Consider the following 144,179-nt stretch of genomic DNA (forward strand, 5'->3'; position numbering starts at 1 on the left):
TTTAAAGGTAATGATATACATTTACATTGGATTATCAGTTAGGGACATGCATACAACATGCAGAGTAGAGTGCTACTATAATTTGAGGACAGTAAAATACAGCAGATACTGTAGCCTAATTTAAAAAAGATTAGTGGTTTAAACTCATACAAGTATTTGGGAGTATGGCTAGATGGTACACTGTCCTTCTCTCAGCACATATCAAAACTGCAGGCTAAAGTTAAATCTAGACTTGGTTTCCTCTATCGTAATTGCTCCTCTTTCAAGCCCAGCTGCCAAATGAACCCTGATTCAGATGACCCTCCTACCCATGCTAGATTACGGAGAGGTAATTTATAGATCGACAGGTAAGGGGGCTCCCGAGCGTCTAGATGTTTTTTTACCATTCGGCCATAAGGTTTGCCACCAATACTCCTTATAGGATACATCACTGCACTCTATATTCTGTAAACTGCTCATCTCTGTAATACCAGTTGCAAAACCCACTGTTTGATGCTAATTTATAAACCCCTCTTAGGCCTCACCCCCCCTATCTGAGATATCTACTGCAGCCCTCATCCTCCACATACAACACCCGTTCTGCCAGTCACATTCTGTTAAAGGTCCCCAAAGCTCACACATCCCTGAGTCGCTTCGCTGCAGCTAACGACTGGAACGAGCTACAACAAACCCTCAAACTGGACAGTTTTATTTTAATCTCTTCATTCGAAGACTCAATCATGGACACTCTTACTGACAGTTATGGCTGCTTTGCGTGATGTATTGTTGTCTCTACCTTCTTGTCCTTTGTGCTGCTGTCCAATAATTGCCCAATAATGTTTATACCCTGTTTTGTGCTGCTACTCTGTTTTGTGCTGCTGCCATGCTGTGTTGCTATCATGTTGTTGTCATGTTGTGTTGCTACCATGCTGTGTTGTCATGTGTTGCTGCCTTGCTATGTTGTTGTCTTAGGTGTCTCTTTATGTAGTGTTGTGTCTCAAATCGTGATGTGTGTTTTATCCTATATTTATTGGCGAATGTGTTTTTAATCCCAGCAGGAGGCCTTTTGCCTTTTGGTAGGCCGTCATTGTAAATAAGAATGTGTTCTTAACTGACTTTTGGTAGGCCGTCATTGTAAATAAGAATGTGTTCTTAACTGACTTTTGGTAGGCCGTCATTGTAAATAAGAATGTGTTCTCAACTGACTTGCTTAATTAAATTAAATAAAAAAACGGATTAGGATGTGTAAGTGATTCTTGGAAAAATATATATAATGGTAGCTATTCTTTTTATGAACTTGAAGGTACTATTATTGACACCTGTGAAGATAATAGAGTGTGTTTTCAAATGGATGTTTAGAAGAGACAATTGTTCACTCGTCAATGTTATGAAATGGCTCTCCAATGTACAGATGGCTGAAAAACTGAAAAGATGTCTACTGATTTGCAAGCACCCACTGACACTTAATGGGTTAAATCTTTATACGACATCCTTCTGAACTTACTAACTGCACGGCTTGGTCTCTTGGTCTCCTATGTGAATAAGACCCATTAATTAAATGTGAGGTACAACGCTGGAGATGAGAAGCAGGTACAGGGAGTGAACATTTAATTAACCACGGACATGGAACAGGACAGGACAGCATCTGGACAGGAACACACAACGACATGTATGCTGACACAGGGATCTAACCAAAGAAACAGACAGACATAGGATGGCCAACAAACAAATTAAAGTTGTCCAGATGAGTCCAAAGATGCCCTGCTGTGCATGATGGTGACCAGTGATGAAGCGCAGAGGCACATAATGATGGTGACAGGTGTGTGCAGTGAAGGCAGTCTGGCGCCCTCGAGTTCCAGAGAGGGAGAGCAGAAGTAGGTGTGACATTAAACTAATCAAACCAGCATTTCAGAAATGCACCATGGTGAAAAATAATAATAATTTTAATTGAACGGTGCATTCCATGTTGGGACGATATGATTGTATCTGAAGTGAAATAGTGAGTGAAAAGGCAATCCTGAAGGATAGGTGAGGGGCTAGGTGGGGGCTAGGTGAGGGGCTAGGTGGGGGGCTAGGTGAGGGGCTAGGTGAGGGGCTAGGTGGGGGCTAGGTGAGGGGCTAGGTGGAGGCTAGGTGGAGGCTAGTTGAGGGGCTAGGTGGAGGCTAGGTGAGGGGCTAGGTGATCAATGCGTAAAAAGCTTGTTGGATATTATACCCCCATGATGGCAAACGAGAATCCTTGTGACAGTCACTTTGTTGTCGATGGGAATTTCAAGCAGACAACATTTCTCCAACTAATGGTTTTAAGGACCCCTCCACACCCAACATACCCAAAGTATTTGCACGGAGGAGCCAACCTACCGACGTGGGCGAGGACACCCACTCTCCTTTCTCACACAGGATTCCGCAACCGGATCCACATGCCAGGCACCACAGGGTCCTGCGTGAGGCGGGGGACGAGACTGAAAGAATGTATCAGCGGGACTTTGCAGAGATGTCGGGGCAGTTGCATTATATGCCCAGCACGGCACAGAGAAGGTTTACTGCTGTAATAGATGTTGGGGTCTGATTGTGGCTTTCTTTGAGTTTGGAGGGACAATGTGCGTGGAGACCCGTCAACTGGGAGATGATGTCCCAGGTGGACAACATCGCTCATTGCAGAACTTGATCCAGGAGAATGGTGGTGGGGTATGTCTGTTAATAAATCATTCTACATTTCGTCAGCCTCTATCGACCTATCAAACCTTTGCATCAGTTGCAAATCTCTGCCATTTGTGTTCCTAAATGTACTACGTTCGTTCAAACTGTGAAAATACATTCCTGTGATATTCACCACCTCTCCAGCCTGGGATTTGCAGGTACTTTCTTACCAGTTTAAATAAAGGGAATAGGCAGTTACTGTATGTGCATTGCCCAGTGTAGCAAAATGTAATCCCCTATGGAGAGGGGTGCATCACTGAGGAACGTCTGATTCATGGCAATTGGTTTGTAAGAGAAGAGTTTGAATGTTTTCAGGCATTGTCACGTTCTGACCTTTATTTCCTTTGTTTTGTATTTATTTAGTATGGTCAGGGCGTGAGTTGGGTGGGCAGTCTATGTTTGATTTTCTATGATTTGGGGATTTCTATGTTTCGGCCTAGTATGGTTCTCAATCAGAGGCAGGTGTCATTAGTTGTCTCTGATTGAGAATCATACTTAGGTAGCCTGGGTTGCACTGTTTGTTTGTGGGTGATTGTCTATGTTAGTGGCTTGTGTCAGCACAGGTCTCATTTGTAGCTTCACGGTCTTTATTGTTTTTGTATAGTGTTGCAGTGTTCAGTGTTTTCTTTATTAAAACTCACTATGAACATATACCACGCTGCATTTTTGGTCCTCTGATCCTTCTCGCCTCTCCTCTTCAGATGAAGAGGAGGAAGACCGTGACAGACATATCTGCACGTCATTAGATATGTGGTTATGTGCCCAAGTCAATAGGCTTTTCATAACTTTCCCACACAATATTTGTACGTTAAATTGTTGCCAAAGACTTGTGTTGGCAACGATCGTAACTCAACAAATAAATGCAAATAAGAAGCCTCCCTCCATTCTCCAACCTCTATCTTCTAATCTAATCTGTATCTCTGTTGCTCATTATGAAAAACAATATTTCAGTCTTGGGGTTGTGGTTCGATGTAGGTGATGTCCTGATGTTTGTCCCTCATGTGACACCATAGGAACGAAACTTCCTCAAAATGGTCAGAATTCATCTAAGACAACTTTAAAAAATCTGTCATTAATTGACATTTTTGCAGAGAAGGTTTGTGCAAATGTACATCTGGCTAAGATATTTGGTGCAGTATTTCTCACGTAAAAAAATATGCTATGTGTTGTCTTATGTAAGCAGTCAGATCCACTGCAGCTGATGGGCAGGTCTGTCTCACTGTCTGTGTTCTGCGGTAGGATTGGATAGCGCTCCATCACAGCAGCTGTGTATATATTCTGTGTTATTGGGCAAGTAAGCATTGTCATAATCAAAACCCAACCCACAAGTTAATAATGACAAACAGTTTTGGACAAAATTGACATTATTAACAAAATTATCCTAGTACACTTTTTGACACTAGAATAAATGTTTCGGACAAATATCAATGACGCATAGGCCGTTTTCAGAGAAGTTGTTTATTGCCTTCAGTTGCACTTTAAATGTAACAGCACACTTGACACGATGAGCTGAGTAAGGCACTACTAATCTTGGCCTTTTGCATACTCATTATGTTCTCAGGACTCCGGTTCACATACTCCAGAGTCTCCCACTGTTCATCCATTCTGTACTATGTACTTGGAGGTGTGGTATGTGTCCATTGGGGAGTGTTGTATCGAATCAAATAAAATACAATTTTAGTCGTGCAACAGGTTTAGACTAACAGTGAAATGCAACAATGGTGTGGGAGTGGGAGAAGGCGTGACACCAACAATGCAGAGTGAAAGAAAATAGAGAAATAATAGAAAAGTAATAACACGTAATAATTAAAGTAATAGTAAATACACAATGAGTACCGATGACTTGGCTATATACACGGGGTACCAGTACTGAGTTGATGGGCAGGGGTACTAGGTAATTGAGGTAGATATGTACACTACTGTTCAAAAGTTGGGGGCCACTTAGAAATGTCCTTGTTTTTGAAAGAAAAACAACTATTTTGTCCATTAAAATAACATCAAATTGATCATAAATACAGTGTCGACATTGTTAATGTTGTAAATGACTTTTGTAGCTGGAAATGGCAGATTTTTTATGGAATATCTACAAAAAAATCTGCCGTTTTCGGCTACAATAGACATTTGCAACATGAACAATGTGTACAATGTATTTCTGATCAATTTTATGTTATTTTAATGGACAAAAAATGTGCTTTTCTTTCAAAAACAAGAACATTTCTAAGTGACCGAAAACTTTTGAACGGTAGTGTACATGTAACTAGGAATAAAGTGACTAGGCAACAGGATAGATAGCATCGGCGTAAGTGATGAGTCACAAAAAGGGTCAATGCAGATAGTTAAATAGTTAACCAATAGCTACCTAGACTAACTATTTAGCTGTCGTATGGTTTGGGGGTGGAAGCTGTTAAGGGTCCTTTTGGTTTCAGACTTGGTGCATTGGTACCGCTTGCTGTGCGGTAGCAGAGAGGACAGTCTGTGACTTGGATGTATCCAGTGCATGGCACACATGCCATGAATGGAACTTCTACAAGCACCTCTGTCCAACCACAATGCTCTTCCTGCAATACACACACAAACAGGAAATGTATCCACATGTACCCACTCAATGTAGGCCTACATTCCATGAGACTTTGTAAAGAACATGAACCTGGATGAACATGAACCTGGATGAACATGAACCTGTTCATCCACTTGTCCTTCAGACAAGGAGGTGCCTGAACATGGTATTGTGTTGTTTGATGCAAAAAAACATTTACAAAATAAAATGCATTATTAATCCCATACCATTATTACAGAGAATCAGACAAATTATGCTACCCTCTACCTATTGGTTGGCTAATTTGAGCCCGTCTCAAAATACAACACGGCCCCTTTAAGACATAAAAAAGCTCATTACCTTACTCACTTTTCAAAAATGGCTAGGAATGTTCACGCTCAAGGACAGAAATACATAAAATGTTTAAAAAGGCGCACGTAGCCTGCATATCAATGCATAGACACAAACGATCTAGGTCAAATAGAGGAGAGGCATTGTGCTGTGAGCTGTTGCTTTATCTATTTTTTGAAACCAGGTTTGCTGTTTATTTGAGCAATATGTGATGGAAGGAAGTTCATGCAATAAGGGCTCTATATAATACTGTACGCCTGTGTTCATTCCCACATTCCTGACTACAATAAGCTATAACTGGGCTAATAACTCAGTACCTAGCAAAGAATATGAAAAAAATTGAACAAGGGGCTACATTCAGCTCTCTCTTTGATCTCAAAACAAGCACTTAATAATCATGACCACTAAGTCTTGCATAGTTATATTTGTTTTGGTATGTTGCATTGAAAGTGTCTAATATGGTGTTGATTAGGTCACAATTCCCACAGCAAAGGGAAACGTTGATAGTGTTAACTAACAGGGAAAAGTCTAGAAAGTTGAGTGAAATTCAATGTCATGCTTCTCTGAGCAGACTGATATTTCTTCTGCGTGGCAGTGCTTGGGCTTAGAGGGAACTTTGGTGATGAGTCAAAAAAGTGCAAAAAGGGTCCATGTCTGGGTAGCTATTTAGTTAACTATTTAACAGTCTTATGGCTAGGGGGTAGAAGCTGTTCAGCTGTTCAAGGTCCTGAGGCGATGTTGAAGCAACTTGGTGCGTCGGTACCACTTTCCGTAGCTGGAGTCTTTGACACATTTTTTGTTGTTGTCCAAGACTCCAGTGCATGTGTGCATGGAAAACATACCATTAATTGAACTTTTACAAGCACCTCTGTCCAATCACAACCCTCATCCTGCAAAACACACACAACCAGGAAATGTACCGACTCAGAAGGACAAACAATTTTAGAGAAACTACAGTGAGAAACTACTATATTCTGCACCAAAATGGCAGCAGCCATGGATTCAATCAGTTGTTCAATATGTCTGGATCTACTGAAGGATCCAGTGACTCTTCCCTGTGGACACAGTTACTGTATGGGCTGTATTATTAAAGACTGCCAGGATCAGGATGATCAGAAGGGGTGACCTGATCAGCTGTCCCCAGTGTGGACATTCACCCAATGGCCTGTTCTGAACAGAAACATTATGTTTGCTGAATTGGTGGAGAATCTGAAGAAGACAGGACTCCAAGTTGCTACTCCTGCTCACTATTATGCTGGACCTGGAGATGTGGCATGTGATGTCTGCACTGGGAGAAAACTCATAGCTGCCAAGTCCTGTCTGGTGTGTCTGGCCTCTTAATGTGAGTCTCACCTCCAGCCTCACTATTAATCTCCTGCCTTTAAGAAGCACAAGCTGGTCAAAGTATCCACACAACTAGAGGAGAAGATCTGCTCTCGTCATGACAAACTACTGGAGATGTACTGCCGTACTGATCAGCAGTTTATCTGTCTGCTGTGTGTGGTGTGTGAACATAAAGGTCACGATACAGTCTCAGCTGAATCAGAAAAGACTGAGAGACAGGTAAGGACAATCTGTAATTGCTGCTTACTTCGAAAATACCATTCATTGCTGAATATTAGTGACTACTGTACAACATAGCTTGGAAGTCAGCCAACACCCAATCATCTAGCTGTGCTAATATACACACTCACGTGATGTAACATTTACTGAGACCTGAAGAGTTGCATTGGTTCCTTCAGTTAATACCTAGGCTTTGGGTTAGCAGGCTAATGCACTTTTCTGGCATGCAGGAGACCCTGGATCGAACCCGATCTGTTACATTCATACAGACGCACACAGACACCTGCATACCTTTTCCTCCATTATGCATAGACTCTGACCTATCATAAGGTTTCATCTGTTTTCACTTAGATAGAATCACTTGCACAAATGAACCATGGATTGACATTTATATTTCATATAAAACACCCTAGTTCTCCTAAATGTGGACCATAGACTCCGAGACAAACCCAGAACGGAATGGCCCATAGGTGACACTACAATAAGCTGTCCCGTTTGTATTCGAGCAATGCAAGTCTATGCTTTGTTTGTAAAAAAAAAAAAAAGAATTTCGTCAAAAGATGGCAAAATGTACATTTTGTCAAAACAAAATAAAATTCTCCCACCCCCATCCCAACTAAACCCAAACTACTCAACTTCTCTTTGATTTATCAAATTGACACTGATTGTGGGGCTTAAGGACACTACAAGGAAGGTTTATACTCAAAACATTATATTTTCAAAAACATGGAAACAAGATGCAATTCTGTTGTTAAACTTGCTAAACTGTTAGCATTTATGCTAATTCATGCTATTATTTTTGTGTTATGAAATGGCTTTCCAATCTACAAATGGCTGGAAATCTGAAAAGACTACAACTACAGTAGATTCAGGGCCGGGCCTGGCTGTTCTGCCGCCCTAGGTGAAACAAAACCAATAGAACTGACAGAATGTCTCAACTGCCATTATGTCTTGGTCAAATATACAATGGTTGTGCAATGTATAACGATGACAACACTCAATAACAAATGACAACTTTTCTGCCAGTTGTCCTGTCTGCTTATGCACTTCCCAAAGTGGGCAACAAAAAAAGTTTGATAGTTGGGATGGAAAATGATCTGGAATAGAGTCTAGTTGGTCCTTTTTAAAGTGATTCAATGGTTTTGTTGGAGTACATAGATGCGTAATGACGTTGGCAAATTAATCAGGAGTGCAAACGACTTTCAAAAAGTAAACATTTCATTCCGGTGTGAATTAAGTGAGAAGGCCATGAATCATGACAAAATTACCACCTTGTGACACCCCTTGAGCAAATTAGGGTTAAGTGCCTTGCTCAAGGGCACATCGACATATTTTTCATCTTGGGTACCGGCACAACGCTCAAACCATGATATGCTCCATCAATATAAATACTTTAGTGTCATCTAGTGGTAGATCTGGGATACACATTAAATTCATCAATACACTGTACCGTACAAACTAAGAAACTGTTACAAAATTCAAAAATCATTGGACTTGCAGTAAACAACATAGATGGTTTGTGTCCTCACTTGTCTGGGGATAATTATCAAATATGTAAATATTTGAATAAATTCAATCATGTCATTGATGTCTAGATTTGTCTTCCTAAATCCAATCACATTCTTACTCTCTCCTCTTTCCCCTACTGAATAGATGATTGTGACAGACATGTGCATGAATGAGCCTCAAGATGGCGAGGGTGGGCCAGAATGAATTGAATTGCTCACCAGGAACAGAAGAAAAATGCATGTCCTGGTTTAAGGGAGTCTGTTGTCCTCTAGCCACCAAGCTCTCTGTTAGGCCATGACATCATCATCATTACATCCACTACTGGACATCAAAATGCTTTTCTTTGGCCACATATGTAAAATACCTAGGTACCCTTCTGTAAGATCCATGAAGAGCAAATAAGGAAAGGAAATTATCTCATCTAAATAAACAAGTACTGTACATAGACTATCAATGTGTCTTTCACAATCTATATCACAAACACACACACACACACACACACAGACACACACTCACGCACACACACTCTCTCATGCACATGATGCACTCCATACACACATCCTTAAATCCAGCTCACCTTGTTCTCTCTCTTTCCTCTTTCTCACGCCACGGTTTAATGTTATATACAGTGGGGCAAAAAAGTATTTAGCCACCAATTGTGCAAGTTCTCCCACTTAAAAATAAGCATCAAAAGGAAGAAGCAGTAGGAGCAGTTCTGTAATATAGGTTGTAATATTTGTTTGGTATCGTATTTTTTTTAAATCAGATTTGATTCCTAATTATTTTATTTAGCTCATTAGTTGAATTTAGTTTTAATCCCCATTGTGGATGATACTGTTTAAGATGTTCCATGTGTTTGAATTATTGGGTTAATTTTGAGCAACAATTAACAGAATGAGTGAAACTTAAATAAAGATTTTTTCTAATGGTATAATATGAATATGAGAATATGAATATGTCTTCTCTCTCCTCTCGCTCTCTGTCTGTCTGTCTCTGTCTCTCAAAATAAAATCCCAAAAGTATTTGGGCTACGAAGTACAGACATTTTTATGCCTTTTGTTGGTGTTGGATGGATGGGAACAGGGTGGACTTGAATTTCTTTATTTGTATAGAATTTAAGTAAGTTATATTAGATCAGTGTCTAACATAAACTATGAGACAGGTATACTTTTAGCCAACCTTGACCAAAAATGACCTTATTTTGATAGATTTTACACCCGTTGTTACTCTAAAAATACATGATGAAAATACATTTTGAGGGCTTTAAAAAAAATCCAGGGACAGAATGCCCAGACACCCCTAAAAGAGGCTTAGGCCCCATATCCATGAATCTCTAGTGACATCCCTGATGCCTGCTATATACAGGCTGGTTTAATGTTATATATGCCTACTATATACAGGCTAGTTTAATGTTATATATGCCTACTATATACAGACTGGTTTAATGTTATATATGCCTACTATATACAGACGGGTTTAATGTTATATATGCCTACTATATATAGACTGGTTTAATGTTATATAAGCCTACTATATACAGGCTGGTTTAATGTTATATATGCCTACTATATACAGGCTGGTTTAATGTTATATATGCCTACTATATACAGGCTGGTTTAATGTTATATATGCCTACCATGTACAGGCTGGTTTAATGTTATATATGCCTACTATATACAGACGGGTTTAATGTTATATATGCCTACTATATATAGACTGGTTTAATGTTATATAAGCCTACTATATACAGGCTGGTTTAATGTTATATATGCCTACTATATATAGACTGATTTAATGTTATATATGCCTACTATATACAGGCCAACACTGGAATTTCAATCAACCCTGCTGCCAGTGAACCAAGTCAGGCAAATGCCTGTGAATCTTAAGTGTTGCACAGACAGCTCCAGTGAACATGATGAATGGCCCTGTGCTGCGCTGCATTTCACTGCTGTCACAGTTTGCCAGTTGGATGGCTGACCTGATGGACTAATAGGAACAGACAAAGTCTGGATTGTGGCTGTGTGTTTTCAAGGAGGAAGATTTTAAAAAAGATAGACACTGTCCTCATGTGAACACCAATAGACTTGCTACGATGAGATTGTTTGCTCTGCTGTGATTCTCTCCTGATCAGCTGCTGTGTTCACGTACAGTAGTGCATCTCTTCAGAAATATTTACAACCCTTCCCTTCACATTAAAAGTCCACACAGAATGGCTTGTTCCCATCTTTTGGCCACTGTGCTTCTAAGTTTGTTCAAAGCTGTGAAAATACATGCTTGTGATATTCACCATTACTCCAGCCGTGACACTTTCTGACCAGCTAGACTACTGTGGTGGAATTATTGTAATCTAAAGGAGAGACTTTTAGATTTCTTAAAAACAATCAAACCTTTATTATTTAATAACTGCAGTAATGGAGGTGGTCAGTAATCAACCCCTGGAGGTGACCCCTGAGAACTCAACCAGCTGGTTTGAGCCACAGCATTTTATAGCAAAGTACATCCTCCTTCAGTCTACATAACAAACAACAGATGTATGGAATAGGTCACAAGGTTAAGATTTGTATGAAAGATACTTATAATTCACAGCAGACAGTATCTGCTGTAAAAACAGTTTTCATTGTGTAGCGACCAGTGTCTGGCCCCCCAACTACATACTGGAGCCATCTCCTCCTCGTACAACAGTACAGAAACATTTACTCATGCTCTGGACATCACAAAGACATTGTAAATCTCCTGTCAGTGTTATCTCCCAAAGGCCCACTTTCAGTTCACACAGACACAATAAAAAGTTATCTGAACTCTCTATTCTGTTCCAAAAAACAACAATTTTATGCAATAAAAGTATTATAACATAATTTTATAATTTCCACCATTCCTCCCCCCCATGAAAAAGTACTACTGAATTACTACACAAAACCTATTGGTGCAGTAGTGACTATGTAGAGACTTGTAGGGACTGTGTAGTGAATATGTAGTTTATGCCCTACTCAAGACACACAAGTAGAGTTGTGTAGTGCTCAGCAGGAAAACAGTAGTGTTTCCATTAGTAATCAGGTAGAGATTTTTACTACTTGATGTTGGTAGTAAATAAGTAGCCACAACACTACAGTCAGACTACACTGGTTTTTGAATCCACAGAAGAAGACAAAGCAGGAACGGGGTGGCAGGAAGCCTAGTGGTTAGAGCGTTGGACTAGTAACTGAAAGGTTGCAAGATTGAATCCCCGAGCTGACAAGATAAATATCTGTCATTCTGCCCCTGAACAAGGCAGTTAACCCACTGTTCCTAGGCTGTCATTGAAAATAAGAGTTTGTTCTTAACTGACTTGCCTAGCTAAATAAAGGTAAACAATAAAAAGGAAGTAGTTGGTTGTTAGCTAGCTACTGTTTCTGACAATCCCTAATGTGATCTGCCATCCATCGTCATCCTGTCTTTCATAACACTTATGCTGGCATCATCTGTAAGTTTAATGTTCCTTTATGTTGCATACATACTATCATGTCGTTGTTTCGAAGTTTATATAACTCTTTACCAGATCAAGAAGATTGCAAGCCAAAACGGTATTGTGTTTAGCCTAGCTGTTTGCTAGCCCCATTGAAATGTACCTATGTAGTCTTTGTTTTGGTATGCTAACTAATACTGTAAGTATGACTGAAGGCCATTGTTGGAAAGATTTAACATTTTATAAACAATGTTTTTCAGCACCTAAAGAATATTCCGCAATTTCACACAACAGCTGAACTAGAGGGAATAGGCAGTTAAGTGCATTGCCAAGTGCAGCAAAATGTAATCCTCTATGGAGAGGAGTGCATCACTGAGGAACTGCTGATTCATGGCTTTGTAAAAGAAGAGCTTGAATATTTGCACCTCATCAGATATGTGGTTATGTGCCCAAGTCAATAGGCTTTTCATAACTTTCCCACGCAATATTTGTACGTTATAATGTTGTCAAACTGTTGTGTTGGCAACAATCAGAATTCAACAAATAATTCCCTCTCTGTGCTACAGTATATACAAGCCTCCCTCCCTTCTCCACCCTCTATCTATCTAACCTAACTTAAAGAGTGACTGAATGCATCGATTCCTCATGTGTTTCTCTGTCGCTCATTAAAGATGCACTCTGCCATTTCCTGGTTAATATATTTCTAATAGTTTGCCTAATTTCAGGTTGTGAGACAAAACAAGCATTTATAGTTTAGAGAATCATTATACCATCTAAACCGTTGTGAAAATATTTTCCATAACCAAAAATATTATATTTTCAGCTGTTTGAATCTGGTGTACAAAACCGAAAGTAAACAATGCAAAAAACAAACTTAAGACCGGGAAACATACAAATAGCGCACATAGAATAGATCTACCGCTTCTTAGACTTGCTTTCAATGCGAATAACAGATCTATATCTGTAATTTTAACGTTCCTTTATGTTGCATACATACTATCATGTCGTTGTTTCGACGTTTATATAACTCTTTACCAGATCAAGAAGATTGCAAGCCAAGGATTACGCCCGTAGGATTACGGGCAACATCCGCACTGAGATAAAGGCTAGAGCTGCCGCTTTCAAGGAACGGGACTCTAACCCAGAAGCTTCTAAGAAATCCCGCTATGCCCTCTGACTAACCATCAAACAGGCAAAGCTTCAATACAGGACGAAGATCAAATCGTAATACACCGGTTCTGACGCTCGTCAGATGTGGCAGGGCTTGCAAACCATTACAGACTACAAAAGTAAGCACAGCCAAGAGCTGCCCAATGACACAAGCCTACCAGATGAGCTAAACTACTTCTATGCTCACTTCGAGGCAAATAAGACTGAAATATGCATCCGGAAAACTGTGTGATCACGGTCTCCGCAGCCGATGTGAGTAAGACCTTTAACCTATTAGTGATCCCTTCGCGCGCCAATCCCTTTAGCGGGATCGATTTGACAACATCCAGTGAAATTACAGAGCGCCAAATTCAAACTACAGAAATATGAATATTCAAGATTCACAAAAATATAAGTGTAATACATCAAAATAAAATTGAACTTCTTGTTAATCCAGCCGCAGTGTCAGATTTCCAAAAGGCTTTACGTCGAAAGCAGACCATGAGATTATCTGAGGACAGCGCCCCGCATACAAACACATGAAAATCGTTTTCAACCAGGCAGGTGGCGACGGAAAAGTCAGAAATAGTAATATAGGGCCCTCCCAGGTGGCGCAGTGGTTAAGGGCGCTGCACTGCAGCGCCAGCTGTGCCATCAGAGACTCTGGGTTTGCGCCCAGGCTCTGTTGTAACCGGCCGCGACCGGGAGGTTCGTGGTGACACACAATTGGCCTAGCGTCGTCCGGGTTAGGGAGGGTTTGGCCGGTAGGGATATCCTTGTTTCATCGCGCACCAGCGACTCCTGTGGCGGGCCGGGCGCAGTGCGCGCTGACCAAGGTTGCCAGGTGCACTGTGTTTCCTCCGACACATTGGTGCGGCTGGATTCCGGGTTGGATACGCGCTGTATTAAGAAGCAGTGCGGCTTGGTGGGGTTGTGTATCGGAGGATGCATGACTTTCAACCTTCGTCTCTCCCGAGCCCGTACCGGAGTTGTAGCAATGAGACAAGATAGTAGCTACTAAAACAATTGGATACCACGAATTTGGGGAGAAAAAGGGGTAAAATAAAAAATTTAAATAAATAAATAAAATAAAAAATGGTGATATAATTCATGCCTTACCTTTCAAGATTTTATTCTGATGGCACTCCAAAATTTCCCAGAAACATCACAAATGGTCGTTTTTTAAAATAAATGTCTTTATATCCCCAAAATGTCAATTTATTTGTCGCATTTGATTCATAGATACACCGGTTCCAACTCGCCCAACATGACGACAAAGTATCTAATAAGTTACCTGTAAACTTGGTCAAAACATTTCGAACAACGTTCCTAATCCAACCTCTGGTATCCTAAAACGTAAAAAATCAATACAATTTAAGAAGGGATAAAAAACTATGTGAAGCGCGTTCCAGTTCACGCGCACCAAACAATAGTCCAACAGGAGTCCACTTGGAGTGACACTTACAATGAACAGCCCTACTTTTTCATTTCTCAAAAGAAAAACATCAACCAATTTCTAGACTGTTGACATCTAGTGGAATTGATAATCAACAGTAGCAGCAGCATACAGTGCCTTGCGAAAGTATTCGGCCCCCTTGAACTTTGCGACCTTTTGCCACATTTCAGGCTTCAAACATAAAGATATAAAACTGTATTTTTTTGTGAAGAATCAACAACAAGTGGGACACAATCATGAAGTGGAACGACATTTATTGGATATTTCAAACTTTTTTAACAAATCAAAAACTGAAAAATTGGGCGTGCAAAATTATTCAGCCCCTTTACTTTCAGTGCAGCAAACTCTCTCCAGAAGTTCAGTGAGGATCTCTGAATGATCCAATGTTGACCTAAATGACTAATGATGATAAATACAATCCACCTGTGTGTAATCAAGTCTCCGTATAAATGCACCTGCACTGTGATAGTCTCAGAGGTCCGTTAAAAGCGCAGAGAGCATCAGGAAGAACAAGGAACACACCAGGCAGGTCCGAGATACTGTTGTGAAGAAGTTTAAAGCCGGATTTGGATACAAAAATATTTCCCAAGCTTTAAACATCCCAAGGAGCACTGTGCAAGCGATAATATTGAAATGGAAGGAGTATCAGACCACTGCAAATCTACCAAGACCTGGCCGTACCTCTAAACCTTCAGCTCATACAAGGAGAAGACTGATCAGAGATGCAGCCAAGAGGCCCATGATCACTCTGGATGAACTGCAGAGATCTACAGCTGAGGTGGGAGACTCTGTCCATAGGACAACAATCAGTCGTATATTGCACAAATCTGGCCTTTATGGAACAGTGGCAAGAAGAAAGCCATTTCTTAAAGATATCCATAAAAAGTGTTGTTTAAAGTTTGCCACAAGCCCCCTGGGAGACACACCAAACATGTGGAAGAAGGTGCTCTGGTCAGATGAAACCAAAATTGAACTTTTTGGCAATAATGCAAAACGTTATGTTTGGCGTAAAAGCAACACCGCTCATCACCCTGAACACACCATCCCCACTGTCAAACATGGTGGTGGCAGCATCATGGTTTCGGCCTGCTTTTCTTCAGCAGGGACAGGGAAGATGGTTAAAATTGATGGGAAGATGGATGGAGCCAAATACAGGACCATTCTGGAAGAAAACCTGATGGAGTCTGCAAAAGACCTGAGACTGGGACGGAGGTTTGTCTTCCAACAAGACAATGATCCAAAACATAAAGCAAAATCTACAATGGAATGGTTAAAAAATAAACATATCCAGGTGTTAAAATGGCCAAGTCAAAGTCCAGACCTGAATCCAATCGAGAATCTGTGGAAAGAACTAAAAACTGCTGTTCACAAATGCTCTCCATCCAACCTCACTGAGCTCGAGCTGTTTTGCAAGGAGGAATGGGAAAAAATGTCAGTCTCTCGATGTGCAAAACTGATAGAGACATACCCCAAGCGACTTACAGCTGTAATCGCAGCAAAAGGTGGCGCTACAAAGTATTAACTTAAGGGGGCTGAATAATTTTGCACGCCCAATTTTTCCGTTTTTGATATGTTAAAAAAGTTTGAAATATCCAATAAATGTCGTTCCACTTCATGATTGTGTCCCACTTGTTGTTGATTCTTCACAAAAAAATACAGTTTTATATCTTTATGTTTGAAGCCTGAAATGTGGCAAAAGGTCGCAAAGTTCAAGGGGGCCGAATACTTTCGCAAGGCACTGTATGTGATAAGTAATGATCCCTATAATTATTTTATTATTTTTATCTGCAAACTTGAATGTTGTGAAAATTCTGTGCAACTTCCGCCACGCATTTACTGTGAATACTGAGTCTGTACACGCTTTAATTGACTGTTTTAACAGTGGCCAAGTAAGCTACTGTAGCTATTTGATCGTAATATAGGCCTACCAGAGTGACCTACCATCGAAAACAATGGAGAAAATGCATCCCATAACATTTTAACATTTAAATAGCGGTTCTATCATTCAGCCTACAGTAGCAGCCAAAGTGTGGTGTTCAATGTAGGCCTACATTCCATGAGACTTTTGAAAAGAACATACAGGCCTTTGCATTAACCTGTTTATCCACTTGTCCTTCAGACAAGGAGGTGACTGAACATTTTGTTGCGTTGTTTGATCCAAGAAACCACTTTACAAAATAAAATACATTATTATTCCCATACAGTTTGATTGGGTTCAAATCCGGGCTCTGGCTGGGCCACTCAAGGACATTCAGATACATATCCCGAAGCCACTCCTGTGTTGTATTGGCCATGTGCTGAGGGTAGTTGGCCTGTTGGAAGGTGAACCTTCGCTACAGTCTGAAGTCCTGAGCAGATTTTCATCAAGGATCTCTCCGTATTTTGCTTTGTTCAACTTTCACTTGATCCTGACTAGTCTCCCAGTCCCTGCCGCTGAAAAACATCCCCACAGCATGATTCTGCCACCACCATGCTTCCCCGTAGGGATGGTGCCAGTGTCATGACTGTCCACAAGAATCCAAATAGGTCAGATCAGGTTTGCAATGAATAACTTCAATCAGACCCCTCTCCACCTAGAGGGGAAAGGAAAGAACAGCTTGGGGTTAACAACTCCAACCTTGTTGTAAATCAAGGGAGAAGATTCAGGCCTGTGCTCTCAAGAGTCACCAAAGGAATGTTCTTAGTTTTGCTGAAACTCTAGCATGTTCAAAGCGCATACTGGAACAATATTTCTAACGTGGAACGTGGGGAATGGTCAGAGGCGATCTATAGAGCACTAATGGAATTTTGTGTTTTATTTTGTGATGTCATTAAAAATATTAAAGGAAATACTTTAACTTGGAAAGTATACCCACTACATAGTATATGAAGTTTCCATACTGTGCGTTGTGCATGTATTATTTTGTTTTTGCTAAGAAAGGGATGTGATTTGAGAAACTATAAGAGATAATTGTTTTACCTAACTTTGCACAATGAGCAGATACCACTCCAAAGTAAGGTCAGAGAGCATGTCAGTCTGCTGGAACCGCCCCTTTCGAGCAAAATGTATTAATGATGGGCTAAGAAAAAACACGAGACCAGAAAAATGTGAAGCTGCAGCTGCACCATAAAGTGGTTTGAACTTTGAATCTCAACACAAGGTGGAGACGATAAACTCACCTCCGTGACAATCACTGGTAAGGCTGATTAGCTGTCCTATGTAAAGTATCTTTGAAAGTGAATTTAAGTAGGACCATCATGTTACTCTACTCTAACCATCGATACAGCTGGCTAGCCTATCTTCAAATAAGCCTCTTCAAGAGTGAATTGAAGGAAAGTGAACTCTGTAGTTCTGTTTAGGACTGCACAACAAGTCACTGGATACAGGACAACTACAGAGAAGGACAATATTAGAAGACTTGTTGGAACCATTTTGGACAATCAGAGCCTTATAAGCGTGCTGTGAAAAGGCCCAACCCCCTTTCCAAGGCTGCCCTGTTCACAGAGAGATCCCCGGCGAACCCAGGCATTTCACCTAAATACATTCATGATTTCTATATGGTTACTGTAGGTGAGAGTAGTTTCTGAATGTACCAATGTTAAGTGTTTCTGTCCCTCTCTCTCTCCCTCTCCATCTTTTCTTTAACAAGCAGCCATGTTCTAGTCGCTAGGGACCTGTTTTCAGCATATTAAATCTCCAGTCAATAACCAGTGTAAAGTGTGTATGTTTATCCTGTGTTCCCATTTAACTAGCTAGTAAATACTTAATGAAACCAATAAGTGTAGTACTGAATCACAAGTAAGGCTCTGTTTTTTGCAGATGCAAGGAGGTTATGACTGTTCAGAATGGTGATATGATACGAGGTTATGATTAATAAGTTGACTGTTTATAGATGTGATATGTAAAGACCTTTTAGAGTTTAATTAGGGAGATGGTAACTCTTTAAATAATCTCTCTCGTGGTGCCCCAGATCCTAATGAGTTAATTGTTACATGATTAATTTAATTGGGTAACAATTAAACACAGTTAATTAATTAGATAAATAACAGCTTTCAGATGAATGTTAAAGTTAAGTCACAACACTAGGTTTCCTCCAGACATGACCAGTGGGAACCCACCTGTTTTGAGCCCCACATCCTAGGCAAAAAAATAACAAATGATTTACATATTTTAGATTTTTTGGGCTTGCCTGTTTTGTATGTTAGTTTGGCATTAATGCGTGTCACTTATCAGTTTGCAAACAATGTAAATATATATATATATATATATTTATATATATATATATATCATTCAGTTAATAAAGCTGTGTATACACATGGTCTCTTTTTTGTTTTCTTGAGTAAGGCAGCTCCAAAATGCAGGTGTTTCAGCCTAGCTCAGTGCTCTCTGTGGTAGTGGGGCGAGCCAGCAGAAAACATGGAGCACAGTGCCGTGATTGGCTCAGTGTTCTGTCACTCATGGGGACAGTACGTCATCGCCAAGTTTAAGTGCTTAGTAAAGGTAGACATCCCAAATGTCAGCCCTTTGGGTCCTGCCATAGCGTTATATTACAAGTGCCCTTCTAAGAAGGCTCGAGGTCATTGGCCAAAGATAAAATGACGTCAAATCACGTTATATCTACAGTAGCTTTGATTGGACTGATCATGTCAAAATCTTACTTTCAAAGTCTTAGCTAGCAGTCATCACCATGAATCAAGTTGACAATCTACTTCCAAATCATTTTTTAATTATTGTCATATGAAGATAAATAATGAAGAGAAATTATGGATAAAACGTATCGGTGCTCATCGGCCATTGGACATAAAGATTACACAACAAATTGCAAATCGCAAATTCAACAATTAGTTATTTGGAAGGAATCAGTGGATAATTGCAAGTGTTGCAAAGAAACCACTAACGTTAGCCTGCTGTTCAATGGAGTGACTGTGTTTTCTTTTTTTGAGTTCCCACCATAAATCCAAAGAATAGTTTGATGACAAAATTTGCCCACAAATGACCCCTGCGTCACCTTCACAAGGTGAGTACAACAATGTCTTGTATGCTGCTACATAAATGTAATATGCAAGGGAGATATGTATACTGTAGCTAAGAAAGTAATACTAAGTGTATGGTGTGTAGTAAGCTGTTAGTAGCCCATGTGCATCATCCTAATAATTTGGTCTATTTTCACCAACACGGTATTGTAAACACATTGTTCGTGGCCCGGTGTGTGCTTGTTTGCAACTTTTGTTGTACAGCTTTGACAGTGCTACCGATAGTAGTGGTGGCGCTTGGCTTGCACGTGCAAATTCAGCACGCACAAACTCTATAATAGAATTGTGTAAGGGTTTTCCTGTGGTGAAGTAGAGGCGGACCAAAATGCAGCGCGGTTTCTTTGATTCATGTTTAATAACAAGAATGATAAACACAAACACTACAAAACAATAAACGTTGAAAACCAAAAACAGCTCTATCTGGTGCAAAACACAGAGACAGGAACAATCACCCACAAACACACAGTGAAACCCAGGCTACCTAAATATGGTTCCCAATCAGAGACAATGACTAACACCTGCCTCTGATTGAGAACCATTTCAGGCCAGACATAGAAATAGACAAACAAGACATCCAACATAGAATGCCCACTCAGATCACACCCTGACCAACCAAAACATAGAAACATACAAAGCAAACTATGGTCAGGGTGTGACAAATTGTATCATTTGACGTGTTAAATTAAAAGTTGATTTAACGCTTCAAATAGTGTTATATGACGTGTATCTTTTTTGACACGCAAAGACCCAAATGGCGTTCAATGTGCCTCACCCTAATAATTTGGTCTATTATAAAGTCTTCTTGATATAATTACATGTTATGGAGCTTTAGTACTCCTTTCTAAGTCATTGCCTGTAATCTAGCTTGATTCATCCTGGCCGTTTTAATAGTCCAAATTCATCCTTTAGTCTACAGATCATATTCTTTGTTGTTTAATTAGTTAAAACCTGCATTTCAAGAACAGATCCAGCCTAAATTACTAGAAATTTGCATTTTAAAGCTGATATTATTTTATTAATTTTTATCCCCCCTCGCAGGGATTTTTCAGTGCAAAAAAAGTGTCCCCTTTTTGGGCCCTCACCAGTTTGGATCCCTGCTTATGGATTAATAGTAGTAGCTAACTGTGTTGTGAGATTCTAACTGGAACAATAAGAAACTATTACTGCATATAGTCAATGGGATAGTTGACAATAGCTTTGCATTGGAAGTGCCTGGGAGATCCCAATTACTTTTTATTCATTTTGGATTGTCTTCGGATTTTCGCCTGCCATATCAATTCTGTTATACTCACAGACATTATTTTAACAGTTTTAGAAACTTCAAAGTGTTTTTATCCAATGCCATCAATTATATGCATATCCTAGCTTCTGAACCTGTGTAACAGGCAGTTTACTTTGGGCATGTCAGACAGGCGGGAATTCTGAAAAAGGGACCCTAGCCCAGAGAGGTTTGTCTAGGCTTTGGGTTAGGAGTCTAATGCACTTTTCTGCCATGCAGGAGAGCTTTTATCATAAAGTTATATCTGTTTTCATTAAGACAGAATCACTTGCACAAATGAACCATGGAATTACATGTGTTTAACTACAGAGCCAGCTGGAGGAGAACAGCAGAAATCCAAACAGAGAATCCAGAGAATCCAGAGGAGAGAGAAAGAGATACAGGGGGTGAGACAAGTCACTCAAGGTGAGTGTTGACCATTTATATGTATTCACTTAGCAGATAGTCCTTTCTAAATTGACTTACTCTTCCTAAACTAAACTTCAGTAAAACTGGAACCAGTGAGGAGTCCACTGCTGGGCCATGTTTCTATCACACCGAGCCCCACTTTGAGTAACAGGATGTATGGGGTTCTGATATTGAATTGGAATCCCTCCTCTCTTTCTGATTGTTTCAACAGTACTCAGCACAAGCAGCAGTGGAAGAAGATCTTTACTGAGCTGATCCGCTCCATTGAGAGAAGGTACTCTGAGGTGAATGAGCAGATCAGAGCCCAGGAGAAGGCTGAAGTGAGTCGAGCTGAAGTACTCCTGAAGCAACTGGAGCAGGAGATGTCTGAGCTGAGGAGGAGAGAAGCTGAGCTGGAGCAGCTCTCACACACAGATGACAACATCACATTCCTCCAGGTGACATCACTGGTGTGTCTGATGAAAGTGAAATGTGTTTCTTTCTCAACAATAATATTTTCCCTGTTTTCTGATCTGTTACTGTAGAGTTTCCAGTCTCTCTGTGTCTCTCCTGGATCTGAGGCCTTACACTGCATCACTGTCAACCAGCACATCTCATTTGAGGATGTTAAGAAATCAGTCTCTAGGCTGAAAAGTCAAGTTGAAAAGATCTGCTCTGGGGAAATTGCCAAAATCTCTGTAAAAGGTTGGTAACATACACTATTTGGACCATGAAGCTCAAATGTGTCCATTTGGCTCTATTCTCCAGCGTTTTGACTTTGAGATGCAATGTTTTATGTATGAGGTGACAGTTCAGATTTTCACCATTTATTTTTGGATGTATTCATACATACCTCTTTTAGAAATGAAAGCACTTCATGTATATAGTTTTTATTTATTTATTTTGTTTATTTCGCCTTTATTTAACCTGGTAGGCATGTTGAGAACAAGTTCTCATTTACAATTGCGACCTGGCCAAGATAAAGCAAAGCAGTTCGACACAAACAACGACACAGAGTTACACATGAGGTAAAACAAACATACAGTCAATAATCCAGTAGAAACAAGTCTATATACGATGTGAGCAAATGAGGTGAGATAAGGGAGGTAAAGGCAAAAAAAGGCCATGGTGGCAAAGTAAGTACAATATAGCAAGTAAAACACTGGAATGGCAGATTTGCAGTGGAAGAATGTGCAAAGTAGAAATAAAAATAATGGGGTGCAAAGGAGCAAACTAAATAAATAAAATAAATACAGTAGGGAAAGAGGTAATTGTTTGGGCTAAATTATAGGTGGGCTATGTACAGGTGCAGTAATATGTGAGCTGCTCTGACAGCTGGTGCTTAAAGCTAGTGAGGGAGATAAGTGTTTCCAGTTTCAGAGATTTTTGTAGTTCGTTCCAGTCATTGGCAGCAGAGAACTGGAAGGAGAGGCGGCCAAAGAAAGAATTGGTTCTGGGGGTGACCAGAGAGATATACCTGCTGGAGCGTGTGCTACAGGTGGGTGATGCTATGGTGACCAGCGAGTTGAGATAAGGGGGGACTTACCTAGCAGGGTCTTGTAGATGACATGGAGCCAGTGGGTTTGGCGACAAGTATGAAGCGAGGGCCAGCCAACGAGAGCGTACAGGTCGCAATGGTGGGTAGTATATGGAGCTTTGGTGACAAAACGGATGGCACTGTGATAGACTGCATCCAATTTGTTGAGTAGGGTATTGGAGGCTATTTTGTAAATTACATCGCCGAAGTCGAGGATTGGTAGGATTGTCAGTTTTACAAGGGAATGTTTGGCTGCATGAGTGAAGGATGCTTTGTTGCGAAATAGGAAGCCAATTCTAGATTTAACTTTGGATTGGAGATGTTTGATGTGGGTCTGGAAGGAGAGTTTACAGTCTAACCAGACATCTAGGTATTTGTAGTTGTCCACGTATTCTAAATCAGAGCCGTCCAGAGTAGAGATGTTGGACAGGCGGGCAGGTGCAGGCAGCGATCGGTTGAAGAGCATGCATTTAGTTTTACTTGTATTTAAGAGCAATTGGAGGCCACGGAAGGAGAGTTGTATGGCATTGAAGCTTGCCTGGAGGGTTGTTAACACAGTGTCCAAAGAAGGGCCGGAAGTATACAGAATGGTGTCGTCTGCGTATAGGTGGATCAGAGACTCACCAGCAGCAAGAGCGACCTCATTGATGTATACAGAGAAGAGAGTCGGTCCAAGAATTGAACCCTGTGGCACCCCCATAGAGACTGCCAGAGGTCCGGACAACAGACCCTCCAATTTGACACACGGAACTCTATCAGAGAAGTAGTTGGTGAACCAGGCGAGGCAATCATTTGAGAAACCAAGGCTGTCGAGTCTGCCGATGAGGATGTGGTGATTGACAGAGTCAAAAGCCTTGGCCAGATCAATGAATACAGCTGCACTGTAATGTTTCTTATCGATGACGGTTAAGATATCGTTTAGGACCTTGAGCGTGGCTGAGGTGCACCCATGACCAGCTCTGAAACCAGATTGCATAGCAGAGAGGGTATGGTGAGATTCGAAATGGTCGATAATCTGTTTGTTGACTTGGCTTTCGAAGACCTTAGAAACGCAGGGTAGGATAGATATAGGTCTGTAGCAGTGTGAATCAAGAGTATCCCCCCCTTTGAAGAGGGGGATGACGGCAGCTGCTTTCCAATCTTTGGGAATCTCAGACGACACGAAAGAGAGGTTGAACAGGCTAGTAATAGGGGTGGCAACAATTTTGGCAGATAATGTTAGAAAGAAAGGGTCCAGATTGTCTAGCCCGGCTGATTTGTAGGGGTTCAGATTTTGCAGCTCTTTCAGAACATCAGCTGACTGGATTTGGGAGAAGGAGAAATGGAGAAGGCTTGGGCGAGTTGCTGTGGGGGGTGCAGTGCTGTTGACCGGGGTAGAGGTAGCCAGGTGGAAAGCATGGCCAGCCGTAGAAAAATGCTTATTGAACTCAATTATAGTGGATTTATCAGTGGTGACAGTGTTTCCTATCTTCAGTGCAGTGGGCAGCTGGGAGGAGGTGTTCTTATTCTCCATGGACTTTACAGTTTCCCAGGACTTTTTTGAGTTAGTGTTGCAGGAAGCAAATTTCTGCTTGAAAAAGATAGCCTTGGCTTTTCTAACTGCCTGTGTATAATGGTTTCTAGCTTCCCTGAACATAGTAGTCGCCCATTTGAAAAAAAACAATTCCATAAGTATTCGGACAAATTCACACATCAAGCTTGTGACTCGACAAACTTGTTGGATGTATTTGCAGTTTGTTTTGTTTGTGTTTCAGATTATGTTACGCCCAATATAAATCAATGGTAAATAATGTATTGTGTCAATTTGGAGTCACTTATTGTAAATACGAACAGAATAGGTTTCTGTTTTCACTTCTACATTAATGTGGATGCTACCATGATTATGGATAATCATGAATGAATAGTGAATAATGATGAGTGAGAAGGTTACAAAGGAACAAAGATCATGCTCCCACAAAAAATGCACATTACTTTAGAAGTGTTCAGAAACAAGCGTCTCCAAAATGGAATGATACATTATTGTCCATTGAGTTCCTATTGGGCATAACATAATCTGAAATACAACCAAAACAAACTGCAAATGCATTCAAAACATTTGTAGAATCACAAGCTTGATGTAGTCTTTGCGAGCTAAAAATATACAACCAAATACAACATATTTAACTATTTGGATACACTATAAGTGAATTTGTCCAAATACTTGTAAAAATATATATGTATTCAATTGGGGGGACTAGATACATGAAGGGCTTTCATTTCTAAACGGCAAAACAGATATATATGAAAATACCCTCAAATGAAAGGTGGCATTATATACTGTCACCTTATACGAAACAGTTGATCTCAAATCCAAAATGCTGGAGTATAGAGACAAATGTATACATTTTAGCTTCACTTCACTTTCCATCTGGTCATTGACATAATTTATTACTAAAACAAATGATCTGAACCTCTTTCAACCACTGACCCCTTTGATTTTCTGTTATGTTTATGTCATGAACAGTATTGAACAGTAATATTTGGTTTCCTGTGTCTCCATAGTAACAAAGTCAACATTGTTCAACCTTCTGAGCCCCATTATCTTCCGTCGTTTGGGAGGACTCAGTCTGGACTGTCAGTTGGAGGACTGGCATCACTTAGGAATGACATCACCTGTCAGGAGACAAGGCCAGAACCCAAGACCAGAGAGGAGTTCTTAGAATGTGAGTAAAGAACACACTGTGCATCTGCATGTACACGGACAAACACACACACACACACACACACACACACACACACACACACCTGGATGCACAAATACATTTCACCAGTTGTTGTTTTTTCTTCATCTTCAGATTCCTGCCAGCTCACATTGGATCCCAACACAGCACATAAATACAGTGGGGCAAAAAAGTATTTAGTCAGCCACCAATTGTGCAAGTTCTCCCACTTAAAAAGATGAGAGAGGCCTGTAAATCATCATATGTACACTTCAACTATGACAGACAAAATGAGAAAAAAAATCCAGAAAATCACATTGTAGGATTTTTAATGAATTTATTTGCAAATTATGGTGGAAAAAAAGTATTTGGTCAATAACAAAAGTTTATCTCAATACTTTGTTATATACCCTTTGTTGGCAATGACAGAGGTCAAACGTTTCTGTAAGTCTTCACAAGGTTTTCACACACTGTTGCTGGTATTTTGGCCCATTCCTCCATGCAGATCTCCTCTAGAGCAGTGATGTTTTGGGGCTGTTGCTGGGCAACACGGACTTTCAACTCCCTCCAAAGATTTTCTATGGGGTTGAGATCTGGAGACTGGCTAGGCCACTCCAGGAGCTTGAAATGCTTCTTACAAAGCCACTCTTTCGTTGCCCGGGCGGTGTGTTTGGGATCATTGTCATGCTGAAAGACCCAGCCACGATTCATCTTCAATGCCCTTGCTGATGGAAGCTGATGGTTTTCACTCAAAATCTCACGATACATGGCCCCATTCATTCTTTCCTTTACACGGATCAGTCGTCTTGGTCCCTTTGCAAAATAACAGCCCCAAAGCATGATGTTTCCACCCCCATGCTTCACAGTAGGTATGGTGTTCTTTGGATGCAACTCAGCATTATTTTCCTCCAAACACGACGAGTTGAGTTTTTACCAAAAAGTTATATTTTGGTTTCATCTGACCATATGACATTCTCCCAATCTTCTTCTGGATCATCCAAATGCTCTCTAGCAAACTTCAGACGGGCCTAGACATGTACTGGCTTAAGCAGGGGGACACGTCTGACACTGCATGATTTGAGGCCCTGGCGGCGTAGTGTGTTACTGATGGTAGGCTTTGTTACTTTGGTCCCAGCTCTCTGCAGGTCATTCACTAGGTCCCCCCGTGTGGTTCTGGGATTTTTGCTCACCGTTCTTGTGATCATTTTGACCCCACGGGGTGAGATCTTGCGTGGAGCCCCAGATCGAGGGAGATTATCAGTGGTCTTGTATGTCTTCCATTTCCTAAAAATTCCCCCACAGTTGATTTCTTCAAACCAAGCTGCTTACCTATTGCATATTCAGTCTTCCCAGCCTGGTGCAGGTCTACAATTTTGTTTCTGGTGTCCTTTGACAGCTCTTTGGTCTTGGCCATAGTGGAGTTTGGAGTGTGACTGTTTGAGGTTGTGGACAGGTGTCTTTTATACTGATAACAAGTTCAAACAGGTGCCATTAATACAGGTTATGAGTGGAGGACAGAGGAGCCTCTTAAAGAAGAAGTTACAGGTCTATGAGAGCCAGAAATCGTGCTTGTTTGTAGGTGACCAAATACTTATTTTCCACCATAATTTGCAAATAAATTCATTTAAAAATCCTACAATGTGATTTTCTGGATTATTTTGTCTGTCATAGTTGAAGTGTACCTATGATGAAAATTACAGGCCTCTCTCATCGTTTTAAGTGGAAGAACTTGCACAATTGGTGGCTGACTAAATACTTTTTTGCCCCACTGTATGTGTATCTTACCCCTCCCTTCCATTGGGTAACAAGTTGTCATATCGGGTTAGTCCACTAGGGAATGTTCATTGCATTATGTTAGTAATCAATTCAACGTGTACCGTGTGTGTGTTTATGTATTTCTGTGTGATTAATTTCTGTATTGCTGAGTCATCATTTAGACTAGCGTTGTGCATATATCTAAGAATTTTGCGACGTTTATTAATAAATAATAAATTGTAATAAATGTAAATAATAATAATAACAAATAATAAATTGCAGCTGCCTGGATAATGTCTTCCATAGCACCCTTCGCTTTGTCACAGGTGACAATTTTAATACTCACTGTATACTGTATACTCACTGATACCTCCTGTATCAAATGGTTGGCTGGACCTCTTTAAAGTCATGTATATCACATCATTACACTCTTTTTGTTTACAGAACTCTGCTCCATAAGCTTCCAATTTACCTAACTTTACTGTTAAGATTTAAAATTACAAGTTATCAAACCCGTTCACCCGTGGTTAACTCTGGAGATGTCTTTAGTAAGTACAGATTTAGGTAAATCAGCTTTTAACTTCCTTGCACCGTAAGTTTGAAATAATTTCCAAAATACATTACGATTGGAAGCTTTGGTGTCCCAAAGAGCAATTAGACAGTTAACAGAGGATTTTTATAATGAAGGATGTGTTTGTTTTAATTTAATGTGTTTTGCATCTTAATGTGTATTTAATGTGTATAGTGTGTATATTTATGTTAATTCATGTGGGGTTTTTTGTATTGTGCAGGGCTCATTTGCAAAAGAGACTCTAGTCTCAATATGACATTCCCTTTTGAAATTAAGGTAAATTATGTTGATTATGCCTAGAACTGGCCCTGGTTGTATGTGACCAAGTCAATAGGCTTTTCAAAACGTTGCCATGTTGTAATGTTGCCACAGTGTTTAATCTTAGGGATAGGCGTCCCGCTTCCGGTGAAACTGGAGGGCGTGCAATTCAAATAAATAATCATAAATATTATGGATATTAAAAATTTAGGTACATATAAGTGTCTTATATCGTTTGAAAACTTAAATTCTTGTTAATCTAACTGCACTATCCGTTTTACAGTAGCTATTACAGCGAAAACATGCCATGCTATTGTTTGATGACGGCACCCCACATCAAAATATTTTTCCACTGGCACAGGTTTCAAACATTCACAAATAACGATTAAATATTCACGTACTTTTTGAAAATCTTCCTCTGATTGATTTGGCATCCAAAGGGGCCCAGCTATAACATGCCGTGTCGTTTTGTTAGATAAAATCCTTCTTTATATCTCAAAAAGTCAGTTTAGTTGGCGCCATCACTTTGAGTAATCCACTCATTCAACTGGCAGAGAACGGAATCCGAAAATCGTTGTTTCAGCAAGTCAAAATACTTTTCTACTCACTCCTCAGATACCCTAAAATGTAATAAAACTATAATATTTCTGATGGGAAAGAAGTATGTTCAATAGGAAACTGATTTTAGCAGGTGCGCCTTGCAAACTCGAATTTCCAAGACTGGGTCCCTGTACTAAAACTGAATTTCTTATTACTTTTTTAAGTTACAAGCCTAAAACCTTGAACATAGACTGCTGCCACCCAGTGGACGACATAGGAATTACTAATTTTCAAAATGTTTTACTTGCCTTTGTAAGAGGATGGTCTATCTAAAAACAAAATATTTCAGATGGTTTTCCTTTGGATTTTCTCCTACCATATACATTGTGTTATATTCTCCTACATTATTTTAACATTTCTACGTACGTCAATGTGTTTTCTTTCCAATGGTACCAATTATATGCATATCCTGGCTTCAGGGTCTGAGCAACAGGCAGTTTACTTTGGACATGTCATTCAGGCGGAAATTGAGAAAAAAGGGGCCTAGCCCTAAGAAGTTTGTACTCATTGCATACTAAAAATATGGGACCAAATACAAAACTTTTGAAGACTTGAATACACTATAAGTGAATTTGTCCCAAAAATATATGTATTCAATTGGGGGGACTAGATGCCATTGAGAAATGAAAGCACTTTATGTAAAACAGATATTTATGAAAATGCCCTCAAATGAAATGTGACATTATATACTGTGCCAGTAAACCAAACATTTGATCTCAAATCCAAACTGCTGGTGTAATGAACATGATGGGAGACAGAGAGCTGGTTTCAAGCGCAGGGCGCAGCAGGTGTTTATTGTAAAGGACCACATGAGGAGGCAGGTAGCTGGGTCCAATAGCAGACAGAAGGTCATACACAGGAAGTCCAAAAAAGGCAACAGTACAGGCAGGGAAAAGGCTAGTAACGTCATTCGGGAGATCAGGCAATAGGTTAATAAGAAGAAATATGATAGGCTAAAGTACAGGCAGGGAATAGGTAAAAGGCATTGTTAGTGAGGCAGGGAAAAACTATCATACACGGGAGGATAAACTGTATGTGAAACTGAGCGCTTCAAATAGACGTTTGTCACAAAACAAACAATACCTCACAATGATAGGGTGCAAAGAACTGAACCAAATAGGTGTGATAATGACATACAGGTGTGTGAATAGGTGATCAGAATTCAGGTGATTGGGATCTGGAGAGTGAGCTGTGTTCAGGGGATCTATGTGTTTGAGAGTGTGAGCTGGAAAGTGGGCTGGAAAGTGAGCTGTGTTCAGGGGATCTACGTGTTTGAGAGTGTGAGCTGGAAAGTGGGCTGGAAAGTGAGCTGCGTTCAGGGGATCTACGTGTTTGAGAGTGTGAGCTGGAAAGTGGGCTGGAGAGTGAGCTGCGTTCAGGGGATCTACGTGTTTGAGAGTGTGAGCTGGAAAGTGGGCTGGAAAGTGAGCTGTGTTCAGGGGATCTACGTGTTTGAGAGTGTGAGCTGGAAAGTGGGCTGGAAAGTGAGCTGCGTTCAGGGGATCTACGTGTTTGAGAGTGTGAGTTGGAAGCAGACGTTACAGCTGGAGTATAGAGACACATTTATACATAGCTTTACTGTCCAAATAAATAAAGTCGGAGTCCATCTGGTGATTGATATAACTAATTACTTAAACAAATGACCTAAACCTCTTTCAATCACTGACCCATTTGACTTTCTGCTATGTTTATGTCATGATCAGTATTGTGATATTTGATTTCATGTGTCTCCATAGTGACAAAAGTCCACATTGTTACAACTTCTGAGCCCCATTATCATCCGTCATTTGGGAGGACTCAGTCTGGACTGTCAGTTGGAGGACTAGCATCACGTAGGAATGACGTCACCTGTCAGGAGACAAGGCCTGAACCCAAGACCAGAGAGGAGTTCTTAGAATGTGAGTAGAGGACACACTGTGCATCTGCATGTACACAGACAAACACACACACACCTGGATGCACACATATATTTCACCAGTTGTTTATTATTTCTCTTTAGATTCCTGTCAGCTCACATTGGACACCACCACAGCACATACACATTTGTGTCTGTCTGAGGGTAACAGAAAGGTGACATGTATTAACAAGGTCCAGTCCTATCATGACCATCCAGACAGATTTACCACCAGGTGTTGTGTAGAGAGGGTCTGTCTGGATCCTGCTACTGGGAGGTAGAGTAGAGTGGAGTGGGTGGGGGGTTAACATAGCTGTCTCATATAAAGGGACAGGCAGGAGAGGTTTTGATGAGTGGTTTATCATCAGTAATCAGGCCAAGTGTTTGATGTGTAGTGTCTTTGGCTGCTCCTTCTATCACAATAGTAAACAGACTGACATATCTGCCCCCTGCACCAGAAGAGTAGGAGTGTACCTGGACCACAGGACAGGAACTCGGTCTTTCTACAGTGTCTCTGACACAATGACCCTCCTACACAGAGTCCAGACCACATTCACTCAGCCCCTCTATCCTGGGTTTTTTGTCTGTAGTGGATCTGTAAAGATACTGACACCAATACAATAATGAACTTTGTTTAGAATACCAAAACATTTTTATTTGACCTTTATTTAACTAGGCAAGTCAGTTAAGAACAAATTCTTATTTACAATGACGGCCTAGGAACAGTGGGTTAACTGCCTTGTTCGGGGGCAGAATGACAGATTTTTACCTTGTCAGTTTGGGGATTCAATCTCGCAACCTTTTGGTCACTGGCCCAACGCTCTAACCACTAGGCTACCTGCCGCTATATATATAACATCTTCAAGTAAGATTTTAAAATACTTGCAGCACATAGTTAGAAAATATTACCAAATTTAAATAAAGGTGCACATGAATGTTACTTACTGTCTAGTCCTTTCTTTAAAAACGATTTCATATAAAACACCCTAGTTCTCCTAAATGTGGACCATAGACTCTGAGACTAGTCACGCAAGACATAGTGGTAAATTTACATTTTGATTCTGGTTTTGTTACTAAACATACATTACAATATATTACTGTTGTATATTTAACTAATATAGATTTTCTTTCTCACAATTCTGTATTTAAACAAGCAACAATGAATCTGAGCTGTAGAATTAAGGCTCCTAGACACATAGTGGCTGGTAACCTTATGGTTTGGGTTACAGTCTCCTTGCATAGGGCCAATATCTCAAGCCCAGATTGTCAAAAAGTTGTACAAATATGCATACAAGCAGAACACCAATAGAGTAATTTTAGGGCTAAACCCTGAACTGAGTGGCCCATAGGTGGCGCTATAATAAGCACTTAAATTCAAAAGCTCAGCCCAGCCACATCATTTGACATATAGCAACTCAAGTCTATACTGTGTTTGTAAAAAGCTAAGAATTTTGTAAAAAGATGAGAGAAAATGTCAATTTTGTAAAAACGAAAGTTAATGTTCCCACCCCAAACCTAACTAAACCCAAACTACTCAACTTCTTGTTATCCATCCAATTGATACTGACTGTGGGGCTTAAGGGCACTGCAAATTAGGTTTATTCTGAAACATGTTGATATTTTCAAAAACATGGAAACAGGATGCAATTGTGGGGTGGCAGGTAGCCTGGCGGGTAGGAGCGTTGGGCCAGTAACCGAAAGGTTTCTAGATTGAATCCCAGAGTTGACAAGGTAAAAAATCTGTCGTTCTGCCCCTGAGCAAGGGAGTAAACCAACTGTTCCCAACTGCAGAAGTTGTGGACAACGATTAAGGCTGCCCTCCGCACCTCTCTGATTCAGAGCGGTTGGGTTAAATGCGAAAGACACATTTCAATTGAATGCATTCAGTTGTACAACTGACTAGGTATCCTCCTGTCTGTTGTGAACCTAAACTGTTAGCATATTTTGGGCCGATACCTCATGGGGCAATAACAAGTTATTAGAAATGTAATATATGTAGAACTCCCAGTGATTTTGTCATTCAAATTCAAATTATGTGGTGGCTAAGAGCCTTTGTTGTTGCTTGCAGCTACATTTCAGTTCAGATGTGTGTTGAATGTTTAGTCCACCAGATGGCAAACTATACCTAGTTTGCAACAATATAGTAAGGCAGGCAGAGCACTCCAGTTACAATGTTTTTGAAGTGCAGATCTTGGATTTAAACCTAATCCCAATCTCATCCCTCATCATTTTAAAGGTAATGATATACATTTACATTGGATTATCAGTTAGGGACATGCATACAACATGCAGAGTGGAGTGCTGCTATAAATTCTGAGCAGTAAGATACAGTAGATAGCTGTAGCTTAATTTAAAAAAGATAAGTGGTTGAAACTGTGATTAGAATTTATAAGTGATTATTTGAAGAAAATATTATATAATGGTAGCTAGTTTTTTTATGAACTTGAACTATTGACACTTGTTGACACTTGTGAAGATAATAGTGTAATGAGGTGTGTGTGTAGCTTGTGTAGAGGAGTCAGGCGCAGGACACAGATATGAGTAAATAAATGTAATTTACTCAAAATAGACAAATACAATACAATAAAGCGAGCCCACATAACGGACCGTATTACATACAAACAATTAGGCAACATAGTGGTTAATAGCATTGAGCCAGAAATCAAAAGGTTGCTTGTTTGAATCCCCAAGCCGACAAGTTGAAAAAACTATTAATGTGCCCTTGAGCAAGGCACTTATCTCCAGTTGCTCTGGATAAGATTGACTGAAATGTAAATATATTGTAAAGCATGACAAGTTAACACAACAATGACTACAAACCATGTGGTATGTAGTAGCAGCAGCCATGCTTGCCTCCATTCCATAGGACCCCAAATGTTGTCACTTGTCTCTCTGGACACATTCAGTACATTCCTTTCCACTATGCCAGTTGCCTATTAAAGTAACTGCCAGTGCAGAGAAGGCTTGGGGACAGAAGAGGATTACATCACTATTGCAATGGCGCACCCCAATGCTTCATGTAATTGCGTTCATGTTTTCAAGTGAGACAGGGGTTCTCATTCAGTCGATGTTAGATTATTTTTTTATTTTTTATTTAACCTTTATTTAACTAGGCAAGTCAGTTAAGAACAAATTCTTATTTCCAATGACGGCCTACACCGGCCAAACCCGGACAACACTGGGCGTATTGTGCGCCGCCCTATGGGACTCCCAATCACGGCCGGTTGTGATACAACCAGGGTGTCTGTAGTGATGCCTCTAGCACTGAGATGTAGTGCCTTAGACCGCTGGGCCGCTCGAGAGCACACAATAGCTTTGTTGTGTCATGTTATTTAGTATTCTGAAACATGACTCTTTCTGTTAGGTTTCTTTTAGGCTTTCTAAGTCACCATCCACTACTAGCGTGCGCGTGTGTGTGCACGTGCACACACACATACACACACATCCATCTCAACAGTGTAGAAAAATTATGAACATGTGTGGTGTAAGACAGAAAAAAATACGTTTGAAGGATTCTCTTCATGTGAGGAGCTATAGCCCAAACCAAGAGGTCAGGAGAGGACAGTAGTGAGGGTCTGGCGTTTGATATGGGTCAGTGAACTGGAGGTACAGTAGGGGATTTTATAGTATCAGTTCTGATTTTGTTCTGGAAATATGAGTTCTTTGTAACCATCATATTGATAATACATCTACCATATGAGAGTAAGGGCAGTACACCCTTACTTTAACATTGTTACCATACATTTTGATGTCTATTTGTTCTAAACATTTTGATGTTTATAATGTCTTATCATACATAGGCTTATCCTGTAACTACATGGTAATAATGTAGTACGTAGGCCTACTGTCCCTAGTTATTCCACTTTATGGGCTAGCTACTCTGTTATCACATATGTAATGTGTTAAATTGTGCAACATAAACAGATGACCATCATATCATCCTATGGCCATATGCCTTCACTTAATTAACATAATACAAGAAAAGCTTGAATGAGAGTGACGTAGCTAGAAGGAAGTACCTCCCTGAGTGGGAGTGAGTGGCTCGCCTACGAGGGAGTGGACGAGGGGAAAGCTGAGGGCTACTGTAAACTCACTGCATGAGAAGAGCGTCGCTGAAATCGTCTGAATACAATACACAAGTAACCTGCGCTTTTCTATCCTTATAAATATTGGACCTTCTGTCTGGTGCTTCTGTTTTAGTTTTTTGTGCATTTCTCTGTGAAATAAGAGTAGACTATGTCGAGAGCTGCCTTGCAAATAATTTCTCTTCCGTCTTTCTGGGACTTTGTAGTTAATGTCTGAGGATTCAACCCCAGAACGCAATAATGTAACTGAATCAAAGACTTCTTTTTTTTCGGGACAAATAGGCCTAGCTACACAGTGTTGATTGAAGCAACCGATTGAGACAGTCATACGCTCGTGTTCCAAGTGAGGATCAGCTCAAAGCATATCCAAAACGCATTACTGTTCCAATGGATTCCTGAAAAGGGGCGTACCATATGCAAGAACCAGACATTGCGGGCAGATCATTCTACTACATTCTGTACTGTAAAGTTGACTGGCTGCTGGAACTAGAAATGTATGTTAGAATAGCACCATTTCTTTGACCCGATTAAATATTTGAATGCGCATGTTTTTAAAAGAAAACAGTGTTTCCACACGCTCTTATTGGAATAGGCTATGTCATTTGGAAATACGATTTGATTACTTTGTATTATTTTCTACCACGGCTGGAACAAGCGTTGCTATGCAGATCATGCACTGTTGGCCAATGTTAGCGATACATTTGATCGTCTGACACCATATCTCATTTTAGGGGATATCTTTTAGGCTGTCTCAACCAACTATTGGAAATGTATTTTGCGTAAACAGCTTTTTGGATATTACAAAACCATGATGGCAAACGAGAATCCTTATAACAGTCGCTTCATTGTCGAAAAATACATCCATCACAAACTGTTGAAAATGGGATTTGTATGGAAATTTCAAGGAGAAAACGATTCTCCAAATAATGGCTTTGGGGACCCCTCTACACCCAACTCCCCCGAAGTTTTTGCACGGAGGTCCCAGCCCACTGCCGCGGGAGAGGACACCGACTCTCCTTACCAAAACAGGAGTCCGCAACCTGACCCACATGCCAGGCTCCACAGGGTCCTGCGCGATGCGGGTGGCGAGATTGAAAGAATGTATCAGCGGGACTTTGCAGAGATGTCGGGGCAGTTGCATTTTACACCCAGCACGGCACAGAGAAGGTTTACCGCTGTAATAGATGAGCTCTTCAGCGACGGGGTAAACTGGGGTCGGATTGTGGCTTTCTTTGAGTTTGGAGGGACAATGTGCGTGGAGAGCGTCAACCGGGAGATGACGTCCCAGGTAGACAACATCGCTCGTTGGATGACGGAGTACCTGAACGGACCCCTACAGAACTGGATCCAGGAGAATGGTGGCTGGGTATGTTTGTTAATAAATCATTCCGCATTTGCTCAGCCTCTATTACACCTATAGGCATATATGCATCAGTTGCAAATGCATCAGTAGTAAGCACATAAACTTACAGTGGATCAATTCCTTCAGGGGAGCATGCACCTGACCCTACCATTACCTCTGTCTTGTCAACAAATCAGACTACTACCATTGTCTAACATTTGGGTTCCAATGTCAGCCAACCCTGTTATCACGATGGGGACAGTATAGGCCTACATGGATTGATAATTGTCTGTTTTTGCTGTCCCTATTCTCCTGGCTGATATTTCAGTCAGTCAAGGGAAACCCTACACCTAGTCTGACTGAAGGTCAATCACACACTGAATGAGCTTGACTGCATTTTACTCTGTAATTTGTTTGCCAGATGTTTGGAAACGGCTGACATAATTTCTCTCCCCCAACATGTGTGCTTTGAGTTGAACTACTACACAGCATGATGTCTTCAAAGAGAAACTTGGCGTGTTTCCACCATTCCAGTTTGAATGAATGAACAGAGCGTTTCCCTATTTAGCTTCCACATCAAATGGAGAAAAAAAGCCTCCTCTGTTTCAGTCTCTCCTCTTAGTTCTTTACATCCTGTCCGTCTGTTTTACTGCACCGCTCAAGCATTGAATAATTTATGGCTGAAATTAGAACAGGCACACCATGCTTTCATACACTCCCATCTTGGTGTAGTAGAATCTATGTCTAGGTTACCATAATCACGAATGCACTCATTTGGTAGTTAATTCACCCTCTTTTTCTTTGATTGATAATTTGCATAATCACGGATGAGCAAATGAACTGCTCAAATAGAGAAGCAATGGTTACAGGGACATGATGACCAAATCAGTTCCATGGCTGCGTCCGCGTGCGCCATCATGCGCATGCTGATTTTATCTATCCTCACCAGACGCATTCATGACACACAGATTAAAATACCAAGACCAACTATGAACCAACGATATTAATTAAGGGAGAGGTCAAAACACATATGAAACATCCATGTACATTTTGCTAACATTTAGCTAGCTTGCTGTTGCTAGCTAATTTGTTTCGGGGTTGTTATTTTACCTGAAATGCATATGGTCCTTTTTTTTCCTGGATCTTTGTAGAATGTTGACCAATTTTGAGTCACACAAAATGTGTGTTTTCTACTCCAACAATTAATCCACGTATACAAGTGCAAACCTAGTTAGTTTTTATTTAGTTTTCTTTGATTAATATTGCCTTGTACATTCTTATTCTATGGATTTTATATGGGGGTTGGCAACCAACTTTAAGGTGCATAACCGCCACCAACTGGACTAGAGTGGGGACCTCAGTTCATCTTTCAATCACCCACGTGTGTATATGCTGGTTTAAACCAATGAGTAGATGGGAGAGGTGGGACATGCAGTGCGTCTAAAATATAACTCTATTTTAGCGTCTGGCTGTGCAGTCGCCTGTTGGCGCGCGCTTGTTTCAATTAATTTATTGAATAACATGTATGTGTACATTTAGTTTGGTCAGCATGTTTACATTTGATTGAGAACTACGTTTATTTAAATGTCATCATATTGATGAGGCAATATCTTTCATGACCTCTTTACTTGACCCGTCGTCATGATTAATGTGGCATGTGTGGTTCCCAACACACAGGCAGATACTGTATGCATAGACTGCTGTGGAAAAGGAGAGTGGAGGTGGTAGCTGTCTGGACAGAGCAACAACTAGAGCAGAATAAATAGCAGGGGCCACACAATACAACCACCATCACCAGGGCTGCTAGGGAAATCACATTTTCATTATAAAGTTGCGTGTTATTTTGGCAGTTTCTTGGCGTTATTGAAGATGTCTTTGCACCGCAAAACAATAACTGTTTCCCTGTGTGTGTGGTGTGGTGTGGTGTGGTGTGTGTGTGTGCGTGTGCCTGTGTTTATATAATATTTTTGCATAGCAGTGATCATTTCTACTTGTTCCATCAAAATTAGGAAGCAATCAACACTGAGGTACTTTTCATTGGTTTGTATTATTCAGAAGGTTCCAGCACTCCCATCTCGAGCCAATCAATGATTCATTTATTTAATTTTGTCATCAAAATAACCATTTTGCATTTGTATTAAGACTATGTTCACAGAGGAAGACAAGTTCCAGTTAAAATAGCATTTACACTCTTTGAATTTTATCCATGAATTACTCTTTCCAGTAACGTAAACTCACTCACTTTTGTACATCGCCTTGGTCCATACAATTGACCTTATTTTAGCGCCCCAAAAACGTAATACTTCCAGATCAACTGTAATGTCAATACCATTGTAAAGCACACTTTCTCCCCTTTCCAACAAAATAAATGACATGACCTAAACGCTGCCTGTTTCTGCATAATTCAAGCAGGCAATGAGCTCCGTCGGGTCTTTTTAAAAATGGCGGGTGGGGAAGCGAAACTAATGCGTGATAGTAAGAAGGAGAGATGTTGTATGGGAAAACTGCATTTTTTCACTTGATCTGTCCAACTTATCACCTTATCGCCTCTAAAATGTAAATAAAACACTATAACGAGTTTATATAATGTGTGATTGCGTTCCTATTTGAAGGTTTGTGTCGAATTTGAATCAAGTTTTTAGGACGGTGCTAAAGTGATTTTCAGAAGTAAACAGTTTTTTTGAGAGTCGTGATCGCTTGCAGTGACAAAGCAAAATATGACTAGGTATCCCCCCCTTACCCTCATCACTGTCCATTTCTTGTTTTTAAACGATGAGAGAAGTGCTACAACTGGTAGAGAGAGATTGTAAGACGGAAATAGTTGCTTTATGCGTGCTGTACGTTATGGCATGACACGTCACGATGTAACGGAGGGTCCATTTTTTCAACTTTTCTCCAACACTATAGAGCCCTTACCATGTCAATCAACTTTGAATAGAAACGTAGTTCACACCCCCGGAATCGGTGCAGCCAGAAACCGGAAACATGACCAGTGACCGGAAACATGACCAGTGACCGGAAACATGACCGAATACAAACAGTGTAGCTATTCCCTCCGCAAGGCAATCAAACAAGCTAAGAGTCAGTATAGAGACAAAGTAGAATCGCAATTCAACGGCTCAGACACAAGAGGTATGTGGCAGGGTCTACAGTCAATCACGGATTACAAAAAGAAAACCAGCCCCATCACGGACCAGGATGTCTTGCTCCTAGGCAGACTAAATCACTTTTTGGTCCGCTTTGAGGACAATACAGTGCCACTAACACGGCCCGCAACCAAAACATGCGGACTCTCCTTCACTGCAGCCGACGTGAGTAAAACATTTAAACGTGTTAACCCTCGCAAGGCTGCAGGCCCAGACGGCATCCCCAGCCGCGTGCGCAGACCAGCTGGCTGGTGTGTTTAGGGACATATTCAATCAATCCTTATCCCAGTCTGCTGTTCCCACATGCTTCAAGAGGGCCACCATTGTTCCTGTTCCCAAGAAAGCTAAGGTAACGGAGCTAAACGACTACCGCCCCGTAGCACTCACTTCCATCATCATGAAGTGCTTTGAGAGACTAGTCAAGGACCATATCACCTCCACCCTACCTGACATCCTAGACCCACTCCAATTTGCTTACCGCCCAAATAGGTCCACAGACGATGCAATCTCCACCACACTGCACACTGCCCTAACCCATCTGGACAAGAGGAATACCTATGTGAGAATGCTGTTCATCGACTACAGCTCAGCATTTAACACCATAGTACCCTCCAAACTCGTCATCAAGTTCGAGACCTTGGGTCTCGACCCCGCCCTGTGCAACTGGGTACTGGACTTCCTGACGTGCCTCCCCCAGGTGGTGAGGGTAGGTAACAACATCTCCACCCCGCTGATCCTCAACACTGGGGCCCCAGAAGGGTGCGTTCTGAGCCCTCTCCTGTACTCCCTGTTCACCCATGACTGCGTGGCCATGCACGCCTCCAACTCGATCATCAAGTTTGCGGACGACACTACAGTGGTAGGCTTGATTACAAACAACGACGAGACGGCCTACAGGTAGGAGGTGAGGGCCCTCGGAGTGTGGTGTCAGGAAAATAACCTGACACTCAACGTCAACAAAACTAAGGAGATGATTGTGGACTTCAGGAAACAGCAGAGGGAGCACCCCCCTATCCACATCGATGGGACAGTAGTGGAGAGGGTAGTAAGTTTTAAATTCCTTGGCGTACACATCACAGACAAACTGAATTGGTCCACCCACACAGACAGCATCGTGAAGATGGCGCAGCAGCGCCTCTTCAACCTCAGGAGGCTGAAGAAATTCGGCTTGTCACCAAAAGTACTCACAAACTTCTATAGATGCACAATCGAGAGCATCCTGTCGGGCTGTATCCCCGCCTGGTACGGCAACTGCTTCGCCCACAACCGTAAGGCTCTCCAGAGGGTAGTGAGGTCTGCACAATGCATCACCGGGGGCAAACTACCTGCCCTCCAGGACACCTACACCACCCGATGTCACAGGAAGGCCATAAAGATCATCAAGGACAACAACCACCCGAGCTACTGCCTGTTCACCCCGCTATCATCCAGAAGGCGAGGTCAGTACAGGTGCATCAAAGCAGGGACAGAGAGACTGAAAAACAGCTTCTATCTCAAGGCCATCAGACTGTTAAACAGCCACCACGAACATTGAGTGGCTGCTGCCAACACAGTGACTCAACTCCAGCCACTTTTATAATGGGAATTGATGGAAATTGATGTAAAATATATCACTAGCCACTGTAAACAATGGTACTTAATATAATGTTTACATACCCTACATTATTAATCTCGTATGTATATGTATATACTGTACTCTATATCATCTACTGCATCTTTATGTAATACATGTATCACTAGCCATTTTAAACTATGCCACTTTGTTTACATACCCTACATTACTCATCTCATATGTATATACTGTACTCGATACCTTCTACTGCATCTTGCCTATGCCGTTCTTGACCATCACTCATTCATATATCTTTATGTACATATGCTTTATCCCTTTACACTTGTGTGTATAAGGTAGTAGTTTTGGAATTGTTAGGTTAGATTACTCATTGGTTATTACTGCATTGTCGGAACTAGAAGCACAAGCATTTCGCTACACTCACATTTAACATCTGCTAACAATGTGTATGTGACAAATAAATTTTATTTGATTTTGAAGTCAACACAGTCGCTACAGTCCCATTCTTTTCTTTGTAGCCTCGTTTGAATGTCACGGTTGCGCACATTTGTACGGAATGGGGTGAGTTTACGTTAGCTATTCATTATCATTAGCATTGTTCCAGCAAGACCAGATTTTATAAGTAGATTTATTATAGTTATTACTAATGCCTGTATACAATATACTGTATATTGTATTGCTGAGAGAGCTGGTTGTTAAATTTCGTTTTCTATATTCAAATATGTTGGGTGAGTCTTGTCTCAGTCTGGTTGGTAAATCAGTACATTGGCGATGAAGGAGATTTGTCCAAATGGGCATCTGGCCACTGGCCGTCTATTCATAGATTTTGCCTGTGTGGTGTCAGTTACATCAGATTCTGCACACAACGTACAGGTACAGCTTGTTGTCAGGCGAAGACAGGCTTGCATCATTCCACTAGTGTATGTATGGATGTGACAGTAAATGAGACAACTGAGTTTTTCTATGCTCTTGCACGGTCACCGTTGAAGCTTTAAAGGTCCAATGCAGCTGTTTTTATCTCAATATCAAATCATTTCTGGGTAACAATTAAGTACCTTACTGTGATGGTTTTCAAATTAAAATGGTCGAAAATAAACAAAGAGCAATTTCTCAAGCAATATTTTTGCTTGAACTGTCTGAGTGGGGAATCTGAAAACTAGCTGTTATTGGCAGAGAGGTTTGGAACTCTCTTTCTTATTGGTCTATGAACTTATTTACCGCCTGGTGATATCACCGGGCAGGCCAAAACTCCATCCCACCACAACAGGTTCAAATTTCAGGTGGTCTTTTCAAACAGCTCTTATACTAAAAAGGCATTAACATCACAGGAGGTTGGTGGCACCTTAATTGGGGAGGACGGGCTCATGGTAATGGCTGGAGAAGAATAAGTGGAATGGTATGAAATACATGGTTTCTATGTTTGATGCCATTCCATTTGCTCCGTTCCAGCCATTATTATGAGCCATCCTCCCCTCAGCAGCCTCTACTGATTAACATAATTTTCACAATTTCACAGTAGTATCCCAACCTTATAGTGTGGTAATAAACTAAAGTAAAAAATAAAAAGTATATTAAGTAAATGTTTTCTTAACTCTAATTCTTGAACTGCATTGTTGGTTTTAAAGGCTTGTAATTAAGCATTTCACAGTAACCTGTTGTATTCGGCGCACGTGACATACAATTTGTTTTGATATATACAAAACCCAGGCAAATTACATGTTTGACTACACTGGACCTTTAAATCTTGTTATCCAATTGCGAGGACGAGGAACTTACTGTCTTGGGGGTGTTCCTTATATCTTGTCTGTTTCACTGTATGTACAGCACAGGAGGTTGGTGGCACCTTCATTGGGGAGAACGGGCTTGTGGTAAGGACTGGAACGGAGTCAGTGGTATGGTATCAAATACATCAAACACATGGTTTCCAGGTGTTTGATGCCATTCTGTTTGCTCCGTTCTCGCCATCGATGTACAGGTCAGGTAATAGAGAAAGGTTGTTCACTATCACATTTTGAGCTGATCATGGTCTTTCCCACAATTCCTCTGATGTGTCCTCCTGGCACAAAGAAATCTTGAAACGATGCGTTACAACCAAAGAATGTCGATGTCAGTCAGATGCATCCTCTAAATTGGTCAGATGGCTTAGCTTATTTGTCAAGAAGAATTGACCTTTCCCCCTTATGGTTAAGCTGTACTTATTATCCTTTCTTTTGAATCCATGTGATTCATTAATCCTCGGATAAAGCCTGCCGAATAATTGCGCCGTCTGTGGAGAATACATGATTCAGCTGCGCTACCCTGTGCCTTTTCAGTACTACTGTTATTTCAGATCCCCTGCTGGGACAACCCTAGTTTACCAGCCTGTGATCAAGACCCTTTGTCTTGTATTAGCCCAATTAAATGTCTGTTTTATTTTGAGTTTCTGAAGAATTGCCTTCATATCTTTTTTTGTATTTCGTCCACAGGTAACTGTTTGTGGTGACTTATTTTGTTGTTTATTCTGCAGGTTGACGTTTAGTCCCATGAGTCTTGGCCTGGAGGCAGAACTGAGCGATTAGATAGGGCAAATGCAAAGTCAGAATTGGCTAAAGATGATTTTTTTATGAAAAAAATGTGCATTTTGGTCTTAATTTAAGGCTAGGGTTATAGGCATTACGGTTAGCAGTGTGGTTAGGGTGAAAGTTAGGTTTAAAATGTGTCAGCTCGTGACCACCCTGCAGAGCTGCCTCCAGAACAAGATTCATGATGAAAAACGCTAACCTGCATTTATTGTTTATTACCCCAAGAAGAGTTTGACTTTGAATGCTATTTTTGTTTTTGTTTTGAGAGCCTTTTTGTCTGGGGGATTCCAGCCCAAACAAGTCCGTGCTGATGACATCCTTAGTAAATAAGGTGGGGAAAGGATGGGAATGTTTACAGACAGGAAAAGATCACTTGACACCATGGTAAAGGGGGCATGCTTTGCCTTGTGGGTGGCTTGCGGTCCAGTTTGTTCCTTTCTATGACCCCCTTTACAAAAAATTGTCCAGAGTTACATTCTAGTTATGATAACAACATATGTTTTATACTGTAAGTAAGGCCTAGTATGGGCCACAATTATGAACTTCGATTCCCTTTCTCTGTTATTGCAGAATAGCCAGAGTATGCTCTGGGGGCCCATTACTGTCTCTTTTTGACCAACTTCTTCTATGCTGGGAAGATTTTCCACTTCTGCTTTGTGTGTCAGGAAAACTTTTAATCACAATAAGAGCTGCATATAGTTGCCTCCAATTAATTGGAAGACTTTGACATTCTTTAGGTCTTGGTTTCAAGCTTTGTTCTTTGTTGACGTGAGGGTGTAGGGAGCCGACGTTGCTCTTTCATGTCGAAATGTTTCTTTTTTAAACGAACAAAAGCCTTCTCAAATTTAAAGTCACTCACTCTTTCGTACTCTGTAGTTAGGATTGTGTCAAGGTAGGACATGCCTGGCATGAAGATGATCACTATACCACATCATACTGTAGTTTACCCCAAATGGTCCAATGGTTAAAATCAGCAAACTGGAAATTTCAGTATCACCAACTTGATTTTTACACTTTTTTAGGGTGTGCACTTTTTTAGGGTAGGCAAATGAGGACAGGTGAAGTGTGTCGTTTGCAATTGCCGGATTGCAGCTTGCCTAACGAGGTTTTCATTGTCTGCTTACTGCTAATCTCTAACTAATTTAATGTGTTTTTGTCATGCTACAAATTATAGTTGTTGGTTATCATAGTCACTGTACATGTTCCTAACTGCCTATCATGTGGAGGAGGGAGGAATTACATGAATTTAGGGGATTGAGCTGCTTGTTAATGTACTCCGCAGCTCATCCCTTTTGGCTCAGTTTGAGATGATTGCGGTTAGCCTGTTGCTATTAAAAACATTTGAAATAATGTCCATTCGTTTGTCTGGACAGGGCATTTGAGCTCAATCAAATATAACGAGTGATAACAAATGACTGTGTTCGCAGGGCACAAATGTCTCTGCAAATTTAACAGCAAATGTATTTTGTATTCTCATTTAATCACTCTGGGTTACATTCTCTGTATCAATAAGTTACCAACCTTTCATCATTTTGCTCTTTAGTTTGTGTGAGTAGGCTAGAGTCATTCAGGTGCTCAACCCACGCAGTGCATACCTGTGGCTCTTGGCATTTGTTTGTCTCGATGAAGGACGCTGATTGGCTATGTTTACTGTCAGGTGGAGCTCAATGAGGCATGTTTGACCTGCTTGGTATTACTGTGGTGGTAGTAGAGGAAGGGGCGTTGAAAGAAAAAGAAAAGTGCTTCAATCAGTGGAACGTCACTCAGGTATTCATTTCCCTGTATATGTGCCTCTTACCAAGAGCTTTCAACTGATATTGTTTATATAAGCGAACTCGACACAGAGCAGTATGTGAAAATCCCCAGAGATAAAGACAAGAAAGACCAAGCAGGAGCTTTTCTCTTTCTGATGTTTCCTACGAAATAATGGCTTCAAACGAACCCACTGCATATTGTGCAGTTGGCGTATCTACCCTCACCCCTCAGGCTATCAGGGCAGAGGAGAGAGAAGAGAGGAGAGAACAGAGGGACGACGGCAGTGGTAAGAAAGGGGTGTGGGCCGAAGAGAAGAGAACCAGGAGCAGTTTGAAAGGAGAAGAGAGCAAAGCTGATTGCAGAGGTAGAGGGAGACGAGGAAAGTATGAGAAAGGGAAGTGTAGACGGATGGAGGAGATCCGTGGGTCAGCCGTCGCTGTGTGTCCTGCTTACGATGCAGACTGCAATGTACGGGACCCATTAACCTAGATAATACCAGGATTTTAATGGAATACAAGGAACAGACACCTTTATAATATTTTGGGGAATTGTATCTGCATGACATCGTTATGGAGATGAGAGAAGAAAAAAAAGATGAAAAGCACAAATCACAAACATCTGACAGAATTAATCACAGAGAAGCTCTGATATTTATTTTAAAGAAAGCATTTCTAAAAGAATTCAGAGTACCTACTTTTCAAGATCACAGAGAGGGAGGAACTGTGGAACTGTGCGCTACAGTAGGAGGTCTCAGTAGAAAGTTAAAACCGTAGGGGAAATACCAGAGTAACCTTGAACACACATCTAGAGATTAACAGAACATTTCACTTTTTAGCTTTGAGTCAGAAAATACCCTAAAAACCTTATTGTTGCCACCAAGTTCTTTGTGTTTTTATTAATCGGTCGTTCTGCAGAGCCGCCCTTTTCTGCTAAATGTAAATGTGGTCACATTTTGTTTAAGAAAGTTTTGTGTCTGGGTAAGCCCCTAACACATACAAATACACAATGATCTGCACACACCCCAAATTACTATTGATGTAAAAGGCCAAGCAGATCTTGGTTCAAATACTATTTCAGCATTTGTTAAAGCCTGCCTGAAGTGCAAGATGGGTGGTGCTTACACTTTTGGGACAATTGTATTAGTTCCATTTTGCCAGGCAAGCTGAATCAAATCCAGCTAAAGTATTTGCAATGATTTCAAATAGTATTTGAACCCAGATACGATTCCAAGTCCAATAAAGGTCTGTATACTGTAGTATACAGCAGGTTGGGCCCCTGTCACAGCTCCAGACTGGCTCAGGGATCCTTTGTTGGCCAAAGCAGATTTGCCTTTTGTGAGGACTGTGGATATCTGTAATCTGGTCAGAATTGATTTATATCCCATTTTAAAGTAATGGGCTAGTCGTATGGGTGTTACAATACTTTTGTCCATCTGCTGTGGCTCCACACCAGCTTACAATTGGTTGGTTTTCTTCCTCAGTTGGTTATCTGCCTGGTTGTGTCAGCTGGTAAACTCTTCGGAAAAAGGTTTCCAAAAGGGTTCTTCGGCTTTCCCCATATGAGAACCCTTTTTGTTTCCAGGTAGAACCCTTTTTGTTTGGGTTCCATGTAGAACTCTTTCCACAGAGGATTCTACGTGGAATTCTATTCTAGATTCTATTCTATGTGTTAGGTTCATACCAAAATTGAAAATGTAGTGAATGGGAAAGAGACTAAAAGTGAGAGATTAAGAGAGAGGATATGTACAACAACATACCACACAAGGGTTGTCAACATACTGTACAAAGCCATAATTACAGTTGCTGGGACTGTTAGGATTCAGAAAATGTTTACGAAAACATTAGTTTTTTCAAACTCTACACATTTCCAGACTCATTAGATTAATGACAAACCATCATCCACCTTGCCATTGGGGACCAAACTAGAAGTCTTTGCTCCGGTTTAACCCATGCTATATGGGACATCAACATCAAACCCTTTGCCCATCATCAACTATTGTTTGGAATGTAGCCTGAAGATAAACAGGGGTACATTTTGACCACAAGGGTTAAATAATGTCATAATTTTGAAACCAATTTTTAAATGAAAAATAATCTATATTTTGTATACTAGTTGTATACTAAACTGAAAACGTGGACTCAATAGTAAACTTTGTGATAAAGGACCAAATTTTGGTATGTACCCTGAAAAAATATAGACATGGAGCCACCCCAGATTTGGCCATTGGGGGGGGGGGCATGGCAGCCACTATAACTGAAAAATACAAATTGTAAATACATATTTAGCTTCCAGTCAATGTCTTTATACCAAGTTGAGTGTCATATTTCAGATGCAATTGGAACTGAGTTGATATCCCATAGCGTTCCGGAGTTCGAGCTAAAAGTCTGATGGCACCGGTGCCCATATCGCGCATATCGATCAAATTTGACTAAAATGTGTGAATTTGTTTAAAAATATGTTTATTTTAGGGTAATTTAAACAATTGACTTGTGTTACAAAAGGTTAATAAAATAAAGTGATGCTTGACAGACAGTGTCTCTTTGCAATCATTAATTAATAGAAAAATTACCCCTATTGGCGTTTTTAGGGTTAACTGAAGATGTCAGTTTCATTTCGTAGAGTGTTATGTATTTCGGCAGCACTAAGGTATTCAACAACTGTCTCCATCTTGCATGGAGATAGGGACAAAGCACCCTGTCAAGTACATGTTTTCTTCCTCCTGTAGCTGTGGAGTCGTCTGTCCCCTGCACAAAGGGAAATCCGTTTCTGTTTGACAAAAAAACCCATGCCAGTACCATGCAATCCACCCCGCTTCCCGTCAAAACACGGTTCATTCAACCACCCACACAAAAGTTGTCAACGCTGACAGTTGGCACATAGGAGCATTTAACTGTAAATCCATGTCTCCCGCTCAAAGAGGGACAGATGCAGACGGTACACACACATACATATAAACAAACAAGTACAAAGACTCAACCGACTGGTATTTACACAAAAGGACATACACACATGAAAAGTACACAGACTTGCATAAGAACAGGGATTTAACATCGAATACTGAATACACACACACAGAGTTGAACAGGTCCACACATTGAAAATAGAAATGGGAAAAAGACACACTCAGATGTTCAGATGAATATAAACACTGTGTTTGGTGTGCATTCTGCACCACGGTTTTACATGTGGGAGGGTGTGTGGGCAGGTTTGTGTGGCTTGCTGTAATGGAATTAGTCTGGGAGCAGGGTACAGATTGCCTTGTTCCCTTAGATGTGTTGCTTTTAAACAGTCTCTCTCTCTCTCCCTACTGTTCTGCAATTGCCTCAGTCTCGATTCTGTGATTTGTTTATTTCCTCAATATACAACCAATATAAAAGTCTCTCTTACTTGTTCATGTAAATACTGGTTATCCACCACATTTGTTGTTTTTTTTGTGCTTGTTTTCATTTTGTGCTATAGGCTACAGTATTGTGTGCTTCCTTTGTCTCTCTGTTTCTCTCTGGGCAGAAGCACTCATTTGATTTATTATCCATGTCAATGTTATCTTGTCTTTGGATCTTTTTAAACACAAGGAGGTGTGCTAGTTGCTGGAAATGGAATGCACCTGTATATTGCAATTATGGAAAATATAATAGGATTTCTCAACTTTGCTCTGCACCAGTCAGGAAGAAACAAGAAACTCTCCTTATAAATCTAACTACCTACTGTTTTCATGAACATGTCATTACAGACCAATTTGTCACAGTGGAAGTCTTGTCAAAAGTGTGGTGGAGCACAAGCACCCATTCCAAGTCCATTATTCCCTTGGCTTATGTCGTCTAAAGGAAACAGATTCTGGGTGCCCTTAAAACAGTGTAGAGGGGCTGAAGCCACGTGTTCCTCCTCTCCGGTACCGCCGGGTTGGGTTCTGGCTCTGTCGCTCGCCATCTGGTGTACCGTTTGCACCCGCCACCGCAGGGCCTGTGATCCCAAAAAAAGCATGCACACAAAAAATGACATTTCCTACAGGCGGTCCAACTGGAGCTCAGTACAGTCCTCAAAACATGAATCCCCCTCTTTCATATGTCCACAGTAAGCTTCTCCCTCTGGACTAGAGATAGCCAGAAGACCAGAAACTCGGCTCCCATTCACAACTGAAATTATTTTGGACAATAATAGGTCTGTTTCCTCATTGTGGTTTTGACGTAATTTTGTGTGCGCTTTACACTGTTGTACCCTCTGTAAAACGCAGAGGGCAATACTCCAAAAAAACAATATTCTACCCAGGAGCCATTGCTCACTGCCCCTGTTGAATGCTAATAAGCCGTTATTAAAAAGATACGGCAAAGTTTAAGCAGCACTGATGTCAGATATGGCAGAATCAAAGCTTAGATAAGTCAACCAGTAATTATGTATTTTAGGTTCCCTCCGATGTGCAATGAATTATTCATCATGCCTGCGAAGGAGGCAGTCTTTTCCTGTTAACATTAAACATACTGTCTTTTGAAATTTGAAGTCGCTCATTAACTAGCAATGATTACAATTCTTTTCCCCCTTGATCAAGTCTCTCTTGACTGGGTAATGCCTCTGGTCCGTCAATAGGGCTGAGATATTACTTGGTGCTTCAATGGTGTTTTATTTTTTGGGGGGGATAAAAGAAAGTGGTGCTTTGAGTTTGAGCGATTTAAAGCACACATTTAGGTTGTGTCCCAAACTCGAAGACATCTCTTAGAACATTCCAGTAAAAGCTCCACAAATCAACAGGTGCATTTGAAACACAGCCTTGGAGTTTTTACTCATCTACCCTCCACTGACCTGCTCTTCGGCACATGGATGCATCATGATGAATCTATTAGCTGCATGTAATCAGTAATTGATTTAAATGAATGATACTAAAGTTTCCATGAAAGCTGGGGGAAGTACAAGATCACTTGCAGGCTTCGGTCTTGTAAATATTGCATCACTACTCTCTTGCACTGTCTGTGTGTCTGTGTGTCTGTGTGTCTCTGTGTGTCTCTGTGTGTCTCTGTGTGTCTCTGTGTGTCTCTGTGTGTCTCTGTGTGTCTCTGTGTGTCTCTGTGTGTCTCTGTGTGTGTGTCTGTCTGGTTCTCTCCTCCCTTTTTACTTCCCTCAACCCTTTCCTGTAAATTAATAATTCATAGTGATGCTAACATCCAACCCTAAACGGGCCACCCTCACAACAAGAGGGCCATGTCCTACTCTCTGCCACACGGTCATGTTCTTGCATGAGGACGCAGCTGGAGCGAGGATGTGTCCACTCCTCACAGATACGTGTCATCACAAGACGTCATGCAGAGGGTTGATAGCAAGCATGCTGGGATTTTTTTTGGCGGGGCACGCGAAAACCCCAGCAGTGCAGTGTACACATCACGCAGGTCCCATTCATGAATGTATTAACATGCAATGTACAGAAGGCCTTCTGCTTTGCTCTTATTGTCTGTCTGTAAATATAGGCTAATGAGGAAGCATCTGGTAATGCTCCGTTGATTTGGTAATGTTACAGAGCTTTAGGGGAAATGTTGAATACTTTGACTTAATGGACTCAATTGTATCTTCCATAGGAATCGGAAGTGAAAATACACTATTTTAAATCCTGGCTTAAAACTTTGTTACTCAACCTCAGCGACCACCAAGCTCTATCACACATGTGAAACTCAAGGCCCGCAGGGTTTTAAGAATTTAATTTGAGTTGTTTTTGGGGGGGTGATCTCAATCGACAGTGACGTTACTAAAATCAAATTGGAAATTGGGTAGAAATTATAATGAACCTACATTTATAGTCTCTTCACTCTGTCCAGCTTGCTGAGCATCGAACATTTTCGAAAGCACATTTTGACAAAGTAGACATTTTAAGTGCAGCCCTACGGACCTTGGTGAAGACCGAATTCGGCCCACAGGGAAATTTGTTTGACACCTCTGGTCTATAAGTAGTGTCCACTCGTAAGACTGAGGACATGCCAACCCAACCTCACCCTACCCTCAATCTTCATTGTGTCAGGGGATTATAGAGGGATTTCCTGGATCATGCTGAAGCCATGGTTATTGCCGTCTGCTGGATTAGTGAGAGGCGCTCGCCAGGGTCGTTAGTTGGCCCCGGCTGCATTCGCGTACCACCATGGGTATTATCCCAACAATTTGGAAACTGTGTCGTAATGGGGTCAAGCCTTGGCCACAAGTAGAATGTAATAGGAAGAGGCTGTATGGGGCGCCACTATGTCTTCCTCCTATAGCCTCCAGGTTACCCCCGCCTTGGGCAACACATTTTCACCATCCATGCCACAGCTGAGGCTTCAGAAAGGCTACAGTAGGCCGTCTAAAAATAGACATGACTAGTGTCGGCAGCTTCAATTAAAGTGTTTCCCCCGTCCTGTTTGGTATATTTTTTTAAGCAATGACATCATCACCAAGAGACAAGTGACTTCATAAAGATGCTGGTATGATCAAATAAAAATTATGATCAAGATTCATTATGGCTACTAAAAAAGACCATTCTCATTCAATGCCTCTGTCAAATACACTACTGTATATATACAAAAGTATGTGGACACCCCTTCAAATTAGTGGATTCAGCCATTTCAGCCACACACGTTGCTGACAGGTGTATAAAATCGAACACACGGCCATACAATCTCCATAGACAAATTTTGGCAGTAGAATGGCCTTACTGAAGAGCTCAGTGGCATTCAACGTGGCACCGTCATAGGATGCAAGTCAGTACGTCAAATTTCTGCCCTGCTAGTGCTGCCCCCGTCAACTGTAGTGTAAGTGCTGTTATTGCAAATCGGAAATTTCTAGGAGCAACAACAGCTCAGCCACACAAGCTCACACAACGGGGCCGCCGAGTGCTAAAGCGCATAGTGTGTAAATATTGTCTGTCCTCGGTTGTAACATTCACTAACCGAGTTCCAAACTGCCTCTGGAAGGAACGTCAGCACAATAACTGTTCGTCGGGAGCTTCATGAAATGGGTTTCCATGGCCGAGCAGCCGTACACAAGCATAAGATCACCATGTGCAATGCCAATGCCTACCTGCCCCAATGCATAGCGTCAACTGTAAAGTTTGGTGGATGAGGAATAATGGTCTGTGGCTGTTTTTCATGGTTCCGGCTAGGCACCTTAGTTCCATTGAAGGGAAAACTTTCTCGTTTCTGTGCTTCCAACTTTGTGGCAACAGTTTGGGGGAGGCCATTTCCTGTTTCAGCATGACAATGCCCCAGTGCACAAAGTGAGGTCCATACAGACATTTTTTGCTGAGATTGGTGTGGAAGAACTTGACTGGCCTGAACAGAGCCCTGACCTCAATCCCATCAAACAACTTTGGGAAGAATTGGGACACCGACTGTGACAGCAGCAAAGGATGGACCAACTCCATATTAACGCCCATGATTTTGGAGTGAGATGTTCAACGATCAGGTGTCCACATACTTTTGGTCATGTACTGGAAGAGCGTGAAGCATAACATTGTCCATGCCATATTTATTCTGCAGCGGGCATCTTTGAGAGTAGAGGTATTACAGTCGGTATTCAGTCAGACAAGAGCTTTCTAGAGAGAGAGGAGGAAGGCAGGATCTACCTTCTGATTCCTGGGCAGCATCATGATTGATAAGCATCTAATCTCCTTTTAAGTTGGCTAATAGTGCAGGTGGTGGTGATGCTGATGGCAGTGGAGGTGGTGGTGATGCTGGCAGCAGTGGTGCTGGTGGTGATGCTGATGGCAGTGGTGCTGGTGTTGATGCTGATGGCAGTGGAGGTGGTGGTGATGCTGGCAGCAGTGGTGCTGGTGGTGATGCTGATGGCAGTGGTGCTGGTGGTGATACTGATGGCAGTGGAGGTGGTGGTGATGCTGATGGCAGTGGAGGTGGTGGTGATGCTGGCAGCAGTGGTGCTGGTGGTGATGCTGATGGCAGTGGAGGTGGTGGTGATGCTGATGGCAGTGGAGGTGGTGGTGATGCTGGCAGCAGTGGTGCTGGTGGTGATGCTGATGGCAGTGGAGGTGGTGGTGATGCTGATGGCAGTGGAGGTGGTGGTGATGCTGGCAGCAGTGGTGCTGGTGGTGATGCTGATGGCAGTGGAGGTGGTGGTGATGCTGATGGCAGTGGAGGTGGTGGTGATGCTGATGGCAGTGGTGCTGGTGGTGATGCTGATGGCAGTGGAGGTGGTGGCAGCAGATTGGAGTTCTCTCAGAGGCTGACTTGGGCTCCCCCCACGGCTTTTGTTGGAAGCTGATGGGGTTTGAAGTGCCGGGGGGGGGGGGGGGGAATGGGGATGGGGAGAAGGGGGTATACCAGAGTGATGAAGAGAGATGAAAGCAAGGGAACTGTCACATTCCAATGTATTGGGATGTAGTTGAGGGAAGACAAACTTTCTCACAGGCTTGCAAACATAAACACACACAATGATGGAGCATGTATCATTAACATGACACACATCCTTGCATGCACCAAATACACGTATAGGTGCGTATAACAAGATACAAGAACATGTACAGTTCAATTCGGAAGTTTACATACACTTAGGTTGGACTCATTAAAACTTGTTTTTCAACCACTCCACACATTTCTTGTTAACTATAGTCTTGGCACGTCACTTAGGACATCTACTTTGTGCATGACACAATTCAGTTTTCCAACAATTGTTTACAAACATATTATTTCACTTATAATTCACTGTATCACAAACCCAGTGGGTCAGAAGTTTACATTCACTAAGTTGACTGTGCCTTTAAACCAAATCAAATCAAATGTATTTATATAGCCCTTCGTACATCAGCTGACATCTCAAAGTGCTGTACAGAAACCCAGCCTAAAACCCCAAACAGCAAGCAATGCAGGTGTAGAAGCACGGCTTAGAAAATTCCAGAAAATGATGTCATGGCTTTAGAAGCTTCTGATAGGCTCATTGACATAATTTGAGTCAATTGGAGGTGTACATGTGGATGTATTTCAAGGCCAATCTTCAAACTCAGTGCCTCTTTGCTTGGCATCATGGGAAAATCAAAATAAATCAGCCAAGACCTCAGAATTTTTTTTGTAGAACTCCACAAGTCTGGTTCATCATTTCTAAATGCCTGAAGGTACCACGTTCATCTGTACAAACAATAGTACGCAAGTATAAACACCATGGGAACACACAGCCGTCATACCGCTCAGGAAGGAGACACGTTCTGTCTCCTGGAGATTAATGTAATTTGGTGCGAAAAGTGCAAATCAATCCCAGAACAACAGCAAAGGACCTTGTGGAGATGCTGGAGGAAACAGGTACAAAAGTATATATATTCACAGTAAAACGAGTCCTATATCTACATAACCTGAAAGGCCGCTCAGCAAGGAAGAAGCCACTACTCCAAAACCGCCATAAAAAGGCCAGACTATGGTTTGCAACTGCACATGGGAACAAAGATCGTACTTTTTGGAGAAATGTCCTCTGGTCTGATGTAAAAAAAAAAAAAAAAAATAGAACTGTTTGGCCATAATTACCATTGTTATGTTTGGAGGAAAAACGGGGAGGCTTGCAAGCTGAAGAACACCATCCCAACCGTGAATCACGGGGCTGGCAGCATCATGTTGTGGGGATGCTTTACTGCAGGAGGGACTGGTGCACTTCACAAAATAGATGGCCTCATGAGGGAGGAAAATTATGTGGATATATTGAAGCAACATCTCAAGACATCAGTCAGGAAGTTAAAGCTTGGTCGCAAATGGGTCTTCCAAATGGACAATGACCCCAAGCATACTTCCAAAGTTGTGGCAAAATGGCTTAAGGACAACAAAGTCAAGGTATTGGAGTGGCCATCACAAAGCCCTGACCTCAATCCTATAGAAAATGTGTGGGCAGAACTGAAAAAGCGTGTGTGAGCAAAGAGGCCTTACAAACCTGACTCAGTTACATCAGCTCTGTCAGGAGGAGTGGGCCAAAATTCACCCAACTTATTGTGGAAGGCTACACAAAACATTTGACCCAAATTAAACAATTTAAAGGCAATGCTATCAAATACTAATTGAGTGTGTGTAAACTTCTGACCCACTGGGAATGTGATGAAAGAAATAAAAGCTTAAATAAATCATTCTCTCTATTATTATTCTGACATTTCACATTCTTAAAATAAAGTGGTGATCCTAACTGACCTAAGACAGGGCATTTTTACTAGGATTAAATGTCAGGATTTGTGAAAAACTGAGTTTAAATATATTTGGCTAAGGTGTATGTAAACTTCAACTGTATTTACTCACACATACACTCATACACATTTGTACTTTGCTGTCAAGCGGACACCTCACACTCATCCTTGTGATTGTTTGGAATCGTTGAGAAATCAATTCCTCCCACTAGCTGCTTTCTGGTTGTTCTCCCCAGCTTAGCTTCAGAAACAAAATCTGTCTGGATAAACTTCACCATCCCTGATGCTATTGGCTTCTAGTGAGCTGGCTCTACCCTAGGCCTAATTGCACTAATGCATTATGAATGTAGCGATAGCTTTTATGTTTTTCATGGACTGGGGCCATGAGGGCCTGAATCCTTACTGGAAATGTGCGCATTTAACTCATGCAGTGATTTCAATGGAAGATGTGTGTACACATTTCAAGTTATGATTCAGGCCCAACAGTATGTAATAAAATGCTGTATACTGGTCCCCAGGAGTTGCTCCCGAGTGGCGCGGCGTTCGAAGGCACTGCATCTCTGTGCTAGAAGTGTCACTAAAGACCCTGGTTTGATCCTGGGCTGTATCACAACCGGCTGTGATTGGGAGTCCCATAGGGCGGCCTACAATTGGCCCAACGTCGTACGGGTTAGTGGAGGGTTTGGCTGGGGTAGGACATCATTGTAAATAAGAATTTGTCCTTAACTTACTTGCCTAATTAAATGAAGGTTAAATTTAAAAAACATATATTTCTTGTTTGAATGCCATTCTACTTGAGCTGAAAAGTATACAGTGAATACCAACAGCGAGCGTGAGCCAAACTACAGGGGTTAGGTCGACATATTAAAGTATCAGCATTTTTATGGAGGGGCACGCCTTCAATCTGAAGATTTAACTCATGTGGTGTGTTTCGGGTTCACTTCCTGGGATTTTCCTCGAGCGAGTGCATTCTGGGAAAATGAAGCATAGAGTTGTCGAGACATGGTTCCATGGTATAATAAAGACCAGGGCAAGGTGGAATTAAAAATGTATCCATGGTGTTTTAAATGGGACCTATAACGTTTTGTCATTGGGTGACATTATAGCATTAACTTCAACGTGTAGGATGGATCGGTGGAGGCAAATGTCTGCGTTTTAACCACAGACTGTGTGGTGGAGACATTTTGTGTGCAAGTGTTTCTGTTTGTTTTGATAGTCTATTAATTTCACTGGCATACACTCTTAGAAAAAGATTATTCTATAAGGACAGCCGAAGAACCCTTTAACGTTCTAGATAGCACCTTTTTTTTCTAAGAGTGAAGCACACAGTCATCTCACACATGAAGGCAGTTCAACACCTCTGTGAGAGTGATGGAAAGTAACAGTCAATCACAAGTGGCTAGAACTATTGATGCTGTTGACAACGGCACAATACAAGCTGGGCATAATATGCCGACACACACACACAAAATACCAGTGCACACATACACCTAGTGTACAAAACATTAAGGACACCTGCTCTTTCCATGACATAGACCGACGAAGTGAATCCAGGTGAAAGCTATTGATCCCTTATTGATGTCACTTGTTAAATCCACTTGAATCAGTGTAGATAAGAAGGTTAAAGAAGTATTTTTAAGCCTTGAGACAGTTGAGACATGGATGTGTGCCATTCCGAGGGTGAATGGGCAAGACAAAAGATTTAAGTGCTTTTGAACGGGGTATAGTAGTAGGTGCCAGGTGCACCGGTTTGTGTCAAGAACTGCAACGCTGCTGGGTTTTTCACACGCAACGGTTTCCCATGTGTATCAAGAATGATCCACCACCCAAAGGACTGTGGGAAGCATTGGAGTCAACATGGGTCAGCATCCCTGTGGAACGCTTTCGACACCTTGTAGAGTCAATGCCCTGATGAATTGAGGCTGTTCTGAGGGCAAAAGGGGGTGCAACTCAATATTAGGAAGATGTTCTTAATGTTTCGTTTTGTATGCTGCTTACACATCCTCTCTCATGCAAACTGACTTGTTTTATTCACACTCAAACACACACACACACACACACACACACATATTCTGTAGAGGAGATTGTACAGGTACAGTGCCTTGCGAAAGTATTCGGCCCCCTTGAACTTTGCGACCTTTTGCCACATTTCAGGCTTCAAACATAAAGATATAACATTGTATTTTTTTGTGAAGAATCAACAACGAGTGGGACACAATCATGAAGTGGAACGACATTTATTGGATATTTCAAACTTTTTTAACAAATCAAAAACTGAAAAATTGGGCGTACAAAATTATTCAGCCCCTTTACTTTCAGTGCAGCAAACTCTCTCCAGAAGTTCAGTGAGGATCTCTGAATGATCCAATGTTGACCTAAATGACTAATGATGATAAATACAATCCACCTGTGTGTAATCAAGTCTCCGTATAAATGCACCTGCACTGTGATAGTCTCAGAGGTCCGTTAAAAGTGCAGAGAGCATCATGAAGCACAAGGAACACATCAGGCAGGTCCAAGATACTGTTGTGAAGAAGTTTAAAGCCGGATTTGGATACAAAAAGATTTCCCAAGCTTTAAACATCCCAAGGAGCCCTGTGCAAGCGATAATATTGAAATGGAAGGAGTATCAGACCACTGCAAATCTACCAAGACCTGGCCGTCCCTCTAAACTTTCAGCTCATACAAGGAGAAGACTGATCAGAGATGCAGCCAAGAGGCCCATGATCACTCTGGATGAACTGCAGAGATCTACAGCTGAGGTGGGAGACTCTGTCCATAGGACAACAATCAGTCGTATATTGCACAGATCTGGCCTTTATGGAAGAGTGGCAAGAAGAAAGCCATTTCTTAAAGATATCCATAAAAAGTGTTGTTTAAAGTTTGCCACAAGCCACCTGGGAGACACACCAAACATGTGGAAGAAGGTGCTCTGGTCAGATGAAACCAAAATTGAACTTTTTGGCAACAATGCAAAACGTTATGTTTGGCGTAAAAGCAACACAGCTGAACACACCATCCCCACTGTCAAACATGGTGGTGGCAGCATCATGGTTTGGGCCTGCTTTTCTTCAGCAGGGATTAAAATTAAAATTGATGGGAAGATGGATGGAGCCAAATACAGGACCATTCTGGAAGAAAAACTGATGGAGTCTGCAAAAGACCTGAGACTGGGACGGAGATTTGTCTTCCAACAAGACAATGATCCAAAACATAAAGCAAAATCTACAATGGCATGGTTCAAAAATAAACATATCCAGGTGTTAGAATGGCCAAGTCAAAGTCCAGACCTGAATCCAATCGAGAATCTGTGGAAAGAACTGAAAACTGCTGTTCACAAATGCTCTCCATCCAACCTCACTGAGCTCGAGCTGTTTTGCAAGGAGGAATGGGAAAAAAATTCAGTCTCTCGATGTGCAAAACTGATAGACATACCCCAAGCGACTTACAGCTGTAATCGCAGCAAAAGGTGGCGCTACAAAGTATTAACTTAAGGGGGCTGAATAATTTTGCACGCCCAATTTTTCAGTTTTTGATTTGTTAAAAAAGTTTGAAATATCCAATAAATGTCGTTCCACTTCATGATTGTGTCCCACTTGTTGTTGATTCTTCACAAAAAAATACAGTTTTATATCTTTATGTTTGAAGCCTGAAATGTGGCAAAAGGTCGCAAAGTTCAAGGGGGCCGAATACTTTCGCAAGGCACTGTAGCTGCCTAAATAAAGGAAACACCAACATAAAGTGTCTTAATAGGGTGTTGGACAACCACGAGCCAGAACAGCTTCAATGCACCTTGACATAGATTCTACAAGTGTCTGGAAATCTATTGCAGGGATGCGACACCATTCTTCATCAAGAAATTTCCATAATTTTGTGTTTTGCTGATGGTGGTAGAAAACACTGTTTCAGGCATCGCACCAGAATCTCCCATGAGTGTTCAATTGGGTTGAGATCTGGTGACTGAGACACGCACACGCACACACACACACACACACACACCCTTTTGGCTCCCTCTGCTCCTTTGAAACCTCTCTGTCAAAACCACTGAGATCTCTTCTTCTAGCCATGGTAGCCAAAATAATGGGTAACTGGGCGATTTATACATGACCCTAAGCATGATGGGATGTTAATTGCTTAATTAAGTCAGGAACCACACCTGTGTGGAAGCCACTGCTTTCAATATACTTTGTATCCCTCATTTACTCAAGCGTTTCCTTTATTCTGGCAGTTACCTGTAGCTCCACAGGGGCAAGGGGACGGACATAAGGGGAACACAGTGGCAGATGGGTGATTTAGCATTCACGGAGCCCAGAGGGGCGCCCTACAACCTAAGACTGGATACAGACGAGATGCATAGAAACACACTCTCTCCTCTCTGCTTAATACACCATCGTCTGTGTTTTTGTTTGTATTCCTTTCAAGGGTTGTTGTTTTCATCACATTGCTCTGTGATCCCCCTCATCAGACCCTGGAGGTCCAATCTGTCATACTACGCTTTGGAATATGTGCTTTTCTGAGGTTGGTTTACAAAGCGCTTTGGGAGCTCCAATAGATAACTGGTTAGTTGGGGGGGTGATGGGTAGTTTGGGGGGTGCTGGGTAGTTTGGGGGTGATTATATGGTTCAGAGAGGGGAGAGAGTGTGGAGTGTGGGTGTCTAAGTAATGAGCGTCAGCGCCGTGACTTGATGCCCCCAGTGCTGCCACTGAAGAAGACCAGACTAAAAGGCTAACAACGCAATGGATATTGGATATTTGACGGCAGGATAGCGGTTGCATTAGCACTATGGCTTCAGTGACAGTGCTATACACACAGATGGAGAGAGAGACCTTGAGAATGGAGAGCTGACATCAGTTTGGAGACCTTGACCCCTCAGACGTTAACGGTACCTGTGGTTCCACCCTGATTCCTTGTGTTAAACACACCAGACGGACTATTGTGGCTTTGGCAGGATATCTGCGGGCATCACATTGCTTTGGCTGGACCACATTGTCCATGTCAACCTTTCCTAGCAGATGTACAATGCATTGTGAAGGATTATTAGCACGGTACAATTTGTTTTACCTTTATTTAACGAGGCAAGTCAGTTAAGAACAAATTCTTATTTACAGTGACGGCCTACCCCGGCCAAACCTGGATGACATTGGGCCAATTGTGCGCCGCCCTATGGGACCCCCAATCCCAATCACAGCATTGTGAATGAGAGGTCATCAGATGCTAACCAAATATTAAGCACGGTACAATGCATTGTGAATGAGAGGTCATCAAATGCTAACCAAATATTAGCACGGTACAATGCATTGTGAATGAGAGGTCATCAAATGCTAACCAAATATTAGCACGGTACAATGCATTGTGAATGAGAGGTCATCAAATGCTAACCAAATATTAGCACGGTACAATGCATTGTGAATGAGAGGTCATCAGATGCTAACCAAATATTAGCACGGTACAATGCATTGTGAATGAGAGGTCATCAAATGCTAACCAAATATTAGCACGGTACAATGCATTGTGAATGAGAGGTCATCAGATGCTAACCAAATATTAGCACTGTACAATGCATTGTGAATGAGAGGTCATCAAATGCTAACCAAATATTAGCACGGTACAATGCATTGTGAATGAGAGGTCATCAGATGCTAACCAAATATTAGCACGGTACAATGCATTGTGAATGAGAGGTCATCAAATGCTAACCAAATATTAGCACGGTACAATGCATTGTGAATGAGAGGTCATCAAATGCTAACCAAATATTAGCACGGTACAATGCATTGTGAATGAGAGGTCATCAGATGCTAACCAAATATTAGCACTGTACAATGCATTGTGAATGAGAGGTCATCAAATGCTAACCAAATATTAGCACGGTACAATGCATTGTGAATGAGAGGTCATCAGATGCTAACCAAATATTAGCACGGTACAATGCATTGTGAATGAGAGGTCATCAAATGCTAACCAAATATTAGCACGGTACAATGCATTGTGAATGAGAGGTCATCAGATGCTAACCAAATATTAGCACGGTACAATGCGACAGAGATGATTTTGATTTGGTTTTTTTTCTTGTTTTTTTTTCTTTAATTGCCTCCGTTTGAAAGAACCAGTTGACTCTTGCGGTGATTCGAAAACAAGTTTTGAGTCTCAAAACTGTATTTCATATTGAAACACAGAGAAAGGGCCCAACTATCCTGTTTTGACGCAAATGCAAATATATGCAAAGGTGGAAAATCCCCATTTTATCAGGCATTATCTCTGTTCTGTTTACCATCTTGTTCACCTGACAGAAATTGAAAGTCCCCTTGGTATTCCCCCCTGCAAAAGGAGAACAAACTCAAACATCATAATAGAAACCCTGGGGGTTAAGATGCTCAGTTCTAAGTGCCATAAAGCTGGCAATAGGTCATTAAGCCGCTATAAAGCTATAAGACATGTGTGAAGAAGCTTTAATATTATTTTGAATATTAATTAAAAATGTTATGACACCACTAATAAGTGTTAAAGTGTTACAATATTTTCACATTTCAAATGGACATTCTCATTGTTGCAAATGGTACATGTCAGTAAACGCTGAAATATTATGCACAAAAAAAGACAGAATTATATTGTGAAATGTATTTTTTTATTGGATCTTAATACAATGCGTGTTTTTGAATGCAGCCTTTGAACAGAAATATCTCTTCAACAAGCAACAGTCATTCAAACCAACAGTATACACCAATCCTACATCCAAGATATGATAGTCCCATTTGACTCTCAGGTGAAGTCATGTTTTCACAGCACTCATCGCATGGAAAAACCTCTCCCTGATATAACACCAGACAGTTTGCCTCATAGGGGGAAATAGTTTGTTCCACACTTTTATCTGGTGATGAGGTCCCTGGCTCCAGCATTGCTCTTTGTGTTTGTAAAAAGCTGCTTTCTCAAGGATTACGCTCACACAAACTGGGCCTCGCAGCAGAAACATGTAACCGGAGCGTGGGTCGGCCTGAACCGCTGATCCTCATTGTTCTGTTTGGAGAGCGATAACTGGGGAGAAAATAACATAATTCTGTGCTAATTGGCAACTCTGGCTTTCTGTCAACTTTTGTTTGAAGGTCCAGATGGAGGTGGAGCCCATGCTGGCCATGTTTTCTCAACGCTTGATACAGTATTGATAGAGAAGATCTTGCCTCTGAGGACAATAGAAGAGGAGTTAAGGTGAAGACTAATTAAATGCAAAGTTGTGATTCACCTTGCATTTCAAGTAGAAGAGAAACTTCTCTGAAGCATTGAAGATCAAGGGATCCTCAAAAGTTATTTCACATACTCAAGAATCCCAAAGTTCTACATTTCGTAGAGTTTGAAGCAATTGTTCAGGTGTCTGAAAAAGCTCAACGGTCGACAGTGACAGCATCTTGGTGTCTGATTTGAGAGTTGTGGTATCCCAGTCGGTATTCAGTCTGTACTGTTGATTGAGTAGTGTTGCTCTTTTGGTTCAATAATGGACGGCCCCTGTTTTGGGGATCCATTGTTCCGTTGATCAGGGAAGCCTCTTATGTACGCTAGAAGAGATTTGGTGCTGAAGAGCTTGAGGAGAGGATGATGTAGTGGGTGAGGATCATCTCAGATTCTCTTCTTGCGCTCACTTTCTTCATCTCTCTATGTGCTACCCAAGCCTATTAGCCTGAGTACCAGTCATTCCACTCCTTGCCACTCCTGTCATGTCATAATGAAACAGAGTACAAGGAGTGTTAGTTAAGCAGACTGGTACTCAGCTACAAGCTTATTGCACAGAAAGCAAAACAAAGACAGATTGTCTCACTCACCCTTACATCAATGCTTTCCTCTCATTCCTTTACATGGCCAGAATGAGCTCAGCTGATACCCAAAAACACGCAGAACGAATAAGAGAGAGTTAAGAGAGAGTTAAGAGAGGTCATTGAACTTTTCCTTGGTTTCCAGCCCCAGACAAAGAGGGAGGAAGGAGTGGGTGTTGACGGAGTGGTGGAGTCAGTCAGGGGGAGGTGTGCGTGGGTGTCAGGGGAAGTTGGGGGTGGCGGGGGTGGATGACTCCAGTCTGGTTGTGAGCTCTGCTTACATCGTGGTTGGGTTCATAGGTGGCGCGTCCATAAAGCTTCCCTTAAAGTAAATTGAATTAAATTGCCAAAATTATATAGCCTCATTAGCCTACTCAATCTATACACAAAAAAAATCATTCAAAATAGGCACCTACACCAGAAAGCATGATTTGGCCACAACGGATCATGAGCTTCTTAAAAAAAGTCATCTGTGGATTGTTTTCCATCACATTGCCTAAAGATGGCCATTTGAGCAGCGCTCACTGCAAATACCAAATAGATGGTTGTTCAGATGCGACTGTCAGTGAAAAGTAGAGGCCAAGCCAGACATATCGCAATATTTCAAAATTCAATCGAGGGAAAACATAGTTTGGAAAGAAAATGGCTATTGCTGTAAGGAGAAGACAATGAAAAGACTCTCATCTGTCTTTTTAGTTATCCAAATTCTCAACTTAATTGTAGGTCTATAGCCTTATGGAGAGCAACAATGGAGAGAGCATCGGTAATATCCCCGGTGAGTGCGCATAGTCACTCTTTATCATTTTTAGGTCAGTGCCACTTGGAAGTTTGTTTTTGGACAATCATTTCCTCCTCCAGGTTAGAAGGATATCATATTGTAATTGTGTCTCCACTTCTCGTAGGCCTAATATATGCACCAGACAACGTTATTTTCATTTGATCTGCTTGTCAGTGTCAGCAGAGTAGGCTACCCTGTAATTTGTCGTATTAAAAAAGATTCTGCTAATGTCTCCAGTCATAAACTAAGCAAAAAAAGAAACGTCCCTTTTTCAGGACCCTGTCTTTCAAAGATCATTCGTAAAAATCCAAATAACTTCACATATCTTCATTGTAAATGGTTTAGTGTTTCCCATGCTTGTTCAATGAACCATAAACAATTAATGAACATGCACCTGTGGAATGGTCGTTAAGACACTAACAGCGTACAGACGGTAGGCAATTAAGGCCCAGGGTCCCTGCTCATCTGCGTGAACGTGCCTTAGGCATGCAGCAAGGAGGCATGGGGACTGCAGATGTGGCCAAAGCAATAAATTGCAATTTCCGTACTGTGAGACACCTAAGACAGCGCTACAGGGAGACAGAACGGACAGCTGATCATCCTCGCAGTGGCAGACCACGTGTAACAACACCTGCATAGGATCGGTACCCTCGAACATCACACCTGCGGGACAGGTACAGGATGGCAACAACAACTGCCCGAGTTACACCAGGAATGCACAATCCCTCCATCAGTGCTCAGACTGTCCACAATAGGCTGAGAGAGGCTGGACTGAAGGCTTGTAGGCTTATGTTCATAAAAATATTTACACATGTTAAGTTTGCTGAAAATAAACGCAGTTGACAGTGAGAGGACTATTCTTTTTTTTCTAAGTTTATAAAGTGTAGTAGAATTGCAGGAAATGTGTTTATAAAAGGCCAAATTCTTCCCGTGCAAAGAAAGGAGAAGAAACAAATTATTTGTAATTATGTTGCAGCCCCCTGACCATCCATTCAAGAAAGAATCGGACTGTGGCTGAATGTAGTTGATCCCTGGCCTTTGGCTTATAGCCAAGGTCTACTCTACGCTATACGCGCTCAGCCATGCATTGAACAGTCTTTTTTTGCGAACAGTCATTGAGTTACATTATTAGCTTAAATTAGGACTATCCAATCAACTCATCACATAGTACAGTAGGCTCACATAAATTGTATCACGACCGGCTGTGATTGGGCGTCCCATAGGGCGTCGCACAATTGGCCCAGCGTCGTCCGGGTTTGGACGATGTAGGCCATCATTGTAAATAAGAATTTGTTCTTAACTGACTTGCCTTGTTACATAAAGGTTACATAAAGGTTACATACATTTTTTTATAATAAGTCTGCACATGCGATGATGGTGTGTTTTTATGGTGAAAATGAGCTTCCCCAAACTTGAAACTCACGCACAGCCTATGGTTGGGGGATACCATGAGATGAGGTCCCAGATTGAAGCATTTCCAGCAGCAGCCCCCTAACAATCCCTCTTTACCGAGCTAATGCCGGAAAAATGTTTTCTCTTTCTACTGGCTAGGGGAATCTTTCCATCCTATCTGGGCCTCCACGTGGTCTGGTCATCACGACCACAGTCTTTCTCTCTTTCCATCCTATCTGGGCCTCCACGTGGTCTGGTCACCGCCCCCACAGTCTTTCTCTCTTTCCATCCTATCTGGGCCTCCACGTGGTCTGGTCACCGCCCCCACACAGTCTTTCTCTCTTTCCATCCTATCTGGGCCTCCACGTGGTCTGGTCATCACGACCACAGTCTTTCTCTCTTTCCATCCTATCTGGGCCTCCACGCGGTCTGGTCACCGCCCCCACAGTCTTTCTCTCTTTCCATCCTATCTGGGCCTCCACGTGGTCTGGTCACCGCCCCCACAGAGTCTTTCTCTCTTTCCATCCTATCTGGGCCTCCACGTGGTCTGGTCACCTCCCCCACAGAGTCTTTCTCTCGCTTTCATAATTGTTCTTTCTAGTTGTCTCTTTCCATCTCTCGTTCTGTCTTCCGTTCTTCTTCTTCCGTTTGCTCTCCTCTTTCTTTTTTCTTTATTTTCTCTCTTTCCTTCTCCCTCTCTTTCTTTCTCTCTTTCTTTCATTTTTTTATTTTCTTTCTCTCTTCCTTTGTTTTCTCTCTCGCACTTTCTTTCTTTCTTTTCTTTCTCTCTCTCTTCCTTCCTCTCTTTTTTTTTTTTCTTTCTTTCTTTCTTTCTTTCTTTCTTTCTTTCTTTCTTTCTTTCTTTTTTCTTTATTTTCTCTCTTTCCTTCTCCCTCTCTCTTTCTTTCTCTCTTTCTTTCATTTTTTTATTTTCTTTCTCTCTTTCTTTGTTTTCTCTCTCGCACTTTCTTTTTTTTTTTTCTTTCTTTCTTTCTTTCTTTCTTTCTTTCTTTCTTTCTTTCTTTCTTTCTTTCTTTCTTTCTTTCTTTCTTTCTTTCTTTCTTTCTTTCTTTCTTTCTTTCTTTCTTTCTTTCTTTCTTTCTTTCTTTCCTATCCTCCATGTATTTTTGTCTATTCCGCAGTTGGAAGTTGACGTTCACCACAGAGATGTATAAAATCAGATGAATGTGAAACAACATGAAAGAATGTAACCCTGTGCAGGCGTGTGTATTCCCAGGCTTGAGGAAAAGGCTATGGTGGTGAGCGTAGGCAGGAAGTGGACTTCCCTGGTGGTAAAAGCAAAAGTTCCTTTTTTGTTTTCAACATAACAGTCTGTCTTCGTTTATTTTTTGGGTGATTATTTGTATCCTTGATCCTATGGAATAGAGTAGACTCTGCTGAGAGAAAATGCCTTTTTCTGTGCATTTGGGATCATCTTCACTAATTGAAATGCCTGCAAAGTAAGGTCTACAGCAGTTGATTATATTATCATAGCTGTTGTTAATTGAAGATGTACGAGGCACATGTATTAAGGCAAATGTATTTAAATATTGGTCCTTGTTAAATTTTTCCTGTACTGTCCAATTCGAGCCTCCGATGTCTCATCTGAAGTCCATTAACCTTGGAAAGCACAACAGCATTCCCCTGCATTGTTTTCATTATCAGTGATGTAAACCCCTCCCTTTCCCCTACAACAAATGGGACAGAAATATGCTCATCCTACATTGCTGGCTATTACATAAATCTCTATATAATGAAAATATGTTAAACCAAGAGGTAAAAACACAGCATTTCGCAATAGTCTGCCCACGCGCTTGTGTGTGTGTGTGTGCTGGAGCAGATCCCCACCAGCTGCAATCTGTTCCATAATCAAGACCTCTACATATACTCAGTCCTGCCAGTTCGTAAACTCTGCTCAGTGTGTGTGAGCGCATGTCTGCGTAGAAACATAACCATAGATGGATGCATTAGTGGGTAACATGGTATGAAACTGGACGTCCCTGCACTGCAACGTGTTCAAGCACCAAGATAACATCAACATCCACTTAAGGACACTTCCATTCTTAGAATGAACTGGTTGAATTCTTGGAATTACCTGGGGCCTCACGATACGATATTATCATGATACTTAGGTGCCGATACGACATGTATTGCGATACTCATGATTCTCACAATTCTATATGTATTGCAATTCGATACACCAATTTGTTTTGTGATTTGATGTTCCAAACATATTGCTCACTACATGTCTGCTGCAGAGAGACGTGTGATCCTGCGAAAATGTGTTTTGATCAGTCATGGAAATAAAAGTGCTGAAAACATGTTCACTATTTAAAAAGAAGATGGAGAACAAGCTATAGGATGAACAATACCGGCATTTTGGCGCAAGTACAGCCGTCTAGCGCTAGCTAACGCTACCTACTTTTTCATTTAATTGTTACTTGGAGTCAAAGTATCGATATAATATCTTCCAAAATAATTTTGCGATATGTAACTGTATCGATGTTTTCCCCTATCACTAGTGGTTATTCATTACTACTCATGCTCTCCTGTTTAAGATGAAAAGACATGTCTCTATTTATGTGGCTCGGTGAAGGGGACATTCCCCTTATTTGCACTGGCTGACTCATAGCAACACACTAGGGGATAAGGTTGCCATTTTTGGAGCATATGATTTAAAAGGAAGGGGAAAGCGGAAAACATATGTTTTGAAGCGTGTGTTTGTGTTTTTGTATTCTTTTCCCCTAAGCATTATGGTCTATCGGTATGACGCAGTCTTCTCGTCGCTGTGGGTTCACTGTGAACTTTACATGATACCACAATGCTAACTCTGAGTTTCACTCAGTGGGGTTTGCCATTATAGTGAATATGAAACTGGTTTATTCGAGCCAAATTACTTGAATGAGAAAATACCCCCTTTGAAGCCAAGGTGTTAAAAGTGATGATAATGTATCTTAGCTGAGCTGGCGCAACACGCATCGCTTTATTGGTCAAAGTCTGGGCGGATCCAGAATGCTTTGTTCACCTGCTGCTCACGCTGTGAAAATATTTATTTTGGAGTGAATCAGTCTACCCACTTCAAAGCCAGGCCCATAGTTCTCCTGAAACACATAATTGTTACCGTTTCACAAACTACTCAACCACAGTGTATTAAACTGCTCCTCCCCTCCATTTGTGGCTTTTTAATTAGCTAAAATCTCAATGTGAGCAAATCAAACGTCAAAAGGTTGTGGAGATAATGCGTTCTATATCATGAAGACTTGAATGCGAGGGCGAAGACTGCTTTGAAGTCATTAGATGTTTTAAAGTAGCAGGAAGGGAATCCGGTCTGCTTAGGTAGATATTACATAAGTGTCATGGTTAGGGAAGTGTCATGGTTAGGTTTTTTATATTATTGCAGACTAACATGAGGGAAAAGTTAAGTATTTTCAGATTGATTTGTACTGTACTGTCTTAACACCTTTTATTGCAGTGGGCTAAATCAGAGTCACACAGAGTGCTTCTTGGTAGTCTGAAACAGATCTACTTTGAAACAAAGTATACACCTCACACACATGGTTATGGGCTTAAAAAAAGAAGACACCTGTACCATGTCAGATTAGGAGTTTAAATGTATTAAAGTTTGAGTTTGCATCCCAATATTATGCTTTATATACATCACAGAAGACATATAAAAAAAAACATCAGTTTTTCAGCAGTTTAAAAAATAATAATATTTATTTATAATGAAATTATAAAAAATAAAAAAAGAATAACCTTCCACCCATGAGGCCACTAGAGGGAGATTTGGGCTTTTGACTGCTGGAAATAGCTCCTTACTATTCAACACTTTGGTCGACCAGCGACTGAAACCTGATTACATGTATTGTGATGGAACGTCCATCTTCAACTGAATGATTAAACACATGTATTATGAAGCTACATAGGCCTACAACAGATCATATTGATATTGTTTTGAAATTATTTTATTTCTTGGCATGGATGTGTCACATTTCAATAAATAGCCATTTAGCTAAGTAGTAGTTGACTTAGCGACCAGAAACTATAAAACTGTATAGACCAAATCGAATTAAAAGGAAGTCAAAAACTTTTGCTTTCTTTTCTCACTCTTTTTTTCTCTCTCTCTCTCTCTTGGTTTGTGGTTCAGCCCAGTTTTATCTTAATTAGAACTCTGTGTGTATTTGGTAATACCCAGAAAACCCTTTCCAGGTAAGCGCTGAGCTTCCATTTCCGGCTTCGAGCTTCAATCAGCTGAGCTGTGGTGTGAACGCCTCTTCAAAAGGTCAAGTCACAGGATTGCTGATACAATGATTCCCCAGTTTCTACCTGCTTAGTTCTGTTGAAATCACGTGCTTGTATGTCTTTGCTATTGAGCACATAAACAAAGGTTGAGTGAATTCTGAAAGATTAAAGTGTTAATGTAGGGGTCGTTTTAAGTGTGTATCATATGTTGTGTTTGAATAAATTAAATGTGTTTGTCAGTATGAGTTTGAAAATGAACATGTTTTGACCACTTGATTTAAGTAGTGCAGGCCATTCACAAAACAATGTAAACGCAATTTTAGGAAATTATTACTGGACAACTGGCACCAGGGGAATAGAAAAAAGCTGAATGGCGGATGGATATGAATCAACAAGAATGTCAAAGGCCGTAGCATATCAGCAGCCTAAATACTTGTATGTAAATGTGTGTGTGTGCGTGCGTGCGTGCGTGCGAGCGAGTGCTTGAGAGAGAGAAGGAACCAGTTGATTCACGACTTTATACTCCCCCAACCTCAAACACCTCTATCAGAGAATTTCTTGAGAAATGATTACGACACTTTAGCTGTATGTATGTCTACATCTGCTTGGCTTGTAGGACAACAAAGCCACAGCCTTTAGGGTACATGGTATGAAATGCATCTCTGCATCTTTCTGCTACACTATAAAAAGACCTAGCAGAAAGAAATTACTGCACAGAGCTTGCACTGCATTCCAAATTTATACCAAGCGATATATTCAGTCCATAGGGCCTGGTATTTGCCCTAACTCTAAGAATACCGGTTGTGGTGAATCTCTTCCATTCTCAGAACTGGGGTGAGGCTTGCTACAGAATAGAGGAGGATGACTTTTGTGAAGATAAAGACAGATCCAAACCAAAGGGAGTTGACGTGTTAATGGTGTGGTGTCAAAAAACCTCCCAGGCTCACAGAAATGGTAGCCTCTGTACATTGCAGCTCACTGTTCTATTAATTAAATGTGACTTATTTTATAGATTTAACCTTAGCGCTAAATTTAATTTTGAGTATTGTGCAGGCATTGGCAGTTTTGGTTCAAATCAAATTTAGGTCATGTACAGCTATTCCGAATGATAGTAACATAAATTACTATGTCATGTAGATATGGCCACCTCGCTTACAGTGTACTACCATTAACATGGCAACACTTGTGACAAGGCTCTGATGATTATTTCATGGTTTTCAGGTGAACAGACTTTTTTTATCTGGAGAGAAAAAGGACACAAGTGTCAGGAGCAGTATTGCATCCGCCCACCTTTCTTTAATATGATAGAGTAATCCCCTGCGATCTGCAGGGCGACTGCACAAAGATGACACGGAATGCCCCCGTATGGTTTTTGAGAAAATGAATCTGATGGGAACGAATTCCATGTTTGGTGTTTAGATATTCCAGAAAGGACCTTTTAAGACCTATAATAACATGCAATTATGATCTAAAGATATGACTAGACCACATTTTTCCATATCCTTTCATCCAAGGTCTATACATTTGTTTGTTGGTTACCATAGTTACTTGGACTCAGAAAAAGGGGGAAAGCACCATAAAACTTAACCACAACAGTGCAATTACGGTACTTACAACTGCAATGTGGGCCCCAGCATTGAGTCGGCAGCCTTGGTAAAGCATGGAATGCTACCATAACAGCAATGTGTTATTTTGTACCGTTTACCTAGATTAAAGTGCACTCTGCTGAATATGCACGAGTGCTGAAATCATTCATGGGACCTTATGTAGTTACATTCAGGTTCCCTCTCTCTCTCTCCCCTCTCTCTCCCCTCTCTCTCTCTCTATATATATATATATATACAGTGGGTAAAAAAAGTATTTAGTCAGCCACCAAATGTGCAAGTTCTCCCACTTAAAAAGATGAGAGGCCTGTAATTTTCATCATAGGTACACTTAAACTATGACAGACAAATTGAGAAAAAAAATCCAGAAAATCACATTGTAGGATTTTTTATGAATTTATTTGCAAATTATGGTGGAAAATAAGTATTTGGTCACCTACAAACAAGCAAGATTTCTGACTCTCACAGACCTGTAACTTCTTCTTTAAGAGGCTCCTCTGTCCTCCACTCGTTACCTGTATTAATGGCACCTGTTTGAACTTGTTATCAGTATAAAATACACCTGTCCACAACCTCAAACAGTTATACACCAAACTCCACTATGGCCGAGACCAAAGAGCTGTCAAAGGACACCAGAAACAAAATTGTAGACCTGCACCAGGCTGGGGAGACTGAATCTGCAATAGGTAAGCAGCTTGGTTTGAAGAAATCCACTGTGGGAGCAATTATTAGGAAATGGAAGACATACAAGACCATTGATAATCTCCCTCGATCTGGGGCTCCACGCAAGATCTCACCCCGTGGGGTCAAAATGATCACAAGAAAGGTGAGCAAAAATCCCAGAACCACACGGGGGGATCTAGTGAATGACCTGCAGAGAGCTGGGACCAAAGTAACAAAGCCTACCATCAATAACACACTACGCCGCCAGGGACTCAAATCCTGCAGTGCCAGACGTGTCCCCCTGCTTAAGCCAGTACATGTCCAGACCCGTCTGAAGTTTGCTAGAGAGCATTTGGATGATCCAGAAGAAGATTGGGAGAATGTCATATGGTCAGATGAAACCAAAATATAACTTTTTGGTAAAAACTCAACTCGTCGTGTTTGGAGGACAAAGAATGCTGAGTTGCATCCAAAGACCACCATACCTACTGTGAAGCATGGGGGTGGAAACATCATGCTTTGGAGCTGTTTTTCTGCAAAGGGACCAGGACAACTGATCCATGTAAAGGAAAGAATGAATGGGGCCATGTATCGTGAGATTTTGAGTGAAAACCTCCTTCAGCAAGGTCATTGAAGATGAAACGTGGCTGGGTCTTTTAGCATGACAATGATCTCAAACACACCGCCCGGGCAACGAAGGAGTGGCTTTGTAAGAAGCATTTCAAGGTCCTGGAGTGGCCTAGCCAGTCTCCAGATCTCAACCCAATAGAAAATCTTTGGAGGGAGTTGAAAGTCCGTGTTTCCCAGCAACAGCCCCAAAACATCACTGCTCCAGAGCTTAAATGCTCCCTGAAGGGCCTCCTCATTTCAGCCATTCTCAGCGGCAAGGGTGCGAAACTCGATCGCCATCTAAGCGACACTATGGGAGCCTTGACGGAGGGCCAGGAGTCCCTTGGCGGCATCCTTACCGCAGACAGGGTGGTCAAAGACTCTCCTCCGTGAATCTGGAGAAGGAGGAGCAGACAGGGGACTGTTTCTCCCACACAGCCGTGGCCCAAGAAAGCGCTGCTCCACAGAGGCTGCCAATCAGGAAGGAAATCTTGGCCCGTTCGCTAGCATAAGCGTAGGGCTTTTGCTCGTTTACCAGCGAACATTGTAACAAAAAGGCTCTGCAAGCTCCGAGGTTGCCGTCGTAACTCTCAGGGGCTGGAACAAACGGCTCACGGAGCAGAGGAGGCGAACTATGGGCTGGTTGCAAGCTCTGGGCGACGATTCGGCCCTGTAGGTCAGACAGGCTCCGTGACAACTCCTTGATGTGCACCAGAAGGGTTTTCAGGGCTTGGTCATGTTGCTCGAGCAGGGCGCATTGGCCAGCGAGGGTTTGGTGGAGAGGATCTGAGTCTGCTGGGTTCATGTCTTTGGCCAGATCACGCGGAGCAGAACAGCTGAACCCAAGAGTAAACTCAGACAAGGAGACTGGGAAGTTTGGGCGGGTTGCCAGAAACCAGGTGTTGGGACAGGGTAAGCAAGTCTGGAGGGGAATCCAAGGGAGCGTAGAGTGGGGAATCCAGGACAGAGTAGCAGGACTGACAAGAAGTAAGACTGGACACAGGGACCAGAGTCATAGCGGGCAGAATTGTAGGGGAGAGGAAAACAGCGTCAGGCAAGGGAAAACAGGCACAACGGGAACAAACGGCTAGAAACATGGTCTGACTGAGCAGAGATTATGATCTTCACTGGTTTATAGAAGCAGGTACCCAAGTGCCATCTCTTCATTGGTTATACCCACGTGGGTGATTGAAAGATTAACTGTTTTGCCGGCTGTCGTGGTAATACTATGAATGTGTAGATGCCAATCAGCATATACGTTCAAAGATGAAAAAGTCTGGAAGGAGACGAGATGACTAGAAACGATTCGGTTGACCGTTTTATGTCTGGATTAATTTTCGGAGTGGAGGACCTTGTGCATTTCAGGTAAAATAACAACTCAATGTAGCAACAGCAAGCTCGCTAAATAGGACAAATTAGCTAGTAAGTGCAAGCTAACTAGCTAAATTGCCATACATGTTTAATGCTTTTCGACCTGTCCCCAAATGAATGTCATTGGTTCAGAGTTTGTTTTGATATTTTAACCTGCATGTCGTAATCGCGTTTGGTGTAGGGGGACAAAATACATTTATGCATGATAGCGCACGATGGCGCACGCACGCAGACGGTTTGGGTTCCGTGTGAGAACTCTCACCAAATGCCACACCTAAGGGCTTTTTAAAAGATTCAGTCTGCTGACTATGACCCTGCGGCCTGAGCTAGTTGGAGGTTGTTAAACCCACAGCAACGCTGTGCATCCTTGGGTCAATGGCTTCTCCCCTTTGAATGCTTGGAATCTTCAGTCGCCCACTGGTTCCCCCTCTTCTCCTTAAGAAATGGTTTCTTCCAAGCCTGGGTTGGCTCCCGAGATTCTGAGCTAAAGTAATGCAAACGCTTTCACTGGTTTCAGAGGCTAAATGGTTAGCGTAGCCCTTAGCCTGCAGGGTCCTTACATTGCATTATTTATGAATTACAGTACTCAGCCATCCGGATTCCTCATCCATTATTACATATTCTCACTTGAAAGTGGACATTTTGCCCATCAATTAGTTGTTGAATTCAATATATTTGACTTGGGATTCAGATGGATCAAGATCAATGGCAGAGAGACCAGTGAAAGTGTGGTAGAACTTTGTGTCGTAGAGACTTTTCGGTCCTAACAGGTCTTAACAGATCTCAGGGGGGGGAATGAGTTGAGTTAAACTGATTTATACCAACCTTTAAAACAATGAGAAGGAACACCAACAGAAACTCCGTATGTTGACTACTACTGGGAGATTTGGAAGGGCACATCGTGACTCTCAGGATGGAGGCAAAGCACTTGTTTCCTTTCCACTGTACGTGAGAGATATGTATATGTGCCAATCCCAGAGAGACTGCAGCCAAAATCGCCTTCGCACCACCGCTTCTTACCGCCATCACGACTCTCTCTCATGCATTCCAATGTCACACATTGACTGCACATTCAAAACAGCTCTACTGCCAGTGAAAGAGGCCATGTAGCCGAAGCAGAGACAGCATTATTATAGACTAAATGTTTCTGCAGTATGTTTGTATTTTGGGTATATTACTACTTCAATGCTAACGTAACATCTCCCTGTCTTTAGACGTCACTCAACTTTGTTGCCCAACTGTAGCCTGAATGTTCCGGAACAATAGTCATTGTTTGAAGTTCTATCGTGAAGTTCATTATTTGTTTGTTAGAAGCACATTTTCCAGTCTGATCTGATGTTTTCTTGTGTGTATTTAAGAGCAATAATGAGAGTCCAGGAAAACATTACAAATATTGACTTAATTAAATTAACAACTTTTATTTGTATTTTTTAAACGCAATATACTCATAGATTCTTGAAGAATATAACTTACAAATGCCTCATGATCTTAGTTCAACTGTCATAGCCCAACAGAACCCCAAAAATAAAACTTGTTTTAATCCATTTTGTGAACAACGTCATTGTAAACAAATGCTGTATAGCCTCAACACATGGTTCAAACTATCATATTGATCTCCTGGATGGCCAGTCCTTACATCAATACCTTTGTTTATGATTTTGAGAGTGGTTACACTTCTCAAGCCCTGTCCCTCAGCTGTTCACTGAAACAGTGTCGGGGTGTAGTATTTTATATTGTTTGAACCGCAGATTTCTCCTTTTGAGAGAGGATAACACATTATCGATGGGGATATTCTGTTCCTCAGAAGAAGTACAAACTGTTAAACTGGAGGTGGATGAAGTCCGGCTGGAAATGTCATACTGGAGATTGTGTGTCATGTACAGTCAACCAGCTGCGGCTGTTTTTGTCTCTTTTAGCCCTTTTAACTGTCTATGGGGAAGTGTATCTGTATGTAACTGTATGCCCCTCTGTGTTCGGTCCCCCCTAGCCTCTTTGTTCCAGTGAGAGATTCTCTTCTCCTCGCTCTCATTTCTGGGCAGTCCACACATAGGCTATCGCTGATTTCAGGGAAATGCGAACAAGAGATTAATTGCTATTTTCGGCAGTTTTATGGTGTTATTTGTTGCAATAGAAAGACATTTGTTTGGCATTGTTGGGGAATGAGTTGATGCTAGAGAGGTTAGTCATTGACATGTCAAATTGATACCGTTGTCGTGCTCTAGCAAGCACATCTAACTAGAAATGACTGTAATTACAATAAATAGTCCATTAGATCAAAAAGCCCTTGTCTGTTGTTGAGCAAAAATGTCAACATGCTGATTACTGATGTCCTCTACCATTCTGATCAAGGATCAGTCATGTCATAATCAAGGATGGCAAAGGCTTCTATACTGTTCAGTTTTCTGTATGGTATAGCAGTGGAGGTTATAAGCAGCCAGCTAGCTTCATCTGGCTTGTGAGGCTCGACAGGACCGGGTTGTGTGTGTGTGAAGCTAGCCACAATAAGGATAAGGCACAATAGTGGAATTTGTGGTTTGCCTTCAAAATAAAAGTATGTCAATGACAGTGATGCAAATGAATACAATTAGTAGAATTATGCCAAAATGTTTATTTTGAAGGCTAACCGCAAAGTCCGCTGTTGTGGCTAACTTCACATAGATGGGTCCGGTCACCATTAATCAAATAAGAACTGTGTTATAAATTAGGGTTATTTAAGATGATGACACCTAGCTGTAAAGTTAGCTAGCTAACTATAGCTACTGAAACAGGTTATGTTGTTTTGCTATGTTTTTGGGGAAGAACATTGTTTGCATCCATGAGCTAGCTAGCTTTTTTTATGACCAGCACACCAAGGAACTTGAAGCTCTCAACCTGCTCTACTGCAGCCCCGTCAATGAGAATGTGACCTTACTCGGTCCTCTTTTTCCTGTAGTCCACAATCATCTCCTTTGTCTTGATCACGTTGAGGGAGAGGTTGTTGTCCTGGCACCACATGGCCAGGTTTCTGACATCCTCCCTATAGGCTGTCTCGTTGTTCTTTGTGATCAGGCCTGCCACTGTTGTGTCATTAGCAAATTTAATGATGGTGTTGGAGTCGTGCCTGGCCGTGCAGTCATGAGTGAACAGGGAGTTCAGGAGGGGACTGAGCACGCACACCTGAGGGGCCCCTGTGTTGAGGATCAGCGTGGCGGATGTGTTGTTACCTACACTTACCACCTGGGGGCGGCCCGTCAGAAAGTCCAGGATCCAGTTGCAGAGGGAGGTGTTTAGATCCAGGGTCCTTAGATTATTGATGAGCTTTGAGGGCACTATGATGTTGAATGCTGAGCTGTAGTCAATGAATAGCATTCATACATAGGTGTTCCTTTTGTCCATGTGGGAAAGGGCAGTGTGGAGTGCAATAGAGATTGCATCATTTGTGGATCTGTTGGGGCGGTATGCAAATTGGAGTGGGTCTAGTGTTTCTGGGATGATGGTGTTGATGCCTTTCAAAGCACTTCATGGCTACAGACTTGAGTGCTACGCGTCGGTAGTCATTTAGGCAGGTTACCTTAGTGTTCTTGGGTACATGCACTATGGTGGTCTGTTTAAAACATGTTGGTATTACAGACTCGGACAGGGAGAGGTTGAAAATGTCAGTAAAGACACTTGCCGGCTGGTCAGCACATGCTCGCAGTACACATCCTGGTAATACGTCTGGCCCTATGGTCTTGTGAATGTTGACCTGTTTAAAGGTCTTACTCATATCGGCTGCGGAGAGCATGATCACAGTCTTCCTGCAACAGCTGGTGGTCTCATGCGTGTTTCAGTGTTATTTTCCTTGAAGTGAGTATAAAAGTAGTTTTGCTCATCTGGTAGGCTTGTCACTGGGCAGCTCTCGCCTGTGCTTCCCTTTGAGGTCTGTAATGGTTTGCAAGCCCTGCCACATCTGACGAGCGTCAGAGCCGGTGTAGTACGATTCGATCTTAGTCCTGTATTGAAGCTTTGCCTGTTTGAAGCTTTGCCTGTACGGTCACTGTGGAGACGACGTCATCAATGCACTTATTGATGAAGTCAATGACTTATGTGGTGTACTCCTCAATTCCATCGGAGGAATCCCGGAACTTATTCCAGTCTGTGCTAGCAAAATAGTCCTGTAGCTTAGCATCTGTTTCATCTGACCAATTTTTGATCTAGTCACAGGTGCTTCCTGCTTTTATTTTAGCTTGTAAGCAGGAATCGTGAAGATAGAATTATGGTCAGATTTGCCAAATGGGGGGCGAGGGAGAGCTTTGTATGCATCTCTGTGTGTGGAGTATAGGTGGTCCAGAGTTCTTTATCCTCTGGTTGCACATTTAACATGCTGATAGAAATTTGGTAAAACCGATGTAAGTTTCACTGCATTAAAGTCCCTGGCTACTGGGAGTGCTGCCTCTGGGTGAGCATTTTCTTGTTTGCTTATGGCAGAATACAGCTCATTCAATGCTGTCTTAGTGCCAGCCTCTGACTGTGGTGGTATGTAAACAGCTACGAAGAATAGAAATTAAAACTCTCTCGTAGGTAGAGTGGTCTACAGCTTATCATGAGATACTCTACCTCAGGCGAGCAATAGCTCGAGATTTCCTTAGATATCGTGCATCAGCTGTTATTTACAAAAATACATAGTCCGCTGCCCATTGTCTTACCTGCCGGTACATTGTATAACCAGAAAGGTGTATGTTGATATTGCATGTTTGTTAGCAGAATGGAGGGAAGTGGGGGTTTATTTGATCGCCTACCAATTCTCAAAAGGCAGCCCGCCCTTCGGCCCCTCTTTCTCCGCCAACTTTTCACGCAGATCATGGGGATCAGGGCCTGTTCCCGAAGAAGCAGTATATCCTTTGCGTCGGGCCCATCAGAGTCATGAAAGGATTCTGCTAGTCCGTGATGAGTACTCACAGTCCTGATGTCTAGAAGCTATTTTTGGTCACAAGAGACAATAGCGGCAACATTATATATGAAATAAGTACAAAAATAAGTTACAAACAACGCAAAGTAACGAACCAAAAACACAATTGACTGGAGGCACGTAAAACATCTGCCTTCTTCTCCGTTACCATCGGTTATCGGTATCTTTTTTTGGGGCACGGAAATATCAGATATCGGTATCGGACATAAATGTCATATTGGTGTATCACTAGTATGTACTGTAAAAATACCACTGGTCTCGTAGGCCTTGGGCCCCTTAAACATGTAAGCAATGCTAAGCCATTAGATCTATTGCATTACCAATTTCCTTGAAATTAGCATTAGCAATGCTAATAACACAATAATGTATTTTGCTCTCTAAAGCCCCTACCCTCCATGCCTGCTGGGATGTCTCTACCGACTGGCAAACCAACATGTAGAAACTTCCGAAGATGACGGCAGTCAAATGCAACCGCCGGATGGTTGAACCGACGAACGATAGATGAACGCGCCGAATGAACAGCAGATGAACAGAAGATGAACGGCAGATGAATGGTTAACAGACAGTCCGTGTGGTGTGTGTGCTCTCTTAGCATGAGATGGGTGGGTGGTATGGGGAAGGATGGTGGTTACTGATCGTAACCCTGAGCAAGGCGGCCCAGGTGGGCTGCTGGGGTGGAACTTACTAGCTAGCACATCCTGTCTGCTGGTGCCAGTCATTCAGTGATGACTCAGTGTGCCAGTTACTCTACAGTGTCACCCCCTTTTCCCCTTAATGGGCCATCTTTGTTTAAAGATTAAGTACTTTTATAGAGCGTCCCACACTCTGCTATGGGTCTGTTTATTTTTTTAGCATTAGCAGCACCTATTGTACACTAGAGGTCTTTGATACCGTTGAAGACCAGGACTCAAAGACTCTTTCTTTGACACCTTATATAAACAATTGTTCAATAATTGTACTGTGTAATAATTGTATTTTCCATGACATAGACTGGCCAGGTGAATCCAGGAAAAACTATGATCCCTTATTGATGTCACTTGTTAAATCGACTTCAATCAGTGTAGATGAAGGGGAGGAGACAGGTTAAATAAGGAATTTTAAGCCTTGAGACAATTGAGACATGGATTATGTGTGTGTCATTCAGAGGGTGAATGGGCAAGACAAAAGATTGAGGTGCCGGTTTGTGTCAAGAACTGCAACACTGCTGGGTTTTTACGCTCAACAGTTTCCCGTGTGTATCAACAATGGTCCCCCAACCAAAGGACATACAGCCAACTTGACACAACTGTGAGAAGCATTGGAGTCAACATTGGCCAGCATCCCTGTGGAACACTTTCGACCATTGAGGCTCTTCTTAGCGCACAAGGGGGTGCAACTCTCCCACCTATTTCTTTTCCCAAAATCAGAGAGTCATTATCTATGCATAGATGTGCAATTTCCACATTATGGATCGCTGTCTGGAAAAAGAGTCATTTTTGTTATGTCCAGGAGTATCATTAATTCAGTAAGTGTGCATTCTGCCTTACCGGAAGACGAGCCTTGAGTGGGTTCTGCCTGATACATATGATGTATTGCATGTAACACCATCTTAATCCCTTGTTGGATGAATATTTGATGCCCCAGTCATAATAAAGGACTATGTATTTACAACAGGCATCGAGCTGCTAAATTATGCATGAACATTGAGTTGATAGACATCAGGTATGGTTTCGTGAATGGACAGTCAGGGCTTTTAGAGAGACCAATAATCTTCCAGGGAAAACTTTAGAGGATGATTCTTTCTCAGCTTCTCTGCAGGATGGAAGTTACTTTATGGCAGATTATTGAATTGGATGCTTTGATTATTCCTCCCAAACCATCAAGGTTATGGTACCGTGGAGCATCTGGAAAGAGTGAGCCAGGATACTGCAATGTCTATTCTAATGTGGAAACATAATCAATGTGTAAGTCTCATTGTGTGTGTGTGTGTGTGGGTGTGTGTGTGTGGGTGTGTGGGTGTGTGGGGGTGGGTGTGTGTGGGTGTTCGGGATAATGTTCCCTTGGATACTCTCAAATTGTAATAATGAAGAGCGATGAGACAAAAAGTTTAAAAGCCTTAAATAAAGACTTCTGGGTGAATGTCTCCTCATACCTGATAGGCCCACCTCTCTATCCCAAATTACCTAGTTTCACTCTCTGTAATAAACTACTAATACCAGTAATGCTCATGTTAACAGATGGTAATAAACTGTTGTTTATAATGGGATAACAGAAACCAAGGAGATAAAAATCCTGATATTCAATCATTTAATCAAGTCCTGGTTTGGAGTACTGAGCGATTAGTGATTTTTGAGGTCGGTTCAGTTCCGGTTAGATTATTAAAAAATAATCACGGTTTTTGATTTTGAGAATTTTTGTAACCATTAAATGCAATATGCATTATGTGGGTGGAATGCTGTAACAACACAGAATAAAACAATGAATAAAAGTCCCATGATGGTAGTGACTGCCCATTACTGCTTATCACTTATTAACCATCATTTATACACATTACTTTACTAAAATATTTCACTTGTTGTGTATATTACATTTGTTTTATTTGATGACTAAATTATTTAATTCCAAGTCATCACCTCATCTCTATACAACTGCTGCCTATGTTTTCTGACAAAATCACTATTTTAGTAGTTCTTCAAAGTAAATAAGGCATACTTTTATGACTGCTGAATACCAACGATCAATCACTTAGATCAGGTATTGTCAGGTAGTGATACCTTAGGAATAAACTTCTCTCTATCCCTCTTGATCACACATTCTTGTCTCTTTTTCCACTAGACATGTCTGCCTCACACTAACCTAATATAACAGGCGTATAAGAAACACACAGACCGCACAAGTAGGCACACAATGGATTATGGTCATTGTAGTTAATTACCACGTTTTCTGTGCTAAACTATGTTGAATAGTTGGAAGTTATAACTCCCTACTGCATTGCACAGTTATCTCTAGAAAAACTGCATTGAGCATCAAGCTCACAAAAAAAAAAAAAATGAAATTAAAATATTTGAACAAACATACACTACCGGTCAAAAGTTTTAGAACACCTACTCATTCAAGAGTTTTTCATTATTTTTACTATTTTCTACATTGTAGAACAGTAGTGAAGACATCAAAACTATGAAATAACAATAATAATGTAATCATGTAGTAACCAAAAAAGTGTTAAACAAATCAAAATATATTTTATATTTGAGATTCTTCAAATAGCCACCATTTGCTTTGATGACAGCTTTGCACAGTCTTGGCATTCTCTCAACCAGCTTCGTGAGGTAGTCACCTGGAATGCATTTTAATTAACAGGTCTGCCTTCTTAAAAGTACATTTCTGGAATGTATTTTCTTAATGTGTTTGAGCCAATCAGTTGTGCTGTGACAAGGTTGGGGGAGGGTGGGGGGGTATACAGAAGATAGCCCTATCTGGTAAAAGACCAAGTACATATTATGGCAAGAACAGCTCAAATAATCAAATAGAAATGACAGTCCATCATCACTTTAAGACATGAAGGTTAGTCAATACAGAACATTTCAAGACCATTGAAAGTTTCTTCAAGTGCAGTCGCAAAAACCATCAAGCGCTATAATGAAACTGGCTCTCTTGAGGACAACCACAGGAATGTAAGACCCAGAGTTACCACTGCTGCAGAGGATAAGTTCATTAGTTACCAGCCTCAGAAATTGCAGCCCAAATAAATGCTTCACAGAGTTCAAGTCAAAGACACATCTCAACATCAACTGTTCAGAGGAGACTGTGTGAATCAGGCCTTCATGATCGAATTTCTGCAAAGAAACCACTACTAAAGGACATAAATAATAAGAAGAGACCTTGTTGGGCCAAGAAACACGAGCAATGGACATTAGACCGGTGGAAATGTATCCTTTGGTCTGGAGTCCAAATGTGAGATTTTTGACTCCAACCGCGGTGTCTTTGTGAGACAGTGTGGGTGAATGGATGATCTCTGAAAGTATATTTCTCACCGTAAAGCATGGAGGAGGTGTGTTATGGTGTGGGGGTGCTTTGCTGGTGAGACTGTCTGTGATTTATTTAGAATTCAAGGCACGCTTAATCAGCATGGCTACCACAGCATTCTGCAGCGATATGCCATCCCATCTGGTTTGTGCTTAGTGGGACTATCATTTGTTTTTCAACAGGACAATGACTCAACACACCTCCAGGCTGTGTAAGGGCTATTTTACAAAGAAGGAGCGTGATGGAGTGTTGCATCAGATGACCTGGACTCCACAATCCCCCGACTTCAACCAAACTGAGATGGTATGGGATGAGTCGGACCACAGATTGAAGGAAAAGCAGCCAACAAGTGCTCAGCATATGTGGAAACTCCATCAAGACTGTTGGGAATGCATTCCAGGTGAAGCTGGTTGAGAGAATGCCAAGAGTGTGCAAAGCTGTCATCATGGTAAAGGGTGGCTATTTGAAGAATCTTAGGATTCCATATTTGTTATTTCATAGTTTTGATGTCTTCACTATTATTCTACAATGTAGAAAATAGTAAAATAAAGAAAAACCATTGAATGAGTAGCTGTCCAAACTTTTGACCGGTAGTGTAGATCAATTTTTTGTTTCGTAACTAACCGAAAAATAACCAACATTTTGGTTAATCGCTCCTCTGTGTTGTGCTTTCTCTTTGCCCATTTTGTCGCTTTGTCATTTCGATGCTAATACTAAGTGTTTGTTAGCACTTTTCTTGTTAAGATACTTAAGTGTGCAACAGGGTTATTCTTCAGTTAAGGCATACTTGCTGAAGAAAATATGTATTGTTGCTTCTGATAACATTTCGGAAGAACCTTGAACATCCTCTGACATTGACCTATGAATCCGAAGGATTTACATGATATCAGTGCTTCAACAATCCAACCACTACAATCAATCTGTAGATGCCTCATCGAGCAACACTATGATGTCATGTGACGTAATGCTATAGTCTCTGTCATGCAATAAGGCATGACAGAGTGTCAATTTGTACATTATACCTCACCAAATAGTTTGGGGTTTAGTTTTAGGTTCTTTTAATCTCTTTTTGCCTCTACTTTTGGGTAGAGATCGAGTTGCTGCTCTCACAGCGAACTTGAGCTGCCATGGGAACGCAGGGCACTGGTGGGGGGACTAGATTCTGTGGCTCCAACATCAAACAACCTCAGTGCCATTGTATGACCAGCCACACACACACACACACACATTCCCCCCTGTGATGGTGTCTTGCTGTTCAGAAAGCTGATACAAAATCCTACCCCTGTTTAAAGCCAGCAAGCTGGATGTGTGTGGTTGAAATGTGAAGGAGAGGTTGAAGAGAGAATGGACTGAGGAAGGGATATATAATGTACCACACATCCTCAGTGGAACAGAAAGGGCAGGTTGAGTGATACGGTACGTACCCCACATCATCAGGGGAACAGAAAGGGCAGGTTGAGTGATACGGTACGTACCCCACATCATCAGGGGAACAGAAAGGGCAGGTTGAGTGATACGGTACGTACCCCACATCATCAGGGGAACAGAAAGGGCAGGTTGAGGGATACGGGACGTTACACACATCATCAGGGGAACAGAAAGGGCAGGTTGAGGGATACGGTACGTACCCCACATCATCAGGGGAACAGGAAGGGCAGGTTGAGGGATACGGTACTTACCCCACATCATCAGGGGAACAGGAAGGGCAGGTTGAGGGATACGGTACGTACGTACCCCACATCATCAGGGGAACAGGAAGGGCAGGTTGAGGGATACGGTACGTACCCCACATCATCAGGGGAACAGGAAGGGCAGGTTGAGGGATACGGTACGTACCCCACATCATCAGGGGAACAGAAAGGGCAGGTTGAGGGATACGGTAAGTACCCCACATCATCAGGGGAACAGAAAGGGCAGGTTGAGGGATACGGTACGTACCCCACATCATCAGGGGAACAGAAAGGGCAGGTTGAGGGATACGGTAAGTACCCCACATCATCAGGGGAACAGAAAGGGCAGGTTGAGAGATACGGTACGGAAGGAGGATGGTGAGGTTGAGAATGTCTCGCCTTCCAAAGACCCAACTGAAAGTTAGCAGCTGAGTTATGAAAATCAATTTTTATTGTATTTATCCTGTATTTGGAACCCTTTCACTAATACAAGGTTTTAAGTAGCACCTTTTTCACCACCAAAGGGTTCTACCTGGAACCAAAAAGGGTTATCCTATGGGGACATGACCTTGGCCGTGTGTATCAGAGTCAGCACTTTACACCTCGCCCCATGACAAAGAAAATGGGTGCGTCAACCTTTGCCATCCCGTTGATAGATTCTTCTTGGAACGCCATGTTTTTTCACAGGTTTGCAGGTACTGGGCGGGCGGTAGAGTCTGTCTCACTTCTAGACACTGCAGGGATTTCACCTCATGCTAATGAATAGCGAGCTTTAAATGTGAGTCAGATTCTCTACTGCTGCGGCCCTTTACACACACAAACAAACACATACACACACACATATACAAGAACATAAAAAAAAAAATGGTTTTCCTAAATACTAAAGCTTCCTAATCATAGTCAGCTTCTTATGACTTCCTGTGATTTAGTGTACTGCAACTGTTCATTCTGAAAAATATAATGCCTAAGTTACCAAGCCAAGGCAGTCTCAAGTCTGTATCCAAGCTCATGGACTGTTTCGCAAGGCTGTTCCATCCCAATCATGAGGAAACATGCCTATAGATCAGTTTCTTTCCCCTGACATGTTTTAAACAGTCAGAGCAGATTAATTATCAGGCCACATTAACAACAGCTAACTGCACTTACCACAGACGCTAAAGGCCAAGCAGGTCTTCACTGCTCTCTGGTGTAGTGGTGTCAAACATACAGAACAGCCTGTAAACCTGGGATGGCTCTGTGGTGGAAGGGGCCAACGGTTCCTTCAGCCATTAATACATCAGATTATAAATAACCTCCAGCACCTTTTAGAGAAGAAAGAAAGAGTCCTGGTGAAGGGGGAGACTCAATGCCTCCACAGACTGAATGGCCTCCTGACTCTGTTGTGGTCAGTGTGTTCCATCCTAATAAGGACGGTGACAGTTGTCAGTGACAGAGGGTTGGATTTCAGAGTGACAGATTCATCGTTTCCTCGGATGTCCTGGGCGGCCTTGCTTGGCGCTAAGCCAAGAGATGACCTCACCTAACCTCCCCCTCAGAGTTAACAGTATGAACACAGCAACTCTAGACTAGGAACTGAGACACTCTTCGTCCTTAGTCATATTTAAAATCTTTGTCTAAAAGAGAACGGGGTTGATGTTGAGGATGGGACATGTCTGTTCACGCTAAAGGTTCATTTTTAATATGTGTTGATTTGTTTCATCAAAGTACACCGGTGACATGCTTTCTCTGATCTTAATCAACGCCTTGTTTCATACATTTTAGATGTGCCCCCAACCCCCTCTGTCTTTGCTTCCTCCCTCATACATCATTCACTTTGACTAGCGTACACACAGAACACACCCACGCCCACTCATTACCATACAGTAATGTTCCAACAATGATGGAGATTTAACAAACTAAAGGTTACTTAAGGTTCTTACAGCTTTGAACTATTATTCAATGTGTTCATTCTCACTTCATCTGCCTCTGTTCAAGAACAAGCATTTCGTCACTAAATAATAAACTCTTTTTTTTTTTCATTAGCTAATATAAGTTTCTGCGTGTGACACAATTTATACTCTTCCTGGGAGGGATTTTTTGCGTAAATCCCTGTTGCCTTACATTTTGGGCATTGGATATGGGGACAGAGAGACAAGGGGAAGGGGAGACAGCTGGACGGGGGGTAATTCTATTTCTTTTCCCCCACTCTTCTTGTACCCTAATTGGCTCTCTAGGATCCTTTGGCAGAATGGTGAATGAAACCAGATCGGTGGACCCCATTGGCCGGGAGTAGTTTCACCCCCTCCATCCCTCTATTTCCACTTTCTGTCCAGTGCATCTGTTGAAGATAGCTATGCTCAGCCATGAACAGGACATGCACTAGGGTTGAATGGCGGGAACCCGGTTACCAAGATTGGCCGGGATTTGCCAACCAAAAACACTCCCCTTTCCCGTGAAAAATAACTGAGAAAAATGTAAATTATAATAAATTATTTATATGAATAGCATGGCGTGAAATGGAACTGCTAAATTATATGTGATTAAATCTGGCTAAATCTAGCTTCTCTACAGCCGCTGTATGATGAATCAACGCTCAGGGTGGGGACAGACAGCCCATCTCAATATGGAGTGCAGTTCACAATGCATGTAGACATATCATCTCATCATGGTAACTTTTTTTCTTGTGACAGGTAGGTCTTCACTTGCTGCAGCATAGCCTCTGCTACAGGAATATAAAGAACGAATGCGCGTCTAATTCACCCATCTCCATCTGGCTTTCGTGGGTCAGGTTTTTTTATTGTAAATATTATTGCACACTCAAATGGCCATTGTGACGGTCAATTTAGACCAAACCCAAAAGCAGGCGTTGAGGAATAACACATTCAACATGGCTGTTTTTAGCAGAAACAAACAAACATGCATAGTGACAGATGAAAGATACAGTATCTCTATGTCTTCCTTACAAATTAGGACATAGGTTACTAGGGATGTGTGTGATACCATGATCATGCACTGTCAATCTCCCCTAAGATGCCATTCTAAGCAGATCTAAGCTTTATTCCCTATTACAACAACATACAATGGGGGAGAGTGGGGTAAGTTGAGCCACCCTTGTTTCTAGGAAACCATGCACAAAATGAATAATTTGACCAAATATTTAGGTAGAGGTCATCATTTCATGGAGTCTGTGAAGGAAGAAAAAATGGAAAGCAAGTTAGATCCTAAAAACAGATTTTCACCAGGTCAAATTTGTTTATTGTGTTAGAGGTTTCATGATGCTTGTATCTAAACCAAAGTAGATAATTTAAAGATTGTTATATACATCAGTTGGGGTCTCTATAAGCTTCAATATGAAGTCTGAAACCTAGCATAAGTTAAGCTAATAGTTGAGCCAATGGCAAGTTGAGCACAATTAAGTGTTTTCTTCCCAGGCGTAATGCAAGGCATTATCGCTGGGATATGAGGTAACAACAGGGCCTGACCTATGTTACTAGAATTTGATTTGAAAGTCTTTAAAACAGTACAAAGTGTTTGTTAGGTGTTAAGCCTGTGTTAAAATATGAATAAAATGATTAAAAGACAGAAAAAGTGATTGTGATTGTGTTTGGGAAATGAAGATACATGGTTTTGAAAAGGTAGTGGTAATATTTCATTCAGTAAAGACGTTTGTAGGTGGCTAAACTCACCATGTCCCGCGGCTCAACATACCCCATTGCTGGCCCATGTTGACTCCAATGCTTCCCACAGTAGTGTCAAGTTGGCTGGATGAACTGTTGATTGTGAAAAACGCAGCAGCATTGCAGTTCTTGACACGAACTGGCAACTACTACCATAACCCATTCAAAGGCACTTACATTTTTTGTCTAGCCCATTTCTCTCTGAATGGCACACATACACAATCGTTGACTCAGTTATCTCAAGGCTTAAAAATCCTTCTTTAACCTGTCTCCTCCCCTTCATCTACACTGATTGAAGTGGATTTATCAAGTGATGTCAATAAGTGATCATAGTTTTCACCTGGATTCACCTGGTCAGTCTGTGTCATGGAAAGAGCAGGTGTTTTAAATGTTTTGTACACTCAGTGTATATGTAGATATCTTTGTTAGAAAGAATACTACATTTCCCTTGAAGGAGTGATATTGAATGTAAAAAAATGGCTCAACTTACCCTACTGTCCCCTAGAGAATTATTCCAAACCAAAATACGGTCAAGGGGATGAGAGGACAAAGGGACTAAATAAAACCCCATTAAGTAAAGTGGAGATGGGGTGGGGGGACATGCCCCAACCCTCCAAGAAAGAGGACTTTCCAAGGTGGCCAATCTCATTACCCATAAGGCTCTCCCGAAAGAGCAACAGTGTGACCCTCCTCTTGGTTCAGTTTCTGGTGCCATGTTACACACTTCGAACCCGCCTAAACCTCAATCCTCTCATGTCAGTGTGGCGCTGCCCGCCATGGGTCACAGGGGTCAATGCCATAAAAGAAGAAATAGAAGCAGAGTGGGGAAGCACAGAAGGGGGGGGGGATTGAACCTTGACCTCGTAATCCAATGCATCCTAAAAAAGAAAAAGAAAATTGTTTTCAGTTTAAACTCCTGACTCTGGTACAGAGCAACAGACAAAATATAAATCTCTCTCCAGGCTTCGTACATTTAACAACATTATACATGTCTCATGCCTCTTACTCTTGCCAAAAGTATTGTTAGGCCTTAAAGCACAACACTGAAATTGTGTTTCATCATTCAATTAAGGATATTCTCAGAGGTATAAAGTGTGAGAAAATAATGATATTAGGTCTTGACTAAGCTGCAGATTTCTATGTGCTACCGCAAGTTAGTTACCGCTTCATGAGAATGTCACCGTATGTTTTTTGCATTAAACACACGATAACATAACAAAATAAAATATATGAAACTGGGTCGACAAGACGCTAAGAGCAAAGACATTTTCTAGACAAGTTAATGTTTCCTCTATGGAAAATAAAAAACATCACAAAGGGACAACATCTGCCCCAAGCTACTTCATCTAAACAAAATTATTTCCTGCTTTCTGCGTTACGCTTGCCCGGCCGTGGGGTGCATACAGTGGAAGGTGCATCTGGAGCTAACGTTCAGGCCCTGTGGTTACTACATCAAAGCGGACACAATCCCCTTTCCCCACCGCTACTCTCTCTCTCTACCACACACACATTCACATGCTCACACACACACCCTGGTCTACACACTGATTGGATAGAACTGGGAGGATGTGTGCTTTTTAATTTCCGTTTTTATCTGTGATGCTGACCCCCTGATGGAAGGTACCCTGGGAAGGGCCACAGGGGCCCCTGAAGTCAGGGATGTGTCAACCTGTGCACAGTAGGGGGTCTGTCTTCACCTCCACTGCATTGCCTTAATGACTGAAATCTCGTTATCTCAAGGAGAAAAAAAATGCTTGTAAGACCTCATTAGTCCCCAGCAGGTCCATGATAGTGAGCTGTAAGAAGAGGAAGTGTTGCTAGGGTAACTGCTAAAAGGAAAGTTCTGAAAAATAAACACATTTCGTTTTAGTCTCGTGGTCTGGGGCACTAGGGGCATAGTATTTTTGTGTCAGATATCAATTTCCCCCGGTTAGTCACTCTACGTTGTTTGAATTTAAAGTCGACGTGATACACTGAACAGTACATGTATAACACAACACTGGTGTAGTTATTTCTGTGTTTGATGTGTATGAATCGTTCTAAAACATTGAAACGTTGTTGTTTGTAAATCCCAGCATGCATCTGTTCCAACAGTAACACATTACCATGACCTAGTTACCGAGTCATGATTGCAATCAAATTCCACTTGACCGTTTAGTCATGGTAACTAGTCTTCTCCAAGACTGTACTCTTATGCCACTGATGGTCATTAGTAGCCTACGAAAGTGGCTAACTGCCAGTCACTAATGGCTTGGTACTCAGTGCTCTATTGTCCCTCTAATCACTCTGACATCAATGCAAATATACCCCTGTACCGACCGGGGTATATTTGATTTGATTTGATTTGACAGGTGTATGATAATGGGCCATTCTCAATCAAAACTAATTTCACACGTATGTTATTTAGTATATGTAAAAACAAGATTGAGAATTGAGAATAGTCTAATGGGTGACAATATTGTCACATGTGACTGATGCATTATTACCACCTGTGAATGATGTCCAGCGTGTGCAGTCTAAGGCAAGAAATAGCACATGCCTTTATTTTGACTTTTTCAAATCATAGTCACACACATCATGTAGCCTTGTCCATAGGCCTATATGTTTTGATAAGGTTTGGATCACAACTAAAGTGTCCAAATAACTCCAAACTGAGCCTATAATCCTCGGACCCCTGGAACATAGTTGGAGAGCACATAGCCTACAGAGCCTAGTGAAACGTGTTCTTATAAGCCCAGTCATTGCGCAATCATGTATGAAAACAGAGTTTTGACTGGCCCAGTTTGTTTCGTGCTACGATATTTCTTGCTTAATTCTTAAAATGAAGCACATTAATTCGCTTTACAACCAGTGTAGCATACATAGGTGGCACGTGTGTTTCAGGTTTGTGGAAGCTAATTTTCTCCATAAAAATTCAGCTTTATAATTTTTTTTTTTTTTTTTAACTAGGCAAGTCAGTTAATTAAGAACAAATTCTTATTTACAGAAACACACACACACAGTCAATTTTGTTCTGTGTACAATCCCAGTTTCGTCCAAAAGCTCCAAGGCAATACGATTTACTATCTTTCCTTGAATTTACAATAACAAATCAAAGGGCCTGGCTTTTGATGCAAATAACAGGTCAACTCTCATCTGTCAATATACAATAAAGAATTCCATGCATCATTGCATTTACAGACATGTAAAATACCATACTATACCTTATGTGATGATTGGATAGTCGTAATTTTGGCTGATAATTTAACTGCAAAATGGCTGTTCAGTGGCTGAGCGCATATAACGTAGTGTCCAAAACCCTTTTAAGTGGTACTGACCCAACAATGATAAATAGTGAATATGCAAAGTGCGCACTCACCGGAGATATTGCCGATGCTCTCCGCTGGTGCCAATAAAATAGGTTATAGGCCTACTGTTGTCCGCTCAATTAAGTTTAGAATTTGGATAACTAAAAGACACAGACATTTGGCATAGCCAGATCAGGGCCTAACATAAGGACAACTCAGAATATGCTATTCTGTACTTCTGAGGCAACATTTTCTTCATGTCATGTTTCTTTAGACCTGTCTAAAATAAATAATGGAGTTATCGTGATGGTGTAGGCTATTACGCTGATTTATTCAACCTTTTTAGAATGTAGATGTTCCAAGGGTCCGCATCAGTGGCTTGTAGGCTATGCGTGGAAGCCACAAGATGCTAAATGTGTTTTATGTTAATTAACGGTCAATTAAAGTGAGACTGGCAGATATTTGCATGAAGATCGCCGCCACAGCTCTACACACCCCTCTTCTTAGGCAGTGCAGTGTTAATCGTGCCTTGTTCCCTTTCCCATGGTGCATTTATATCTGTGGCCAGCTAATTAATCCGCTCTGATGGCTGAAAACATGACGGGAAAAAACCTTACCCAGAGTCATGCTTCCACGTGATTGGATGGATGGAGACATTCGTGTTCAGCTCTGGGGTTATGTGAGACCTGAGGCCTTCTTAGCTGTATGGTACAGTTGTCAGTTGGGACGGGTTGACTCAGGTTAAATGGCTGTGTGAAAGGATGTCATAATGTGTTAGGGTAAGGTTCATAGGAGGCCTGTGAGCCAAACACACGGTGCATCATGGGATAGGCAGCAAGTAGATCAGCAAATAATTGCATTCTTGAATTCAGGAGTGTGTGATTGTCTGAGCTCATAATTGTCCAGGACTGACTACACTTGACATGTGACGTGACAAAGCCAAAGACCTGGAGGCCATGACATGAACTAAGGCCTTGTTTTCTCTGTAAGAGACTCAAATGAACAGAAACACACACACACACACAGTCAATGTTATTATGTGTACAATCCCAGCATTGTCAATTGAGGCCACAACCAAAGGCTCCAAGGCAATACGATTTACATTCTTTCCTTGAACTTACAACAATGAATCAAAGGGTCTGGCTTTTGACGCAAATAACAGGTCAACTGTCATCTGACACAGTGGGTAGGCCTGAATCGGAAGCCTCCCCATTTTCAGAGAGTTTTGCTTCCTTTCTCCTCTATTGCGACATCCTTCTGGCAATCTAAAACCGTTAAACTATTTTCTTTATGCCTGCCAGAAAAGAGGCCCTCTTAATAAAATCTGTGTGAGGGGTTGAGGGGAGGAGTTGAGGGGAGGTGGTTGGGGTCAGTGGAGGTTTTTCAGCACAAATGAGAGGCGGGGGGGATGTGTTGTTGCCAACATGTGACAGGTGCCTGAGCAGGGCAAAGCCCTCAACGTTCCTATTCTCATTCTCAACTCCCTGCCTGACAAGAATCCAAGAGGTAGTCCTTTGTTGGAGCTTTGGGAATAACCAATCTCTTTTTGTTTTACACTAAGAACAACAAGGGATTTTTCTGAGTCCTTCCACATTAAGAAGACTACCTCACCTGGAATTGGAGCACCTACGTCATTTGATCAAAGACGATTACCTGGTATACACTACCGGTCAAAAGTTTTAGAACTCATTCAAGGGTTTTTCTTTATTTTGACTATTTTATACATTACAGAATAATAGTGAAGACATCAAAACTATGAAATAAAACATATGGAATCGTGGTAACCAAAACAAGTCAAAATAATTTGCCTTGATGACAGCTTTGCACACTCTTGCTATTCTCTCAACCAGCTTCATGAGCTAGTCACCTGGAATGCATTTCAATTAACAGGTGTTCTTTGTTAAAAGTTAATTTGTGGAATTTCTTTCCTTCTTAATGAGTTAGAGCCAATCAGTTGTGTTGTGACAAGGTAGGGGTGGAATAAAGAAGATAGCCCTATTTGGAATAAGGATGTAACGTAACAAAATGTGGTAAAAGTTAAGGGGTCTGAATACTTTCTGAATGCACTGTAAATATATGTGTATATTTATATGTCCTAGTTAGTGTATGTAAGTAGAGAGAGGTGGAGTGAGAGACAGAGGGCTCAATTAAATCCATAGCGCTGAAGATCTGTACTACAACGCAATAAATGTAAAAGCAATGTTCCCGCCGAGACTGCATTCACACTAAATGTATGTTGGCTCAATTGGAAATTCACTTTAAATTTCAACCGCGCTGCAGCGCAGAACTTCAGCGCTATGGATTGAATCAAGCCCAGAGACAGAGATAAAGAACAAACAGAGTGTATGTGTATGATAGAGGTGAGAGACCCAGGGATATGGTTATGAGAGAGAGGAATGGGATATGAGAGAGATGAAAGAGACCCAGGGATAAGGAAATGAGAGAGGAAAGAGACCCAGGGATAAGGAAATGAGAGAGAAAAGAGACCCGGGAATAAGGAAATGAGAGAGAGGATAGAGACCCAGGGATAAGGAAATGAGAGAGAGGAAAGAGACCCAGGGATAAGGAAATGAGAGAGAAAAGAGACCCGGGAATAAGGAAATGAGAGAGAGGAAAGAGAAAGAGAGCACTTATGAGTTTGATCGTCTCTCCACAGTGAGCCATCCCATCATGCTGAACCCCCAGTGAACCGGCAGAGGAAACTCCCCAGATGAAGCATTCCTCCATTACCCAGTCTGATGCCCTAATCAGCATCTCATGCAAATCCGTCTGAATCCCATCCATTTGGCTAATCCCCCTGGATTAAACGACCTCAAACCCTAATAACCCATGTGTGGGTACAGTGGGAGCCAGTCACATTTGGCTGGCTTTGTTACATTACCTGGGCTCTGATCCAATCCATTAGGGAAAACTCTGGGAAAGGGCTTGGTTGGTTGGTTTTTAGGTAGTATTGCTATTGATATTCCAAGGAAGTCAGTTATCATTGCGCTAATCAGGTTGTTGAAGAATAGGTATACTGATGGGTCAAATCAAAATAATTATTGGTCACATACAGGTGTTTGGCAGATGTTATTGCGGGTGCAGCGAAATGCTTGTGCTTCTAGCTCTGACAGTGCAGTAATATCTAACAAGTAATATCTAACAATTACTCAACATATACCCAATAAACACAAATCTAGTAACTGAATGGAATTAAGAATATAAAAATATATGGACGAGCAATGTCAGAGCAGCATAGAATAAGATACAGTAGAATAGTATAGGAAACAGTTTATACATATGAGATGTGTAATGCAAGATATGTAGACATTATTAAAGTGACTAGTGTTCCATTTATTAAAGTGGCCAGGGATTTCATGTCTAGGCAGCAGCCTTTATGTGCTTGTGATGGCTATTTAACAGTCTGATGGCCTTGAGATAAAAGCTGTTTTTCAGTCTCTCGGTCCCAGCTTTGATGCTCTTGTACTGACCTCGCCTTCTGGATGATAACAGGCAGGGGCTCGGGTGGTGAGGGTAGATAACAACATCTACACCCCGCTGATCCTCAACACTGGGGTCCCACAAGGGTGCGTTCTGAGCCTGTACTCCCTGTTCACCCACGACTGCGTGGCCATGCACACCTCCAACTCAATCATCAAGTTTGCAGACGACACTACAGTGGTAGGCTTGTTTACCAATAACGACGAGACGGCCTGCAGGGAGGAGTTGCAGTGTATTCGTCAATGTTATTCTCGGAAGCTACCCGGAACATATCCCATATCAACTTTATTATCCAGAGACTGAACATTAGCGAGTAATATACTCGGAAGCGGTGGGTGCTGTGTGCGTCTCCTAAATCGGACTAGAAGACCACTCCGAGTACCTCTCCTTCACCGCCATTGTTTTGGGTCGGCTTCTGGAATCAGTTCAATTGCCCTGGGGGGTGCGAAAAAATAATTTGCTTCGGGAAAGTTTTATTCCTGGTCATGATGCTGGTAGTGCTGGTGAGTTACTGTCTCTCTGATATCCAATAATTCTTCCCGAGTGTATGTAATAACACAAAAACAATTCTGGGCTAACAATGTAAGAAATAATACATTAACAAAAAAAAATTGTAAAAGTTTCCTAAGAGCAAGAAGCGAGGCAGCCCTCCCTGTTGGCGCCATTTTCAGGTTGAGTAAATGTCATCGTTTTGTTTGTAAAGAGATGTCAGTAACACTACTTCTTAGGATGCATATAAAACTTCTGCAAAGTCTGCATAACCAAGAATGACATCTGTTTATATAGCAATGGTCAGATGTGACATTCGGAAGATTCACAACTTACCCTTTACTAATATTTACTGACATCTTTACACTGACACTTTTTTCATTCACCTCGCTGTTAGCATTAACTTTACGTAAGCCCAAACAAGTAGGCTAGTATATCCTGGTGGCCATGACAGCACTGGTGAAGCAAGTGGGTTTACTCTGCCCCAAAATCTGTCCACAAAATAAGACCAGGAAGTGAGGAATTTTTGTATGGAGGTCAATGAGAGAATGTCAAATTTGGTCAACATAAAATGTAATTATTAATTTGCTACATTAGGCTTGTTTGATTGAATATAAGTTTTGTAATGGCTAGGTTGTTACAAATGCACTGATAATAAGTGGACACGTGGCATTTCTGCAAAAAAATTTCACACGCGTATCTGCCCTTTCATTGGCTAGAATGGTCCCACCTGATCTCGCCTGCTCTCGCGTTCCATCTTTGAGAACATGTATTTCCATTGTTTAGACCGGTCACTGGTCCATCTTGTCAATATAACAGATCATCTTTGACTCAGCTAGCTAGCTCAGCTGCTCCATCTAAAAGTCAGAGCTGCGTTCAGAGGCTATTAGTACTGGCCTTGGGCAAACAGAGCCGGTCTGTTCAAACACACGCCGGAAGCTTGCCGAGTGACAATGTTTGCTGAGGTGGGGGGAAAACGTAGAGCAAACAGGGATGGAGGTACCCAACCTGTCAACATGTTGGAAATCCAAGGGGCCCTGTCTGTCACCGACCCTCTGGCTTGCAAACAGGATAGCTGCTAAGAAAGGTTTACTCCAAATTAAAGTCATTGCATTCCTTGGGGACCTGCTCTTGTATTTGTGAGAGCAAAACATTAGACGAGGAGGAATGGAAGCCATTGGAGAGGACAGCACCATAAAGTAACCTGAAGGGAAAGAGAGATAGAGGAGGAGAGAGAGGGGACAGTGTGTGTGTGTATCAGGTGATCAACAAAGCAGCTGTTGTTGCAGGTGTAAACACCTAATAGCCCTTGCTTGTGTGTCATAATGAAATACACACTGCACGTCTGCTCTATCTGGCCAGAGGGGGAACAAACGATTCGAGAGAATGGAATAAACCATGACATCAAACCAGCGTTGGTATCTTTGGACTGACGTATGTCTATGTTTTGTACCGCTCATCTTGTCAGTGCTAGTGTATATCCCCATACTGTGGAAGCACGACAGTGGAAACAACTGTGAAAACAGGGAACCAGTGTGATATCTACTCTTTACAGTACATGCACAAGGTTGCTTTGTTAACGCTGGATATGCATGATCAACTGTACTCATCTGGACAACTGTTCCCCCAGCTGGAATGGATTCATGTAATTAGCCGTGATAGGACACGTTTAGGAATAAGCTAATGAGACAAGTAGACGCAGTTCCTATTGGGATGCTGTCATGCCTCTGTATGACCAGACTGAGCAATCAAGGAATTTCCCATGATGTCATCAATCTCTTTTTTTGCTGAGTGGTGGAAATGTAGAGAAATTGTTCTCGTAATTGAACACTTTGAATGAAGCACTTTTCGATTGATCACCTTTACTACAGTAAGCACCGTGGGTGAATATTGGAAGTGGGAAGGATGGCTATAAACATGATATTTCTGGAAGAGAGGGGATTAAGTACATGATATGATCATACAAGACACAGGATATTGACCCGTGGCTGTCAGAGAAAAGATCCATGACGTGCTTTTTCCTCAGTGACATTTAGTGTAGAATGAGGGAAGGTATGTGTGTATGGGAAATTGTGATTACTCCAAGACTTAAATCCAACTTCATTGGCCTATCCATTCTAACTAGAGGATGATTCTGGACTATGAAGAACGACATGTGTGAGCTACACCTCTGGATAAATGGTACTGAATATTGCATCCGCACTCTGACTTGAGCTAGCCCTTCTTTGCTCTCTGTCTCTCCTCTTCCCTCCACGTCTCGTCTACTCTGACTGGTTTTGATGTGCAGCTGTGGGTTAACATCCCAGCACGAGAGCACGCCCCCCCCCCCCCTTCTCTCTCTTTCCCCAGCACCAGAGCACGCCCCCCCCCTTCTCTCTCTTTCCCAGCACCAGAGCACCCCCCCTTTCTCTCTCTTTCCCAGCACCAGAGCACGCCCCCCCCCTTCTCTCTCTTTCCCAGCACCAGAGCACCCCCCCCCCTTCTCTCTCTTTCCCAGCACCAGAGCAAGCCCCCCCCCCCCCCCCCCTTCTCTCTCTTTCCTCCCCTTCACGTCTTGTCATCTGCTCTAACTGGTTTTGATGTGCGGTGGTTGTGGGTTAACCTTCTCCCATGCAGCACGTTGGGGAAGCATCCTTTTTGCAGTCTATTACCCTCCTCCCAGGCAGCACGTTGTGGAACGCTGAACTCAGATGACGGGTTTGAGCTGCAGATGAGAGTCTGTGCCAAGTGTAATATGGTTCAAGTACGCTGCAATAAAAACAATGTGGCTTTACTTATTAAGCAGACTACTCCTCTGCGTATGGGGAGGAGGGGAAGAAATCGAAGGCATACTAGTATTCAATCTAGTTTCAAGTTTCAAGTTTGAATGTCACATGCACAAGTACAGTGAAATGCCTTACAATCTACCAACCAACCACACACACACACGCGCGCACGCGCGCACGCACGCACGCACGCACGCACGCACGCACGCACACACTAGGATCTAGGGTTCTGGCCATAGAGTTCTGGCTGTAAAAAAGAAACACACACATTTGTGAATACAGTGTTACATACCCAGCTCTTACTGCACCGCCTGGGGTCACAGGTCACAGGTCACAACCACACACAGTAACAGTGTTTACAGTGATAAAACAGCCTTCGATGTCGACCAAAATACCTCAAACACTGGAGGCAGTCTAGCACCTGAGGCAGTATTACATCCTCTTAAACTAACTTTGGAAAGATTCCATCTAGAGGAGCTGCAGTGGGATTATATTGCATAAAATTACATTTTTTCCAACTAGTTATAAAAAGCTAAGTATTACCAGGAACAGAGATTCATGTCCCCTTGCTTATCATATTACAATTACACTACACTGAACAAGCAGGGGGAAGAACCTGAACATTTCCTTGTAACCGGTCCAGTGAACACATTTGGGGAAGAACCTGTTGCAAACCAAGATATGCTGAGATACATTTACATGTGGTTCATAGTCTTGTGGAATTTAATGTTTTGGTCTTACTATGCCTGGTATGCAAAGAAGGAGCGTAAATGTGTGTGTGTGTGTGTGTGTGTGTGTGTGTGTGTGTGTGTGTGTGTGAGAGGCATTAAACTGAGTCTCATTCTTACTGAGAGGTTGGCTGTGAGACATGGTCGTCTGTTCCTGTCTTTTGTCCCTATGTGTACCACAGACAGAGGAGGCTCAGGAGTAGAGCCACAGAGATCTGGGCCACATGCAGCCATTGTCATTGAGACCTTGCTGGACCAAGGCCCAGGGGGGTTTGGGTTTCCTGATGCCTAGTGCCTATACATACACTGAGTGGACAAAACATTTCCATGACATAGACTGACCAGGTGAATCAGGTGAAAGCTATGATCCCTTATTGATGTCACTTGTGAAATCCACTTCAATCAGTGTAGATGAAGGGAAGGAGACAAGTTAGAGAAGGATTTTTAAGCCTTGAGACAATTGAGACATGGATTGTGTATGTCTGCCATTCAGAGGGTGAATGGGCAAGACAAAATATTTAAGTGCATTTAAATGGGGTATAGTAGAAGTTGCCGGGCGCACCGGTTTGTGTCAAGAACTGCAATGCTGCTGGGTTTTTCACGCTCAACAGTTTCCCGTGTGTATCAAGAATGATCCCCCACCCAAAGGACATTCAGCCAACTTGATACAACTGTGGCGAGCATTGGAGACGAATTGAGGCTATTCTGAGGGCAAAATGGGTTGCAACACAATATTAGGAAGGTGTTCCTAATGTCTTGTACACTCGGGGCTTGATGGGACAAACTGATAATGTAACAAAGACACATACACAGCAGGTGAATGTTCAGTAACCAGAAAAAATAACAGATGTAATGTTAAAGGGTGGCTTTGATGATGGTGATACTAACCTCTCTCTCTCCCAATCTCTCTCCCCGTCTCTCTCTCTCTCTCAGGACGCCTTTGTGGAGATCTATGAGCAGCAGAGGATCTCTCACTCCTGGCCGTACTTAAAGACAGTGTTCGGCCTGGCCGCCCTGGGAGCCGCCGGAGTCACCATCGGAGCCTTGTTCACCCAGAAGTGATACAAAAGGCCCCAGAAGACCCTCCCCCTCGTCAATCGCCTGCTACCAGATGAAGGCTCCTTACCTAGTAGCCCCCCCCCCCCAAAAAAAAGGCCCACAGCAAGTTTTCTTTCCAAAAAACTGGCAGCCTATAACTCTGCTGTGCACAGACTACAATATTTCGTCTCTCGTTCCCATCACCTTCTTTTTTCCTCATGTATCTTTGAAAGCACCTCACAGCTTAGCACTGCCCAGCCTGGGCCTGTAGCCCGGTTCTATCCCAGAGCTCCCGGCTCTTCAAATGAAACTGCACAACTCTGTTACTCCCCAACTGCCAACGGAACAGTTCTTTCATACTCTATGCCCCATCCTCCTGCGAAATGAAAAGTACAGCCTTGTATATGCACACACACACAGATAGATGCACCCATGCATATTCTATACTACTGTAGGAGCTTAACAACAAGGAATATCTATGGAAAGATTGCATACATACTTGTTGGATAATTATACACTCATACATAGACACACACCAACAGACACAATGAATATTGCATTTTGGAGGTGAACATTTTCACGCAAACTCAAGCGTGCGTTCTCACAACCAAATTATTTGTATGATGTATGGGTAATGAACATAACACAACAAGTGATTGTTTCCCATAAACTGAAAAACAAACTGTTTTTTTTAGATAACTGTTTTCAGCATGATTCTGTAGGACATGTAACATTGTAACATTGACACTGACCGAAAAGTAAAACAAAAACAAACAAAAAACATCCCAAATGTACAGTACACACCCAGCTTCCATCGCCAGCATGTGTGGTGAAGGTGGCCATTTTTGCCAGTGTCCATGTATGCATGATGACTTTTGATGACATGGAGCACGTTTGGCAGAATGATTGGTTCGGACAAAGTCAGGGTTGTGTTCAGTGGGCCCGAAATGGAAGAGAACCGCCCAAAACCAGGAGTTACAATCCAAACTTGTCCAATAAGAAATGCTCCTTTTTGTTTTTCGGCATATTAAACACAGCCTAGGTGTTTTTCTCTGTGTTTGGTTGGTGAAAGCTCACTGTACACAAACCCCCCAAGGGAACTTCAATCAACAGATGAATTCCTTATTAAAGCGCTGATTCATCCTCCCTGTTTCTCTCTTTGTGGGACTAATGTTGACAAGGAATGAAGGAATATTCTCCAGAGTTTCTCTCACTTATGTTCTGAGGGTAGGAGGCCCTTTTCAAGCACGCCTGAATGTATTTAGCCGGTCCCTACCCCTTGACCCAAACCCTTCAATGGGCCGTGCATCCTGTTTCTGTGTGAGCAGAGGGTGTTGAGAGAACCTAGATAAGCGTCATGTGGAGCATCATGACTTTCGCTGACCCACCTGGGAAAGGCCTTTCTCCCATTGGATGCTCCACAGAGAAAAGACTGTTAATCCCAAGCAGCTGTGTGTGTGTGTGTGTGTGTGTGTGTGTGTGTGTGTGTGTGTGTGTGTGTGTGTGTGTGTGTGTGTGTGTGTGTGTGTGTGCGCGCTAACAGAGGAGTTACTGAAGCTGCTATGGGAAAACAAGGTTGATAGGGCTTTGGTTTAGTGATGGTCCAGAATCCCCTCCACCTCCCAACCAAGGTCACATATTGGTGCATTCCACAGGTGTGCTTCTGCTGTTACTATTCTGCTATTACACTCACCCTCTTAGCTACAGCATCTGCTCTTCTCTCTCAACTTATTGTCTTTTTATCGCCCTCTTTTCTTCACTTTTTCTCTCTCTCACACACACGCACACGCGCACGCACGCAGACAGACAGACAGACACACGCGCGCACGCACTCACGCAGACAGACAGACAGACAGACAGACAGACAGACACACACACACACGCACACACGACTCATTCTCTCCCTTCTCTCTCACACACATACGGCTCATTCTCTCTGTCTCTTGCTCTCTCTCTCACACACACACACGCGCATACGACTCATTCTCTCTCTTTCTCTCTCTCACACACACAGCTCATTCTCTCTCTCTCATTCTCTCTCTCTCTTTCTCACATATGCTCATTCTCTCTCTCATACACACACACGACTCATTCTCTCTCTCACACACACACACTGCTCATTCTCTCTGTCTCTCTCTCTCTCATTCTCTCTCTCTCCCATTCTCTCTCATACATACACACAACTCATTATTTCTCTCTCTCACACTCACGGCTCATTCTCTCTCTCTGACACACACACTCACGGCTCATTCTCTCTCTCTCTCTCACACGCACACACACACACACACACACACACACACACACAACTCATTCTCTCTCTCTCTCTCTCTCTCTCTCTCTCACACATATGCTCATTCTCTCTTTCATACACACACACACGACTCATTCTCTCTCTCACACACACACACGGCTCATTCTCTCTCCATCTCTTTGTCACTATCTCTATCCCACTCTCTCACCCCCTCGTTTCCTGGCTTGTAATTCTTAATTGGCTAAAGCTAAGCCCAGACAAACAAACATATGGTACAGTGATAAGGTTTTTTTTTTTAATGTTTTTTTTTAACCAAATCTGTCTGCTGCCACTTCCACCCAAGAGAGAGACGCATCGATCACCTGGTATCATATAACAACCCAATGATGGGAGGGTTGATTTCCCATCAGTGGAGGCAAAGACACTGAGGCACCACTCTTCCCATCAGGGAGACATTTCATTTTTAAAGCCTCTTATTGGACAGAGCTGGTGTTCCATGGCCTCTGGTTGGTTACTTCCGATGTCTACTGTAACTGCTGTCATTGGACCTTCTGAATTGCAATGTCCTGAAAAGCAGGGGTCGGTTCAGAAGGGTACAAGGCTAGGATTAAGATGGAAATGTATCGTGTATCTTGAGTTGAGATGAATTAGACTGCAACCCTGAAAGTCCAGTTGCAATGTCATTACAAATAATGCTGTGTAGTTTGCATATAGTATATTAACTAAAGGTTGTAGGATACACCATAGGGTAAATCTTTTGACTGTTTCTGACGATTGTGTGATAAGACTGTTGAAGCTGAACATACAAAGGACGCTCCAAAAAGGTCTTGTTTGGCAGCTTTTTGTTTTCCCACTGCTCCCTCTCTTATCTGGCCAGACAGATCAGGTCATTCATTTTCCCACTGCTCCCTCTCTTATCTGGCCAGACAGATCAGGTCATTCATTTTCCCACTGCTCCCTCTCTTATCTAGCCAGACAGATCAGGTCATTCATTTTCCCACTGCTCCCTCTCTTATCTGGCCAGACAGATCAGGTCATTCATTTTCCCACTGCTCCCTCTCTTATCTAGCCAGACAGATCAGGTCATTCATTTTCCCACTGCTCCCTCTCTTATCTGGCCAGACAGATCAGGTCATTCATTTTCCCACTGATCCCTCTCTTATCTAGCCAGACAGATCAGGTCATTCATTTTCCCACTGCTCCCTCTCTTATCTGGCCAGACAGATCAGGTCATTCATTTTCCCACTGCTCACTCTCTTATCTAGCCAGACAGATCAGGTCATTCATTTTCCCACTGCTCCCTCTCTTATCTAGCCAGACAGATCAGGTCATTCATTTTCATTTTCCCACTGCTCCCTCTCTTATCTGGCCAGACAGATCAGGTCATTCATTTTCCCACTGCTCCCTCTCTTATCTGGCCAGACAGATCAGGTCATTCATTTTCCCACTGCTCCCTCTCTTATCTGGCCAGACAGATCAGGTCATTAATTTTCCCACTGCTCCCTCTCTTATCTGGCCAGACAGATCAGGTCGTTCATTTTCTCACTGCTCCCTCTCTTATCTGGCCAGACAGATCAGGTCATTCATTTTCCCACTGCTCCCTCTCTTATCTGGCTCGACAGATCAGGTCATTCATTTTCATTTCAACTTCCATTGTCTTTTTTTTTGTTTCGATCCTCAGCTTTCACAGTTTACCTTTGCTACTCTGTAGGCTACGTGATAAAATTGCAAAGCTGGGGAAATCCTATAACACTGATCATAGCTACATTTTAATTTGCTTTTACTCATTAGACCACAGAGGTCCATGAGACGTCTTCCTAAAGCTGAGATTGGAGTGAGTAAAAATAGCAAAAATATAACAGGCACAAAATAATTGATGAATCATGATTTCCATGTGGAAATATCAAAATATATAAAGACAGACTTAAATACGATGCACATGCGTCTCGAGTATGGCAGTATCAGTGATAGCAATACTATACTGCAGTTCATGGTCTTGTATCATCAGGAAAATGTCTGCAATGCAGAGTGGTGTGATGAGATCCATCAAGATCTCCAACTGCACTGAAGATCACAAATATGTTATTGAACTAATGTTTTTTTTACTTTTTCCTCTCTTCAGAAGGAAACAAAATAAGATTTGAACAGCACATAGGGATTGATTAGTTACTGGATATTGATCTGAACAAAAAACAAGAAGAGGTGATAGTTAGTCTACCAATCGTACCAAAACATGAGTGAGGGCTAGGTCTATAAACCACGGTTTGTGTTTAATTGATATTTACGTGTTTAATTGATATTTCACTGCCAAGGCAGGAGTAGTTTTGATCATCTGTACACAGAGCTGCTAGTATTTGATTGTTCCACATTGTATTATGTCTATGTTGAAGAAGCCACATGAGAATTACTGAGGTGAGATGAAATTAAAGAGAGTCAGATATGGAAATAAACAAGAGAAAATGTTACCTTGTTTTGTGTATTCTTGGAGTCGAAGGACCTGTTTTGCATCTGTTGTTGACTAAAACTGAAACACGCAGGACAAACAGAAGAAAAGAAGATAGTTCTGTATCTTTTTTGACCTTCTGTTGTTGACTTCTTAGCAAACCAACTTTCTCAGTGAAATCTAAATAGATGCACACATAAAAAGGTTTACAATGAAGTTATTTTAATGATAATTCTGTATTTAGGCTACGCCTCTAGTCTCCATGGTAGTATCAAATTGTATAGCCATGCTATTTTCATTATGAATGACGATAACACTTTAATCTCTCACTCTTTTAAACTTGTCATATCTTTGATAGTAGTTCAAGCATGACTATCTGGTTATTTTTTTTAAAAGAAAAAAGCAACGCTTGGGATCGGAGTATGCCATGCATGACACAAGCATTCATGGGTATTTTTTCAATATTTTGTGTTCTTCTGACTAAAATATATGTTTGATATGTATGCTTTGAAAGGAATTGGTAGCCTATCTCACTGACTTGGTTGAAAGTACTTTGGCTTTGTCTACACAGACAGACCAATTCCGATCTTTTGCCCAGTTCTTGGTCTTTTGATCAGTCAGATCTTTTCCCAGTAATTGGGCAAAAATAGCAGTATTGGCCTGCCTGGGTTTAACACAGCCTTTGAGACGAGTTGGGCATGAAATTTAAAAACATGCTAATATCCGGTACATTGACTTGCATCGGTTGTTGATTAGACGTGTGTGTGTGTGGGTGTGGGTGTGTGGGTGGGGATACCACTGGGTAATAAAGCTTCTGTGCGCACACAGACACACTTCAGGGTGGTATTTATCATAGCTTCCCCATTGCAGTATTACAGTAATAGTCACCTGAGGGAAGGAACAAAGCTGTGAAGTGTGACAATGACTCGTCGGGAGGTCGCTGGCATCAAAATGCACCCAGGTTTATGCCTGTACCAAATGGCAACCTCTGCTATCTATTTTACCTGCCTATCTACTGCTGTTGCAGCTGCTACAGAGGACGATGGTGATGATGATGATGATGATGATGGTAGTCATCGTTGATTACACTATGATCAGCCCTATGATTAAGATGATGATCTGTATTCATCCAACTGTGCCAGGGCAAGGCACAGTTTAATTACTATGTCTCCCTGGATAACCAGCTTCTGGCTCCAAATGAAGGCTGCTTTGACCCGTCTCAGCATCCCACACCCACAGGACTTAACCCCGTCCTCAGAATTCTGGTGTGGGAGCTACATCCTGCCAAGAACTTGGGAATTAATTTAATTTGAGTCCAGCGCTATCACTGTTAAGAAGAAACTGTATGTAACACTTGAGCTACATAGGAAGAGAAGAAAGAGAATTTAAAATCATGTGGAAAAAATAAATTGTTTTTTTTAGTTAGCAGTTTCGCTTGCGGGGTAGTTAGTTGTGTGGATAGCAAGATAATTGCTGGCATCGAGGCCTGTTTTTTGCTAATTTTTCGGGCATCAAAAATGATGACGATCGCAGAATTTAAGACTGTGTTTAATTTCAGGGTTGGAACTGAATGTGGCGAACACAAGTATGTTTAGTTTAGCTTTTTCAGAAACAAAAAGGAATGCAATTCCAGAAACATGTGCTTAAAAACTCAGAAATGTTGCAGCAGCTAATCATCAGTTCCACAGAGATTTTGCAAGATGAACAAAATCTGACCTTTAAAGGAAATTGGTCACAGTATATGTTTATTTGGTTTATAGAATGAATCCATCTTAAAATAAGAATAGATGTTCAGCCCTGAAAGTGAAAGCAATGTTACTGAGGCACTTAAAGGGATAGTTCACTCGAAATACAAATTAACATGATTTCCCACTTACCTTTTAACTACAACCAAGGGAACTGGCAAAATCATGTTCATTTGTATTTAGAGTGAACTAACGCGACAAAAACGGCTCATATACACACAAGTTCCTATTTCCACTGCTTCTTCACGTAGTCCCAGTGATAGGCGAACCCACCGACGGGATTTATCCTCATGTCAATCATTCTCTGGGTCTGCTTCTCCACCCATTCATCAGACAGAGTGTGAGGAACCTCGCCGAACACTGAGAAAGAGAGAGAGAATGAGAGAAAGTGAGAGGGAGAGAGAGGGAGAGAGAAGGAGAGAGAAGGAGAGAGTGAGAGAGAGATAGGGAAAGGGAGAGAGAAAAAAGTAGAGAGAAAGGGAGAGGGAAAGGGGAGAGAGAGAGAAAGACATGACTGTTGCATTAGACAATGTCAGTCTCAAGAGATAAAACGTGACTGTCTCCACACAATGGCAAAACTGTGTTGCAAGATGTTTTTGTGGATCATACAAGGACACAGAATGGGTAAACATCATTTATAAGAATCAATTGTTTATTGTTTCAAGAATCTTCCAGGACACTCTTCTTGTAAAAACATTGTCTCAGTGAGGCAAACAGTTTGGGCCTGTTTCCTGGACAGAGATTAAGCCTAGTCCAGGGCAAAACAACTGGCATCAATGGAGGTTCTCCACTTTTTAGCCGAGGACTAGTATCATTAAACTGTATCCTGGAAAACCGGTCCACAGTCAGGTGTTTTGTGTTGTCTTCCTCAGTGCATTGGATGAGACATTGCATGAGACCAAAAAGGCATTAGGGCCTGAGTTTCGTGAGAAACCATTCATATCACTTTCCACAGATATATAGTCATCTTGAGGTAGTTCGTCTTGAGTGTCAGGCCATGTACACCAGTCCGTGCATAAGCAGAAGTGAACTCAGCTTCACTCGAGCTGAAGTAAAGAATCTATTATTTTAGGTTCGATATTAAAAGCACTTATGTTTTGAGTCTGCATACATGAAGCTATGAAGTCATTCTGCTTAAATTATTTTACAGAAGGTGCAAGGGGTTCAACCATGAACCATGACAATTTGACCAACTCAATGATCCCATTCGCCTTAAAGGGGATTGTTATTTCTACATCAAACAAATGTTCATTCCATTCAGTTACTAACTAACGGACACTCACTCAGCCACAAGACAGTTAACTTCACACATTAAATAATGGCATAAACAAATGTAAAACAGTTGATTGTACAAAATCCCCCTTGATAGCCCCCCCTCCCCCAATCTAGTCTTCTTACTGCCGCTACACTGGAGGAAAAAGGGAAGGTAGTAATTAATCATGGCACCAGAGCGTACAGCTGACAGAAAAGTGCCAAATGCCCTTCTGTCACGTTATCTTCAGTAGTAGAGTGATTACACAATAAATAAATGAGTGTTAGTGAATTCCAAGGGCAGCATATTGTCTGAGAGTGAGCCCAGAGAGAGTGCAAAACATACAACCAACAGTTGGTTAGCAAGCTAGCCTGCCTAAACTCAGAAAACTGAAAAGGGTTCTTTGGCTGTCCACATAGGAGAACCCTTTGAAGAAGCCTTGTTGGTTCCAGGTAGAAACCTTTAAGAACCATAAAGAAACCAACAATAATTTTACCTGGCACCAAAAAGGCTTCTCCTATGGGGACAGCTGAAGAACCCTTTTGGGACCCTTTTTTCTAAGAGTGTAGCATCAACCAACAGTTAGCTAGCCCTAGCCTACGTAGCATTAAACAACAGTTAGCTAGCCTTAACCTACCTAGCAACAACCAACAGTTAGCTAGCCCTAGCCTGCCAAGCATCAACCGACAGTAAGCAAGCCTTAGCCTACCTTGTATCAACCAACAGTTCGCTAGCCCTAGTCTACGTAGCATTAAGCAACAGTTAGCTAGCTCTAGCCTACCATGCATCAACCAACAGTTAGCTAGCCCTAGCCTACATAGCATCAAACAACAGTTAGTTAGCCCTAGCCTACCTACAGCAGTATCAACCTTTTATCACATTTGTCTATAGATGACAGGTGTAGTGGAGAAATTGAGTGTGAAATTAATAAATTATTATGTTATGAAACAGATGATCCCTATCAACTGTTAACAATGCTACTGTAAATCACAGGAGGTTGGTGGCACCTTAACTGGGCAGAACGGGCTTGTGGTAAGGACTGGAGCAGAATCAGTGGAATGGTATCAAATACATCAAACACATTGGTTTCCAGGTGCCATTCCATTTGCTCTGTTCCGGCAAAGGGGAGTTGTCCACCCCTCAGCAGCTTACTGTGCTGTAAATACATCACACAGTGAGGAGGGTACTACTGTACTGTGCCAACTGAGAAGTAAAGCACCTATACCCATGGGAGAATTTCAACCTTCAATATTCCAATGCCTAGAGAGCTATTCTAACATCACAACGCTCCAATATCAAAACCAACCTTTGTGACAAAGTGATGCTATTGCGCTGAGGCACTCAAAGGCACACAAAACCATCAACTACAAGGAACACCAAACATTATTTAAGGGAGCATTCCCAAAATGGGAATTCTGTGGGAACGGTGAAAGCCACTTGTGTGTCGGAATGTGCCGGAGGCGGGCGGGAGTGAACCTGTATCCTGAGGGGAAGAGAGAGATTGGGAAAATCACCCTTGATCTTTATCCGCTCTCTTAGAAGAGTAGCGAGTGGTAAAGTCTATCCAGGAAGCAACTATTTTTTTCTCTAATTAGGTGGAGGGAGCCCCCTCAGCGTTGCATGCACCCTGCTTTTCAAGTCCCAACCTGAACTCCAAACTAAGGGAAATACCCCATCCTTAACTGAATTGGCTTCCCGTCTGTCTGTGGGTCTCCCTCTTTTTGTCTCTCTCTCTCTATCCGTGTATCAGTCTCTTAATTCCTCTTTCCTTTCAATTCCCTTTATCTCATTTGCTCATTGACACACTTCACGTCAACCTATTTTTCTTTTGCACTCTCTCTTTTCTTTCATTTCTCCTTATTTCACTTGCCCTTTTTCTCCCTTGCTTTGCTTCTAACTCCATCTCTTTCCCTCTCCCTACCTTTGTTCCTCACTCTTGTCCCGTGTGTCTCTCTCTCTCTGTTCTCTGCCTCTTTCTCTGTGTTGTGGTCCTATTCATTTCCAGGCTGGCTTTCTCCTGATATAGCATTTTACTTCCTCCCTGAACGCTATGGGGTTTCTCAAGGAGGAGATGGAGAGAAAGAGAGGGAATTTGTGCCAACAGATAGACACACGCACAACCTTGAAACTAGACCAGGTGCTCATCACCATCATTGTTAACAGGGTGTGTCTAGGGGGATTCCTCAACTGAAGCCCTGGCTCAAACACCAGAGTGTATTGTGTGTTGTGTGCTCTCTCTCTCTCTCTCTCTCTCTCTCTCTCTCTCTCTCTCTCTCTCTCTCTCTCTCTCTCTCTCTCTCTCTCTCTCTCTCTCTCTCTCTCTCTCTCTCTCTCTCTCTCTCTCTCTCTCTCTCTCTCTCTCTCTCTCTCTCTCTCTCTCTCTCTCTCTCTCTCTCTCTCTCTCTCTCTCTCTCTCTCTCTCTCGCTCTCTCTCTCTCTCTCTCTCTCTCTCTCAGCATGATCCAATTATTCTAGCTTGTGGAGAGATTGAGTGAACTCTGTTAAACAGGGAGCGGGTGCTGCAGGTGAAGAGGCTGTGTCTACAGTCTGACACTGTGAATCTGAGATCTGCACTACAGTAGGCTAATAGAATACCAGAGTTGACCATTTTCTTCCTGGTTGACTGAATATACACTTATTTAATAATCCCTGATATAAAGTATAACATTTTGGATTTCAGCCAAGCCATAATATGTTTGTTTTTTTCTTTAGCACATGGCCTATCGGTCTATAATAAAATATATATATATATATATTTTGTGATACAATGCTAATGTTATGATAATTAAATCAGAATCACTTGTACCGAGACCATTCTCTGTAACAACCCAACACTTCACCAAACTGTCTAGTGAAGTAACGTCTAGTAACACTTAGCTTAAACCCGTTCCATTTCTTCTGCATTATTTCCACAGTATTAGTGTGAGATGTCAGAAGAAGTCGTTAAGAGCAAATGTATAAAATGACAGAAATCAGCCGTATGCAATCTAACCAGGCCTTACTCTTTAGCTAGCTGACCATTAAACAAGGTCTAAGTAAAGTCAGTTGGCATAATCTGATATCAGTTATTATTATTCATGCTTATCATGTTATGTCATCATAATGAAAGCAGAAAGACAATTTATAATACATTAATAAAATAAGACTGGTCTAGAAATACAACAATACAGCATCAAGTGTGTATTACAGGGACACTCAAGTGAGTCTACCTTTAAAGGCCCAGTGCAGTCACAATTCTGTGCCATGTGTTTCATATCATATTATAAAATGTGTGGATCAAGCCCTGAATGCTGATTGGCTGAAAGCCGTGGTATACCAGACCGTATACCACAGGTATGACAAAACATTATTTTTTTTGTTCTAATTACGTTGGTAACCAGTTTATAATAGCAATAAGGCACCTTAGATGTTTGTGGTATATGGCCAATATACCAGAGCTAATGGCTGTGTCCTAGCACTCCACGTTGCATCGTGCATAAGAACAGCCCTTAGCCGTGGTATATTGGCAATATACCACAGTCCTTCAGGCCTTATTGCTTAATTGTACAACAGCTGATAAACTTTTAATCAGTGATATTTCCTGATAGTTACTGGTTGAAAATACAATCTACACAAGACCTTCTAATCAGCAGGATTGCATGGGCAGGAGTGTCGGCTTTCCATGGTGACATCACCATGCGGTAAATTGGTTAATAGACCAACAACAAAGAGCGTTACAAACTTCTCTGCTAATAACAGGTTTCCTCTCCGCACTTAGACCACTCCCAGACAGTCCGAGCTAAATAAATTATTATTTTTTTGCTAAAAAGCTACTTTTGACCATTTTAATGGAAATCTATTACAGTACAGCTTTTGTTTTATTTTTTTATCTATTACAGTACAGCTTTTTTATTTTTTATTTTATCTATTACAGTACAGCTTTTTTATTTTTTATTTTATCTATTACAGTACAGCTTTTTTTTAAATTTGTATCTATTACAGTACAGCTTTTTTTTTTAAATTGTATCTATTACAGTACAGCTTTTTTTTAAATTTGTATCTATTACAGTACAGCTTTTTAGTTTTTTTAATCTATTACAGTAAGGTACTTAATTGTAACAAAGGAATTATTTGATATTGATAAATGATTTGACTTTGATATAAAAAAACAAAAAAACAACTACAATGGACTTTTAACTGGCCTAGGTTCAGCTCTCCCGATCCACTCTTTACCCACTATATAACAACAACTGAAATAATGACAAAGTTACAGGGAGACCCACCATAGATCCTCTGCCACCAGACCAGCATGCCAGAGAAGCCCAGGAAGATGAAGACCCCTCCCAGTACCGTCTTCCACTCACTGGAGCCTCTCCTCATCTCAGGGTAGGTCAGCTCATGGGTCAGACGGTACACTGTCAGACAACAGGAGGGATGGAGGGAGGGAGCGACACGAAGAGAGAACGAGAGAGACAGAGAAAGAGAGAGAGTTCATCAGGATTGCATATCAATGTTGAAATATTTTTTTGTAACTATCTGATTGAAAATGAAGAGGGTTTGATACATTATGTAATTCAAAGTATTTATTTGCATAATTGCTTGATCCAAATCATATTTCATATTTAATTCTGATCAAAATTCAGGAGTCACTGTCTTTATTGTGAGAAGACAATATCTCTTTTGATTACAATATTATATGCAATATTATTGTAGCTTATTATCAAACTGGTAAATAATATCTCTTTGAGTTGCCATCTCATATGGGCAGCCTAGAATCTGTTCAGAACAATGCACCATGAGAAATAACTCTTGCATAAAGTGAGTTTATATTGCCACCTTGTGTTTGAACTAGACATTGTCAATATTCAAGTGATGTTCGTGCAGATTCAACAGTAACAGTGATCTTTCACCTATTTCTGAATGTTAGTGGTCAGTATGACACCTTTACACATAATGTCCTAATCCTACGAAAAAAATACAATTCCAAATCTAATCAAACCAATGTGGTCATAAAACAAGATTCCAACGTTAAACGCTCAGACTGAATCTATTGAGAGCTGTATCAATTGAGATGAATCTATTGAGAGATGAATCTATTGAGATGAATCTATTGAGAGATGAATCTATTGACAGCTGAATATATTGACGGCTGAATCTATTGAGAGATTAATCTATTGACAGCTGAATATATTGACGGCTGAATCTATTGACAGCTGAATATATTGACGGCTGAATCTATTGACAGCTGAATATATTGACGGCTGAATCTATTGAGAGATGAATCTATTGAGAGATGAATCTATTGACAGCTGAATATATTGACGGCTGAATCTATTGAGAGATTAATCTATTGACAGCTGAATCTATTGACGGCTGAATCTATTGACAGCTGAATATATTGACGGCTGAATCTATTGAGAGATGAATCTATTGACAGCTGAATATATTGACGGCTGAATCTATTGAGAGATTAATCTATTGACAGCTGAATATATTGACGGCTGAATCTATTGAGAGATGAATCTATTGACAGCTGAATATATTGACGGCTGAATCTATTGAGAGATTAATCTATTGACAGCTGAATCTATTGAGAGATTAATCTATTGACAGCTGAATATATTGACGGCTGAATCTATTGAGAGATTAATCTATTGACAGCTGAATATATTGACGGCTGAATCTATTGAGAGATTAATCTATTGACAGCTGAATCTATTGAGAGATGAATCTATTGACAGCTGAATATATTGACGGCTGAATCTATTGAGAGATTAATCTATTGACAGCTGAATATATTGACGGCTGAATCTATTGAGAGATTAATCTATTGACAGCTGAATCTATTGAGAGATTAATCTATTGACAGCTGAATCTATTGAGATGAATCTATTGACAGCTGAATATATTGACGGCTGAATCTATTGAGAGATTAATCTATTGACAGCTGAATCTATTGAGAGATGAATCTATTGACAGCTGAATATATTGACGGCTGAATCTATTGAGAGATTAATCTATTGACAGCTGAATATATTGACGGCTGAATCTATTGAGAGATTAATCTATTGACAGCTGAATCTATTGAGAGATTAATCTATTGACAGCTGAATCTATTGAGATGAATCTATTGAGAGATTAATCTATTGACAGCTGAATCTATTGAGAGATGAATCTATTGACAGCTGAATATATTGACGGCTGAATCTATTGAGAGATTAATCTATTGACAGCTGAATCTATTGACGGCTGAATCTATTGAGAGATTAATCTATTGACAGCTGAATCTATTGAGAGATGAATCTATTGACAGCTGAATATATTGAGAGATGAATCTATTGAGATGAATCTATTGACGGCTGAATCTATTGACGGCTGAATCTATTGAGAGATTAATCTATTGACAGCTGAATCTATTGAGAGATGAATCTATTGAGATGAATCTATTGACGGCTGAATCTATTGACGGCTGAATCTATTGAGAGATTAATCTATTGAGAGATGAATCTATTGAGAGATGAATCTATTGACAGCTGAATATATTGACGGCTGAAACTATTCTACCTTTGAAGCACTTCCAGAATATGTTTTTCAAAAGATTATTCCTACCCATTCACCTGCTATAAATCCAGTGTAGCCCAGTACACCATACTGTAGGTGTGTCTCTGAACTAAAGGTGCACTATTACCCAGTGAGGGATTCAAAAGAACTGTATACAGCCCTTTCCAACATAAAGGGAGAGCTTTCTTATCATGTACCAAACACCTGGGGCCAAAGTCCCTCATTGTATTGCATGAGGAAATGTGATTGTAATTTGTATTTGACACTGTCAAACATTTAGAAATAGTTCAATTCCTTCGTCTTTGTTTTCATATGAATGGATATTTGTTGACCCACCGAGGTCATTTTCATGAGGCACCAAACGGAAGCAAACTAACTGAAACAGGGGGTAACTACCTGGACTTGCCCAACAAGAAACTGCAATTGTCCTTTTCCATTACAAAACTATTTAAAACAGTTTCTGTTGTGTGCCCTGATGAACATAATCCAGTTTTGAATGTGATTTGATCACTAGGATTTACATGCAATTTTCTCCTCCTTGGTGAGCTTGGTCCAGGGTCCCTTCTCCTTCTCCTTGAGCTGCCTCTGCTCTGAGTTGAGGTTCCTAACGAATGGAACGTCAGAGAGAGGAGTGTCTAGGCGGTTGTTGTACTGTGGCACCGAGGGGTCAAGCACATCAGGGCTCATATCTATATATTCGGACACAAAAACAGAGACAGACAGTGACATCAATGGTGTTTGGTAAACTGATTGGAAACTGTCTTTATTTGTAATGTTATATAATGTATTTCAAGGATCCAATCAAATTTAGCCTACGTTAACTCACACAGGACAGTCAATGATGTTATCACTCCCTCTACTGGCAGAATAGTGCGTAGTCCAGCGCCATACAGCACTCCCAATGACCTTGTGACATGGTTGGCGCAAAGACCAGACCTTGTGGAATGTGATATCCATATTGTGTGCCTTAACTGTCTGAGTGGCTCCAAAGCAAGTGGCACTTGACAGCTTAATCATTATACTATGCCAGTCTTGTCTGAAGCACAATTTGCGCGGATTGACAGTTTAATCATTATACTATGCCAGTCTTGTCCTAAACTCAATTTGCGAGGACACCCTTGTACTTACCAATTTCCACCCTGCTTATATCATGAAAACCAAACACTTTTAAAATGTGGCCAATGTGCATTGTGTAGCGGTTTAGGCAAGCACGTGTAAAAGTATGAGCGCGCGTATTTTCAAAGGTATTTGCTTAGGGGTAACCTATCAAATCAGACCTCGGGAGATTACCACTCTCTAATGTAGCCTAAACTGTGGGACATTAGATTTATAGGAATAGTTTACCTTTTCCATGAGCAGCCTGCACGCTGCTGGTAGATGAAAGTGGTCTCCAAAATCCGCTCTTCAGCCCGCGCACGAGTGCTCGAGAGGTCAACATCTGGACAGATACAAAGCTATGGTAAGGCCACTTTATACAAAGCAGTTGCAGTTATGGAAGGACATTTTACTCTTAACAGTTGCATAAAATACATAAACCCGGTTTCCACGTACGGTATTAATTTGGGGTGAAATGGTAAAATATTCAAATATAATTTTGAAGTTGATTTGGACGTTGTCAAAATCACATTATGGATGGATTTCCTAAATGAATGTTTCCTATGCAACACCAATGGAGCGCATATACAGTATTTGGGTCTGTTGAGTAAATCAATACACTATAAGAAGTCAAAGACAGCGGAAGTTGATTCGAAAATAGCGTCCAGGCGACTGTGCGTCGTATTGAGCAGGTGTCGGGAAAACTAAAGAATGCTGCTAACTCGAGTGTGAATGTGTGCGCACCGACTGTCACGTAGTGCTTTGGGTGCTAAGGAGTTGCTACATTTACAACAAGGGGGCGCGTGCATGAGATACTGTATGATGTTTTATTGTCAATTCTGCAAACCAAAAGGCATTTTATTGTGCATTTGCACGTCTTATAATGCCAGACATTTGCCCAATAGCCTACGATAAATCATCTATAACTAAAAGAGCCAACAATCTCCCATGTTAGAATAATTTTGCTGACAATAAAATAGCCTATGCATTCAAAAACGACTTCACACGCTTGCACTTGTAATTGATTGAAATCTATTCATAGCGACAAACAATTCGTAGGCTACATGTAATTAATTAATGAATCAAGGTAGCCAATAAATCCAACTATTTGGGTTTTAAGACAAAGAACACAATAGTATCCAAGTATTACAGGTGGTCTATAGGTATAGATATATCTGAATGTTTCACACTTGTTGCGTAAACGTGAGTGTACATACAGTTCGTGTGCCATGAATAACAATAGAAGGCTTTATAAGAAATCATAATTTCTAAAATAATTACCTTTAAATAGGGATTTTATTCAGCTCCCTCTGTCTGTCCGATGTGCCTACGTGCTATCTCTATGGGAGTGTATGGACAATTTATAATGGCTATGTAGAGTTTTTAGTCAGGTGTCCCTCACTATCAGTAGAAACAACCAATGAGATGCTTTCAGGAAGCGCTCCAACTGAAGTTATTCTACTTTATTCCAAGCGTGAAGCGCCTGCCGTTTGACAGTCACTTGAACCATACCAGGATTGTGTTTACGTGAGGTTGATCAGAATCACATTCCAATAGCTCATATCAATAGGCTGTGTACTGCAAAGTATATCTAGTGTAGTTTTTAGCACATATCATAGGCTAATACGCACACATCTGTGTTCGGAAAGACAGCGCGCGCGCTCACAAACCACTTTCGGAAGTGATACTTCCTGCAAATTTCTCTCACGCTTTCATTTTGAATTTGTTCAAAATAACTTTCTTACATTGATTTGCCATACAGGACTGCCATACAGAATTCAACAACTGAATGATCTGTTATTGATAAGAACCATTTTGCCAATCAGCTTGGCCATTATGCGTTCCAATCACCATGAATATTTTCATTGCAACTAACATTGAAATTAGGCTGTGTTTAAAGTGGAGCAGTAAACTAATAGTAGGCTTACTTTGTTTTCAGTGGCACTTAATAGCATTAACCCATCTTGTATTCTAGTAGCTTATTCATTTACATACATTACATAACTAGGCATAGCCTGACCTTTTTGTGTTTCTGATCCTCCAGATAGGGATTCAGATTGGTCTTTTTCAAAGGTGATTAGGATAGTATTGATCCCACTGGAATGGTGGATTCGGGGTGGAATTAGGATGGTGAATGGCACTACAAACAAGAAATGTCAATATACCTAAGGTGAGTGACAAGGTTTAAAAAAAACGTTCTTACATCTGACAACCAAAGCTTCATTATGTTAAATTGACAGCAGTAGGCTATAGATGGGCTCAGTTGTTATATTGTGTCAAATACAGTGGGGAGAACAAGTATTTGATAACTTGCAAACTCGGCAGTGTTTCCTACTTACAAAGCATGTAGGTCTGTAATTTTTATCATAGATACACTTCAACTGTGAGAGACCGAATCTAAAACAAAAATCCAGAAAATCACATTGTATGATTAAGTAATTAATTTGCATTTTATTGCATGACATAAGTATTTGATACATCAGAAAAGCAGAACTTAATATTTGGTACAGAAACTTTTGTTTGCAATTACAGAGATCACACGTTTCCTGTAGTTCTTGACCAGGTTTGCACACACTGCAGCAGGGATTTTGGCCCACTCCTCAATACAGACCTTCTCCAGATCCTTCAGATTTCGGGACTTTCAGCTCCCTCCAAAGATTTTCTATTGGGTTCAGGTCTGGAGACTGGCTAGGCCACTCCAGGACCTTGAGATGCTTCTTACGGAGCCACTCCTTAGTTGACCTGGCTGTGTGTTTTGGGTCGTGGTCATGCTGGAAGACCCAGCCATGACCCATCTTCAAGAATGTTTCCACCTCCATGCTTCACGGTTGGGATGGTGTTCTTGGGGTTGTACTCATCCTTCTTCTTCCTCCAAACACAGCGAGTGGAGTTTAGACCAAAAAGCTCTATTTTTGTCTCATCAGACCACATGACCTTCTCCCATTCCTCCTCTGGATCATCCAGATGGTCATTGGCAAACTTCAGACGGGCCTGGACATGCACTGGCTTGAGCAGGGGGACCTTGCATGCGCTGCAAGATTTTAATCCATGATGGCGTAGTGTGTTACTAATGGTTTTCTTTGAGACTGTGGTCCCAGCTCTCTTCAGGTCATTAACCAGGTCCTGCCGTGTAGTTCTGGGCTGAGCCCTCACCTTCCTCATGATTATTGATGCCCCACGAGGTGAGATCTTGCATGGAGCCCCAGACCGAGGGTGATTGACCGTCATCTTGAACTTCTTCCATTTTCTAATAATTGCGCCAACAGTTGTTGCCTTCTCACCAAGCTGCTTGCCTATTGTCCTGTAGCCCATCCCAGCCTTGTGCAGGTCTACAATTTTACCCCTGATGTCCTTACACAGCTCTCTGGTCTTGGCCATTGTGGAGAGGTTGGAGTCTGTTTGATTGAGTGTGTGGACAAGTGTCTTTTATACAGGTAACGAGTTCAAACAGGTGCAGTTACAGGTAATGAGTGGAGAACAGGAGGGCTTCTTAAAGAAAAACTAACAGGTCTGTGAGAGACAGAATTCTTACTGGTTGGTAGGCGATCAAATACTTATGTCATGCAATAAAATGCAAATTAATTACTTTAAAAAAATCATACAATGTGATTTTCTAAATTTTTGTTTTAGATTACGTCTCTCACAATTGAAGTGTACCTATGATAAAAATTACAGACCTCTACATGCTTTGTAAGTAGAAAAACATGCAGAATCGGCAGTGTATCAAATACTTGTTCTCCCCACTGTAAATGTGTGTACTTAAGTGATATGCAGGCTCTTACCTTTATATAGTTTACGCATCTGTTTCCTTTTGCCTTAACAGACTTACTTTGGTTACCTCATGGATATTCAGTCTGAAAGAAGTGTGCTTAAAAAAGATGAAATTAAAAATTATACACACTCTTACTTTACCGGTTGTCTGTTTTCTTGGTCTTTTTGGCGGTAGGAGGCGGAGATAGGGTAATCGCAGGAAAGTGTTTTTTGCATTTTTGCAGCATTGATGGTTCGGTCGCTTGTATTTTCAATCTCCTGAGGCATTGAACTTGATGCACATTATGGAAACAATAGCCAAATTTAACCCAACATAGTCGACTGAGGCGAGTTCTCGCAATCAGCTGGAAGGGTTTGTGGAATATGCCAGCTGATCGCATGGGACAATATTCTGTCTGTGGTTCGACTTTGCTATATTTTGGAAGTGTTTTGTGTGCGGAAAAAATATATAACAGACCCTCGACTGAAGGTCAGGTCGAGAATGCTTTCCTGTGGATATTTAGTCTCAGATTACCTCCAACATGGGGCCAAAATCAGCAGACAACAGGTAAAGTAATTTGAAATTAAGTTCATTCAACTTTCTGACTTGTAAAGGGACTGTTCTGGAATTTTGAGCCTACATGTTGATATTTTTAGAATCCGAGAGGGAAATTCTTACAAAGCCTGTTTCCCTCAGTGTAGCAGTAGTAGCATAACCTGTCCAGTAGATGGCAAGGTGTAGACCTGTTTAAAACACTGAAAATAAACATTCTTTGATTTTGATACTGTGGTATCTAGATCAAAATATTCCAGATTTTTTTTGTTGAAAATAAAGTTGAAATATAAACAGCTAAATGGATCTGATCCTGGATTGCAAAAGAGGATTACAGAATCCAGAATTATTTTTATAGCAACTGGGCTTTGATGATCTGGATCTTCTCTTGGTTTGTGGCAGGTAGCCTAGCGGTTAAGAGTATTGGGCCAGTAACCAAAAGGTTTCTGGTTCAAATCCCTGAGCCGAACAGGTAAAACAATCTGTTGATGTGCCCTTGAGCAAGGCACTTAAACCGAATTGCTCCTGTAAATTGCTAAATGTGTAGCCGAGTTCAATGTGTCATTTGCACAATTGTGCCACTAGGTGGTGTCATAATACTTCAATTAAATACCACAATCATGCACACAAGACAAAAAGATCTCAGTAGTATGTTTTATTACTCTTTTTCAACAGCAAAAGAAAACTTAAATAACAGAAACATGTATTATGTGGCACTCATGACACATCTGTTCATTTTCAATAGATAAACCACTCATCTGAGACTATCAACAATATAACTTCAAAATCTGAATGACAAGAAAATGATCAGTAAATATTACAAAAAGAACATGATCTTACAATATTGACTAAAGAGAAAAAAATATACCTGTCCTTTCTCTGGCACTTAAAGTTTCCTCAGTACAAAAGGTCTCTCTATATATCCAGTATGATCGATACAGAGTACAAGATGTATCTTGCATGCCTCTAAGTAACTGGAGAAATATAAATACATATTGGGTATATTGTATATAGGCAGCTGCTGTTTCTTGAATTGCATTGAGCAACAAGGTCGTCATACCATCACCTCTTTCGCTCTCTTTCAAAAATAAAGAATAAAATCTCTCGAAAGGCACCAATGACGTTAAAGACAGGACAGCAAGCTCCGCCCACTGTCACAGGGACATCATAAGTAGCAGGGGGAATGGGTGTAGTTTTCGGAGAGCCACCGACATCCCTCGTTTCCATTCACAAAACCTTGTGCAAATAAAGAAAAAAACAACTCAATACTCTTTCCCTGAAGGAGAGCAGACACGATTATGATTCAAATGGAAAATAACCTGCAACTAAAAACAACCTTATAATAACTCAAACCACCTCGAGGGCTTCTGATAGGCTAGCTGGAATACTAGCCATGTTGCTAATACCTTTCCACTCATGTCAAGTCTAAATGAGGGCCTAGGGGGTAGGGGTTATTTCTGGAACATCCAGGGGGTAAAAGTAGAGGGGAGTGATGATGCACAATCTTGAGGGGGGAGAAGAGGCACCACCGCCAGACCCTCTAGTAAAATAATCCCAGGTTGGTCAGCCCGAGTCAGTCACCCATGTGACCACATCTCCCCTATCACAGCAAATTACCCATCAGGGCCCTGGTCACTTTGACTGTACCACCCATCCCACCAGTCCGATCCAACCCTTTTCTCAACCCAGACAATGCTGCATCAGTCTGGGGGTTCAACTTCCATCAGTCTTCCGAGTCAACTTCCTCTCACAGCAATGTCCCGTGTCACAGCAGGTCAGTCACACACAGCACATACTCCGCCTTTCCCTCAGCATCTTTTGGTCCAGCTTCAGTCTCTACCTTCACTACTGCCTCAGTCTTTGCCACTGCTTCAGCGTTCTCCATCTCAGTCTCAACTTCAGACTTAACCCCCACTACCTCTACTTCAGACTTAACCCCCACTACCTCTACTTCAGACTTAACCCCCACTACCTCTACTTCAGACTTAACCTCCACTACCTCTACTTCAGACTTAACCCCCACTACCTCTACTTCAGACTTAACCCCCACTACCTCTACTTCAGACTTAACCCCCACTACCTCTACTTCAGACTTAACCCCCACTACCTCTACTTCAGACTTAACCCCCACTACCTCTACTTCAGACTTAACCCCCACTACCTCTACTTCAGACTTAACCCCCACTACCTCTACTTCAGACTTAACCCCCACTACATCATTCTCGGTCTCAGCTTCAGTTTCCAGCCCCTACTACTGGTGCCTCTACCAATGTTTCTGGTGGTGCCTCTACCAATGTTTCTGGTGGTGCCTCTACCAATGTTTCTGGTGGTGCCTCTACCAATGTTTCTGGTGGTGCCTCTACCAATGTTTCTGGTGGTGCCTCTACCAATGTTTCTGGTGGTGCCTCTACCAATGTTTCTGGTGGTGCCTCTACCAATGTTTCTGGTGGTGCCTCTACCAATGTTTCTGGTGGTGCCTCTACCAATGTTTCTGGTGGTGCCTCTACCAATGTTTCTGGTGGTGCCTCTACCTCTGCTTTTGATTGTGCTTGGCTGCTCTTCCTGCCGATGCCTGGAGAGAGAAAGAGCGAGAAGTTTGGTTGGTATGGAAGTGTCTCAGAGGCTCTTGTCCGTGCAGCTGCATTCAGAGATGTGGAAATGACCCATTAGCAGTGGAAATCTATTTTTGTTGTTCTCATTAAGTGTAATTAGCTGCATACCCATTCAAACTTAAGTCTTGGGTTTCCTGATTAGATAAGATAACCTAAATTAAGCATGAGGTGAAATCTATTTGTCCATAAATGGCTGATCTCTCATCGTGTCTCTAATCAAGTAAAAATATTTGTGATTCAATTATTGCTGCTGCTCAGTAGAGGCCACCTGCTGGTTTGTTGGTGCAATCTCTGTGTGTGTTCTTCTATTTAGAAAAAAAGTCTTATCCTCAGAAATGTGAGGTTTTTCTGTTTTAAGACTTAACATTCACCACACTTCCTCAAGCGCCAGGCAAGCTCAATCAAGCAAAGCTGATTATTTTAAAGAAAATGACTATTTAAACCAATGCTGGATGGTTATCGCAGGGGGGAGTTGTTGACATGTAGAAATGAGAGAGCCTGTCTGATGGATGGAGGAGAGAGAGAGAGAGGGAATGGGGAGGAGGAAACAGGGAGGAGGAAAAGAGGAAAGAGGGAAAGAGGAGAGATGAGGGGAAGTAGTAGAGAAGCAATCCATCAGAGAGGAGAGGGTGGGGCATGAACTCATGTAGTGTCAGGATAAATAGAGGGGCCTGCTCCTCATTCATCATTATTAGCCTTCATGACGTGGCATACACACACACACACTGAAGGAACATTGTCACTCTTGCTAGAACATGTATTTGAATACAACAGAAACAGACACAGCCTTAGCCACAAACGATACTAAATACACACAAGCTTGCTGACCCAGACTAGCCCAAGCCATACCATGCCAGTCTACAGTGGCCTACCTTTTGGTGTCTATTGTTGGGGGTGAGAGGGGATGGGAGCCAGTCCCATTGTGGCGGGTGGAGACAGAACAGGGCAGGGTAGAGTGGGGAGGGGGGGGGGGGGTTAGGAGGAACGCTGGGTGTTTATACCTGCAGGGGTGAGCACCAGGGCCTGCAGGATGTCTGACAGGGAAACGATGCCCACAATGTGGGCGTTGTCACCCACCACCACCAGCCTGTGGACCTGGAGACGAGAGAGGGGAGAAAGAGGGAAGAGGAGTGGGGAAGAAGAAGAGGATTTAATGGAAATGGGAGAGAAAAAAAAGAAAGATGTTATTAGCTATCATGTCAGACTGACAGGAGAGGGTTCAGGTCAGGTGTGTGTCTCAATCTCACCTCTGCTTTGACTATTCTGTCCACGATAGTCTCCAGTGTCTCGAGCCGGTTGCACTTCATCACGCCCTCAAAGTACTGCGAGCGATGCCTCAGAGCCTGGGTCACCGTGATGTCCAGGTTGTTGTAGGTCTTCTCAGCAGCAAGGTTCTACACACAGCAAAGACAAACAACTAGTTGGTCCATCTTGGAATGTTCACTGTACACTTATGAAGAGGAATATTCATTAACAACAAATTAGTAATATTCCTAAAAGGGTGCCCCATGAAGTGTTAACTAAAGGGATTACTTACAATGACATCAAACTTGGAATAAATATCCACGACTTTCCCTGAAAAGAGCAAAATCCAAAAGAAATTCAGAATCCAACTTCACAAAAATAATACATCGGCAGAGACAGTCTGACACACACACATACCTGACTCATCCACCACTGGCAGAGACATACAGTCTGACACACACACCCATACCTGACTCATCCACCACTGGCAGAGACATATAGTCTGACACACACACATACCTGACTCATCCACCACTGGCAGAGACATATAGTCTGACACACACACATACCTGACTCATCCACCACTGGCAGAGACATACAGTCTGACACACACACCCATACCTGACTCATCCACCACTGGCAGAGACATATAGTCTGACACACACACACATACCTGACTCATCCACCACTGGCAGAGACATACAGTCTGACACACACACCCATACCTGACTCATCCACCACTGGCAGAGACATATAGTCTGACACACACACATACCTGACTCATCCACCACTGGCAGAGACATATAGTCTGACACACACACACATACCTGACTCATCCACCACTGGCAGAGACATACAGTCTGACACACACACCCATACCTGACTCATCCACCACTGGCAGAGACATATAGTCTGACACACACACATACCTGACTCATCCACCACTGGCAGAGACATATAGTCTGACACACACACACATACCTGACTCATCCACCACTGGCAGAGACATATAGTCTGACACACACACATACCTGACTCATCCACCACTGGCAGAGACATATAGTCTGACACACACACATACCTGACTCATCCACCACTGGCAGAGACATATAGTCTGACACACACACACATACCTGACTCATCCACCACTGGCAGAGACATATAGTCTGACACACACACATACCTGACTCATCCACCACTGGCAGAGACATATAGTCTGACACACACACATACCTGACTCATCTACCACTGGCAGAGACATACAGTCTGACACACACACACATACCTGACTCATCCACCACTGGCAGAGACATATAGTCTGACACACACACATACCTGACTCATCCACCACTGGCAGAGACATACAGTCTGACACACACACATACCTGACTCGTCCACCACTGGCAGAGACATACAGTCTGACACACACACATACCTGACTCGTCCACCACTGGCAGTGCGGACACCCTCCGGACCACGAAGATGTTCAGGGCCTTGATGATGGGTGTGTCGGGGTGGATGAAGGCGATGTTGTGGTAGGTGCCGATGGTCAGCTCCTCCAGGGTCTGCTTCATAAAGGCAGGCTTTGGCATCTCACACACCTGGGATATCAAATCAAAGTTTATTTGTCACGTGCGACGAATACAACAGGTGTAAACCTTACAGTGAAATGCTGAATACAACAGGTGTAGTAGACCTTACAGTGAAATGCTGAATACAACAGGTGTAAACCTTACAGTGAAATGCTTACTTACAGGCTCAAACCAATAGTGTGAAAAAAAGGTGTGTGTGTGTAGGTAAGTAAAGAAATAAAACAGTAAAACAGACATTCAGAAGAGAGATTGGGGGGGGGGGGGGGGGGGGGACGGGACGTTAGAAACAGACTGAAACCAGGCAGAAGTACCTGGACATGGTCAATGAGAAACACTCACTTTTGAAATGTTGCAAAAGTTTGTTGCGAGCCCTAATGAGGACATTTGAGTATCAACTAACTAAACTGCTTTCATCTCCATTTGGCTGTCTAATGTAGTGTCAGCTCTGACTTTCTAGCAGTGTACGTGTCCCATTTGATATTGTCCATGTCGGTCTGTCTGTCCTTCTCATATAACTAATGAAAGTGTCTTTTTTCCAATCTGTCTCATTTTCTCTCTGTCCGTCTATCTGTCCGGGTGTGCAGTCACCTATGGTCTATCATTTCGTCTAGCCCAGGACAGACGGATGTCCTTTGGTCAAGTGGGTTCATGTTTCCAAACTTCTTTCCTGCTGTCTATTTCATTATGCAGAGGTGGTTTACATTTCACACTCACTTCAACACGTAAGACACCTTATATTTAGACAATACTGCTTCTCTAGCCGGCAGAATGCTACAGTAACCTACCTGTTATTACGGTCAATTCAGGAAATCTAACAATGGAATATAGTTCCCAGGAATTCAAGGAATCCTCATTGAACTCCAACTCCCAAATTCATCTCCTGAATGAATGGATTTGAAATGGGTGAACTACAATGTATAGTCACCATATTCTCTCCTCTAGACTGGTGAGGTCGTCATCCCAGAAGATCAGATAGATTAAACTAATCCTCTACTGAATCAGGACAGCTCTCTAGGCTCTGTTGCCATCCTTTCATCACCCTGCATTTCTGTTTCCCTTTCGTCAGATGGGGCGGCAGGTAGCCTAGCGGTTGCGAGCATTGGGCCAGTAATCGAAAGGTCACTGTTTTGAATCCCAGAGCAGTCTAGGCTTGCCCTTGAGCAAGGTACTTAACCCCTAATTGATCATGTAAGTCGCTCCGGATAAGAGTGTCTGCTAAATGACTAAAATTTCATCTTTAGTTCCATGGAGATCCAACAGGGATGTTTGCTTACATGAGAGAGCCCATGCTTCATCAATCCAGTGCTAGGCCTACTTACAAAGAGCTGGAGGAACTTGAGGATTCTCTTGTGTGTGAGGATATAAAGTGCATTTCCGCTGACTGGGTCGATGACGGGCAGCCGGTGGATCTTGTTCTTGATGAGCGAGTATACCGCGTCAAATATACTGAGAGAGGGGGGGGGGGGGTAAGATAGAAGATCAAGTTAAAATAACAGACAACTTGTTGCCAATAAAGCACTAGAGAGAGGGTGTTGATACATTGCCACTTCATCAATCAATAGTCTCCATCTTTAAAACAGCACATGTCATGTCTTCTACAAAAGAACAGGTTCAAAGTCCAAGTTACCTTTAAGTGCCATCATTCATCCTACTTAGTCAATCTGATGTTAAGAGCATAGGACAATAACAGTGAGTGTGCTGCAAGAGAGCTCTTCTACTGAATTAAAGTGATAGTGAATAGTTGAGAAAAAGCATAGATTTACTCCGAGTATACAAAACATTAAGAACAGCTCTTTCCATGACAGACTGGTCAGGTGACTCAAGGTGAAAGCTATGCTCCCTTATTGATGTCACCTGTTAAATCCACTTCAAATCAGTGTAGATAAAGTGGAGGAGAAAGGTTAAAATTATTTTTCATCCTTGACAGATTGTGTGTGCCATTCAGAAGGTGAATGGGAAATAAAATATTTAAGTTCCTTTGAACGGGGTATAGTAGTAGGTGCCAGGCACACGGTTTGAGTGTGTCAAGAACTGCAACGCTGCAGGGTTTTTCACACTCAACATTTTCCCGTGTGTATCAAAGAATGGTCCACCACCCAAAGGACATCCAGCCAACTTGACAACTGTGGGAAGTATGAGTCAACATGGGCGAGCATCCCTGTGGAACACTTGACACCTTGTAGTTCATGCCCCGAAGAATTGAGGCTGTTCGGAGTGCCAAAGGGGGCACAACTCAATATTAGGAAGATGTTCCTAATGTTTGGTACACTGAGTGTATATCCTGAAGGTCTGACCATAACTAAACTATGGTGAGTTTTCAGAAAGCCTCATAGCTAACATAGCACATTATTTCTCCGAACAACCCTGGCAGATAGCCATGAGAGAGTAACAACTCTAAAACCAATTGTTTGACGGCCAATCTCCATGGAATCAAAGATGATATTTTAGTCATTTTAGGGGCTTCATAGCAAAGGGGGTGAATACACATGCACGCACCACTTTTCAGTTTTTTATTTGTTAGCATTTTTTGAAACAAGTTTATTTTTTCCTCACTTCACCAATTTGGACTATTTTGTGCATGTCCAATACATGAAAAATACATGTAAAATGACAGGTTGTAATGCAACAAAATAGGAAAAACACCAAGGGGAATGAAAACTTTTGCAAGCCACTATGTGTCTTTCAGAGGGTTTGGGTTCAAATGTCACATTTTGGCTGACAATTGACCAATAAAGTGAGCATACTCTTGATTTAGTAAAGAGCTGAAGCGCGCACACAAAGCATCCATGCGTGTTAAACCAGAAACCATACAGGAAGTCATCAGAAACAAGGGACTATCCGGGATGTCCCAACAGTCAGTCTGTTTATCTCTCCCTTAAAACAAATACACTAGAGTACATAATCAGAAAACCTGGCAATGGACAGCTGAATCAGTCACTAAGCAATTAAATGATGCTGGTGTTCTACCAAAAGGAGCCAGAAAATGCCCATAACCAAACCAGAGGCTTGAGTTGATTAACCTGGGATGATGGAGAAGTTGAGTAGTATTTTAAGCAAAGTATTTTTTAGTTTTTTTTTTTATGAAAGAGTCTGGCCAATACGTCTTTTCACAAAATGGACCTTGAATTATTCAGATTGAGCAAAATAAACTATGCTCCCAATCAAAAGAACATGGAAAAGGGTGCAGAAATACAAGGGGAAAGTACCAGACCTTCAGTACCAGACCTTCCCAGGGGAAATGTAGGGAATGAACAACAAATATAAAACTCCACATGGGAGAGTGTATTGACAGTAAATTACTCTACCTATAAATTCAAGTGGAGTGAGACTTATTTACTGTGTTTATGACCATATAATTATATTTATATGTGGGGTGGGAAGTAGGGACAATTAGATTTAACATTTCAATTCTCAATCAACTATGAGATGATTATAGATTGTTCGTATAAACAGACTGATTAAACCCAAAGGAAGGTCCTCTACGTGATAATGAGCAAGGAGCTCTGAATGGGTCGCACACTGTAAGTCAATCATGACTGGATCATTATCCTATTCATGGTCTGCAGTTTCATTTCCCTGCATCATAACTGTTATTTAAACGACATAAAATAAAGACAAATAGGAAATGCAGGTGTCATGTATAACAGGCTTACCTTGCATCAGGTGATATGTTCACTAACGGCTTAAAGGTTTCTTGTAGGTAGAGCTCTTCAAAAAAACAACATCATCAAACTACAAAATAAATGGCTTTATTATTTGTTGAACTGATAAAAATGTTGGTTTTGAAATGGGAAAGTTGCTGTAAAATAGCGGGAAAGTCCCCATACCTCTCCACGTTTCAATTTTATGCTCCTCCAGCTCATATATTTGTACCTAAAATAGACAGAACATTCAACAATTAGTGATATGTAACATTCATTCCATGATTTGAACGTGGTAGACATTACATTTGCAACGTTTTATTTTGTAAAAAGAAGAGTGATAGAAATAGCAGAAAAATATATTAAAATCACAGCAATTCTCTCTGGAGAAGAAAAACCAACTACATGTAAGTGCTGGCATCATGAAAAATCTAACCGGTTCCCTAGAGGGTCTCAATCAGGTCCACGTCAGCCCTCTCCGACATGACAGTTATGAGAACCGCTGCTAATAAATAACCACAGCACGAGGAAAGGACAGAGTAGTAGGTCCTCGAATTCATTACAAAAACGAAAAAAAAGCCCATTTCTACAGCAGCCACGGCTACATTGAGCTCATTATCATGAACAGCTGGGGACGTGCCATTTCCTAGGTCATGTGTGTTGAAGGACCTTTTTTCCCTGTAGAGTGGTTGCAGTGTTTCCCCTATACACAGTAAGCACCACCGCTGCTAAAACAATGATAATGTAGATGTATGCCCCAGAAAGGACCCCCCCCCCGATAATACAATAGCAAACATCGGAGGCCTTTTCCAGTTTCCTGTAAACAGAAGCTACATCAATCATTAAATTACTGATCCAGGAGTGAGTGAGTGAGTGAGTGAGATAAAAATTCAAGGTTTTTTGGCTAGCCCACTCATCATAGTCAGTCCAAACTAAAGGAAGAGCAACTAAGGTTGCAAAATACAAGTATCGTTTTGTAATGTCGAAGTTTTCCAGAAATCCCAGCTGAAGGATTCCAGATTTGCAGCATATTGAATCTTCCAACCGGGATCTCTGAAAAACCTGTGAATATGGGGAAAGTGACCAGAACTTAACTCCCGAGATTAGAGGCACCGACTCCAGTTCTGCATGACTATACAGGAGTCTGATATGGAAGGATTAGCGAACGCTTTCACTGCTCTGGTGGTTCTCTAGACGATGGATAAACTAACAGGCATTAGGATAACATGTCAGTGTCTCCTGACCTAATAAATACCCATGTGTATTTGGGCCAGTGGAAATCCCAAGAGGGCTAGCCTCACTTAGCTTGGCTCTCTATGATGGGTGTAGCATACAGGTGTGACACCTCAGGTAACAATGGGACACCGTAACTCACCACTGACAACACTTCCACTGAGTCAAATGGGATTATGATTGAGGTTTTTATTTTCAAATGTTTTGTATAACCTGCTGTATCAGGGAGGACTTCTAGAAAACAGCCTACACGGAAGTGGCTCGCATCACCCAACAGCAGAGCCGGCTATTATATTATTTACACTACAGACTACTGTAGTCTGCTGGCTGGCACATCTGCTGTGGTGAGTGCGTGTTATACTTGACTATAAATCAGTGTGTGTTATACTTAAGCAATAAGGCCCGAGGGGGTGTGGTATATTGGCCATATACCACAATCCAGAGGTGCCTTATTGCTATTATAAACTGGTTACCAATGTAATTAGAGCAGTACAAATAAATGTATTGTCATACCCGTGGTATGTGAGTATAACAGAACCTATTTGGCAGGCGAAACCTCGAGGACAAACCATCCAGATTTTTTATTTTTTTTTATTAGGTGACAGGGTTTACAATGTGTATCTAGATTTATAAAGGCACTTGCTTGCAGTTCCTATCGCTTCCACTGGATGTCAACAGTCTTTGGAAATTGGTTGATGTTTCTCTTTAGAGAAATTAAGAAGTATGGCAGTTTAGAACGAGGGTCCCTCCTAGTGCACTAATGTTTTGATGTGCGCTCCAGGTCACACGCTTCACATTGTTTATTTCGGGTATTGAACACAGTTTATCCCTTCTTAAATTGTATAAATTATTTACGTTAAAAAATACCTAAAGTTGTATTAGGAAAGTTGTTTCAAATATTTGGACAGCGTTTACAGGTAAGATATTTTGTAGTCATGCTGGGCCAGTTGGAACCGGTGTTTTTCTGAAACAATCGCGCCAAATAAATTGACATTTTGGAGATAACGCCGGAATTAATCGAACCAAAAGGACCATTTGTGATGTTTATGGGAGATATTGGAGTGCCAACCGAAGAAGTTCTTCAAAAGTAAGGCATGAATTATTATTTCTGACTCCCGCCTGGCGGGAGGAAATCTGATTTCCATGTGTTGGTACTGTCCTAAGATAACTGCATGGTTTGCTTTCGCCATAAAGCCTTTTTGAAATCTGACACGGTGGCTAGATTAACGAGAAGTTAAGCTTAAATTTTGTGTTGTACTTGTGAATGTATGAAAGTTAAATATGTAATATTTATTTATTTGGCGCTCTGCCATGTCACTGGATGATGATCCTAAAGAAGTTAAAGCTCCATGACACAGCACATACGGTGCTCCATGACACAGCACATACGGTGCTCCATGACACAGCACATACGGTGCTCCATGACACAGCACATACGGTGCTCCATGACACAGCACATACGGTGCTGAGATGGAGGCTGGATAAGTCTCCCACTATATATATCGCTGCAGTTTACAGTCAGTCCACATCACTGGCCTTGGTGACAATAGGAAGCTGAAGCCATATAGCCAAACCATTTCAAACTAGGGTCGTGTTCAATATTATGGACTGAATCAGGGGAGGAACAACTTGGACTTCTTCAATTGGAGACTCATTTTAGTTTACCATGGCTAAATATTTTTTTCTAATGGAAGACCTAATGAACACAACCCAGGACTCATTTGTATCTGTTTGATGAGAGGTCACGTACCATGGGAGACTTGTAGTATCTGTGGAGGATGTTGATGAAGTCTGTGATGGTTAACATTCCTAGAGAGAGACAGAGAGAAAGGTCTTGTTGAGTGATTATTCACATTGCATAGGTGTTGGATTTGACCTAGCACATACACACTGCTACTGAGGGGAGTACTAAAAAAATAAGATAGGAGCAGCGTGGAGGTGGGAGGTACAGGTAGAACAGAAGGAGCAGCGGGGAGGGTGGGAGGTACAGGTAGAACAGAAGGAGCAGGGTACAGGTAGAACAGAAGGAGCAGCGGGGAGGGAGGTGGTGGGTACAGGTAGAACAGAAGGAGCAGCGGGGAGGGAGGGAGGTACAGGTAGAACAGAAGGAGCAGGGTACAGGTAGAACAGAAGGAGCAGCGGGGAGGGAGGTGGTGGGTACAGGTAGAACAGAAGGAGCAGGGTACAGGTAGAACAGAAGGAGCAGCGGGGAGGGTGGTGGGTACAGGTAGAACAGAAGGAGCAGTGGGGAGGGAGGGAGGGAGGTACAGGTAGAACAGAAGGGGCAGCGGGGAGGGTGGTGGGTACAGGTAGAACAGAAGCAGCAGCGTGGAGGGAGGTGGGTACAGGTAGAACAGAAGGAGCAGCAGGGAGGGAGGTGGGTACAGGTAGAACAGAAGGAGCAGCAGGGAGGGAGGTGGGTACAGGTAGAACAGAAGGAGCAGCAGGGAGGGAGGTGGGTACAGGTAGAACAGAAGGAGCAGCAGGGAGGGAGGTGGGTACAGGTAGAACAGAAGGAGCAGCTGGGAGGGAGGGAGGTGGGTACAGGTAGAACAGAAGGAGCAGCGGGGAGGGAGGTGCGTACAGGTAGAACAGAAGGGGCAGCGGGGAGGGAGGTGGGTACAGGTAGAACAGAAGGAGCAGCGGGAGGGAGGTGGGTACAGGTAGAACAGAAGGAGCAGCGGGAGGGAGGTGGGTACAGGTAGAACAGAAGGAGCAGCGGGGAGGGAGGTGGTGGGTACAGGTAGAACAGAAGGAGCAGCGGGGAGGGAGGGAGGTGGGTACAGGTAGAACAGAAGGAGCAGCGTGGAGGGAGGTGGGTACAGGTAGAACAGAAGGAGCAGCAGGGAGGGAGGTGGGTACAGGTAGAACAGAAGGAGCAGCGGGGAGGGAGGTGGGTACAGGCAGAACAGAAGGAGCAGCAGGGAGGGAGGTGGGTACAGGTAGAACAGAAGGAGCAGCAGGGAGGGAGGTGGGTACAGGTAGAACAGAAGGAGCAGCAGGGAGGGAGGTGGGTACAGGTAGAACAGAAGGAGCAGCTGGGAGGGAGGGAGGTGGGTACAGGTAGAACAGAAGGAGCAGCGGGGAGGGAGGTGCGTACAGGTAGAACAGAAGGGGCAGCGGGGAGGGAGGTGGGTACAGGTAGAACAGAAGGAGCAGCGGGAGGGAGGTGGGTACAGGTAGAACAGAAGGAGCAGCGGGGAGGGAGGGAGGTGGTGGGTACAGGTAGAACAGAAGGAGCAGCGGGGAGGGAGGGAGGTGGGTACAGGTAGAACAGAAGGAGCAGCGTGGAGGGAGGTGGGTACAGGTAGAACAGAAGGAGCAGCAGGGAGGGAGGTGGGTACAGGTAGAACAGAAGGAGCAGCTGGGAGGGTGGTGGGTACAGGTAGAACAGAAGGAGCAGCAGGGAGGGAGGTGGGTACAGATAGAACAGAAGGAGCAGCAGGGAGGGAGGTGGGTACAGGTAGAACAGAAGGAGCAGCGGGGAGGGAGGGAGGTGGGTACAGGTAGAACAGAAGGAGCAGCGGGGAGGGTGGTGGGTACAGGTAGAACAGAAGGAGCAGCAGGGAGGGAGGTGGGTACAGGTAGAACAGAAGGAGCAGCGGGGAGGGTGGTGGGTACAGGTAGAACAGAAGGAGCAGCGGGGAGGGAGCTGGGTACAGGTAGAACAGAAGGAGCAGGGGGAGGGAGGGAGGTGGTGGGTACAGGTAGAACAGAAGGAGCAGCGGGGAGGGTGGTGGGTACAGGTAGAACAGAAGGAGCAGCGGGGAGGGTGGTGGGTACAGGTAGAACAGAAGGAGCAGCGGGGAGGGAGGTGGGTACAGGTAGAACAGAAGGAGCAGCGGGAGGGTGGTGGGTACAGGTAGAACAGAAGGAGCAGCGGGGAGGGAGGTGGGTACAGGTAGAACAGAAGGAGCAGCGGGGAGGGAGGGAGGTGGTGGGTACAGGTAGAACAGAAGGAGCAGGGGGAGGGAGGGAGGTGGTGGGTACAGGTAGAACAGAAGGAGCAGCGGGGAGGGAGGTGGTGGGTACAGGTAGAACAGAAGGAGCAGCGGGGAGGGAGGTGGTGGGTACAGGTAGAACAGAAGGAGCAGGGGGAGGGAGGGAGGTGGTGGGTACAGGTAGAACAGAAGGAGCAGCGGGGAGGGAGGGAGGGAGGTGGTGGGTACAGGTAGAACAGAAGGAGCAGCGGGGAGGGAGGGAGGTGGGTACAGGTAGAACAGAAGGAGCAGCGGGGAGGGAGGGAGGTGGGTACAGGTAGAACAGAAGGAGCAGCGGGGAGGGAGGGAGGTGGTGGATACAGGTAGAACAGAAGGAGCAGCGGGGAGGGAGGGAGGGAGGGAGGTGGGTACAGGTAGAACAGAAGGAGCAGCGGGGAGGGAGGGAGGTGGGTACAGGTAGAACAGAAGGAGCAGCGGGGAGGGAGGGAGGTGGTGGATACAGGTAGAACAGAAGGAGCAGCGGGGAGGGAGGGAGGGAGGTGGGTACAGGTAGAACAGAAGGAGCAGCGGGGAGGGAGGGAGGGAGGGAGGTGGGTACAGGTAGAACAGAAGGAGCAGCGGGGAGGGTGGTGGGTACAGGTAGAACAGAAGGAGCAGCGGGGAGGGAGGGAGGTGGGTACAGGTAGAACAGAAGGAGCAGCGGGGAGGGAGGTGGGTACAGGTAGAACAGAAGGAGCAGCGGGGAGGGTGGTGGGTACAGGTAGAACAGAAGGAGCAGCGGGGAGGGTGGTGGGTACAGGTAGAACAGAAGGAGCAGCGGGGAGGGAGGTGGGTACAGGTAGAACAGAAGGAGCAGCGGGGAGGGAGGTGGGTACAGGTAGAACAGAAGGAGCAGCGGGGAGGGAGGTGGGTACAGGTAGAACAGAAGGAGCAGCGGGGAGGGTGGTGGGTACAGGTAGAACAGAAGGAGCAGCAGGGAGGGAGGTGGGTACAGGTAGAACAGAAGGAGCAGCGGGGAGGGAGGTGGGTACAGGTAGAACAGAAGGAGCAGCGTGGAGGGTGGTGGGTACAGGTAGAACAGAAGGAGCAGCGGGGAGGGTGGTGGGTACAGGTAGAACAGAAGGAGCAGCGGGGAGGGAGGTACAGGTAGAACAGAAGGCGCAGCGGGGAGGGAGGGAGGTACAGGTAGAACAGAAGGAGCAGCGGGGAGTGAGGGAGGTGGGTACAGGTAGAACAGAAGGAGCAGCGGGGAGGGTGGTGGGTACAGGTAGAACAGAAGGAGCAGCGGGGAGGGAGGGAGGTACAGGTAGAACAGAAGGAGCAGCGGGGAGGGAGGTGGGTACAGGTAGAACAGAAGGAGCAGCGGGGAGGGAGGGAGGGAGGTGGTGGGTACAGGTAGAACAGAAGGAGCAGCGGGGAGGGAGGTGGGTACAGGTAGAACAGAAGGAGCAGCGGGGAGGGAGGGAGGTGGGTACAGATAGAACAGAAGGAGCAGCGGGGAGGGAGGGAGGTGGGTACAGGTAGAAATGAAGGAGCAGCGGGGAGGGAGGGAGGTGGGTACAGGTAGAACAGAAGGAGCAGCGGGGAGGGAGGGAGGTGGTGGGTACAGGTAGAACAGAAGGAGCAGGGGGAGGGAGGGAGGTGGTGGGTACAGGTAGAACAGAAGGAGCAGCGGGGAGGGAGGTGGGTACAGGTAGAACAGAAGGAGCAGCGGGGAGGGAGGTGTGTACAGGTAGAACAGAAGGAGCAGCGGGGAGGGAGGGAGGTGGTGGGTACAGGTAGAACAGAAGGAGCAACGGGGAGGGAGGGAGGTGGGTACAGGTAGAACAGAAGGAGCAGCGGGGAGGGAGGGAGGTGGTGGGTACAGGTAGAACAGAAGGAGCAGCGGGGAGGGAGGGAGGTGGGTACAGGTAGAACAGAAGGAGCAGGGGGAGGGAGGTGGGTACAGGTAGAACAGAAGGAGCAGCGGGGAGGGAGGTGGGTACAGGTAGAACAGAAGGAGCAGCGGGGAGGGAGGTGGGTACAGGTAGAACAGAAGGAGCAGCGGGGAGGGAGGGAGGTGGGTACAGGTAGAACAGAAGGAGCAGCGGGGAGGGAGGGAGGTGGGTACAGGTAGAACAGAAGGAGCAGCGGGGAGGGAGGTGGGTACAGGTAGAACAGAAGGAGCAGCGGGGAGGGAGGTGGGTACAGGTAGAACAGAAGGAGCAGCGGGGAGGGAGGGAGGTGGGTACAGGTAGAACAGAAGGGGCAGCGGGGAGGGAGGTGGGTACAGGTAGAACAGAAGGAGCAGCGGGGAGGGAGGTGGGTACAGGTAGAACAGAAGGAGCAGCGGGGAGGGAGGTGGGTACAGGTAGAACAGAAGGAGCAGCGGGGAGGGAGGTGGGTACAGGTAGAACAGAAGGAGCAGCGGGGAGGGAGGTGGGTACAGGTAGAACAGAAGGAGCAGCGGGGAGGGAGGTGGGTACAGGTAGAACAGAAGGAGCAGCGGGGAGGGAGGGAGGTACAGGTAGAACAGAAGGAGCAGCGGGGAGGGAGGGAGGTACAGGTAGAACAGAAGGAGCAGCGGGGAGGGAGGGAGGTACAGGTAGAACAGAAGGAGCAGCAGGGAGGGAGGTGGGTACAGGTAGAACAGAAGGAGCAGCGGGGAGGGAGGTGGGTACAGGTAGAACAGAAGGAGCAGCGGGGAGGGAGGGAGGTACAGGTAGAACAGAAGGAGCAGCGGGGAGGGAGGGAGGTGGTGGGTACAGGTAGAACAGAAGGAGCAGCGGGGAGTGAGGGAGGTGGGTACAGGTAGAACAGAAGGAGCAGGGGGAGGGAGGTGGGTACAGGTAGAACAGAAGGAGCAGCAGGGAGGGAGGTGGGTACAGGTAGAACAGAAGGAGCAGCGGGGAGGGAGGTGGGTACAGGTAGAACAGAAGGAGCAGCGGGGAGGGAGGGAGGTGGTGGGTACAGGTAGAACAGAAGGAGCAGCGGGGAGGGAGGGAGGTGGGTACAGGTAGAACAGAAGGAGCAGCGGGGAGGGAGGTGGTGGGTACAGGTAGAACAGAAGGAGCAGCGGGGAGGGAGGGAGGGAGGTGGTGGGTACAGGTAGAACAGAAGGAGCAGCGGGGAGGGAGGGAGGGAGGTGGTGGGTACAGGTAGAACAGAAGGAGCAGCGGGGAGGGAGGTGGGTACAGGTAGAACAGAAGGAGCAGCGGGGAGGGAGGTGGGTACAGATAGAACAGAAGGAGCAGCGGGGAGGGAGGGAGGTGGGTACAGGTAGAACAGAAGGAGCAGCGGGGAGGGAGGGAGGTGGGTACAGATAGAACAGAAGGAGCAGCGGGGAGGGAGGGAGGTGGGTACAGGTAGAACAGAAGGAGCAGCGGGGAGGGAGGGAGGTGGGTACAGGTAGAACAGAAGGAGCAGCGGGGAGGGAGGGAGGTGGTGGGTACAGGTAGAACAGAAGGAGCAGCGGGGAGGGAGGGAGGTACAGGTAGAACAGAAGGAGCAGCGGGGAGGGAGGTGGGTACAGGTAGAACAGAAGGAGCAGCGGGGAGGGAGGGAGGGAGGTGGTGGTACAGGTAGAACAGAAGGAGCAGCGGGGAGGGAGGTGGGTACAGGTAGAACAGAAGGAGCAGCAGGGAGGGAGGGAGGTGGGTACAGATAGAACAGAAGGAGCAGCGGGGAGGGAGGGAGGTGGGTACAGGTAGAACAGAAGGAGCAGCGGGGAGGGAGGGAGGTGGGTACAGGTAGAACAGAAGGAGCAGCGGGGAGGGAGGGAGGTGGGTACAGGTAGAACAGAAGGAGCAGCGGGGAGGGAGGGAGGTGGTGGGTACAGGTAGAACAGAAGGAGCAGGGGGAGGGAGGGAGGTGGTGGGTACAGGTAGAACAGAAGGAGCAGCGGGGAGGGAGGTGGGTACAGGTAGAACAGAAGGAGCAGCGGGGAGGGAGGTGTGTACAGGTAGAACAGAAGGAGCAGCGGGGAGGGAGGGAGGTGGTGGGTACAGGTAGAACAGAAGGAGCAACGGGGAGGGAGGGAGGTGGGTACAGGTAGAACAGAAGGAGCAGCGGGGAGGGAGGGAGGTGGTGGGTACAGGTAGAACAGAAGGAGCAGCGGGGAGGGAGGGAGGTGGGTACAGGTAGAACAGAAGGAGCAGGGGGAGGGAGGTGGGTACAGGTAGAACAGAAGGAGCAGCGGGGAGGGAGGTGGGTACAGGTAGAACAGAAGGAGCAGCGGGGAGGGAGGTGGGTACAGGTAGAACAGAAGGAGCAGCGGGGAGGGAGGGAGGTGGGTACAGGTAGAACAGAAGGAGCAGCGGGGAGGGAGGGAGGTGGGTACAGGTAGAACAGAAGGAGCAGCGGGGAGGGAGGTGGGTACAGGTAGAACAGAAGGAGCAGCGGGGAGGGAGGTGGGTACAGGTAGAACAGAAGGAGCAGCGGGGAGGGAGGGAGGTGGGTACAGGTAGAACAGAAGGGGCAGCGGGGAGGGAGGTGGGTACAGGTAGAACAGAAGGAGCAGCGGGGAGGGAGGTGGGTACAGGTAGAACAGAAGGAGCAGCGGGGAGGGAGGTGGGTACAGGTAGAACAGAAGGAGCAGCGGGGAGGGAGGTGGGTACAGGTAGAACAGAAGGAGCAGCGGGGAGGGAGGTGGGTACAGGTAGAACAGAAGGAGCAGCGGGGAGGGTGGTGGGTACAGGTAGAACAGAAGGAGCAGCGGGGAGGGAGGGAGGTACAGGTAGAACAGAAGGAGCAGCGGGGAGGGAGGGAGGTACAGGTAGAACAGAAGGAGCAGCGGGGAGGGAGGGAGGTACAGGTAGAACAGAAGGAGCAGCAGGGAGGGAGGTGGGTACAGGTAGAACAGAAGGAGCAGCGGGGAGGGAGGTGGGTACAGGTAGAACAGAAGGAGCAGCGGGGAGGGAGGGAGGTACAGGTAGAACAGAAGGAGCAGCGGGGAGGGAGGGAGGTGGTGGGTACAGGTAGAACAGAAGGAGCAGCGGGGAGTGAGGGAGGTGGGTACAGGTAGAACAGAAGGAGCAGGGGGAGGGAGGTGGGTGCAGGTAGAACAGAAGGAGCAGCAGGGAGGGAGGTGGGTACAGGTAGAACAGAAGGAGCAGCGGGGAGGGAGGTGGGTACAGGTAGAACAGAAGGAGCAGCGGGGAGGGAGGGAGGTACAGGTAGAACAGAAGGAGCAGCGGGGAGGGAGGTGGGTACAGGTAGAACAGAAGGAGCAGCGGGGAGGGAGGGAGGTGGTGGGTACAGGTAGAACAGAAGGAGCAGCAGGGAGGGAGGGAGGTGGGTACAGGTAGAACAGAAGGAGCAGCGGGGAGGGAGGTGGTGGGTACAGGTAGAACAGAAGGAGCAGCAGGGAGGGAGGGAGGGAGGTGGTGGGTACAGGTAGAACAGAAGGAGCAGCGGGGAGGGAGGGAGGGAGGTGGTGGGTACAGGTAGAACAGAAGGAGCAGCGGGGAGGGAGGTGGGTACAGGTAGAACAGAAGGAGCAGCGGGGAGGGAGGGAGGTGGGTACAGATAGAACAGAAGGAGCAGCGGGGAGGGAGGGAGGTGGGTACAGGTAGAACAGAAGGAGCAGCGGGGAGGGAGGGAGGTGGTGGGTACAGGTAGAACAGAAGGAGCAGGGGGAGGGAGGGAGGTGGTGGGTACAGGTAGAACAGAAGGAGCAGCGGGGAGGGAGGTGGGTACAGGTAGAACAGAAGGAACAGCGGGGAGGGAGGTGTGTACAGGTAGAACAGAAGGAGCAGCGGGGAGGGAGGGAGGTGGTGGGTACAGGTAGAACAGAAGGAGCAACGGGGAGGGAGGGAGGTGGGTACAGGTAGAACAGAAGGAGCAGCGGGGAGGGAGGGAGGTGGTGGGTACAGGTAGAAAAGAAGGAGCAGCGGGGAGAGAGGGAGGTGGGTACAGGTAGAACAGAAGGAGCAGGGGGAGGGAGGTGGGTACAGGTAGAACAGAAGGAGCAGCGGGGAGGAAGGGAGGTGGTGGGTACAGGTAGAACGGAAGGAGCAGCGGGGAGGGAGGGAGGGAGGTGGTGGGTACAGGTAGAACAGAAGGAGCAGCGGGGAGGGAGGGAGGGAGGTGGTGGGTACAGGTAGAACAGAAGGAGCAGCGGGGAGGGAGGTGGGTACAGGTAGAACAGAAGGAGCAGCGGGGAGGGAGGGAGGTGGGTACAGATAGAACAGAAGGAGCAGCGGGGAGGGAGGGAGGTGGGTACAGGTAGAACAGAAGGAGCAGCGGGGAGGGAGGGAGGTGGGTACAGATAGAACAGAAGGAGCAGCGGGGAGGGAGGGAGGTGGGTACAGGTAGAACAGAAGGAGCAGCGGGGAGGGAGGGAGGTGGGTACAGGTAGAACAGAAGGAGCAGCGGGGAGGGAGGGAGGTGGTGGGTACAGGTAGAACAGAAGGAGCAGCGGGGAGGGAGGGAGGTACAGGTAGAACAGAAGGAGCAGCGGGGAGGGAGGTGGGTACAGGTAGAACAGAAGGAGCAGCGGGGAGGGAGGGAGGGAGGTGGTGGTACAGGTAGAACAGAAGGAGCAGCGGGGAGGGAGGTGGGTACAGGTAGAACAGAAGGAGCAGCAGGGAGGGAGGGAGGTGGGTACAGATAGAACAGAAGGAGCAGCGGGGAGGGAGGGAGGTGGGTACAGGTAGAACAGAAGGAGCAGCGGGGAGGGAGGGAGGTGGGTACAGGTAGAACAGAAGGAGCAGCGGGGAGGGAGGGAGGTGGGTACAGGTAGAACAGAAGGAGCAGCGGGGAGGGAGGGAGGTGGTGGGTACAGGTAGAACAGAAGGAGCAGGGGGAGGGAGGGAGGTGGTGGGTACAGGTAGAACAGAAGGAGCAGCAGGGAGGGAGGTGGGTACAGGTAGAACAGAAGGAGCAGCGGGGAGGGAGGTGTGTACAGGTAGAACAGAAGGAGCAGCGGGGAGGGAGGTGTGTACAGGTAGAACAGAAGGAGCAGCGGAGAGGGAGGGAGGTGGTGGGTACAGGTAGAACAGAAGGAGCAACGGGGAGGGAGGGAGGTGGGTACAGGTAGAACAGAATGAGCAGCGGGGAGGGAGGGAGGTGGTGGGTACAGGTAGAACAGAAGGAGCAGCGGGGAGGGAGGGAGGTGGGTACAGGTAGAACAGAAGGAGCAGCGGGGAGGGAGGTGGGTACAGGTAGAACAGAAGGAGCAGCGGGGAAGGAGGGAGGTGGGTACAGATAGAACAGAAGGAGCAGCGGGGAGGGAGGGAGGTGGGTACAGGTAGAACAGAAGGAGCAGCGGGGAGGGAGGGAGGTGGGTACAGGTAGAACAGAAGGAGCAGCGGGGAGGGAGGTGGTTACAGGTAGAACAGAAGGAGCAGCGGGGAGGGAGGTGGGTACAGGTAGAACAGAAGGAGCAGCGGGGAGGGAGGGAGGTGGGTACAGGTAGAACAGAAGGGGCAGCGGGGAGGGAGGTGGGTACAGGTAGAACAGAAGGGGCAGCGGGGAGGGAGGTGGGTACAGGTAGAACAGAAGGAGCAGCGGGGAGGGAGGTGGGTACAGGTAGAACAGAAGGAGCAGGGGGAGGGAGATGGGTACAGGTAGAACAGAAGGAGCAGCGGGGAGGGAGGTGGGTACAGGTAGAACAGAAGGAGCAGCGGGGAGGGAGGTGGGTACAGGTAGAACAGAAGGAGCAGCGGGGAGGGAGGTGGGTACAGGTAGAACAGAAGGAGCAGCGGTGAGGGAGGTGGGTACAGGTAGAACAGAAGGAGCAGCGGGGAGGGTGGTGGGTACAGGTAGAACAGAAGGAGCAGCGGGGAGGGAGGGAGGTACAGGTAGAACAGAAGGAGCAGCAGGGAGGGAGGTGGGTACAGGTAGAACAGAAGGAGCAGCGGGGAGGGAGGTGGGTACAGGTAGAACAGAAGGAGCAGCGGGGAGGGAGGGAGGTACAGGTAGAACAGAAGGAGCAGCGGGGAGGGAGGGAGGTGGTGGGTACAGGTAGAACAGAAGGAGCAGCGGGGAGTGAGGGAGGTGGGTACAGGTAGAACAGAAGGAGCAGGGGGAGGGAGGTGGGTACAGGTAGAACAGAAGGAGCAGCAGGGAGGGAGGTGGGTACAGGTAGAACAGAAGGAGCAGCGGGGAGGGAGGTGGGTACAGGTAGAACAGAAGGAGCAGCGGGGAGGGAGGGAGGTGGTGGGTACAGGTAGAACAGAAGGAGCAGCAGGGAGGGAGGGAGGTGGGTACAGGTAGAACAGAAGGAGCAGCGGGGAGGGAGGTGGTGGGTACAGGTAGAACAGAAGGAGCAGCGGGGAGGGAGGGAGGGAGGTGGTGGGTACAGGTAGAACAGAAGGAGCAGCGGGGAGGGAGGGAGGGAGGTGGTGGGTACAGGTAGAACAGAAGGAGCAGCGGGGAGGGAGGTGGGTACAGGTAGAACAGAAGGAGCAGCGGGGAGGGAGGGAGGTGGGTACAGATAGAACAGAAGGAGCAGCGGGGAGGGAGGGAGGTGGGTACAGGTAGAACAGAAGGAGCAGCGGGGAGGGAGGGAGGTGGTGGGTACAGGTAGAACAGAAGGAGCAGGGGGAGGGAGGGAGGTGGTGGGTACAGGTAGAACAGAAGGAGCAGCGGGGAGGGAGGTGGGTACAGGTAGAACAGAAGGAACAGCGGGGAGGGAGGTGTGTACAGGTAGAACAGAAGGAGCAGCGGGGAGGGAGGGAGGTGGTGGGTACAGGTAGAACAGAAGGAGCAACGGGGAGGGAGGGAGGTGGGTACAGGTAGAACAGAAGGAGCAGCGGGGAGGGAGGGAGGTGGTGGGTACAGGTAGAAAAGAAGGAGCAGCGGGGAGGGAGGGAGGTGGGTACAGGTCGAACAGAAGGAGCAGGGGGAGGGAGGTGGGTACAGGTAGAACAGAAGGAGCAGCGGGGAGGGAGGTGGGTACAGGTAGAACAGAAGGAGCAGCGGGGAGGGAGGGAGGTACAGGTAGAACAGAAGGAGCAGCGGGGAGGGAGGGGGGTACAGGTAGAACAGAAGGAGCAGCGGGGAGGGAGGGAGGTACAGGTAGAACAGAAGGAGCAGCAGGGAGGGAGGTGGGTACAGGTAGAACAGAAGGAGCAGCGGGGAGGGAGGTGGGTACAGGTAGAACAGAAGGAGCAGCGGGGAGGGAGGGAGGTACAGGTAGAACAGAAGGAGCAGCGGGGAGGGAGGGAGGTGGTGGGTACAGGTAGAACAGAAGGAGCAGCGGGGAGTGAGGGAGGTGGGTACAGGTAGAACAGAAGGAGCAGGGGGAGGGAGGTGGGTACAGGTAGAACAGAAGGAGCAGCGGGGAGTGAGGGAGGTGGGTACAGGTAGAACAGAAGGAGCAGCGGGGAGTGAGGGAGGTGGGTACAGGTAGAACAGAAGGAGCAGCAGGGAGGGAGGTGGGTACAGGTAGAACAGAAGGAGCAGCGGGGAGGGAGGGAGGTGGTGGGTACAGGTAGAACAGAAGGAGCAGCAGGGAGGGAGGGAGGTGGGTACAGGTAGAACAGAAGGAGCAGCGGGGAGGGAGGTGGTGGGTACAGGTAGAACAGAAGGAGCAGGGGGAGGGAGGTGGTGGGTACAGGTAGAACAGAAGGAGCAGGGGGAGGGAGGGAGGTGGGTACAGGTAGAAGAGACATTTGGGAGATACCAGACCAGGGCCTATTTCTGTGACACTATATCACACACAAACGTGCGCACACTCACTCTTCATTGACATCAGTATCGCCTAGAGGTGAGAAGGAACAGTAGTGGAAGTGCTTGATTCTCAGTAAAGCCCATCTGTGAGTCTCGCTCTATTGGCAAAGGACCTTGTGAAGATGCTGGTAACTATTTCCAAAGTAAAACGAGTCCTATATCGACATAACCTGAAAGGCCGCTCAGCAAGGAAGAAGCCACTGCTCCAAAACTGCCATAAAAAAGCCAGACTATGGTTTGCAACTGCACATGGGGACAAAGATAGTACTTTTTGGAGAAATATCCTCTGGTCTGATACAAAAATAGAACTGTTTGGCCATAATGACCATCGTTATGTTTGGAAGAAAAAGGGGAGGCTTGCAAGCCAAAGAACATCATCCCAACCGTGAAGTATGGGGGGGGCAGGATCATGTTGTGGGGGTGCTTGCTGCAGGAGGGACTGGTGCACTTCACAAAATACATGGCATCCTTAGAAAGGAAAATTATGTGGATATATTGAAGCAACATCTCAAGACAGCAGTCAGGAAGTTAAAGCTTGGTCGCAAATGGGTCTTCCAAATGGACAATGACCCCAAGCATATTTCCAAAGTTGTGGCAAAATGGCTTAAGGACAACAATGTCAAGGTATTGGAGTGGCCATCACAAAGCCCTTACCTCAATCCCATAGACCATTTGTCGGCAGAACTGAAAAAGCATGTGCGAGCAAGGAGGCCTACAAACCTGACTCAGTTACACCAGCTCTGTAAGGAGGAATGGGCCAAAATTCACCCAACTTATTGTGGGAAGCTTGTGGAAGGCTGCCCAAAACATTTGACCCAAGTTAAACAATTTAAAGGCAATGCTACCAAATACTAATTGAGAGTAT

General features: G+C 43.3%; 3 protein-coding genes, 1 long non-coding RNA gene and 1 pseudogene across 15 annotated transcripts in view; 2 read left to right on the plus strand and 3 right to left on the minus strand.

The window, feature by feature from the left end:
- The first annotated feature begins 6,550 nt into the window (after positions 1 to 6,550).
- LOC149979495 (E3 ubiquitin-protein ligase TRIM16-like) lies at positions 6,551 to 31,305 on the plus strand (annotated as a pseudogene).
- A 3,383-nt stretch (positions 31,306 to 34,688) lies between these two features.
- LOC110535287 (apoptosis regulator Bcl-2) lies at positions 34,689 to 104,483 on the plus strand. Of its 2 annotated transcripts, none has more exons than XM_036934900.2 (2): positions 34,689 to 36,132; positions 99,663 to 104,483. In XM_036934900.2, exons 1-2 carry the CDS (start codon positions 35,575 to 35,577, stop codon positions 99,789 to 99,791), a joined length of 687 nt encoding a protein of 228 aa, XP_036790795.1. In that variant the 5' UTR covers positions 34,689 to 35,574; the 3' UTR covers positions 99,792 to 104,483. The 2 variants fall into 2 exon arrangements, with proteins under 2 accessions (XP_036790795.1, XP_090045568.1); XM_090189442.1 differs by lacking the exon at positions 99,663 to 104,483 and adding an exon at positions 82,837 to 83,222 and having other exon boundaries at positions 34,729 to 36,132.
- Positions 61,870 to 63,258, minus strand: LOC149979496 (uncharacterized). Its single transcript, XR_016484375.1, has 2 exons — positions 63,073 to 63,258; positions 61,870 to 62,962 (listed from the first exon to the last, which is right to left on the minus strand). It is a non-coding gene; the product is annotated as an uncharacterized LOC149979496 (long non-coding RNA).
- A 1,706-nt stretch (positions 104,484 to 106,189) lies between the features above and the next one.
- On the minus strand, positions 106,190 to 116,682 carry cox4i1l (cytochrome c oxidase subunit 4I1, like). The gene is made up of 5 exons (XM_021620194.3): positions 116,375 to 116,682; positions 115,343 to 115,436; positions 114,520 to 114,687; positions 111,721 to 111,852; positions 106,190 to 106,566 (listed from the first exon to the last, which is right to left on the minus strand). The coding sequence occupies exons 2-5, from the start codon at positions 115,434 to 115,436 to the stop codon at positions 106,433 to 106,435; spliced, it is 528 nt and encodes a 175-aa protein (XP_021475869.2). The 5' UTR covers positions 116,375 to 116,682; the 3' UTR covers positions 106,190 to 106,432.
- Positions 116,683 to 120,036: 3,354 nt separating this feature from the next.
- The window catches only part of prkag2a (protein kinase, AMP-activated, gamma 2 non-catalytic subunit a), a 126,539-nt gene continuing 102,396 nt past the window's right edge, over positions 120,037 to 144,179 (minus strand). For 4 of the 11 annotated variants that reach the window (XM_036934902.2, XM_036934905.2, XM_036934908.2 and 1 more), the window contains 9 exons: positions 131,470 to 131,528; positions 128,673 to 128,718; positions 128,499 to 128,553; positions 126,165 to 126,291; positions 124,689 to 124,854; positions 123,546 to 123,583; positions 123,256 to 123,402; positions 123,010 to 123,103; positions 121,444 to 121,968 (listed from right to left, as the gene is read on the minus strand). In XM_036934902.2, coding sequence (XP_036790797.2) covers positions 121,631 to 121,968; positions 123,010 to 123,103; positions 123,256 to 123,402; positions 123,546 to 123,583; positions 124,689 to 124,854; positions 126,165 to 126,291; positions 128,499 to 128,553; positions 128,673 to 128,718; positions 131,470 to 131,528 — 1,070 coding nt within the window. In that variant the 3' untranslated portion in view covers positions 121,444 to 121,630. Of the gene's footprint in view, positions 120,633 to 121,443; positions 121,969 to 123,009; positions 123,104 to 123,255; positions 123,403 to 123,545; positions 123,584 to 124,638; positions 124,855 to 126,164; positions 126,292 to 128,498; positions 128,578 to 128,672; positions 128,719 to 131,469; positions 131,529 to 144,179 lie in introns of those variants that run through there. The other 7 variants (XM_036934906.2, XM_090189439.1, XM_090189441.1 and 4 more) reach the window with 5 other exon arrangements.

Source organism: Oncorhynchus mykiss, chromosome 11 (assembly GCF_057628025.1).
Source record: "Oncorhynchus mykiss isolate SJ-2025 chromosome 11, ASM5762802v1, whole genome shotgun sequence".
NCBI classification, from domain to species: domain Eukaryota; kingdom Metazoa; phylum Chordata; class Actinopteri; order Salmoniformes; family Salmonidae; genus Oncorhynchus; species Oncorhynchus mykiss.

What these genes read in the sequence shown, in the direction of transcription:
- LOC110535287 (XM_036934900.2), top strand. Translation starts at nt 35,575, where the DNA reads ATGATGGCAAACGAGAATCCTTATAACAGTCGCTTCATTGTCGAAAAA. An exon ending in TCCAGGAGAATGGTGGCTGG is followed by an intron (nt 36,133 to 99,662) that starts GTATGTTTGTTA and finishes TCTCTCTCTCAG; the next exon opens with GACGCCTTTGTGGAGATCTA.
- cox4i1l (XM_021620194.3), bottom strand. Translation starts at nt 115,436, where the DNA reads ATGTTGACCTCTCGAGCACTCGTGCGCGGGCTGAAGAGCGGATTTTGG. An exon ending in GCAGGCTGCTCATGGAAAAG is followed by an intron (nt 114,688 to 115,342) that starts GTAAACTATTCC and finishes CCGAATATATAG; the next exon opens with ATATGAGCCCTGATGTGCTT. An exon ending in CTGGTGGCAGAGGATCTATG is followed by an intron (nt 106,567 to 111,720) that starts GTGGGTCTCCCT and finishes TCTCTTTCTCAG; the next exon opens with TGTTCGGCGAGGTTCCTCAC.